This window comes from Ursus americanus, chromosome 16 (genome assembly GCF_024610735.1).
Source record: "Ursus americanus isolate L20-20 chromosome 16, mUrsAme1.1.p, whole genome shotgun sequence".
NCBI classification, from domain to species: Eukaryota; Metazoa; Chordata; class Mammalia; order Carnivora; family Ursidae; genus Ursus; species Ursus americanus.
The window spans coordinates 34431695-34575873 of record NC_142142.1 but is presented as its reverse complement, the minus strand read 5'-3'; the positions used below and the strand labels follow the sequence as shown (position 1 = coordinate 34575873).

Genomic DNA, 144179 nt, shown 5'->3' with positions numbered 1-144179 from the left:
GCCTCACCAGTGGGGAATGGGAGTGGGTGCATACATTACCATTGGCCAGAGATAAAATAAAGATCTGTGACACTGGGCATGCCAACAACCTGGGCACAGACAGGCTAGGGCAGATAATTGATGAGGGCCTTGGTCACAGAAGATTGGTTACTTTTCTAAGACAGCCTCTTGGGAAGTGGCTGCTGGGAGATCTGAACCCCAGGGACGAGATGGTGAAGTGATGCTGTATTCTTCCTCTTCCACAAGCCCTCCCTCCTCCCACCCAAGCAGAGTCACTCCAGAGAGAAACACAGCACATTTAGTGGGGGCTGGAGGCCCCTACACTGAGCCCCACCCACCTGACCTGGCAGGAGCATCTTTACAAGGGCAAGTCAGGTTTGAGCCAGCAGAGCAGGTCTCTCCCTCAGAGAAGATCAACAAAAACCCCAGCTCTCCCAAAACTACTGATTAAAGAAAACCAAAAAACCAGCTTCCCGCTTAACTTCACAAACAAACCAAAGCATACTTAGTTAAAGGACCAAACACTCTCCACTACAAGCAAGGAGGAACTCTGTAGAGGAATAACCAGTGGGAAAGAGCAGCCAAAACACAACAGCAGAGTATACACAGCATGCACCAGTATCACTTCCTGAGGATATTGTTGTTGTTGTTGTTGTTGTTATTTTTGTTGTTGTTGTTGTTACTGTTTTTGCTATTTGTTCTTTTTCCTTCTTTTTTTTCCTTTCTCTTTCTTTCCTCCTTTCTTTTCTGGAAAAAAATGACTAGAAGAAGAAATTTGGAGCAAAAGAAAGAACAAGAGGGAGTACTCTGTGCCATAGACGTAATCAATATGGATATAAGTAAGATTTTGGAACTAGAATTCAAAACAATGATTATAAATATACTAGCTGGGGTTGAAGAAAGCATAAAGACACTAGAAAATCCCTTACTGAAAAACAAAAGAACTAAAATCTAATCAGGCTGAAATTAAAAATGCTATTACTGGAATGCAGTCAAAAAGCCTCTAGTTGCTAGGGTAGTCAAGGCAGAAGAGAGAGTCAGGGATATAGAAGACAGAATGATGGAAAGTAAGGAATCTGAGAAAAAAAAAAGAGAAAAACAAATACTGGATCATGTGGGGAGACTTCAAAACAATCAGTGATACCATAAAGTGCAATAATATTCAAATAATAGGCATCATGGAAAATGAGGAAAGAGGGGGAGGGAAGAAGGTTTTTTTGAACAAATTATAGTTGAGAACTTCCTTAATCTGGGGAATGAAACAGGTATTCAAGTCCAGGAGGCACAGAGAACCCACCTAAAAATTAAAAAATAAATAAATAAAAATTTAAAAAATAGGTTAACACCCTGACAAATAATAGTGAAGTTTGTAAATTTTAGAGACGAAGCGAAAATCTTGAAAGCAACGTGAGACAAGAGGTCATTAGCCTACAAGGGTAGAAATATAAGGCTGGCAGCAGACTTATCCACAGAGACTTGGCAGGCCGGAAAGGGCAGGCATGTTATATTCAAGGTGCTAAATGAAAAAAATATACATCCAAGAATATTTTATTCAGCAAGGCTTTCACTCAGAATGGAAAGAAAGATGGAGAGCTTCCAGGACTAAAAGAAACTAAAGGAATTTGTGATTACTAAACAAGTCCTGCAAGAAATATTAAAGGGGATCCTTTGAGCAAAGAGAGAGCCTAAAAGTAACAAAGACCAGAAAGGAGCAGAGATGATCTAAGGAAACAGTGAATTTACAAGTAAAAAAATGACACCAAGTTCATATCTATCAATAATTACTCTGAAAGTAAACCGACTTAAGTCTCTAAAAAAAAGACGTGGAATATCAGATTGGATGAAAAAACAAACCCATCCAAATGCTGTCTATAAGAGACTCATTTTAGACCCAAAAACACTTCCAGATTGAAAGTGAGGGGGTGGAGAATGAACTATCATGTTATTGGACATCAAAAGAAAGCTGGGGTAGTAATCCCAATATCAGACAAATTAGATTTTAAACCAAAGTCTGTACTAAGAAGTGAAAAGGGACACTATATTCATACTTAAGGGGTCTATCCAACAAGAAGATTTAACACTTATAAATATTTATACCCCTAAATTGGGAGCAGCCAATTATGTAAATCAAATAATAACAAAATTAAAGAAACACATGGATAATAATACAATAATAGTAGGGAACTTTAACTCCCCACTCAAGCAATGGACAGGTCATCTAAGCAGAAGATCAACAAGGAAACAAGGGCTTTGAATGACACCCTGGACCAGATGGACTTCACAGATATATTCAGAGCATTTTATCCTAATGCAACAGAATACACATTCTTCTCGAATGCACATGGAATATTCTCCAGAATAGATCACATGCTGGATCACAAATCAGGTATCAACTCTTACCAAAAGATTGGGATAATCCCCTCATATTCTCTGACTATAATGCTTTAAAACTTGAACTCAATCACGAGAGGAAATTTGCAAGCAACTCAAACACCTGGAGGTTAAAGAGCATCCTTCCAAAGAATGAATGGGTCAATCAGGAAATTAAAGAAGAATTTAAGAATTTATGGAAACAAATGAAAATGAAAACACCACTGTTCAAAACCTTTGGGATGCACCAAAGCGGTCCTAAAAGGGAAGTATATAGCAATGCAAGCCCTTCTTGAGAAACAAGAAGAAAAGTCTCAAATACACAACCTAGCCTTACACCTAAAGGAACTGGAAAAATAACAGGAAATAAAGCCTAAATCCAGCAGAAGAAGAAAAATAATGAAAATTAGAGCAAAAATCATTGACATAGAAACCAGAAGAACAGTAGAAAAGAGCAATGAAACTAGGAGCTGGTTCTTTGACAGAATTAATAAAATTGATAAACCCTTAGCCAAATTTATCAAAAAGAAAAGAGAAAGGGCTCAAATAAACAAAATATGAATGAAGGAGGATAGATCACAAACAACACTGAAGAAATACAAACAAATATAAGAACGTATTATGAGGAACTGTATGCCAACAAATTAGGCAATCTGGAAAAAATGGTTGCATTCCTGGAAACATAGAAACTATCAAAAGAGAAATAGGAAGAAATGGACAAATGGACATCTGAACAGACCAATAACCAGCAAGAAAATGGAAGAAGTAATAAAAAATCTCCCAACAAATAAGAGTCTAGAACCAGATGGCTTCCCAGGGGAATTCTACCAAATATTTAAAAAAGAATTAATACATATTCTTCTGAAGCTGTTTTAAAAAAATGGAAATCAAAGGAAAACTTCCAAATGCATTCTATGAAGCCAGGATTACCTTGATCCCAAAACTAGACAAAGACTCCATGAAAAAAGAAAATTACAGACCAATATCCCTGATGAGCATGGTTGTCAAAATACTCAAGAAGTTACTAGCCAATAGGATCCAACGATACATTAAAAGAATTATTCACCACTACCAAGTGGGATTTATTCCTAGGGTGCAAGGGTGGTTCAACATTTGCAAATCAATCAACATGATACATCATTAATAAAAGACAAGAACCATATGATCCTCTTGATGGATGCAGAAAAATCATTTGACACAATACAACATCCTCTCTTGATTAAAACTCTTCAAAGGGTAGTGTTAAAGGGAACATACCTCAATATCATAAAAGCCATCTATGACAAGCCCCCAGTGAAATCATTCTTAATGGGGAAAAAATGAGAGCTTTTCCCCTAAGGTCAGGAACATGATAGGGATTCCCATTCTCACCACTGTTGGTCAACCTAAAACTAGAAGTGCTAGCCTCAGCAATCAGACAACGTAAAGAAAGAAAAGGTGTTCAGATTGGTAAAGAAGAAGTCAAACTCTCACTCTTTGCAGATGAATCTATGATACTTTACGTGGAAAACCCAAAAGACTCCACCCCAAAATTGCTAGAACTCATACAGTGATTCAGCAACGTGGCAGGATACAAAATCAATGCCCAGAAATCAGTTGCATATCTATACACTAACAATGAGACAGAAGAAAGAGAAATTAAGGAATTGATCCCATTTACAATTGCACTAAAAACCATTAGATACCTAGGAATAAACTTAATCAAAGAGGTAAAGGATATGTACTCTAAAAACTACAGAACACTTATGAAAGTAATTGAAGAAGACACAAAGAAATGGAAAAACATTCCATGCTCATGGATTGGAAGAATAAATATTATTAAAATGTCTCTGCTACCCAGAGCCATCTACACATTTAATGCAATTCCTATCAAAGTACCATCGACATTTTTCACAAACAATCCTAAAATTTGTTTGGAACCAGAAAAGACTCCAAACAGCCAGTGGAATGTTGGAAAAGAAAACCAGGGGTGCCTGGGTGGCTCAGTCATTAAGCATCTGCCTTTGGCTCAGGGCTTGATCCCAGTGTTCTGGGATCAAGCACCACGTCAGGCTCCTCTTCTGGGAGCCTGCTTCTTCCTCTCCCACTCCCCCTGCTTGTGTTTCATCTCTCACTGGCTGTCTCTCTCTCTGTGTCAAATAAATAAATAAAATCTTTATAAAAAAGAAAAGAAAAGAAAAGCTGGGGGCATCACAATGCCTGGCTTCAAGCTATATTATAAACCTGTAATTATCAAAACAGTATGGTGCTAGCATAAAAACAGACACATAGATCAATAAAACAGAATAGAGACTCCAAAAATGGACCCTCAACTCTATAGTCAACTAATCTTTGACAAACCAGGAAAGAACATCCGATGGAAAAAGGACAGTGTCTTCAATAAATGGTGCAGGGAAAATAAGACAGCCACATGCAGAAGAATGACATGCAGAATGGACAGTCCATTATCTTACACCATACACAAAGATAAACTCTAAATGGATGAAAGAACTCAACATGAGACAGGAATCCACCAAAATCCTACAGGAGAACACAGGCAGTAACCTCTTCGACCTTGGCCACAGAAACTTCTTGCAAGACATGTCTCTAAAGGCAAGGGAAACAAAAGGAAAAATGAACTATTGGGACTTCGTCAAGATAAAAAGCTTCTGCACAGCAAAGGAAACAGTCAACAAAACTAAAAGGCAACCTACAGAATGGAAGATATTTGCAAATGAAGTTACAAATAAAGGGTTGTTATCCAAGATCTATAAAGAACTTATTAAATTCAACACCCAAAAATCAAATAATCCATTCAAGAAATGGACAGAAGACTTGAATAGACATTTTCTCAAAGAAGACATACAAATGACCAACAACAGATGGAAAAATGCTTCACATGACTTGTCATCAAGAAAATTCAAATCAAAACCACAATGAGATACCACCTTACACCAGTTAGAATAGTTAAAATAACAAGACTGGAAACAACAAATGTCGAGGAGGGTGTGAAGAATGAGGAACCCTCTTACACTGTTAGGAATGCAAGCTGGTACAACCACTTTGGAAAACAGTATGAAGGTTTCTCAAGTACTTAAAAATAGAGCGACACTATGACCCAGCAATTGCACTACTAGGTATTTACTCTAAAGATACAGATGTAATGAAATGAAGGGGCACCTGCACCCCAATGTTCATAGCAGCAATGTCCACCATAGCCAAACTGTGGAAGGAGCTGAGATGTCCTTCAACAGATGAATGGATAAAGAAGACGCGGTTCATATATACAATGGAACATTACACAGCTATCAGGAAGGATGAATACCTACCATTTACATCAGTGTGGATGGAACTGGAGGGTACTATACTAGTGAAGTCAGTCAGTCAGAGAAAGATAATTATTATATGGTTTCACTCATATGTGGAACATAAGAAATAGTGCAGAGGATTATAGGCGAAGGGAGGGAAAACTGAATGGGAAGAAATCAGAGAGGGAGACAAACCATGACAGACTCGACTCTGTGAAACAAACTGAAGGTTGTAGAAGGGGAGGTGGGTAAGGGGATGGGGTAACTGGTTGACAGTCATTAAGGAGGGCATGTCATGTGATGAGCACTGGGTGTTATACACCACTGTTGAATTATTGAACACTACATCAGGAACTAATGATGTCTTATATGTTGGCTAATAGAATTTTAAATAATAAAATTAATTGATTAATTAATGAATACTTTGGGAACACAGACACACAAAAGAACTGGAGGGTATTATGCTAAGTGAAATAAGCAAATCAAAGAAAGAGAATTAGCATATTCACTCATATGTGCAAGGGGTGAGACTGTTCACTCTTCTAGGAGTGCATCTGTGAGGGGTGATGTTCACAGAGTTTCCTCAGGGGATAAAAAAGCCAGCATGTGCCATCCCCCCTCCACTCCACCCTTCAGCATAGGTACAGAGACACCTATTCAGGGCAGCTAAATTAGACACTGGTTGTTTAGCTTGCTTTGCTCAAAATCCCATGGTCTTGTGCTCTGGGACAACTGGCCTTCTTGGTCAAACCTATATCAGTCCCAGCACACTGAGACCCACCCCAGAAGACTGGGCAGGTTCTGGCCATATCAGTTTCCTAAGGTTTGGAGTTTTAAAAATCAGCAGGCTTGGCTGAGATAGAGCCCAACATGCATTGCACTGCTCCAGGCAGAAAAGCAACCTGGAGACACCAGCATGAAAACAGCGATCTGAAAAATATCTGGGATGCATAAGGTGAAATTATTTGCTCTTCTGGGAGTACTTCCCTGACAGCAGCAAGCATCATAAACCTTCTCTCAGGACAAAGCTGCTGGTTGATGCCATTTCCTACCCCAGCCCCTCAGCATAAACCAACTTCAGTAAACAGCACAATGCAAACACAGGCTGCCTAATCTGCTTACACCAAGTTCCAAATCCCTGCCCTCTGCTGGTAATGCTTTTCTCAGGTAAGTGTGCCTAAGGATGAGCTCAGTGGGCCCCATCCTCAGCAGAAACTCCTACACTCACAATGTCTACCAACCATAGAGTTCTGCAAGGCTTCAGTCCTAGAAGTAGCATCAGATCTCATTTAAGAAGCCAACCAGGGCACACACACTTAAAACTCACCACCGTCTGGTCAAGGACTGAACACTGCTGACTGGAGGCAAGGAGAACCTCTGCAGATGACTGACCTGAGGAATAGAGTAGCCAAAACAAAGCAGCAGGGTACACACAGCGCATAAAAGACATACTCCCTGACACACCAGGCCCAGGACACTATACGACCTCTTCCTCATGAAGCCATTATTATCAGGAACAGGAAACATAAGAGGCATTTCTAACACAGACAATAAGACAGGACCTGGACAAAATGCCAGGTCAAAAGAAAGAAGAGGAAAAGTTCACAGCCAGAGATCTAATCAAAACAGATAAAAGTAATATGCCTAATACAGAATTTAAAGCAACAATCATAAGGATACTCATTGGGCTTGAGAAAAGGAGGGAAAACATCAAAGAGATAAAATACCATCCTTAAGATAAGATGCCATCCTTATCACAGAGATAAAAGAGCTAAAAAACAGTCAGGCAGAAATGAAAAATACAGTATCTCAGATTCAAAACTGACTGGATGTGATGACCACAAGGATGGAAGAAGTAGAGGAATGAATAACTGATAGAGAAGAATTATGGAAAATAATGAAGCTGAACAAAACAGAGAAAGAAAAATCATGGAAACAAGTGAAAATGAAAACATGACAATCCAAAACCTTTGGGATGCAGCAAAAGCAGTCATAAGAGGGTAGTATATAGCAATACAGGCCTACTGCAAAAAGAAAGAAAAATCTCAAATGCATAACCTAACCTTACACGTAAAAGAGCTAGGAAAACAAAAACCAAACAAACAAAGGATAAAGCCAGCAGAAGAAGAGAAATAATAAAGATTGGAACAGACATAAATGATATAGAAACAAGCAAACAAACAAAAAGCCAGTAGAACAGATCAATGAAACCAGGGGATGGTTCTTTGAAAAAAATAATAAAATTGATAAACCCCTAGCCAGACTTATTAAAAAGAAAAGAGAAAGACCCAAATAAATTAAATCACAAACGAGAGAGGAGAAATAACAATCAACACCACAGAAACACAATTATAAGAGAATATTATGAAAACTTATATGCCAACAAATTGGACAATTTGGAAGGAAAGGATAAATTCCTAGAAACATAAACTACCAAAACTGAAACAGGAAGAAATAGAAAACTTGAACAGACTGATAATCAGTGAAGAAATTGAATCAGTAATCAAAAGTTTCCCAAAAAAACTAAACAAAGCCAGATGGCTTCACAATGGAATTCTACCGAACATTTAAAGAAGAGTTAATACTTATTCTTCTGAAACTAGTCCACAAAACAGAAATGGAAGAAAAACTTCCAAAGTCATTCTATGAGGCCAGCATTACTCTGATTCCAAAACCAGACAAAGATTCCACTATAAACCAATATCCCTGATGAACTTTGGATACAAAAATTCTCAACAAAACACTAGTAAATTGAATCTAAAAGTACATTAAAAGAATCATGCAAGGGTGCCTGGGTGGCTCAGTTGGTTAAGCATCTGCCTTCAGCTCAAGTCATGGTCCCAGGGTCCTGGGATCGAGCCCCACATTGGGCTCCCTACTCAGCAGGGAGTCTGCTTCTCCCTCTTCCTCTGCTGCTCCCATTGCTTGTTCTCTTTCTCTCTCTCTCTCTCTCTCTCTCTCTCTCTCTCTCTGTCAAATAAATTAATAAAATCTTTAAAAAAATAATCATTCAGATGATCAATTGGGATTTACTCCTGGACTGCAGGGGTGGCTCAATATTCACAAATCAATCGATGTGTTACACCACATTAGTAAAAAGAAGGATAAAATCCATATGATCCTCTCAATAGATGCAGAAAAAGCATTTGACACAGTTCAACACTCATTCACCATAAAAACTCTCAACAATGTAGGGATAGAGGGAACATACCTCAATATAACAAAGGCCATATATGAAAAACCCACAGCTAATATCACCCTCAATGAGGAAAAACAGAGAGCTTTTCTTTGTGGTCAGGAACAAGACAGGGTTGTCCACTCTCACCACTCTTATTTAACAGAGTACTGGAAATCTAGCCTTAGAAATCAGACAACAAAAAGAAGTAAAAAGTATCCAAATAGGCAAGGAAGAAGTCAAACTGTCAGGATTTGCAGATAACATGATACTCTACGTAGAGAACCCAAAAGACTCAACCAAAAAATTGCTAGAACAGATACATAAATTCAGTAACGTCTCAGAATACAAAGTCAAAGTACAGAAGTCTGTTGCATTTCTATAGAACAACAATGAAGCAGCAGAAAGAGAAATCAAAGAATCAATCCCATTGACAATTGCACAAAAACAAAAAACAACCTTCAGAATGGGAGAAGGTAATTGCAAATGACACAGCTAATGAAGGTGTAGTATCCAAAATATGTAAAGAACTTACAAAACTCGACACCTAAAAAACAAATAATACAGTTACGAAATGTGCAGAAGAAATGAGTAGACATTTTTCTGAAGAAGGCATAGATGGCTGACAGACACATGAAAAGATGCTCAGTGTCGCTCATCATCAGGGAAATACAAATCAAAACTACATACCAGCTAGAATGGCTAAAATTAACAACATAGGAAACAAGAGGTGTTGTTAAGGATGCAAAGAAAGGGGAACTTTCTTATACTGTTGGTGGGAATGCAAACTGATGCAGCCACTCTGGAAAACAGTATGGACATTCCTCAAAGAGTTAAAGATAGAACAACCCTATGATCCAAAAATCGCAGTACTAGGAATTTACTCAAAGGATACAAAAATACTGATTCAAAGGGACACATGCAACCCAATGTTTATAGCAGCACTATCAACAATAGCCAAGCTATGTAAAGAACCCGAACGTCCATCAACTGATGAACATGTAAAGAGAATATTACTCAGCCATAAAAAAGAATGATATCACAAGGTGCCTGGGTGGCTCAGTCGGTTAAGTGTCTGACTCTTGATTTTGGCTCAGGTCATGATCTTAGGGTTGTGAGAATGAGCAGAGTCTGCTCAAGATTCTCTCTTTCTCTCTGCCCCTCCCTGTCCCACTGTCTCTTTCTCTCTCTCTCTCTCTCATAAATAAATAAATATCTTTAAAAAATAAAAGAATGGCATTTTGCCATTTACAATGATGAAGATGGAGCTATAGAGTATTATGCTAAGCAACATAAGTCAAAGAAAGACAAATACCGTATGATTTCAGTCATATGTGGAATTTAAGAAATAGAATAGATGAACACATGAAAAAAACAAAAGACAGAGAGGCAAACCAGGAAACAGATTCTTAATTATAGAGAACAAACAGGGTTACTGGAGGGGAAGTGGGCAGAAAGAACCAGTTAAAAGGGCAATGGGTTAAGGAGGGCATTTGCTGTGATAAGCACTGGGTGTTGTATGTAAGTGATGGATCACTAAATTCTACACCCAAAAGTAATGTTACGCTGTATGTTTACTAACTGGAATTTAAATAAAAACTTGAAACAAAATTTTAAAAAATTAAAAATGGTTGAAAGCAAGATGATGAAAAAAAGATACACCATGCAGCATGAAGAAAAACAAGTCTTCACAAAAACAGACACATAGACCAATGGGACAGAATAGAGAACTCAGAAATGGACCCTCGGCTCTTTGGGCAACTAATCTTTGACAAAGCAGGAAAAAACATCCAGTGGGAAAAAGACAGTCTCTTCAATAAATGGTGCTGGGAAAATTGGACAGCAACATGGAAAAGAATGAAACTTGACCACTCTCTCACACCATACACAAAGATAAACTCCAAATGGATGAAAGACCTCAATGTGAGACAGGAATCCATCAAAATCCTAGAGAACATAGGACGCAACCTCTTTGACATCGGCCACAGCAACTTTTTTCATGACACATCTCCAAAGGCAAGAGAAACAAAAGAAAAAATGAACTTGTGGGACTTCATCAAGATAAAAAGCTTCTGCACAGCCAAGGAAACAGTTAAAAAAACTAAGAGGCAGCCCACGGAATGAGAGAAGATATTTGCAAATGACACTACAGATAAAAGATTAGTATCCAAGATCTACAAAGAACTTCTCAAACTCAATACAAGTGAAACAAATAATCAAATAAAAAAATGGGCAGAAGATATGAACAGACACTTTTCGAATGAAGACATACAAATGGCTAACAGACACATGAAAAAATGTTCAAAATCATTAGCCATCAGGGAAATTCAGATCAAAACCACATTGAGATACCACCTTATGCCAGTTAGAATGGCAAAAATTGACAAGACAGGAAACAACAAATGTTGGAGAGGATGTGGAGAAAGGGGATCCCTCTTACACTGTTGGTGGCAATGCAAGTTGGTACAGCCACTTTGGAAAACAGTGTGAAGGTCCCTTAAAAAGTTAAAAATTGAGCTACCCTATGATTTAGCAATTGCACTACTGGGTATTTACCCCAAAGATACAGACGTAGTGAAGAGAAGGGCCATATGCACCCCAATGTTCATAGCAGCATTGTCCACAATAGCTAAATTGTGGAAGGAGTCAAGATGCCCTTCAACAGATAACTGGATTAAGAAGTTGTGGTCCATATATACAATGGAATATTACTCAGCCATCAAAAAGAACGATTTCTCAACATTTGCTGCAACATGGAGGGGACTGGAGGAGATAATGCTAAGTGAAATAAGTCAAGCAGAGAAAGACAACTATCATATGATTTCTCTCATCTATGGAACATCAGAAATAGGAAGATCAGTAGGAGAAGAAAGGGAAGAAGAAGGGGGGGGGGGTAAACAGAAGGGGGAATGAACCATGAGAGACTATGGACTCTGGGAAACAAACTGAGGGCTTCAGAGGGGAGGGGGTGTAGGGGATTGGGATAGGCCGGTGATGGGTATTAAGGAGGGCACGTATTGCATGGTGCACTGGGTGTTATGTGCAAGTAATGAATCATGGAACTTTACATCAAAAACTAGGGAGGTAGTGTATGGTGACTAACATAATATAATAAAAAATTATTATAAAAAAATAAAATACTAGTTGTATTGAGAAAAAAAAAGAATCTTCTATTAAAGTACACAATAAACCCTGAAAAAAAAAACAAGTCTTATGTAACTATATTACTATCAGACAAAATAAATATTAAGTCAATAAGCCTTACTAGAAATAAAAAGGGACATTTCAAATGAATGAAAAATAGCACCAGGATAGATAAGGAAAATTATGTCACTAAATTTCAAAATTATCTTGGATAGATTCATAGGAAAACATAACTAACCAAAACTGACATATGAATAAATAGAAGACCTGAATAGACCTAATCAGTATTAAATAAATTGAATTAGTAATTTAAAATCTTCCCACACACAAAAACCCAAGTCTAAGTGGCTTCCCCAGAGAATTCTTCCAAACATAGTAAAAATAAACATAAAATACTAATTCTTCCAAATAATAAATTAAAAGATCAGACATCATATACTGAAGGGTGTGTGGCAAAAGGTAAGACATGCCCTCAAAAGAATTAGCTATAATTTAGGAAGAGCACACTCAGCCTTACCCAAGTCAATAATAGTGCAATGAATTTTGTAGTTAAGCCCCAAAGTGATTGCTACAGATAGAAATTTTGTATTAGAGAATACTAACCACCAAATAACTATTTAGACATATTCTAGCTTACTGTGACTCCATGTTGGTGTTCTAGATTTGTGAAAGGTTTGTCTTCTCACACCCTGGAGAAGTGTCTCTTGGCTCAGACACATTAACCAATGGAAATTCAAGGGGGACGCTAAGAAGAGTCAGATCTTCAGGTTTGGGGGACTGAGGCCATCCCCATGCCTCTGTAGCAAACTCATATGGTTAAATACAGAGACATCACTTTTCTATATGCATTATTTTTCAGAGAAAGCTTTCTCTTCTTTGAGGACTATGTCTCATATATGATCAGGTAAATGCTTTCTGCTTTTTCTTGGATTCTAGCTCTACACAGGAAGCTATGCTGAATTTTATTTTCCTATTAAAACAGTCTGATACAACGTTGCATTATTCATGTATTCACATTCTCTTGTTTATCCTGTGCTAATAGTGTTTCTGTAATGAAAGGATATTTAAGAGTTGGGATAATTATCACACTTGTAAATTTCCATAACTCTTTCTTAAATCTTCTATTTAATAGGCAGTATTGATAGCTGAGCAAATACAGAAGTAGGAGGGCATTGATCACCTTTTTAATAGGATGAGGGAATATACCTCCCCCTTACACTTACAGTAAATGTCATGTTGACCACTAGTATGGACATCATTATTTTCATTTATTCGATCAATCACTCAGTCATGCCTTTACAAATATTCACTGTTTTTCTTTACCAGGCTCTGTGCTGAGTGTACAAAGTTGAATAAGACAGTTCTCACCTTTCAGGAGCTTACAGTAGAGCATGGAGACATCGATGTTAGCAATATGGAGTGATACACAGAGACAAATTCCGTAGCAGTGCCAGGAACCAGGAGCAGAGGACTCAGAGAAAATGACTTTGGAGGAAAGCAAGTTTCATAAAGGAGGTGAACATTAAGCCAAGTCTTGAAAGATGGATGAGTAGGAGAGGAGCTTGCGAAAAGAGAGAGAGTGAGAAAGTAAAAAGCCTTCTTTCATCCAGGAGTGGGGGATCAGGAGTGGGAGTGCGGAGGAAGTGAATCTGTTTGTTTAATAAATATTTCTTGAGTATCTACTATGTGTCTTGAGTTGTGTTTAGTATAAGAGATGCAAATATTAATAAGGCACCATCTCTGTTCTTAGGGAGATCCCGATCTTTTGGAGAGATCAACTGACTTACAAACGTTTGCAGTAACCTTGGAAGGTGTTACGATGGGGGAACCACGAGCTGTTACAGTTCACAGATTAGCAACCCAGATTAGGAAGGTTGGGTAAGGCTTTTCTGACCAGGTGACGTCTAAGCAGAGTCTGGTTAGAGGAAAAGGAGTTGGTCAGAGAACAAGGTAAAAAAGAATTCTCTGTATGAGAATCAAGGTTTTGGAGGCATGGAGGCAGAGTGTCCAGCATGGCAAGAGAGGAGGGTATGAGATGGAAAGTGGCTGAAAAAAACCTGGAAAGATGGGCACAGCAAGAAATGAGGGTTTTACCTGAAGGCTGTAGAAAGGTACACAGGAGCTTAAAGTAAGTTTTGTCACATCCACATTGGCACTCCTAGTGATGATAGTAGTAACAGCTGTTGAGCTTTACTCGACACCAGGCTCTTCACTAAGCCTTTCTGTATCTCTGGGTCTGAGATGAGATGGTATTGGAGGGATGAGCTGGAGTCAAAGTGTGAGGTGCAGTGACAGGAAGGGCTCCGAGTTACAGCGCGGGGAGCAAGAACTGGGCTTGTGAGCCAATGTAGAATCAGAATCCACAGAATCTCACCAACTCCTTTTCCTGTGAACTGCAGGAGACAGAGAGGGGACCTGTAGGACTTCTGGCTTGACCCACAGGGGAGATGGCTGTATGGGTCACTGAGTGAGATTGTGGGAAAGAGTTGGTCATGGTACGTTAGGTTGGGTCTGAAGGACATTAGACAGAGATGTCCTGGATGCAGCTCTTCATACCTTCACGCACAGTGACTTATTTGATACTCATAAGAACCCCTCTGGAGTAGACCAGGCCATCTGCTATCAACATGGAAGGGGAAAGCTCTGGGATACATATGTGGAAAATGGGGGGAAAGAGCTAACCAACTTTATCCCTGCCACAGTTTTGTTTTGTTTCTCCACCTTAGATGAGATAGAAAGGCTAGAGCTGGAGTTGGGTATTCTTCTTTCCACAGGAAGATTAGGCTCTGATAAAACTCCAGTAGATTAGTCTCTGGTAAAATAGTTTCTTTCTTTCTTTTTTTAAAATTTGAGTATAGTTGACACACTATGTTACATTAGTTTCGGGTATACAACTCTATATGTGAGGCTATGCTCACCATAGTGTAGCTACCACCTGTCACCGTGCATTAATATTACAATATCATTGACTACATTCCCTATGCTGCACCTTTTATTTCCATGATTTATTCATTCCATAACTGGAAGGCTATATGTCCCACTCCCCTTCACCCATTTTGCTCATCCCCCCACCTTCCCACCTTCCTCCCCTCTGGCAAGTTTGTTCTTTGTGTTTATAGGTCTGATTCTTCTTTTTATTTGTTTGTTTATTCATGTATTTTTTTAAATTCCACATGTAAGTGAAATCATATAGTATTTGTCTTTCTCTGTCTGATTTATTTTACTTAGCATAATACTCTCTTTGTCCAAGGGCAGGCCTTATTAAGGAGAATAAAATACTCTGGCTTATTTCAAAATAGTTACTTTTCTTCTCCCCCTGCTGGAAGCACAAGGGAATTTTTTTTTTTTTTTTTTTTCCAATCTTTGTGAGAGTCTGATAGGACTCTTTGAGATAAAACACAGAAGTATGGGGACCCCTGTAGTTTTTAACTTCAACTTTGTCCACACTGAACTTCCACCAATTTGTTAATTACAAATTAGATTTTTTTCTGCCCTTGTACTGGTTGCTGCAGAGGCTTCCGCTCTGGTATGTTGACTCTCCGTATTTGCCTGTCTCCAATCTTGGAACAGCAGTTTGTGCTGTGATCTCAATTCTCTCATGGATCTAGGAAAAGTTGTTCATTTTTAATTTGTTCAGCTTTTATTTTGCCATTAGAACTTTCCAATACACATGCCAGACTAGAAATGAAAGTCCTTACAGCCTCTTTATGCCTTCATTATAACACTCGCCATCTACCATTGCAACCTTCTGTTTTTTATGTCTTCTCCAATAGAATATGAGTTCCTGGTTGAGGAGGGAGTATATGTTTTATTTACCTTTGTGCCCCTATAAACTAAGCCAGGGTGTTCTCTATGAGCTATGAGGTGGGCAGTCATTTCAGAGACAAAAAGACTGATCTGACCTGGCCCACTTGGGAGTTTGATGTTGGGTATCAGGAATAGACTTTTGGAGATAATGTTGGGTCCTTTCTTCATCTTCTTGTTCTGTTTGTTATCCACTGTCTCTCTCTTTCCATCACAGTGCTACCTGTTCTTCAACATACAGCCACATACCTCTTCTAGGAGCTCTCCTCCGTTCTCCCAAATCTCATGTAATATCCCTTCTTCTTAGAAATTCCGAAGCAATTTGTAGCTGTCTTATGGCCATTACCATACTGTATTCATTTGCTCAACAAATATTTACTGAACACCTTTCAATATTGCAGGCACTGTCCTAGGCATTGGGGTATGAATAGAGACATCCCATTTTATATTAATTGATTTGTCTTACTCTGTACTATTATGGCATGGGCAAGCTGTGTAGTAACTCCGAGACTTAAATTCCTCATCTATAAAAATGGAGATACTACTACTTACATTTAAAGAGTTCTTGTGCAGATTAAATGAAATTATATCTGTAAAGGACTTGGCACAGTGCTTGGCACATGACAGAAACCCAATGCATAGATGCTTTCCACTCCTCGTATCAAACTGAGAGAAGCGAGGAGCTGTGTCCCCTGGGGACTCTTCCACGTCTAGCAGGCTATGGCTCTACTTTACAGTTTACCAGTTGTTCTGGCTTCTCTCTTTTCCTATCCCCTGTATTGTTTGCCTCCCCAGAGATCCAGGATCTGCCAGGCTGGTGGGTTCCCTCTCCTACCACATCTTTCCCAGGGCCTCCTCTAGACCCAGGCTTCTTCCACATGTGTTCTGCTTTAACATTCTTTGAACTATTTTCTGTATTTGAGAAATCTTTTCAAAGCTGAAAAATTTTTTCAACTACAGATGGTCTATATCATTTAAAAAAATTGTATTGACTTATATCACTCTAAATTTCCTCTTTCCTATTTTAATAGACTCTTAGAATGGAAGGGAGAGAAATGTAGGGGTTTAGGCTGCCAATTTAAATAGAGAGATCAAGAGTTTTTGTTTGCATTGCTTGTTTGGGGGGTTTATTTTGGATGAACTCTGAGGAGGGACCAGGACCTCAATCGATAACGATGATGAGACAGAAGGAAGTTAGGGAACTCGCAAGAGGGGGAAATACAACAAAATGATATCGTATTTTAGATAATAATGTTAGATAAGGAAGAGATACCCCAGCAGTGGTAGGGGAGAATTCCTTAATGCTATTATATCCCCTTTCCTTTCTTCCTCTCTCTCTCTCTCTCTCTCTGTCCTATTTTCCAGCCTAGTAGCCCAATTCAGCCCATCTCAGGTAATTTAAACAATTCACAGCAGCTCTGATGGTCAGCATTCACAGTTAAGAAGGAATAAAAATATCCAACTAAAAACAGCTACAATTGGGGCACCTGGGTGGCTGAGTTGGATAACCGTCCGACTCTTGATTTCAGCTCAGGTCATGATCTCAGGGTCTTGGGATCAAGCCCCATGTCGGGCTCCCTGCTCAGAGGGCAGTCTGATTGAAATTCTCTCTCCCACTCTTTCAGCCCCTCGCCCCACTCATGCAATCTCTGTCTCTCTCTCTCTCTCTCTCTCTAATAAATTAATAAATCTTTAAAAACATAAATAAAAAATAAAAACAGCTACAATTATTCTCACTCCCACTGTTACTGTGGCCTCTGCCTTTCCAATATAGCATCTGTTTTGACTTTAAATTTATTGTACCTAATATTCCAATTTTATGTTAATTTCAGAAAAATACTTTCCATAATAAAATGAGAACATATTCAGCTCACTATCTTATTTACAAATAAATGTTCCTGTTGATGTTTATTTAATATTCCTGCAAAATTAAAAAAAAAAAAACTATTAGATTTCTGGCTCTGACCATGACACAATGATGGATATCAGAAATACCCTACTGACCAAGATGGCCCTAATGTTCCCCTCAGCTTGACTACACTTGAGGCAGTTTCTTCCTATACTATAGACTCCTAATCTCCCTTTTCTTAGAGCATTTACTTTAGAAATCTCAAAATTGCAGATTTTCTTTTTTCTCTGCTTGCTTGAGGTATAAATCTTCTCCCAGATTCTTGTCAGTTTTGCAACGTGGAATGTCTTTCTCAAGGACCTGGGAGCCATCCTTGAATGGACAAAGGAAATGTGGTAGATACTTACAATGGAATATTTCAGCCATAAAAAAAGAAGGAAGTCTTGCCATTTGTGACATGGATGAAACTGGAGGACATTATGCTATGTGAAATAAGCCAGACATAGAAAGACAAATACTGTATAATCTTACTTATTTGTGGAATCTAAAGAATTCAAACTCATAGAACCAGAGAGTAGAGTGGCTGATGCCAGGGACTGGTGGGGGGTTGAGGGGGGAAGAGTTATGGGGGGTGTTGGTTGAAGAGTATAAACTTTCAATTACAAAGTGAGTATGTTCAGGGGTTCTAAAGTTCAGATGGTGACTGTAGTTTTAAATAGTGCATTATATACTTGAAAGGTACTAAAAGAATAAATCTTAAATGTTCTCATTACACACACACACACAAAAGGTAGCTATGTGAGCTGATAAATGCATTAACTTACCTTATTGTAACAATCATTTCGTAATAGAAATGTATATCAAATCATCATGTTATAAACCTTAAATTTATGCAATTTTGTTTGTAAAACAAAAAGGATCTATGTGAAATGATGGATGTGTTAACTTGATTCACTTCACAAAGTATATGTATGTTAAATCATCACAATGTGCATCTTTTTTAAAAATCACATTGTACAGCCTAAATTTACACAATTTTTCTTTACTAATCTGATCTCAATAAATCTCAGGAAAAAATGAAATGTAACCATCGAGAAAGACAGCATCCCTATCTCCCAGTTTCTGTAAGTGGGTAGGAGCCTTACTTCAATGTAAGTGACAATTCATGAACACAGATTGCTTAATCACATTGATTATCCTCCCCCTTAACACCCTTCGGTACTTTTCCATTTAGCTCACTCCAATGTTCAAAATTCCTCCTGCCTTTAGATTGGACGGAATTGAGTTCAATCTCTTCCTATTGTTACAGCCTTGAACAAAGTCTGAATTTTCTGTGTAGCTCCAGCTATTACAAATTTTCTTTGACATTACCACAGCAAGCAACCATAAAACAAGACAAAACACATGAAGGGAATGTTTCCAGGCATTGGAAAACAGATAGAACAGGGCTGTGATCCTTAAGAGAAGAGAAACACAGAGTTGAGCTCCACATTTACTCTACCTTTCCACCTGGAGCCCTTTCCAAAACATGTATTGTGTTTCCTTAATACTGCTGTAACAAATTACCACAAGCTTAATGGCTTAAAGCAGCACAGATTTACTATCTGACAGTTCTGGAGGCCAGAAGTCAGAAATGGGTCTCACTGGGCTAAAAGTGAGGTGTTAGAAAGACTCCATTCCCTTTAGAGTCTCTAGGAGGACAATCTGTTTCCTGCCTCTTTCTAGCTTCTAAAGACTGCCTTTTTCCCCTGACCTATGGCCCCATCCTCATCTTCAAAGCCAGCATCTTCAAACTCTTTCTCTAACCTTCTGTCTCTCCTTTCCACATTTGAAGGTTACTTTAATTACATTGGTAACAGCTGGATAATGCAGGATATTCTCCTGTAATTCTATCTGCAACCCTCTTGCTATGTAACATAATGTGTTCACACATTCCAGGGATTAGTATATGGACATCTGTTGGGAGGGCCATTATTCTGAATACACACCAAGGCCCAAACAAAAATGAACCACCTTTCTGGGGAAAGGAAACACACATTAATATAAGGCAACTTGGGTTACCATAACTTGGAAGGTAGTAGTACCAGAGATGAAGGAGCTGTGCTGGGAAGGTGAGTGTTGGAATGTTTGAATGCTATGGTCTGAATGTTTTTTTCCCTCCAAAATTCATAGGTTTAAACCTAACCCCCAAGGTGATGGTATTAGGAGGTGGGGTCTTTAGAAGGTGATTGGTTCCTAAGGCTAGAACTCTCATAAGTGAAATTAATGCCTATATTAAAGAGGTCTTAGAGAGCTCTCTGGCCCCCTTCCACCATGTAAGGTTACAAAGTCTGCTGTGTGTGAAATTGAGTTTGTTATTTAAAAAAAAAATTCTCAGGGCACCTGAGTGGCTCAGTCGGTTAAGTGTCTGCTTTCAGCTCAGGTGGTGATCCCAGGGTCCTGGGATCAATTCCCACATCGGGCTCCTCGCCCAATAGGGAGCCTGCTTCTCCCTCTGCCTGCCACTCCCCCTGCCTATGCTTGCTGTCTTTCTTTCTGACAAGTAAATAAATAAAATCTTTAAAAACAAGTCTTTCCCAGAGAGAAATGTCCAGGCTCAGAAGGCTTGTGTGTGTGTGTGTGTGTGTGTACGTGTGTGTGTGTGTGTACGTGTGTGTGTCTATGTGTGAACCTTTATTGCTGCATCTGCCTTTTCTCTTGGCAATTGTATCCTTCCATGATCTAGCCCTGGACTTTCCCCTTATGCTCACCATTATATGCATTGTGCATTAATAATGATAAGAGTAAAAATACAAAAAAATAAAATAATAATGATAAAAATGATTGATGCTGTGTCAGATTTCTCTGAAGGAAGAAAAGAAGCTGCTATTTCTGAAGAGAACACAGTTGGAGAACAGAAGGGCAAAATGTGTATTCAAACACCAATTTATTACATTTCTATTTTAAACCTTTAAGTATAATATGTATGGATTGCTTAACACTGCTGAGTGAACACTAGCAAAGAGTTTATGTATTCCTTTTTAATGACATCAAAAAATATGAGTAGCATTGTGAATATTTGAAAGATGCTTCCTGCCTATACAAATACTCAAGGCAAACTTGGCATCGACTTGCTACTTTATTGTCCATTAATATCCTCCAAGGAACAAATTAATAAATGTGTATGACCTCTTATTCTGAACTTACTCATCATCAGTAGGAACTCCGACATTATCTGGATAGCCTGCTTTTAAGTTTTTTCTGGTGAATCATTGTGATTGCTTGACTTAAGTTGTTTCAAGACTGCAGAGACACACGCGATCATTGTGCTTGTTTGTTTTCAGGATATCTTTGGAAAATAAAGTTCTGTTTTAGGGAAGCAGATTTTGCAGAGTACTGAGGGCGGCTATTTTTGTGCAGTCTCCTGCCTCACTGATGCTGGGAACAGCTGTTTGCCTTCTTTCCCATTCTATGTCTTTGTTCCCCAGCCTGCCAGAACGGGTTCCTTTCATTTTCTTAAGCAATGGAGACTATATTTTGGCTAATTGAACATAAAAAAAAAGAATTAAAAATAATAATAATTATAATAAGGCAATGGAGAGGTCCTGCCTCCTGGCAGTGAGTTTACTGCCTGACTGGGCAGGGACTTTGGGGGTTGTTGTACGTGAGGGGAGAGAAGGCTGGTTCCCAATTAGTATTTGTCCTCTGGTCTGTGCATTTCTCACATGAACTTGCAATTTATTCACTGTTCATTCATTCCTTTATTTCATCATCCAGGATTTGCTCTGTGCCTGCTTTGTGCCAGGTGCTGGGCTGAGGTTTGGCTCTTGACTTCTGGAATGATAAAGGGGTAGAGTTACTGTGAGGACTTTCATCTGTTCAGAAACAACTCCAGAGAACAGGAACGTTACAACCCGGAACATATTTCTCCCTCACAATAACCCTAGGAGATCAGTGATATTGTCATTTCCATTTACTGGATGAAAAGGCTGAAGTGAAATTTGCCTGTAGCGGCATCCGGGGAATAGATAAGACTCCACTTGCTGTATTTCTAGGTCCACGCTATGTTTTCGGCCTGGGGCCCCTATCCTCTCCACATTTACCTCAGTCTAAGATGATCTTCAACCACACTCCCTACACCTGGGTTTTTAATCGGGACTCTTGCCAGTTGGGAACCTTTAGTACCAAATCAATTTTCAAGTATTTGTGGAGAACCCATTCTTTCAGTCAGTAGGGCCTTTACCTGGGTTTCTCTACCTCTCCGCCCCTCACATGATGTTCAGATCCCATATCTGGTCACTGTTAAGGTGGATGTTTTCCTGTTTACTGAAAACCCTTTCAAAACGTGGTACCCAAAATGTTCTGATGGATATCAGGCATAGTGGGGCTATTAGCAGTCTTGACCTGGGCATCATTTGTTCTAAAGCCTAAGAGTGAATTTGTAAAAAGGAGCTAGTAGTTCCTGTGCCCATCTTCCTTTTCAGCTACCCCGTACCACACATACATAACACACACACACACGCACACACACACACACGCACACACACACACACGGAAGAAGGATTGCTAACTTGATTAGGGTCGAGATTGCAATAGTTGTTCTGCCTTGGTTCAAATTCTGGTTTCACTACTCGGTAATCATGTAACCTTGGGCAGGTCACTTAACCGTAACCATCTATAAAAGGAGAATGAAAGTGGAACCTGCCTCAAAGGACGATTGTGAGGACTGAAGGACATGTGTGTAAAGCACAGAGTATGCTTGCTCCCAGTGGAATGTAACAGGTCCTCTTTTAGTGGCAATCAGAGATCCATGTGATAAAAAGCATGTGACATGCTCTTCTGCCTCTTTTTTTCTGCTCCATGCACGCAGGATAAGTCATCCCTTTCTCTTGCTTTCCTTTTTTTCCATATGCATGAAGCTTGGTAAGAAATTTGAGACAGCCAACCAAAACAATTTGTTCCCTCAGTTTCCTCTCCAGTTTGGAAGATGCTATTTTGATTCTACCTGAAATCTAATTTATAGAAATGACTAAGTGACAACACGAAGAAGTCAATGCATTGAAAATAGTATTACTCAAAATTCCCAAGAGTAGAGGGCATACCACACCACACAAAAACACACAGGGAAGTATCAGGGTCAATCAGAAGGCAGAAAAAGTGAGGAGAAAGCATGCCTCAGACACTTAATTGTGACTTCCATGGGAAGGAATGCATGAGTCAAGGCAGGCAAATTTGAAGAAATTTAGGACTGGGTAGTTTAAAAATTTGACAAACCTTGGACTATAGGAATGGTCTCTAGCAGTTCTCCAGTACTTGCCCCTGGGGTGATTTAGGGCAAGCGAACCACTGTCTTTGAATGAGCTAAAGAAGTTGGTTGGGTAAATGAGTTTTGGATTGGTTACTTTGCATATGAAAGGCGTGCTAAAGACAATTTGCTTGCTATCTCTAGCAATTTGCGAACTCGGGGAGGCATGGTTCATTCAGGATTAGCAACCTCCATAGATGGTCAAAACAACGTGAAATATAGAAAAGAACGTATGGGATTAATACGTAAGGAAAGAAAGATATGGCCAAGAAATTCATCCATTTTTGGGCTCCAGCCCATAGAGCACCTAGTTGTACCATATGTCTGAATGATCCCTAATACACTGTTGCTATCCAGTTTAGTGCTGGGTGAGTACATGGCCTACGGTGTTAGACTGCCTTGGTTCAGATTTCTACTCTGCCATTATTAGCTGTGATTTTTGATGTCAACTTTATTTCTCCATGCCTCAGTTCATCTATAAAATGGGCATATCAATAACACCTAACTCTATGGGTGTAAGGATTTAGTGGATTGCCATATGTAAAGTACTTAGAGAAGTATTGGCACAGTATCGATTGTTAACAGTCTTGAAGATATCAAACAGGATCTGAGCAGAGCTCCAGTAGGGAGGAGTCAAAGTTGGCTGATAATGCAAGCTGGCCTGGTTTGAGAGCACAAAGGGGGTCCCACAGGACTAGCCAAAAGGGTCCTTGGCTTCACACAGAAGTCAAACGCAGGCTGAGAAGAAGTGAGAACAGAGTTTAGTGAAGACATAGAGAGAGTGTAGATACAGAGTGTCTGGGAGACTCAGAAAGGAAAGAAGAGTGAGTCTCATTTTTGCTTGGGTCTGGGATTTTTACTGAGGGTTGTGGTCCAATGCATGTGTCTTCTCAGGCATTCAGGAACAAAGAAAAGCATTCAGGTGTTCTCCATAAGTCACTTAAGCCCTCAAGTCAAAGGTCTTGTTGAGTTGTGGTCATGAGAACTCCACCCTGTCCCTCCTTAGCTATTATCTCTCATACTGTAAAACTCCAAAGAAATCTTTAACTCTTGACCTTTACAAGGACACACATCTATTCTATAAGGCATGTGTAAGGCAGGGGCATAGATCCTAGCAAGAATGGAAGCAGCAAAAGGAGTAAAAAAACCAGTTTTTCATGGGGTCTCTCTAGTTTCCCTGTCTCACTGAGAGGTGGATCGCACTTAGCTATTTTCTGGGCTGTGAGAAGTCTCTGCAGCTGCCTGCACAGTCCTGGGTGAAGAGCCTGGGGAGGTCTGGAGGCAGATATGAAAGGAGAAAATGGATGGGGCTGAGGGTGGAGGCAAAGAGATTGCCAATGAATACAGCAATGATATTTTCAGAGGCTGTTCCTTAAGTTAAATGGTTGTAAGGCTTCTTTATTTCAGGGTATTCATAAGCCCTGCCATAGGGTTCCTGGAGATGTCAGGATGCTGCTTAGACAGCAGATCAGTATTTCTTCAGAACCGTCGATAGTGATCATGGAAATTCCTGATAGACTTGGAGGAGGACAGTTAGCAGGATCTCACAGCAAGTGGGATCGTAACCCCGGGACTGTCTAGAGCGGCAGTATCCTCTGGGATCCTGGGGTCTTTCCTCTGTCTTGTCCCGCAGGGAGAACAGCAGAGAGAGAGGGAGAAGCACGCTCTCCACTGAGCAGGGAGCCTGATGTGGGGCTTGATCCCAGGACCCTGGGATCATGACCTAAGCTGAAGGCTGACGCTTAACCGACTGCACCACCCAGGCACCCCAGTACCCATTCTTAGACACCTCTCTCGGAGGAGAAATCCATCACTGTTCTCACAGAAAAGTACATCACAACTTCTCTTCCTCCAAAGTTGTTGGGAATTCATTTCTCAACATATTAGTGAGAATCTCTCACCGTCCCCTCTTCTGAATGGCAGGGCCTCTCATTCAATTTTCCATTTATGCTAATCTATTCTGGCATGCAAATAAATGCACCATCTTATCTCATAGAACACATTTCTGCCAAGAGTCACAAAGCATTATGCGGATTCATTTGCATAATAAGCTGCCAAAAATGTGGAAAACCATATATTAGTCCCTTCAACAGATACGTCAGAAGATGCCTGGAACAAGCAGAACCCTGGGTCATTATTATGGCTATCAGTCACAGAAGGTGCAGCTCCCAATGCAACACTTGGACCCAGTAGATGGCACCACATTATCCAAAATGTCTTGTCCTGAGAGTTTTTAGGGCACCTCTAATTGTCTTCTCTAGGGTCCTAGTGGGCCCCAAAGAGGGCAGGGCTGAGGAGAAGGGAGTGCATCAGCCAGATAAAAGACGCTTACAGGACACTGACCCTGAACCAGGTTCATGCACGGAGGGGAGAGGCAGCAGCGAGTGATAGAAACGCTCAGGCTTTCCCTGGCCAGACTAAAAATGTCTTCCTTTTTATTCCTGACAGTTTATCCATATTCTGGTCAAAGGGCCAGAAATGTGTTCTTCAAAGTGTCATAAAGAACTTTGGCGAGAAAAACAGGAGACAATTGCTACTGATATGAAAAGTAAAAGCTTGGATCTCGGGGCGGTCAGGGCTGAGCTATTAATCATATGTCTCGTTGTCATTTAGAGGAAGAGAAAACAGCCAAAGAAGGAAGAGATGGTTGGTCCTTGAGCACTTACTACTTAAGCCATGTTGGTAGGTGAGAAAGAAATCAGGGGCCACACCTACCTATAACCTCTATGACTTCTGGCAACTCTACATCTAGACAGACCACCCAATCACTGACTTAGCATAAGTGTCCTGAAGTGTGTTGAGCATTTTTTCCTGTGTCTGTTGGCTGTTTGTATGTCTTCTTTGGAGAAATGTCTCTTCATGTCTTTTGCCCATTTCTTGATTGGATTACTTGTTCTTTGGGTGTTGAATTTAATAAGTTCTTTATAGATCATGGATACTAGCCTTTTATCTTATATGAAATTTGCAAATATCTTCTCCATTCTGTGGGTTGTCTTTTGGTTTTGTCTGCTGTTTCCTTTGCTGTGAAAAACCTTTTTATCTTGATGAAGTCAAATACCCAGCAGTGGAATTACTAGATTGCATGGTATTTTTATTTTTAACTTTTTGAGGAACATCCATACTGTTTTCCATAGTAGTTGCACCGATTTACATTCCCATCCAACAGTGCATGAGGACTCCCTTTACTCCACATCCTCACTAATACTTGTTATCGGTTGTCTTTTTTATACTAGTCATTCAAACAGGTGTTTGATATCCCATTGTGGTTTTGATTTGCATTTCCCTGAGTATGAGTGATGTAAAGCACCCTTTCATGTGTTTGCTGGCCATTTGTATATCCTCTTTGGAAAAATGTCTATTCAGGTACTCTGCCCACCCCGCCTTTTTTTAGAGGTAGGGGAAGGGCAGAGGAAGAGGGAGAATCTTATTCTCAGTGAGGAGCCCAATGCAGGGCTTGATCTCATGACCCTGAGTTCATGACCTGAGCCAAAATCAAGAGTCAGATGTTTAAGTGACTGAGCCACCCAGGCACCCTGCCCATTTTTTTAAGCAGATTTTTTTTTTTGATAATAAGTTGCATCAGTTCTTTATAAAATTTGGATATTAACCCCTTGTTGAATATATCATCTGTGAATATCTTCTCTCATTCAGTAGGTTCCCTTTTTGTTTTGGTGATGGTATCCTTTGCTGTGAAAATGCTTTTTATTTTGGTGTAGTCCCAATACTTTGTTTATTTTTGCTTTCATTTCCCTTGCCTGAGGAGACATATCCAGAAAAAAATGTCGTAAGGGTGATATCCAAGAGATTACTGCCGACATTTCATTTTAGGAGTTTTATGGCTTTAGGTCTCATATTTAGGTCTTTAATCTATTTTAAGTTTATTTTTGCTTATGGTGTAAGAAAGTGATCTAGTTTTATTCTTTGGCATGTAGCTGTCCATTTTTCCCAATGTGGTTTACTAACAAGATGCACTTTTCCTCATTGTATATTCTTGTTTCCTTTGTTGTAGACTAATTGACTATATATGTGTGGGTTTAATTTTGGGCTCTCTATCATTTTCCATTGATCTATGTGTCTATATTTGCACCAGTACCATACTGTTTGGATTATTATAGCTTTGTAATACAGTTTGAAATTCAGGAATGTGACCCCTTCAGTTTTGTTCTTTCAGGAAATTACTTTCATTATGTAGGTTCTTTTATGGTTCCATACAAGTTTTAGGATTATTCCAGTCTGTGAAAGATGCTTTGCTCTAGGTATTTTGATGGGGATTGCATTGAATCTGTAGATTGCTTTGGATAGTATGGGCATTTCTGATAGTATTTATTCTTCTAATCCATGAGCATAGTATATCTTTCATTTTGTTTGTGTTATCCTTCATTTCTTTAATCAACATCTTAGTATTCAGAGCACAGGTTTTTCAGGTTCTTGGTTAAATTTATTTCTAAGTATTTTATTGTTGGTACAATTGTAAATGGGACTGTTTCCTTAATTTCTCTTTCTGCTACTTTGTTATAGACCCATAGAGACAACAAATTTTCTGTTTATTGATTTTGAATACTGTAACTTTACTGAATTCATTTCAGTTCTAATAGGGGGTTTTTTTGTGTGTAACTTTAGGGTTTTTTATATTGTATCATGTCATCAGCAAGTAGTGAGTGTTTTACTTCTCCCTTACAAATTTGGATGCATTTTATTTCTTGTTATTCCCTTACTTCTGTGACGAGGACTTCCACAGCTATGGTGAATGAAAGTGGTGAGAGTGGACATCCTCATCTTGTTCCTGATCTAAGAGGAAAAGCTTTCAGCTTTTCATCATTTAATACAATGTTAGCTGCGGGTTTTTCATATATGGCCTTTATTATGTTAATTTATGTTCCCTCTAAACCCACTTTGTTGAGTTTTTTTGTTTTATCATAAATGGGTATTGTATTCTGTGAAATGCTTTTTCTGCATCTATTGAGACGATCATATGGTTTTTATCCTTCCTTTTATTAATATGATGCATCACACGGACTGATTTGAAGGTGATGAAACACCCTTGCAGCCCTGGAATAAGGCCCACTTGATTGTGGTAAATGATCATTTCAATGCATTGTTGAATTCAATTTGCTAAAATCTTGTAGAGGACTTTTGAATCTATGTTTATCAGAGATATTTGCCTATAATTTTCTTTTTTGTAGTGTCTTTGTCCTGTTTTGGTATCAGGATAATGCTGGCCTCATAGAATGAATTAGGAGATTTTCCTTTCTCTTCTATTTTTTGTAAAGTTTTGAGAATAGGTACTAACTCTTCTTTAAATGTTTGGTGAAGACATCTGGTCCTCGAGTTTTGTTTGTTGTTTTTATTTTATTTTGACTACTGATTCAATTTTGTTACTAGTGACTGGACTGTTCAAATTTTCTATTTCTTTTGATTCAGTGTTAGAAGTTTGTGTGTTTCTAGGAATTTATCCTTGCTATTTATCCAGCTATTATTTCTTTAAATAAGTTTTTTCTTCCCCCCACCTTCTGCCTCTTCTCCTTCTGGAACCCCTATAATATAAATGTTGTTATGATTCATTTTGTTGCAGATGTCCCAATCTATCCTCATTTTTAAAATTCTTTTTTTTTTTTCTTTTTGCTGTTCAGCTTAGGTGCTTTCTACTACCATGTCTTCCAGATTGCTGATCCATTCTTCTGCATCATTTAATCTGCTGTTGATTTTCTCTAACATATTTTAAATTTTCAGCTAGTCTTCAGTATTCATTTGTTCTTTGTTTTATTTTCTGTCTCTTTGGAGTTCTCACTAGGTTCACCCACTCTTCTCTCAAGTCCAGTGAGTATCTTTGTGACCATTACTTTGAATTCTTGATCAGGTAGATTGCTTATCTCCATTTCAGTTAGTTCTTTCTCTGTGGCTTTATCTTGTTCTTTTATTTGGAACACATTCTCTGTCTCCTTATTTTTGTCGGACTTTCTGTGTTTGTTCCCATACGTTACATTGGTCAGCTACATCTCCTGCTTTTAAAAGTAGTGAGCTTACATAGAAGGTGTCCTATGATGCCTTGTAATACAAACCCCCTGGTCACCAGAACCAGAAGCTCCAAGGGTGTCCCCTGTGTGGCCTATGTATGCCCTCCTGTTGCGACTCAGCCTCAAATCTTTGGGCGCACTGATAGATAGAGCCTGTCCCCTGCATGGCTGACTGAGAAGCTCTGCTGCACCACAGCAGGTGTGCTGGTGGATGAGGTCAGCGCTCATCACATCTGTCCGCAGTGATCAGCTGCATCTGCTGCTGATGCACTGGTGGAGCAGGGTTTGCTCCTGGCACAGCTACTTGAGAGGCCCGACACAGCTACTGCAGGCACACTAGTGTGTGGGATTAGCTTTCCCATCCCTTTGAAGGGGCAGCAGTCCCAGCTGAAGCCACCTGCCCAATGTTGCGGGGCAGTAGTCACTTTGGAGGGACACCAGTCCTGACTGAAGCTACCTGCTAGGCGAGGCAGGGCAGGAGCTCTTTAGAGGGGTTGTCTGCTGAGGTAAGCAGATTGGGGAGGGGGGGCAGGTCTATAGGGAAGTGCCAGGGCAGGCAAGCAGTGCTAAAAAGGTAAAGGGAGAGCGTCAGAACTGATACTGCAACCATTGGTTATCTAGGTTGAAGGAGGGCAAGAAAAATGATACCTGCCAGCACTCCTGTTTCCAGAGAAAGCTCCCACTGATCCCTGACTCTCTGGCACATGTCCAAAAATTAGTCAATAAATTTTCTTCACGTATAACTCAGGTGATTTTCAAACTGCTGCTTCTGTGCTGGGTCCCCTGCCAAGGTGTGTCCGTGGGAGGTGGTAACTCAGGATCACAATACTCTACCATCTTCCTTCTCCCACATTTTCCTTCTCCTTTTTTTTAAATTAGGTCCAGTTAGCCAGCATATAGTACATCATTAGTTTTTGATGTAGTGTTCAACAATTCGTTAGTTGCGTATAATGCCCAGTACTCATCACAACACGTGCCCTTCTTTAATACCCATCAGTTCATCCATCAATGGACATGTAGGTTGTTTCTATTTCTTGGCTACTGTAAATAATGCTGCAATGAATATGGGGGTGCAGATATCTTTTTGAATTGGTATTTTCATCTTCATCAAATACTCAGAAGTGGAATTACTGGATCATGTGGTAATTACATTTTTCATTTTTGAGTTGTTTTAAGTATAGTCAACACCCTTTCATTTGGGTGAGATGCTGTTTCCCAATGCCTACAGAGCAAGTATCAAAAGCAATTTTTAAAGTGGAATTACCTCACTCTAAATTCTATATTTATAGATTAGTTTTAAATTTGGTTTCACCAAAACTAACCAAGTAAGAAATGGTATAAAATTCACTGAAGCTGATTGTCCACTAGGATAGAGTATCTCTCCTTGGCTGTATTTTGCTTGGGGAAGGGAAGGGATCATGTGTCTCTTGAGGCCAATAAATTACAAGGACATCCTTCTCTAAACAGTACAGGAAACATAATGTTTTGATACTTTATAGTAAGCCTGCTCACCACACCCTTTTTCTTCAAAAGAGGACGACAAGAATGACCAGGATAACGGTCCTCGGGTCCGTCAATCTTCCCAAATTTATTGCAGTTTAGTGCTCCTTAAATCTTTTGGCAGTAAAAGTCCTGAGAATGTCTTTTAATATTTTATGCATCTTAATTCCAGTTTTATGTATTTAGTTCTAGGGACTTTTATTCTATTCTGAAATATGTAAGCTACCCTCAGATATTTTGTTCCAACATAAAGAAGCTTTTATAAAATATTCTAATAGCATTCTTATTTATAAAAATAGACTCCATTTACTGTTTACCAAGCCTCCTTCATCTGTAGACATATGGTCATGCTACGCTATCACTAGGATGGCATAGTACCACCGGCCTCCCTTTGGGATTGTCTGGTTCTTTGTGATGCTGGTGATCTCTGCTGATGTGGTAGTTTTCTGGTGTCTATGAATTTGGCTTGGATATATTTTCTTAGTGTTGTCTTACCCTAAAGGGAGGCGAGATTTAAAAGCTAGATCAAGTGGCTTTGGTTGCCACTCTAAGAAGTCTGAATTTTAAGTTTAATGAGAAAACTTTGATGGATAATAACAACAAAATCTGATTGCTCCTTTAGGAAGAAAACTCAGCTAAGTCAGAGATGGTCTATACGGGAGCACCAGTGGAGGCAGAGGCCAGTTAGGGGGCTGATGCAGAAGTCTAGATGAGAAATTATTGCGGCTAAGATTAGAACACTGGTGAAGCAGCTGGAGTCAAGCTATATTTTGATTGCAGAGCCAGTAGAATTTACTGGTGGATTGGATGCAAGTGTGAAAGAAAACAAAGAGTGAAGGCCCAGGGGTGCACCCAGAATCTACAAGGAAGCCATTAAAACCATTGCCAAAGGTGGGAGAACACCTTGGCTCTCAACTGAGTTTAAGGATAAGAATAGGAAGAAATGATAAAATCAGAGGGTAGCAACCTCAAAAAAGCATACACAGAAGAATAATGGTGCAGAGCAAAGGTTCATCCTTCTTCTCTGACCCCATGAGTCACCATGGGACTCATTTCTACTCATTTCTACTTCTACCACATGGAAAGCTGTCTGTCTGATTTTAGGGAACGGGTATCATCAAGTGAAAACAGGTATCAGGTAAGATGGAGTAGAGAAAGGGTTAGAAGGGAGATCAAAAATCTAGAGAGATTTATTCATAATTGGATGATACTGAAGGTACACGAGGATAGAGGCTGATAAATGAGGCTGGATGATGACAGTGTTGCAAGAAAAAGTGTAAGGACCTCCCATCTTAACATTATTAGGTAAAAGCTGTTGTGGAAAATGGGCTGAAGGCACATATTAATGATAAGGGATAAGAAATGCTGAGCAGGAAAATTTACGTACTTACCAGTGCCAAGCTTCTGTCTGGAATGTTAGCATCATGGTTACACACATCCTGTGTTGATGGAAGGGCCTGGGTGGGGGCCCTGTCTCTGTTTTACACTTTAACTTGGTGGGCCTTTCCTAATGTCTACCTTTACTGTTGAGTAGAGTAATTGTGACATCAGAAGAAAATCATCCAATCATGGTTTTCTGCTTTTCTTCTAAAATTTCTTCCCACATTTTTTATTCTTTTACCTTTTTCTCACTATCTATATATTCTTCTAACTTCTCACTTGCCTTAAAGGTTATAGCATGCTGTATAATGTACTAACATCGTAACATTTTATTTTAAGTTTGAAACGGATTTTTGGCAGTTTTTGCACCCAGGATTTTAAAAATGCTCCACTGGGATGTATCTCCTGTCACGAATCACAGCCATCATGATATCAACCGTTCACTTTTTTTTTTTTTTTTTAATGAACTTTGCTATCTGGATAACTAGATCATCCTGTCACCTGTGACGTCATTAATGGCATAGTGTCCATAGCTGTACAGTGAATGTCTGGGTGATCCCTCTCATATGAAAGATGAAGCAACATCTTCAGACAAAGCATGAAATTTGTGGCATGGCTAAATACTGTTCCTTCTCTATTAAATCTTAATTATTGGTATGTTAAGGAATTTACATATACCACCTTATTAGTACATATCACACTTTGTTTTCAAATCCTACCGTGACTCATTTGATGGGATTTGAACTTCGAAGTTATAAGATTAGCTCTTTTAGAATGTGAGAAGAGGGAGGGGAGGAAAGATTACATAAGAGCAATTTAACCTAATAATGAATTTGTGTCTGTATTAACAAAAAGCCAAAGACTTGCTGAACCAGCTAACCAGACTTTTCTTACAATGGATTGGCAAGATAAAGATGGCAGATGCCACCTACTGAGGCAGCGACGACATTCAGAGTTAAGGTAAGACTGCTTTTTCTTAGAAGTCTTCACATTTAATTACATATTCAATATTTGCCTTCTCCTCGTATTATAGGCTTTCTAAAAGCAAGCATCATATATATCCTCAGGATTTTTCACAATGTCTGGCATGCGAGGGCAACCCTCTCGTGTCCCCTCCCTACTCAGGAGCTTTGCTATCACTCAATAAACTTGCTTTGCTGCAAAAAAAAAAAAAGTCTGGCATGCTATAACCTTTCAGTAAATATTGGTTGAATAAATAATTTTCATTTGGGAAGACGATAATCAAGTTGGGAAATCGTGCTGATTAATATGTTGATGCCTTCTAGTAGTCAAACTTCAGGTAGCTGAAAAATTGAGATAAGAGTATGAAAACAAATTTCTCAAATAAGTCCTTTATATTTTATTTTATTTTATTTTATTTTATTTTATTTTATTTTATTTTGAGCATGGAGCCCAACACAGGACTTAAACTCACAACCCTGAGATTAAGACCTGAGCTGAGAGCAAGAGTCAGACGCTTAACCAAATAAACCATGCAGGCACCCCTCAAATAAATCCTTTTAATCACTAGTTCCTACCTTCTCTTTCTCCATATAGAGGTGAGACAGCTGTGGTCAATAGCCAGTGGTCCCATGGATGGCAGATAGAAAAAGCCAAGGGTCTAGAGATAAATGATATCATAGATCCTCGAAGGGTATGTGTAGCATATTTTTGTGTATACTGATACATAGAATGTTTGATATTGTTTGTGACCTAGAGAAGACCCTTGTCACCCTACTGTTAAAGCAGAAACTGGATATTTATTAAAATTCCAATATTTTTTAATAAAAACAATTATGGATGTTCTAGGAAAAATGTTTCTTAAACTCCGAGGAGTATAGTTACTTGATGGGCTATTCTGTTTGTATAACTTCATTCTAGTTGGCTATATAGGCAGCTGCTGTGGCAGGGGGGACTGCTTTTGTTACGAAAATATCTTTTTGAAGGTGTTCATCTCTAAAATAGAAAATGCTGGAGTCATCAGTTAAGGTATGGTAAAGGACTGCAAGAGCTGGGCTCTTTCACATTAGGGCTTTTTAGCAATATAGACGTATTTTAAAAATCTTTGTTATTGAAGTATAATTGACATACAGTGTTATGTTAGTTACAGGTAAGCAACATATTTATTCAGTGATTCTCTATATTACTCAGTGCTCACTACAGTAAGTGTGGTCACCACCTGTTACCATACAGTGTTATTACAATGCTGACCATATGCCCTATGCTGCACTTTTCATCTCTCTGACTTATTTTATAGCTGGAAATTTGTACCTCTTAATCTCCTTCACCTATTTTGCCCATGCACCTACTCACCTCCTCTCTGGCAACCATCGCTTTGCTCTCTGTATTTTAGACTGTTTATTTGTTTTGTTTTTTCAGATTTCACATGTAAGTGAAATCATATGTTATTTGTCCTTCTCTGACTTATTTCACTTAGCATAATACCCTCTAAATACATCCATGTTATCACAAATGACAAATTCTTTCTATGGCTGAGTAATATTTCATGGTGTATATATACCACATTTTAATCCATACATCTATGGATGGACATGGGTTGCTTGCATATCTTGGCTATTGTAAATAATGCTACAGTAAGCATAGGGGTGCATGTATCTTTTCAAATTAGTATTTGAGTTTTCTTTGGGAAATACCCAGCAGTGAAATTACTGGATCATATGGTATTTCTATTTTTAATTTTTTGGGAACCCCCCCCATACTGTTTTCCATAGTGGCTGCACCAGTTTATATTCCCACCAACAGTGCATGAAGGTTCCCTTTTCTTGTCAACACTTGTTATTTTCTGTGTTTTTTATTTTAGCCATGCTGACAAGTGTAAGGTGATATCTCATTACAGTTTTGATTTCCATTTCCCCAATGATAAGTGATGTTGAGCATCTTTTCATGTGTCTGTTGGCCATCTGTATGTTGTCTTTGGAAAAACGTCTATTCGGGTCCTCTGCCCATTTTTTAATCAGATTATTTGTCGGGTTTTGGTATTGAATTACATCTATTTTGAGATCAATTAGCCGACTAAAGATAATTTGATTCAAAGTTAAATCTAGGGATTCTGCCAAAGTTCCAAGGGAAAATCTATTAGATATACCTATCAGCAATTACAGTTACTAAACATGAATTTAGACTCCTCTGGCAACTTGTTAGGACCAAAGAGAGGTGCCTTAACTAAGATCATCAAGGCCTCAGCCAATGCAATAAAGATGGGAAGTATAACTGTAGATGTGCTATCCCCTTCATGATTTACTTAGTAGACATGTTTGTTTTGGCTGCAAAATTGCTTTTGGTTGGATACAAGGAATTCAGTCATGAATTGCTAAAGATTTTCTTTAGGATGAAAGGGATGGATGCAGGAGTCCTAAAACAAAGACCACCATTTTACAAATGTTCTAAACACTTTTTTTTTTTAGATTTTATTTTATTTATTTTAGAGCGAGAGAGCGCATGTGTGCATGCACAAGCTGGGGAAGAGGCAGAGGGAGAGGGAGAGAATCTCAAGCACAATCCACACTGAGTGTGGAGCCTGATGCGGGGCTTGATCTCACAGCCCCGAGACCAAGAGCTGAGCCAACATCCAGAGTCCGATGCTTAACTGACTGAGCCACCCAGGCACCCCTCCTTTTAGATACTTTTAAAGAGAATGCTCAATAACTGATAAGAAGGGGAGGACAGGTAGGATGACGTTTGTTGAGAACCTACCATCCATTATGGTGCTAGGCATAATTTGAACCTACAATATTTTAGTCAGGTAGGGGGAAAACTTCACTACAGAAGAAGAAACTGAGCATTACAGGAATTTGGAGTCTTGCTCAGGAAGGGATTGACAAAACAACTCAATCCTATCGATCGTTGATGTTGATGCATTAGGTTAGGGAACTCGTGTTCTGGCGGAGCAGCCAGGATCAGAAATGCTTCCCAAGTGTGACCAGTTAGGAATTAGGACAGAATTTGGCAACAGGGCAGTCAGCGGGGCAGAAGAATCAATACTTAAATGCACGTTGCTGCTGAAATTCGGCAATTACTGGGATGGGGGTGGCAAAGAGACAATTAAATAGTGTGAAAATTAATGAAGGGAAAGCTCCCTAAAGTAGAGTGGGGAGGACAGCAGGGGGAGCTCTCACACTGTATCAGTCATCACCAATTGCAGACCTTAAACAGGAACAGCTGTACTTTGCTAGCCCTACTAATTTACAATCCCAGCGAGAATGAAAAAGTTCACAACCCGTCCCAATAGCCCAGCCAATGAGATACTGTCACAGTCAGCCAATGAAAAGCCACTGGACTTCAAACTCCCAGTTTACTCCAACAGACTTTTTGTTTGTAACAGCAATTGGGCTCCCTACGCCTTTGCCCGCCCCCATAAAAGAACATTCTTCTCCTTTGTTTTCTGGTAGCTTATATGTCCTGAATTGGAATTCTCTGCAATTCCCGAATCAACCCATTTTTGCTAGCGAAATAACCGACAGCTTAGTTTTTAAGGTTAATATTACTTGGTGGGGAGATATGGGATCCCGAGAAGACTCTTCCCCCCCAACAACTCCAAGACTGGTGAGCAAACAGGTGCCAGACCCCAAAGAGCCAATTGAGCTCACTGCTTTCTTGCAGACCCTGGAGTTTGAGGGTAAGTTTTCTCCTGGGTTTGATCACTGCTCTCTTTGTGTTTGTGTCCATCTCTACAGGCTTTATTTGCGATCTATTGTAAGGCCTCGCCCTTTCTGAGAGTACTTGTTCAGCTTTTGGTCTGACTCTTTGGAACCAGAATGTGACTGTTGGAATTGTGCTGGCCTTTGGAGAGCCTCCTTTTTAGAACCCGGATGTTCCTATTGGCACTGTGCTGTTCAGGACTTTTATCTTCTTCGCTCTAGAGAACACCTCTAAAAATGGGATCTTAGTCATCAAAATGCTTTGAGGGGGTCCTTCCTTCTGACACCCCCCCACACAAGGGTTTTATGTTTAAAAACAGAAGTCCCTCCTCATGTGCATTTCTAATTAAATGGGCCAACTTAATCACAAGTTATTTAGAACTTTAATGGTCATTATAAGGAACTTCTGATTAACTCAGAAAGCCCCAGCCAAACAAAACAATACAGAACAAAAAAAAACCGGAATGGGATGTCTCTTTAATTGGTACCTTGAGGCTTCCAAGTGTTTTTAGGATTCTAAATTTGCTTCTTTTGAAATATCTAAATTAACTGGGGCAAACAATGAATCGAAAAGCCTTCTGAGGACTTTTTTCCCCCTCCCCCTCCTTTGTCTCCAGACAGTGGCCTCTACCTTGCGCACAGGCCCTTTCTCCAGTGCTGTTCTCCTCTGTTCCTTTGTGCCGGCCTTTCCTCCTGGATATGCCCCCTCCCCGTCCTAATCCTTTGGTTGAACTTCATTTTTCCTCTGAATCTCTTACCAGTACTTCCTCTCCTGAATGTATTAAAATCTACCCTATAAATTTAAGTCTTCTAAGGATCTAAATAAACCTCAAATGTCTTTCGTTCTCTGGACTAAGGGTGAATTTTGAGCCATGGTTTCCTAAACTGATGGAGGACCCCGTTAGGTTTGCTGAAGGATTTAGCATAGTTATTCAAATGCATGGCCTGGCTTCTCGGATTTATGCCCATCCACATGCCTGTTGGTGAGGGCCAGGTCAAATACTGGATAAAATTAGCTCAATGGGAACATCCTGAAAGGGATTTGGAGAAATAAACCCTCATTTTTGCCAAAAGGCTTGAACACTCACTGGAAATGTCCACCAAGCAATTAGAGTAGCTTTTCCTAAGCCTGTCAATTGGAACAGAATTCATGTTTGTACACAAAAGCCTGGTGAAACTGTTCCTGTTACAGTCAACCGCAAATTGTCTTTAAAGGAGATTCTGGTGTTTGTTTAGATGTTGAATTCACCTGGGTAGCATTTAATTCTGTTTATTAATGGACTGAAAGAGGCTGTTTCTCTTTGAGTTAAAAGGACTATGATGGAATGGGAAACTATGTCCACTCCAGATTTAGTCAATTTGGCAAACTAGCTTACTCATATCCCAGATAAGTCACCTATAAGAAAGATGACCACAATTCTCAATTTTCAGTTCTGGAAAATGAAGGCTTCTCTACAGAACCAAAAATCCTAGTTTCTGCCATTATGGCAAAGGCCCAGGACATTGGAAAAAATAACTGTTAGAAATTGAAGCATTCCAGGTGCCATTAGCCCCCTAGCCAGCCTTTCCAGTGTCTTCCTAATTCCTAATAATGGTGCTCAGAGGAACTACAAGGGGCTCTTCCCAATCCTCCCTCTTAATCTGCTTGGAAAAACCACTCTTCAGTTTGGGGATGAATCTCTGTCTTTGTCCTTATTGACACTGGAGTGACCCCCTCAGTGCTAACCCCACAGCTCTAAAGCAGCCTGTCTCAGTACTAAAACTGTTTAATAAACCTCAGCTCTAAAGCAGCCCGTCTCAGTACTAAAACTGTCTTTAATAAACCTCAGCAGGTTCCTGTCTGTCTGTCTGTCCGTCTCTCCTTTTGTCTAGGCCCTTTGTGAGATACACACTCTTCTCCTTAGTCCAACCCCTTATTCATTTATTGGGCCAAGATTTCTTAGAAAATAATCATACTGGAATTTTTCCCCCACAAGGAGGAAATAATTCTGGAATTTGACAGTAATAATCTAAATAGCCAAGCAGGGAAATTAAATCACTCTTGGATAGCTCTTATTTGCTCTGTTTCTGGTATCACTATAGCTGAGTCTGGAGACAGTGATCTTTTGTGCTACCATCCTCTATGGGCAAACTCTTCAAATTATATTGGCAGAATCCACAGTGCATTTCCCATCAAGATTCAAATAGATACATCAGAACTTCTCCTCAGAATTAATAAAGCTTTACGTATCAATTTTAATAAATTAACCTACATGTAAAGGAGCCCTCTAAGGCATCAGTCCCATAATATAAGATTGCAAGGCTCAGGGCCTCATTATTCCCTGCGCTAGTCCCTGTAATATCCCTATCTTACCTGTGAGAGAACCTAATGGCACAGGATGGAGATTTGTCCAGGACCTCTGAACAATAAATAACATTGTTACCCCTTGGCACCCTGTTATTCCTAACCCCCATACCCTACTGACACTCATTCCCACAGAAAGCAAATTTTTCACTACAATTACAGTGCATTTTGTAGTATTCCTGTGAAGAAGGATAGCCAATATCTTTTTGCTTTCACTTGGGAAGAATGGAAATACACCCGGACAATAATGCCCCAGGGTTACACCCAGGCTTTTCACAAAACTCAAAAGCTATTCGTTATAATGATGATTTGCCTCTCTGCTCCCCTTCTCAAACCTCTTCACAGGAAGACAGCAACCACCTGTTAAAACTTCTGGCCTTAAAGGGGCAGAAAGACTCAAAAGAAAAAACACAGTTTGCTCAAACTCGGGTTCAATACTTAGAGTATCTGATCTCACAACAAGGACTACATTTGGATGCAGGTAGGCTTCATGGCATCCTGAACTTCCCCAAACCTAAAACTAAGTGCTGTTTATGACGTTTTCTTGGACTCGCTGTCTACTGTTGAAATTGGATTCCAAACTTCCCTCTTAAGCTTCAACTTCCATATGTTTTATTTAAAAATGACCCTATTTGGAAAGATCATGATGACATAGCTTTTGGGACCTTAAAGAAAAGCCTAATAAAACTCCCTGTCCTCAGACTTCCTAATTATCAACTACCCTTTTTCCTCATTGTATGTGAAGGGGAAGGGAATGCCCTTGGAGTACTCACCCAAAAATAGGGGAACATATAGGGCATTATAACCAACAGTTGGACCCTGTAGCATGGGGATAACCCCCTTGCCTTAAAGTCATTCCTGTCACTGCCCTTTTGGTTAAGGCCATTCTGGAGAAATAATCACAGGACCTTCTTGAACCGTCCTGTGTCCCATGTAGCAGAAGCGCCCCTCCCCCATTCTCATTACACTCAACACTAAAGTCAGTTGCCTTGCCTCCTAGGCCATCGCCCTCTAACTGCTCCTCACACAACTCTTTTCCCTGTAGTGACTTTAGCCCTGCTATTATCCTGTCCTTGATGGATGAAATCCCTCATGACTGCTTAATGCTGACAGATAACTTTTTGACTTCCTGTGACAATTTATAGGAAACTCCTCTAACCAATGCAGATTTTTCATGGTTTAATAATGGTTCCTACTTGAAGGATGAAAATGGTAAACATTGTGTTGGGTATGCGATCGCCACTCCTTTGGAAGTCACTGAGTCCATACCTTCGCCTGTGGCTGTCTTGGTCTAGCAGGTTTAGTTACATGCCTTACTTGGGATTGCACCTTAGCCAAGGGTAGAGCCACAAACATTTATACCAGTAAGTCGGTATGCCTTTGGAGTAGCTCAGGCCTTTAGAAGTGCTATGGAAATAATGAAGTTTCTTTACCTACAATGGGAATAAAATTAAAAAATGGCTCCAATGTCCCAAATGTATTAAATGCCATAGTTTCGCAGGCAGCTCTGGCTATTACTAAGCTACCTGGGCCTTCCAGACTCAATTCCTAGAGTCCAAAGGAAACCACCTTACTGATAGTTCCAACAAAACGCCATTCTCAAGGAAACCAAGACCCAAACCTGTTATGGTTGTCTCTCAAATGATGAATCGGAAAAAATGACAAAAGATATCCAATAATTAGCCCTGGAGAGAGAAAAATATTAGAAATTGAATAATTATTGGTTTTATTAAAACACCAAACAGATAACCCTGGTTTAGACCCAGCAATCCTGCCTTGCTAGAAGTCCTAGAATTCCTGCTACTTACCATTTTACATGCATTAAACCGTTGGCGTACTGACAAAATAATAGTGTTTGGGAATGTTTATGGGGAAATATTAAGGCTGCAAAAGTGCCTACCTTGCTTGTCCCACCTGTCCAATGTATAATCCAAAAAATCCTGTTCACACACGTGGACTTCATACAGCTTCCTGTCTCATGGATATAAATGTTTTAATTATTATGGTTTGTTTTCTCACTGGACCAAAGCTTTTTCCTTGTAGACAGACCAATGCTTATTCTGTGGCTTACATTCTGTTAGAAAAGATTATCCCTGGGGTGCCTGGGTGGCTCAGTCAGTTAAGCATCTGCCTTCAGCTCAGGTCATGATCCCAAGGTCCTGGATGGAGCCCCACATTGGGCTCCCTACTCAGCAGGGAGTCTGCTTCTCCCTCTGCCCCCCTCCCCCCGCTTATGCTCTCTCTGTCTCTCTCAAATAAAATCTCTTAAAAAAAAAAAAAAATAGAAAAGATTATCCCTCCCTGGGGAACCCCTCCTGAACTTCATAGTGACTGGAGAGCTCATTTTACCAGTAAGGTGCTTCAACAGGTCTGTGCTGTTTGGCCAGTTTTACAACTCTGCTTGTGCATACCATCTTCAATCCTCAGGGTTAGTCAGTTGCACTAACAGCACTAATTGACAAAATTTGTACAGACCCTCCAAATACCTTGGCTGAAAGCATTGCTGTTGGTCTTCCAAATTTCAGATCCACCCCCTTGGGGATTCCTAGACCTTTGCCCTTTGAGACGATCACAGGATGTCGTAAGCACTTGGCCCCTGCCTCCTCTGACTCAGAGTTGATAGAACAGGATCTGCTTTAACATTGTAAAGGCCTAGTTGTTTCTACTGGAAACAACCGTGTTCTGGTAGAGCAATCTTTTCACCATGTACTCAAATAGATGGGAGGTAGACCTCAAGTACTCTGCAACCTACAGATTTCATCTATTGGAATAGACACTTCCAGTGAGACTCTTACCAACCTCACGGGAAAGACCCTTATCAGGAACTGCTAACCAACTCTGGGGCCACCAAACTCCAGGGAATATTCTTGGGTTCACGTGACACATCTAAAGAAAGCTACAAACCCTGACTGGGCCCTGCACACCATCTGGTGACCTGAAAGTGAAGATTTCCTGGAATTGAAGCAGATGACAACTAATGAGACAGCTTTCCCACGATGTCCGGACCAGGCCTATGTCCCTTTTTCTCACCGTTCGCTGCTGCTTTCTCTTTTATGAAAGAAAATACTCTGTATTTGCCAAGCTATTGCAAAAGGGGGAAATGTCTTCTTTTGACTATGGCCTTTTAGAAACAGCCTTCTCATGATCCTGTGAGCTTTCTCTGAAGGGTGAGAAGGTCAGAATTCACAAATTCTTTCATCTGAACTACAGTCTGATTGCTGAGTCTTACCTAAATTCGTGGTTTCTGAATTTACAATCTTTACATCAATATTATTGATAACACATTTGCTTCGACACAGTTCTCTTGAGATCATGCCATGTCAAACCTCTTTGAAGTGTTGCTGTTTTGCAGCAAGTTCATCAGCTACTGCTTCATGTTTATACCTGCACCGCACCTTCCGACACGCACTCCGGTGACTCTTTCCGTGTGCTCTTGCGGTTCCCACTCGTGGGCTTCCATGGTTGCTTTAAGCGAAGACTTCAGGAAACATACATGACTGCAGGTTTCCTTTCATAAGAAGAGCCTTTTTCCCCTAAGTTGGAATAGTGCCAATAAACATGTTCATTGGCTGCTTTCTGACCTAGGGTCCCAGTTGACCTCTATTCTACAATTTGAAACTGTCATGTTACTGCTTTTGCTTTGTATAATTATTTTCAGGTGTTGTATTTTGTTCCCTGTCAAACTTTTGTAAAAACAATGTACTCAGAAAGGTGATGCTGGTGGCTCAGTACCTGGAGATGATTTCCAGTGCTTATGACCTTGAGAAGATATGGACTTGAGCTGGAAAGTTCCTGGGATTCCTCTCTCTAAACTGTTCCCTGTTACCATAATGTGGCCTGAAGTGGAACCTGGGACATGACAACTATGAAAGGTCCTTCCTGGACACAAGGGACAAAACCATGAAGTATGGAAAACCTGAGTCTTGATCAGTGCAGCAGCCCCTGGCCGAGAGCTTATGCTAAGGGTATAATAGGAAAACATGTTTGTGACCTTGCAGGTTTTTGCGTAAAGGTCAGAGCACAACAGTTGGGAACACCCGGCTCACTCAGGGTGGAATGCTGCGCTCAGATAATGAGCAGCCAGAAGGCTGCCCCAACCGAAACTTGATTACTCTTGACAATAGCCCGGGGGTGGGGAGGGGGAGTCCATAGAAACATGTTTAAGAATAAGCCTCACTTGCTGAACGTGACATCATCTAATCCGTGACCTTTCCCCTGAAGTACTACTATTCACTAGGCTGTACTACAGATCATCCCCTTGATTGTCTTTGATTGTTTATCGCCAATAAACACGCGAGGTTGCAGCTGTTTGGGGAGATCGCAGTCTTGGCGGTGGCGCACCTGGCGGTCGTCCCCTGCACCCACCCTCTCTTTTGCAAGCTCATCTGTATGCCTTGTCCTCCCAGATCAACGCCGCGGCTCCGCGGGCTGTGTCGGGGCAGATCAGTGGTGCTTTTGAGGAAAGATTTTGATCAAAGGGAGGAAATGTAAATATTAATACAGGTAAACTTCAGTAAAATGGAGTGGGGAGGCCAGAAGAAGGAAGCTCTCCCATCCTACCACTCACCACCAATTGCAGATGCCATCAGGAAGAGATGGACCTTGGAAGTAGATACCACTTTATTCCCCAGCAGGAGGAAGAAAGGTTTTCTCCTCCCTCAGCAACAGCTCCGCCAATGAGACACTGTCATAACTCGGTCAATGAAAGGCCGCTATTCTTTAAACTCCTAGTTTACTCCAGTGGACTTTTTGTTTACAACAGCCCTACCAAATACCCCCAGCTTTCTGCTGTGAAAGACCAACCCTGCTCTTTGTTCTCACCCTCGCCTGTGGTTTTGCTGTAGCGTGCATGTTTGGAATTTTCTGTTATTTTGACCCATTTTTTTGTAAAACAACATAGTTTTATTTTTAAGGGTAACAGTTGAGTTCTTTAGGAAACCATTAGGGCCATTTTTCCTTAGCCACCCCGTCGCCATTCCCTACAGCAGACCGTCCTGGTTACTGCAGAATGGAAGTTGCCGGTCAACAGGAAGGCTCGGTCTCCTCCCCCTGCCTGACTTCCTCTTTCCCCTTAAGGCCCCCTGAGGACCAGACAGGGCAGGAGTTGTTTGCTGCGGGTTTGGAGGGTGGGGGCCGGCAGCCAGGCTTTGCTGAAATCCTGTGGGTGGGCAGACACCGCCTCCCCTGGCGTGCTCTCTCTGCTCTCTTGGTCTGCAGGCTAGAGGCTGGCTCTTTCCGGAGCCCCAAACTCTGTCCCCAGGGAGCCATGGCGACATCCCGGGGCCGTCTCTACCTTTGGATGTACTTGGCTGCAGCGCTGGCATCTTTCCTGGCAGGATTTATGGTGGGTAAGTATGAACCCCTTCTCCCCAGTGCAGGGCTGGCGCTTGTCCCTGCAGCCTGGGGAGGAGCGAGAGGAAGCCTGGAGGCTGTGCAGCTGGGCTCCCCGAGCTCCCTGCGTGTGGCCAACGCAGCGGATTTCAGCCGGACTGGCAGCCGAATGGAATGCATTTTGACTTTCTTAATGAAGTGTGACTGAAATTCAAATTTATTAAAGTTTCAGTGAGCTCAGGATACTTGTCAAGCGCTGTTAGGTCAGAGCTGTCACTCTCCACGGGGATGAAAAAGGTGGTTTCATTTAGAAGCACTATTAATGAGTCAGAACTAGCAACTGTAATATGGACAGCATCACAAAAAACTGCCCTTCCTTCATCATTTACTAAACAAATATTTGTGGAATGTGCCTTGTGTGTCAGGCGCTGTGCTACGAACTAGATCACCCCAAGGAGAACAAGAAAGATAGAGGCCCGTGCCTTGATGGGTAACATGTAGGAAAATGAAAAAAAAAAAAAAATCTCATTAAACTAGTTTTAACCAACTAAAAATTACACTGCATAGCAGAATTTGAAGGATTTCTGCATTTAATATGAACATTTTTGTAAAGCTCACCTTGAGCTATTTCTGAAGTAAGGACTATTTTTTTTTTTGGCTTCTAATTTTTGTAAAAGTCAAAAGCAATTATATACGTATATGGTCAGTATAGATGCATGTATTCTCTCCCCCTAGGCTGGTTTATTAAACCTTTGAAAGAAACGACCCCTTCACCGCCCTATCATCAAAGTATACGGTGGAAACTCGTATCTGAGATGAAAGCCGAAAATATTAAATCATTTCTTCGGTAAGTTTGTTTTGATGTTTGGTCTTAAAAATGTTGGAAATATTGCAGAGTGAGAAGTATATTACAACTGGTTATATTCATGTGGGTAATCTTTGTGTGAAATTACATGATCTCACGTTAATTTATGGTAATTTAAAATGTCCCTTTAAACCACTCAGGGTAAAATGTATTTGAATGTTGCAGGAATGGCTCTTTCTTCTCTAACTTAATCGACAGAAAAAGTATCTGGTTGCTTTATTAAGAGATGTTTCAACTTCATGTAACTTCAGACTGCAGCTGAATGTTATTTCTTCCTTATGCCTGGGTTTAATCAGCAATTTTATTTGAAGGTCACATTCTGTCAGGAAGACTTAGATGGTTGTAAACTCAGATTTAAAGGAGGGGAGATTAAAGTTTCAGACTGTCTGCCACAAATTAAACTTTTGTCCCACATTGCAACTATAAGTAATACAAACTAGACAAAATAAGAGCGAAAGGATCAGTGCAAATCCACCAGCCTCTAAGTGTGAAAAGGCATGACATTCAGGGAAATGATAATGAACTCCTTGGAGGCAGTCACCATGATATATGTTCTATATTCAGACTCTCTCAAAGGAGTGTCATTAAAATAAACAAAAACAACAAAAAACCCAACCAGCTTTATTGAAGTATAATTTACATACAGTGAACTGCATCATATAAAGCCTAAGATTTGACAGTATTGACGGATGTATAATAAACTCAATAAACCACTTCCTCAGTCAAGATGCAGAAATTTTATGTCCTGCCCTTTGCAGTTTTATTTCCTATCTTCACCTTTAGCCCTGTGCAGTGACCACTCAGGTTTATGTCACTATGAGTTCCTTTGCATTTTCGAGAATCTTATATAAACGGAATCACACAGTATGCACTCTTGTGTCTGTCTTCTTTCAATCAGCTTAGTAATTTTGGAATTCACCCAGGTTGTTGCACATATCAGTTTATTGCTTTTTATTTCTGCGTAGTATTCCATTGTATGGATATCTTGTAATGTGTAGCTGTTGGATGCTTGGGTTGTTTCTAGTTTTTGTTTATTATGAACAAAGCTGCTATGAACATGTGTTTACAAGTTTTTGTGTGGACGTATATTTTCATTTCCCTTGGAATGGCTCTATTGGATGATAAGCATATGTTTAACTTTTTAAGAAGATGTCCAACAGATTTCAAAAGTGGTAACGTGTTTACATTCCTACCCATTATGCGTGAGTGCACCTGCTGTTGTACATTGTGGTCAACAGTTTTGACTGTTGCTGTAATTTTCATCATGTCAATGGGTATTGTGTGTAGTGCTATCTTATTGTGGTTTCAGTTTGCATCTTCCTTATAACAAGTGATGTTAAGCATCATCTCCTATGTGTATTGGACATTTGCGTATTTTCTTTCATAAAGCCTCTGTTAACCTATTTTCCTATTTTAAATTGTTTTGTCTTCTTACTGAGTGGTAGGAGTTCCTTATGTATTCTGGGTACAGTTCCTTTGCCAGACGTGTCTTGTGAATATTTGCTTCTGTTCTATGGCTGGTCTTTTTTTGTTAGTGGAGTTTTTGAAAGGCAGAAGTTTTTAATTTTGGTAAAGTCCTGTTGACCAGTTTTTGGTTTTCTGTTTCATATTCTGTGTTCCATCTAACTTTGCCTATTAGAAATATGAAGTTTTTCTTCTAGGTTTTCTTTTAGAAGTTTTGTAACTGTCGCTTGTATATTTAGATCAATGGTCCACTTCAAGTTAATTTTTGTGTATGTTATAATGTTAGAGTTGATGATTTTTTAAATCCAAATATTCAATTATTCCTGCAACATTTGTTGAAAAAATACTTATTTCCACATTGAATTGCCCTGGCGTCTTTGTCCAAAATTACTTGACCATATATGTGTGGCCTGGTTTTGGATTTTTACATTTTCTTTTATTGATCTGCAGACCTAACACTACACGCGGATAGTTAGTGTAGCTTAGTAAGAAGTCTGAAAATCAGGTAGAGTTAATCCTATACATTTTTTTTCTTAAAAATTGCTTTGACTACTTTACGCCATTTGCATTTCCAAGTTAATTTTAGAATCACCTTCTGAATTCCTACAAAAAACCTGCTGGAACTTTTATTAAAGTTGCATCAACTCTACAGATGAATTTGGAAGAGAAGTGACATCTTTCAAATACGGAGTCTCTCAGTCTCTTTTTTCATTTGTCATAGGGAGGTAGTATAGTTTAACTTTTACCCATGGAGGGGCATTTACGATCAGTTTTTGGATATTATGATTAAGGTTGCTATTTACATTTGCATACAGATTTTACACGATCAAGGTTCCCATTTCTCTGACATAAATGCCCAAGGGTAAAAATTGCTAAGTTGTATGGTAAATACATTTTTAGTTTGAGAAGACTTTGCCTAACTGCTTTCTAGTACAGCTGTATGATTTTGTTTTCCATTGACATTATCATTGTTTTTAATTTTACCCATTCTGACAGGTGCATGGTGATACCTCATTGTGGTTTTAAACTGCAGTCCCCTATTGGTTAATGATATTGAACATCTTTTTATGTGCTTATTATACATACATCATTTGTGTATATATATATATATATATATATATATATATATATATACAATTTGTCTCTTCAGTGAAATGTCTGTTCATGTCTTTGACCTATTTTCTATTTGGATAGTTTCGTTTGTTTTTTTTGCTGTTGAGCTTTGAGAGAACTTTATATTTTGTAGATAAGTCTTTTGTCGGCTTTGTGGTAGTCAAGTATTTTTCCCTCTCTGCTATTTGTCTCTTCATGTCTTAACAGAGTTGTTTGTAGGTTAGAAGCTTTACATTTTAATGAGGTCCAATTTTATTGCTTTTTCCTTTTATGGATCGTGCATTTGGGTTCATACCTAAGAACTCTTAGACTAGATCTCTTTTCCCCTCTCCTCTCTGCTCTGAAATTTTATACCTTACATTTTACATTAATTTTGTGATTCATTTAATTTTTGCATAAGATAAAACGTTTGGCCGGGGTGCATTCTTTGGCCTCTGGATGTCCAGTTGCTCCAGCACCGTTTGTTGAAAGGCTAGTCTTTCATTTAATTGCTTTACACATTTGTCAAAAGTCAGTTGGGCATATGTGTGTGAGTCTGTTGCTGGGTTCTCTGTTCTGCTGTATTAATCTCTGTGTCTGCTCTCTGCCGGTACCACATGGTCTTGATTATTGATGCTATATCGTAAGCCTCAGCAATGTGTAGAATTATTCCTCCCATCTTATTTTTCTAAGCAATTGTTTTAGCTATTCCATACCCTTTTCCTTTTCATATAAAATACAGAATAAACATACTTAATGTCTACAAAAACCTTGCTGGGATTGTGATAGTAATTGCACTAATCTTTTAAAACAATTTGGGGTACTTGACAGTTTTCCTATGTCCAGTCTTCTAATCCATAAACATAGTCTCTCCAATTATTTAGGCCTTCTTTGTTTGCTTTTATAACATTTTGTAATTTTCAGGATGCAGATCCCGGATATGTACTATTTGATTTATATCCAAGTGTTTCATTTTCTTTGGAGCAATTGTAAGTCGTATTGTGTTTGATTTCAGTTTCCACATGTTTGTTGTTACTATACGGAAATACTGTTGATTTTTGTATGCATCCTGTGGCCTGTCTAAACTCATGTCTTTAGGAGTTTTTTGTAGATTCATTGGGGTTTTCTGTGTAGACAATCATGCCATCTTCAAATAGGGACACTTTTATTTCTACCTTTCCAAACTTTATGTGTTTTACACTTGGATTTTATTGTTTGGTTTTTGTTTGTTTCGTCTTTATTGTGCTGACTGAAATTCCAGTAGTATGTTGAATAAGAGTGAGAGTGAACATCTTTTTTTTATTGTTGTTTCTAACCTTAGGGGGTAAGCATTCAGAATTTCATAGTTAAGTATGATACTGTCTATACATTTGTTGTAGGGACACCTGGGTGGCTCAGTCGGTTGAGCATCTGACTCTTGATTTCAGCTCAGGTCATGATCTCAGGGTCCTGGGATTGAGCCCCACGTCAGGCCCTGTGCTAGGCAGGGAGTCTGCTTCGGATTCTCTCTCCCTCCATCCTTCACTCCCTCCCTTTGCCCCTCTCCTCACTTGCATTCTCTCTCTCTCAAAAAAAAAAAAAAAAAGTATAGATTCGTTGTGGATGCTCCTGATCAAGTTAAGGAAACTCCCCTCTATTTCAAGATTGCTAGGAGTTTTTGTTTTGTTTTGCTTTTAAATCATGGATGGATAGTGATATTGTCAAGAGGTCATTTTTCTGCATCAGTTTCTATGATCATGACTTTCTTTCCTTTATCTGGTTAAGAATCTAGTGATTCCTTTGCTGATTTTGGACCCTGGGGATAAACTTATATCAAGAAGGGAGTCACAATCTTCAGGAATGTGAAAATGTATATTTTTCCCATTAAATATGCAAGGTTTTGCTTTATATATTATGAAGACCATTGATTAGGCATCTACACCTTAATGTTGTTATGTCTTTAAGACACAACTACCCTTTTATCTTTATGAAATGTCCTTCTTTGTCTTTGATAATTGCTATCTTTAAGTCTATTTTATTTGGTATAAATATTGCCACATCAGCCTCCTTACACTTAACATTTACATGGTATGTCTTCTTCCATCTACTTTTAATCTGTCATTTTCTTTAGAATTAAAATGTACCTTCAATAGAGAGCATTTAATTGCCACTTGGTACTCAGTACATTTTGGTGATCTTAAAGTGTATCCACTGTAGGTAGCGGATACTAGCAATTTGCTATTGTATTCTTTCCGGCAATCTGTGCCTTTGATTTGAATATTTAGTCCATTAACAAATAAAGTAACCATTGATATGTTTAAACTTAGGTCTACTAATTTACTATTTTCTGTTTACTCTGTTCATTTTTGTTCATTCCTTCTCATTTTCTGCCCCTTTTTGGGTAAAATTTTATTTAAAATTTTATTTCAGTTTATCTTTTGGCTATACGTCCTTCCATTGTTTTTTTGTTTTTTGTTTTTTTGTTTTTTTAGCAGATGGTGCTAGTGATTGCACCATACATCTATAACTTACAACTCTTCACTCAATTCTTATTTTCTGTATTGTATGTTAAGTTGTAAAAAGTTCATATTTCTATATTGCCATTACCCTCTCCTCTATCATCCTTTATATTAGAGCTGTCAAAATATCATTTATTTAATGCAATATAAACCTCACGAAACAATTTTTCTTTGAACACATATGTATTGAAAGCTAATTAAGAGTTAAAATAGTGTTTTATATCTTATTTCCAATGATCTTCATTTGTTTCTGAAAATGTGGGATATGCCATGGTATTTCTATTTAGTCTGAATAACTTTCTTAAGCATTTCCTGTAATGTGGGGTCTGGTCATGACAAACACTCTTAGTTTATCTGTAAAATCCTACTTTATCATAATTCTTGAAGCATGCTTTTCCTGGATATAGACTGCTAAGATGAATTTGTTTGTGTTTTTTCATTGTCTTCTGTCTAGTATTGGCATCTGATGAGAAGTTTACAGTCCTTTAAGTTACAGAACATGTCATCTTATCTTTAATTTTGAGCAGTTTTACTATGTGTCTAGGTATAGTTTTCCTCAAATTTATTCTGTTTATGGCTCTCTGAGATTCTTGACTTTGTAAACTTATGTCTTTCACTAGTTTAGGAAGGTTTTATTCATTATTCCTTAAAATTTTCTTTACCCCTTCTGAGACTCCATGTAAACCCTAGAATCTAATAAACAAAGGGCATACAGTATGGTGTGCTTCCTCCCCATCTATCCTGTGATTTAATGAGGTCATGAAGTTCCATTTTAATTTCCATGGATGAACTAGAGCAAACTATAGTAATGAGGTATGAAAACAGCTATGTTGTTCTTGTGAAATTGAGCTGATTAATGACTGAGGCACTTTAGATATTAGGAAGCAAATACAAAATGTCTGTTTCGAGGCGCTTGTTTCGAGATAAAGGAAAATAATCAGGCAGTTAAGATGCATGTTATTTAAAGAGAGACTCAGTCTTTATTTTTCCTATAATACAGTAAAATGGCAGAATATCTTATCAGGTTAAGACAAAATGCTTATATTTTAAATTGTGTAAGTTAAAGACCAGGTATAATGTTAACACTATTGAACTCTGTCTGCAGCGTATCATAAAGTGTCCCAAAGAAGTCACCTGGAAAATTAGGTATCAGAAGCAAAACTTAATAATGTTTTTGACCATTAAAATTTGTTTATCTCTATTTTCCTTTAATGTGTAATATAGCATAAGGTGTTAAGTTATGTATAAATAGTTTATATGATGATTGTATTTTTGGAGTGCAATACAGAAATTGCACACGGGGCACCTGGGTGGCCCAATCGGTTAAGTGTCTGCCTTCGGCTCAGGTCATGACCCCCCAGGTCCTGTGATCGAACCCCACATTGGGCTCCCTGCTCAGTAGGGAGCCTGCTTCTCTCTCTCACTCTGCCTGCAACTCCCCCTGCTTGTGCTCTGTTGTGTGCTCTCTCTGTCAAATAAATAAAATATTTTTAAAAATTGCACACCAAGAATGACAAGAATAGAAGTAGAATGAAATACATTGAATTAGGAACTCAAGACTTTAATGAATGAGGAGTGACCACAGTTTTGACAGCACCCAGAAGGTGTAGTAGGTGGTGACTTTTGGTATGAGCTTTAAAGCAGTCATTCTTTTTGAAAAAAGAAAAGGGAAAAATACTGGAAAGAACCAAGGGAGAGTAAGAACCCTAGCAGATCTTCTAGCCCTGAGATATGTGGAGGCATGGGAAATAAAACCACTGGCAGGTGAGCAGGGTCCTCTAAGGAAACCTGTTAAGGCAAGGAAGTCAAGCAAGCATTTAGAGAAGTGGCTGAGGATTAAAGAATTGTTGATCATAGATAGAGAAGGTTTATGATCAGTGAAAGAGCCTAGGAGGGAGAAGAGTTCCAGATTGGGTTAATGGTTCTAATGGAGTGGGAAGAATTTGATTTCTTCCCAGCCACTTTCTTGTTGGCATTGCCTCAGCTGTTGAGTGTTTGTCCTCCTTCATGTATTCAATAAGAGTTATATTCCTTCCAGCCTAGGAATTTCTTGATTGGTTCATAATTCATTCATTATAACTCTTCCCTCTGGCAATGATTCATTTCAAAAGAGGTATATACTCTATTATGTCCAATGAAATGAGAGGAAAGTTTAGCTGTGATCTTCTAGTGTAAGTTTTCCTCTGTTAAAAGAAATACCGAAGAGGAAACAGATGTTCTTGTTTGTACTTGTTTCTCCTAAGCATTACAGTGGGAATATATGATGCCTGGAACTATACCCACCTTGGGACCAGAAGGAGAACTTTAGAAATGAACTAAAGGATGTTACACACTGCTCCTCTTTTTTTTTTTTTTCTTTCACTTCTGTATTCCATTTCAGTGGGTTCTTTATTTTTTTAAAGAGAGAGCACGTACATGCACATGTGAGTACATTGGGTGGGACGAGGGGCACAGGAAGAGAGAGAGAGAGAGAGAATCCTAAGCAGGCTCAGTGACCAGCATGGAACCTGATATGGGGCTCAGTCTCACAGCCCTGAGATCATGACCTGAGCCCAAATCAGGAACTGAATGCTTAATGGATTGAGCCACCCAGGTGTCCCTCAGTGGGTTCTTTAAAAGATGGATGACAAAAGCTCATGGTTAATCCTCTATCTTAATTTAAGGAAATACATTTTTTCCCTTAATTATAAGAATGTTATCTGTTCACTGTAGAAAATAGAACAATAATTACATGAAGTAGAAATTAAATATCTCAAGCCCCACTTTTTTCTAATGCATACAAAATAACTTCCATTATGTTAATACTTTTTTAAAGCAAATATTCTAAGATATTAAATATCCATAATCTATAGATTTCATTTAATGATACAGAAAGAGAAAGCTTCACAGAAGTTGCTGGAGGAGGCCCCATGGATGATGAGTAGCTTGCAGGTGAGAAAAGAGAATAAAGAAGTGGTGACAGGGAGACTCAGGTAGATGGGACAGTATTTATGTCTCAGAGAAGACCTTGTGCAAAGGCTATAGGTGGCTCACTGCAGGAGGAAAAGGAACTCACCAAATGCCACAGGGTGGAGAATTTTATGTGGAGAGTAGTAGGAAATGGAAATGGAAATGGAAGGGTGGCTCAGATGAAAAAAGGCCTAATATGCCACGTTTGAATGTGAACTTTATAAAAATGCACAGTATAGGGAGTCAACTAGGAGTTCAGGCAATTGAATAAATCAGGTGAATGATTTCAGATTATCACTATTTCTCAAGGTCAGCCAACTATGACTTTCATATTTTAGTCCCAGCATTTAATGACTGAAATGAGGAACATATTATTTAACTATTCTTTCAGTTTCCTTATTTGCAAAATGAGGACAAGGGGAGAAAGGTTGTGAAGACTCAATGAGGTAACCCAGGTGAAAGTGCCTGGTCACATGCCTGGCATATAGTAAGTTTTCAGTAAATGCCACTTTTCCTTTGCTGCCTGTCTTGTTTTGATTGTGGCATGGTTGGCTAAAAAAACCAATTTACACCTGAGGAGGTGGTGGGGTGCGGAAAGGTGAGAAAATATTTTAAAAAATTATTTACCCTCATGTAAAATGAATATAAAAACTACTTTTGTGAAGTCACTTAAATGCTACAACCATTTATACTCAGAACCAAGAGAACATTGCCCAAATTCAATTCAGCAAACCTGTTGTATAATTTCTGGATAACAGGCAGGAACTAAGCAGTAGGCAATATAAAAATAAAAATGCACGGACTTTGAACTTCAATGAGATCAATAAACAACTGAATAAACATAACAAGACAGCAGTGGAAGTATACATGAGACTGCCCAACTGGTCTCTGCAAACATTATGAACTGCCCCCCCACCACCCAAAGCATCCCCCCACTGTTGATCAGCAAGAAGGAGCACCATGGTATAGAGGCCTGACATTCTTCCAAGGTATCTTCTCTTACCTGCTGATTGCATGTGTTTACCATGGCATATGTTCTTTCCTGGGGGAGCATAATGTGAATATTGTAGTTACACACAAATAATTTTTAAATTGGCCTACCTAGAAATTGGTATCACTAGCTGTTTGTTTGTTTGTTTGTTTTATCGTTGGTGTAGAAATGATAATACTTAAAGGATGAGTGATGCATCTAGAATAGTCCTTAGGCATACTGTCTGAATTTAGTCTTTAACCCCCACTTGTATTTTATTTTCATTGTAGCTCTTTTACAAAGCTCCCTCATCTGGCAGGAACAGAACAAAATTTACTTCTTGCCAAAGAAATCCAAACCCAGTGGAAGAAATTTGGACTGGATTCAGCCAAGTTGGTTCATTATGATGTTCTCCTATCCTACCCTAATGAGACAAATGCCAACTATATATCAATCATGGATGAACATGGAATTGAGGTGATGTGGAATTGTTGGTACTTTTTGTATCTTTTAACCCCAGTTGTTTATGCGAATTGGGATGTAGGGTCAAGTAAAAATGGAAATTGGTTAATAGTGCAGTGGGACTCATTTTTTTTTTTTTTAGAAAAGTTGATAAGTGAGAAACTAATTATTTCAGTGTCTACTGTGTTAGGCACAGTGCCAAGTCTTAAAGCCAGAATGAAGCCTAGGAACAGGATTCTTTTTGCTTTAAGTAAGGCAAGGCAGATGTGGAACATGTTATTTTAAATCAATACGGTGAGTGTTATGAAGACTATGTTTTGGGTTCTTTACACAGAAGAGGTTCACTTAGCCCAGCCTGGGACTTAGAGAAGGTTTCCTGAAAGAAAACCTTTCTGATAATGTGAGTCATGAAAGATCCTAAGGAGTTAACTACATGAAAAAGCAAAGTAAAAGAATCCAGGCAGAAGAGAAAATACTGGCAAAGGTTTGGAGACCCAGAACTAGCTTAGTATTATTGGGGAGCTTAAAATTTTCCTGTATTTCAAAAATGTACAAAGTGGACCACAGTAAGAGATAAACCAGTATATATATGTTTTGGGGACAGGTCATAGAACAGCTTATACATTGTCCTAAGGGACTTAGAATTCAACTTCGGTCAATGGAAACCATTGACAAGTCCTGAGCAATGGAAGGGTGTGGCTAGAGAGGCATTTTTTTAGATAGATAGGGCCATCTGCAGGTTAGACCTTAACTAGGCAAGGAATTCAAGTTGGAGTCTTATGAGAATAGTCCAGGTGAAAGATGATGAAGCCCTGAATCAGGATGGTAGTAGGAATGAGGAAGAGGGATGATCTAAGAAGTAGTTAGGAAGCAATATCAGTGGGAATTGATTAGTGATTGACTGGAGTAAGGAGGTGAAGTAGGGTTCAGGATGACTCCTAGTGTCTGGTATGGGTGGCTGGCTAGTGATGCTACTAGTAATAGAAAGGAATGATGAACAGAAAGCAGGGCTGGGGTGAGGGACGAGAAATGCAAAGTTGGACTCGTTGAGTTCGGACATCCAAGCTGAAATAACCATCACACCATCACACGTCTGGAAAGGTGGTCCTTATGAGCATACGGGCTATGGATAAAATTTTGGGAGTCCATGAAATCTGACAGGAAGGAAGTATAAATGAGGCAGATAGTAGACTGGGGATAAAACACAGGAAACATTTAAGTACATTTGAAAGAAAAGGGGTCCAACAAAGAAAGTTGAAAAGGAATCATTGGAAAAAGGAGGAGGAGAATCAATGGGGGTGCCACCTTCAAAGCCCTGTTTTTATATGGGAACTTCTAGTCATCTGAGGTTGCGTGCATTTTAGAAGTTGCTACTATTTGGAAGGCGGTAGTAACGGTAAAGCTCTCCCTCATTATTGCCAGTGGAATTTACCTGATCAGTTACTGAACCTAGTTTCAGAATGTTTAATCTTAAGTGTATACTTGGGGGCATTAGTCTTTAATAACAATCGGGAATATTTCTCTCCAACTTCATGTTATTTCAATTCTTGCTAGATCTTCAATACCTCCTACCTTGAGCCACCACCAGATGGATATGAGAATGTTACAAATATTGTTCCACCATATAATGCTTTCTCTGCCCAAGGCACACCGGAGGTAAAATAAGACTTTTTTCACTCAACTCTTTAAACCTTCCTTTGTTATTTAAAGCCTCTGTAGAGAATGAAAACCAAGGAGATTAGGTAAATCATACATGCTGATCCATACTTTGAGATTCAGTGCTATGAACACCCTTTCTAAAATTAATTTAAGAAAAAGAAAAAAACAGAAATACGTAAAAATCATAGCCTGGTGAAGCAGATGCCTCTCTGAGGTAACAAAGGAGTTGCTGAACACATATTTAATTCAGGAATGACAGTAGATGTTTTTCCAAGCTCTTTTCCTCTGTTCATAGTGTAGTTTTGTTATAGATTTATAGATCATACCAAGAAGTTCTTAAATTAATACTCTGCTTGAAAATTAAACATGGTTGGGGGTGCCTGGGTGGCTCAGTCAGTAAGCCTCTGCATTTGGCTTAGGGCGTGATCCACCAGGGTCCTGGGATCGAGCCCCACATCGGGCTCCCTGCTCCACTGGTGGCCTGCTTCTTCCTCTCCCACTCCCCCTGCTGTGTTCCCTCTCTTGCTGTCTGTTTCTCTCTGTCAAATAAATAAATAAAATCTTAAAAAAAAAAAAAAAAGAAAATGAAACATGGTTGGGATTTCTTTTTTCTTGTAAAAATCTCCTTTGTTTCACCTACCCCCCACTTATCTCCCCTCTCCTCCATTTGTTCTCTGTATTTTAAAGTCTGTTGGTTTGTTCGTTCGTTTTTGTTTAGATTCTGCATGTAAGTAAAATCGTATGGTATTTGTCTTTCTCTGACTTACTTCTCTTACTTAGCGTAATACTGTCTAGGTCTGTCCATGTTGTTGCAAATGGCAAGATCTCATTCTTTCTTATGGTTGAGTGTGTATACACACACACACACACACACACACACACACACACACACACACATACCCCGCTTCTTTCTTATCCATTCATCCATCAGTGGACACTTGGGTGAATAATGATGCAGTAAACATAAGGGTGCCTGTATTTCTTTGAATTAGTGTTTTTGCTTTCTGTGGGTAAGTACCCAGTAGTAGAATTCTGGATCATAAGGTATTTCTATTTTTAATTTTTTGAGGAACTTTCATACTGTTTTCCACAGTGGTTGCACCAATTTACATTCCCACCAACAGTGCACAGGGATTTCTTTTTTCCCTGCATCCTTGCCAACACCTGTTATTTCTTGTCTTTTTGATACTAGCCCTTCTGACCCATGTGAGGTGATATCTCCTTGTGGTTTTGATTTGCGTTTCCTTGATGATCAGTAATGTTGAGAATGCTTTCATGTATCTGTTGCCCATCTGTATATGTTCTTTGGAAAACTGTCTATGTAGGTCTTTTGCCCATTTTAATCAGATTATGTATGTATGTATTTATTTTTTGGTATTGGATTGTATAAGCTTATATAGTTTGGATATTAACTCCTTACTGGATATATCATTTGCAACTATCTTTCCGCTCTTCAGTTAGGTTTATGATTTTCTTTGCTGTGCAAAAGCTTTTTATTTTGCTGTAGTCCAGTAGTTTATTTTTGCTTTTGTTTCCCTTGCCCAGGGAGACATAGCTAGAAAAATGTTGTTAAGACTGATGTCAAAGAAATTACTCCCCTGTGTTTACTTCTAGGGGTTTTATGGTTTCAGGTCTCATATTTAGGGCTTTAATCCATGTTTAGTTTATTTTTGTGGATGGTGTAAGAAAGTATCTTGATTTCATTCTTTTGCATATAGCTGTCTGGTGTTCCTAGTACCATTTATTGACGAGACTGTCTTTTCCTCACTGTATATTCTTGCCTCCTTTGTCATAGATTAATTGATTGTATAAGTGTGGGTTTACTTCTGGACTTTATTCAGGTCTATTGATCTTGTGTCTGTTGTCATGCTGGTACTAGGCTGTTTTGATTACTACAGCTTTGTAGTCTAACTTGAAATTTGGGGTTATGATACCTCCAGCTTTTCTTTCTCATGCTTGCTTTGACTATTGGAAGTCTTCTGTGGTTCCATATAAATTTGAGTATTATTTTTTGTAGTCCTGTGACAAAGGCTGTTGGCATTTTGATAGGGATTGTGTGGAATCTGTAGATTGCTTTGGGTAGTATGGACATTTTATTGATATTAAATGGTATTCCAATCTGTGAGCATGGAGTATCTTTCCATTTATTTGGAATATTTATTAATAATAAATATTATTTATTCTTCAGTTTCTTTTATCAGTATTTATATTTTTCAGGGTACAGGTCTTTCAACTCCTTGGTTAAATTTATTCCCAGGTATTTTTATTATTTTTGGAACAGTTATAAATGGGATTGTTTAAAACATAGTAGGGATTTTTGAAATGACTCTTTCCTTTGGCTCAGTATATGCTGGTAATCTCTTCAAAACAGAACACACTGTTTTAAATGTTCTGTATTGAGATTTTTTCAGTCTTTCAAAGTATCGAAATATTTTTTAAAAACTTATACAGAATTAGCACATGTCTGTTTTTTAAGGCCAGTCCAGGAAAGATAACTTTTGATGATGTGGTATTGTGGAGCGTACTTATTCTTGGGTTTTCTCTTTAATGGTAGCAGTATTCTGTATGTTTTTAAATTTTCTCTTTTCTTTACAGGGGGATCTTATATATGTGAACTACGCTCGTACAGAAGATTTTTTCAAACTGGAAAGAGAGATGAACATCAACTGCAGTGGAAAGATTGTTATTGCAAGATACGGAAAAATCTTCAGAGGAAATAAAGTATTGTATTGTCTTTTCTAGAGAGAGGAGGATAGTGTATATCTTCTAAATGTAAATGACCAACTTGTGTTCTGTTTTCCAGAATTACCCCCATATATATATATATATACATATATATATTTAAAAAGTCTTCCAATTTGCATGGTTGCACAGGAAATCCTGTTTTTATGTTACCTCACATATCTATAAAGGGAAGTTACTTTTATTACAGAAACAAAATTTGCTTTTTAAAATTTTTTGAGGGAAATTTTATATAAACTGAAAACTGAAAGCTCCCCTACATTACCCGTTTTATTTGCCCAGACATGATCAATCTTCACAGCTTTTCTTAGACCTAATTCTGTGACATATGAATATAAATACCTTTTTCTATATACTAATTTATGTATATCATACATTTTTTACAAAGATGGCATCATATACTATATATACCTTTATTTTCTCACTCAGCAATAATACATAGGTATTCCTCCACGTCAAAACACTGAGAGTTGTATAATGTGTAGTTAAGAGTATAGGACTCTAGATCCATACAACATAGATTCTGGTCTAGTCTAGGCTCCCTGTTCTCTAGATCTTTTACTGTGAGCAAGTTATTTAATCTTTCTCTGCCAGTGTTTCCTCATACATAAAGTGGGAATGTTAATAATAGCACTAATCTCCTAGAATCCTTAACGAAGATTAAATGACTTGATGTTTGAAAGCACTTACGATAGTGCCTGGTACTTAGTTAATTCTATATAGCTGCTTATTAAGTAAATACCTTGTTATTTTGGATGTGTGCATGATACTTTGTAGAAGTGATAAGCAGTTTAACCATTCCTATGTTGACAGATGCTTGGCTTGAATTTATTACTATTAAAAATAATTCCATTGTGAAAATCTTTGTCCGTATGCACTTGAACATTTATGTGAAGATTTTTGTAGTATGGATTCCTAGAAATTTAATGGCCGAGTCAACATGTATATTCTTTCAGAATTTTGGAAGGCATCATCAAATTGCCCTTTAAAAAAAAGTTGTGACAGATTGTACTCCCATTCATATTATAAGAATGCTTTCTGAATATTGCAATGTGTTTTAGTTAATCAAGACTGTTGGTTATCTATCTTCTGCTACCAAATTTCTGGTAGTGAATGCAGAATCTTACAGGAAAGATTTTCCTATTTGTGGTTAGTTCGAATTGTTAGAAAATGTTTATAAAACACAGTGGGCAATTTTTCACATACTCTGTATAGAACTTTAAATTAGTTTAGTCCCACAAATATTTATATGATGTGCCAGACGCTGGAGGGTGGATAGTTAAAATTGAACAAGACATGGTCCCTTTTATCAAAACACCCTCAGTCTAGCAAGGGTGAAAGATATTTTAAGGATATTTTAAAATACTTTGACCCATCCTATAACAGAAATATGTACAAAATAGAAGAGCTAGAAAGAAGGGAGACATTAATTTTGCAGTTTTAGTGACAACAGGAATGTTTCACAGAAGAGACGATAGCTTGTTTGGAGTTGTATAGAATAAATGAGAGTCGTTAGCTCCCCCAGGAGAGAAATTGTATTCAAGGCATAAAGAACTGACTGTGTAGCAGCATGATAAAAAGCAGGGTCTCAAGTCCCGTACGTTATTAAATTGATCTTCTCTTAGATTAATTAATCATCTGCCACGTCTACATTATGGATTGCCCATTGCCCCTGCAGGTTAAAAATGCCATGTTAGCAGGAGCCATAGGAATCATCTTGTATTCAGATCCAGCGGATTATTTTGCCCCTGCGGTACAGCCATATCCTAAAGGATGGAACCTTCCTGGAACTGCAGCACAGAGAGGGAATGTGTTAAATTTGAATGGTGCTGGGGACCCGCTCACTCCAGGCTATCCAGCTAAAGGTAATGGATGGGCCTGTCATGGTTCACCCATTTTTGCAAAATCCTACTTGCCCTTAAAGAAGACGTAAAAGCAAACATCTACAGAATAACTTTAAAACTATATGCTATTACAATTTTTTGGATTGGTATTGCTAGGAATTAAAAAGCATTTCCCATGTATTACTTTTGTTTCAAATTTTCATGAGGTGTGGACATGGAGAGGGAAGGGTCAGTTGAATTTCTGCTTTTAGCAGAGGTGCAGAAACAGATCCCCATACCCAAAGTAATACTGCTTTTACCAAACTAGAACTTCGGTTTTCTGAATTGCTTAGTGATTTTATCCTTCTCTAGATATCATACATTTGTATTTTTTTTCTAAGTACCAATGAGTTTTTGGGTGTTGTCGAAACTTTTCACATTTTACATGTTAAACGTTTGTGTAACAGCCTCCACAATTAAGATAATGAGCATATCCATTACTCAAAAAGTTTTCACTCATCTCTTTGTAATGCTTTCCTCTCCAGCCCTTCCTACCCAATTCCTGCCAGTCCCTAGTCCCTGCCAGACCACTGATCTGCTTTCTGTCAGCATAATTGTTTTGAGATCCATCCACATTGATGTCTGTGTCAATAGTTCATTCCTTTTAATGCTAAGTAGTATTTCATTGAATGGATACACTACAGTTTGTTTATTCATTTACTTGTTGATGGATGTTCGGATTGGTTTTCGTTTGGGCACTCTTATACATAAAGCTGCTTTGAACAGTTGTATACAAATCTTTGTATGTACATATGCTTTTATTTCTCCTGGATAAATATATAGAAATCGAATGACTGGATAATATGGTAGACACATATTTAACTTTTGGAGAAATTTTCAAATTGGTTTCCAAAGTGGTTGTACCATTTTACATTCCAGCAACAGTGCATCAGTGTTCCAGTTGCCAAATCCTTGCTACCTTTAGTTTGGTCAGTCTTTTTAATTTTACATTGTAATATATAAGTAAATCCTCCAAGTTACTTTTTTTTTTTTTTTTTCAGTTTTTGGGGCTATTCTAGGTCCTTTCCATGTGAATTTTAGATCCAGCTTATTAATTTCCACTGACAAGTGTCCTGGGAATTTGACTGAGATTGAATTAAATCTAGAAGTCAATTTGGGGAGAATCGACATCTTAAAAAATAATGAATATTTTAATCCATGCCCATGGTGCAACTCTCCATTTACTTAGGTATTCTTTAATTTATTTCCACATGTTTGCAGTTTCATTGTATGGATTGTGCACATCTTATTTACCCATACGAGTTTCCTAGTTGTATGCTTTTTAATAATACATTTTAAATTTCAATTTCCATATGTTCAATGCTAGTAAGTAGAAATACTTTGTATTTGTAGAAGAAATACATCAGTCTTGAATCCTGGAAACTTGTTAAACTTACTAAATAGTTCTAGTAGGTAGTAGGTTTCTATAGCTACCATCAGTTTTTACATAGACGATCATGTTTTCTGCAAATATGGTTCTATTTCTTTTTTTCTAATCTGAATGCCTTTTACTTTTTAAAATGTGTTTGCCTTAGTATACTGGCTAGTATCTCTTGTACATTGCTGGAAAAAGGTGTTAGAGAAGATGTCCTTACCTTGTTCCTGCCTCAAGAAGAAAAAAAATCCAGTCTTCCTCTGTTAAGTATGATCCAGCTGTAGGCTTTATTTCAGGTTGGGGGAGTTTACTTTTGTCAGGTTGGGGGAGTTTACTTCTGATGGGCTAAGAGCTTTATCTTTGCATATTTACCTAGGAATGTGTAATGAATTTTGTCAAATGCTTTCACTGAGTCTTGAGATGATACTAAGTTGTTATATTACTTCTGTTAAATTATACTAATAGATTTTTGAATGTTAAACCAACCCTCCCATCCTAGGATACACTCTACTTGGTCACAATGCATGATCCTTTTCTATGTTGTTGGTATATCATTGAACTTAAAAATTTTGTTAAGCATATCTGTCTTTAGTCATGAGGGATATTGGCCTACAGATTTATTTTCTTGTACTATTTTAGTTTCGTTTTGGTGTCAGAGTAATGTTGGCTTTATGTGCTAAGTCGGGAAATATTTCATCTTAGTTGTTTTGTAAGAGTTTATATAGAATGAGTGATTTTTGCCTGTAAACATTTGGTAGAATTGCCTAGCAAATCTGAGCCTGAAGTTTAGTTTATAGGCATGTTTTTAACTACAAATTTAATTTTTAAAATAGGTGTGTGGCTATTTAGGTTGTCCGTTTATTATCCAGTGAGCTTTGGTAGTTTATGTCTTCCACTGATTTTGTCCATTTCGTCTAAGTTACATTTAATAGAGTTGTTCATAATATTCTCTGTGTGTGTGTGTGTGTGTGTGTACGCACATATGCACGTGCAGGTACTAAAGTGATATTCTGTTCTTTATTCCTGATCGTGGCAATTTATCTCTCTCTTTCTTTTTTTTCCTGAACTGTCTTGCTAGAGATTTATCAGTTTTATTGATCTTCTCAAAGAACCAGCTTTGGATTTGATTCATAATTGCTACCATTTTTCTGTCTCCTATTTCTTATATTTCTGCTCTGATCTTTATTATGTTCTTTCCCTGCTTATTTTTGCCTCATTTGCTCTCCTTTTCTATTTTCTTGAGGTAGAATCTGATGTCATTTGATTGAAATCTTCCTTTGTTTCTAAGATAGGTGTTTCAGTGCTATACAACTATTTTGGCTGAAAGCCAAAGTCCTAATGAGATTGTAAGTCTGACAGTACTTTTCAGTCTTCCTTTAAAGAGAGTATTGTTTTGGATCTTTATGATTCCCAAGATCTCATAAATTCCCTTTAATTTTTTTTTCAGTTATACCTAGTTTCAGAATTCGGGACACATTTTCCAGGCAACTAGTTAACTGAAGCTTCCCTAAGAAAGAGTCAAGATATCTTTGAGGAAATAAAATATTCTTGTAAAATTCAAGAGAATTACATGAAATGTCAAAACAAATTTGGAAATTTATAATCCCCATAGTTGATTTTACATTAAAATTTGATTTAATTTCTTACTGTTGAATTAAATAAGCCATATTAGGGGTGCCTGGGTGGCTCAGTCGTTAAGTGTCTGCCTTCAGCTCAGGTCATGATCCCAGGGTCCTGGGATCGAGTCCCACATCAGGCTCCTTGCTCAGTGAGGAGCGTGATTCTCCCTCTCCCACTCCTCCTGCTTGTGTTCCCTCTCTCGCTGTCTCTCTGTCAAATAAATAAATAAAATCTTAAATAGATAGATAGATAGATAGATCAGTCATATTAGGTAAAACAATCATTGGCTTTGGAGAATTTTAAATTTTGATATAATTTCAAATGTAGTAAATCTGAGATAGTAATAAAAGAAATTTGTTTATACCCCTTGCTCAGATTTTTCAGTTGTTTTCATTTTATGCAATTAATTTCTACAGAGTACACCTTTAGACTTGATGTCAAAGAAGGAGTGGGAATTCCCAAGATTCCAGTACATCCTATTGGGTATAATGATGCAGAAATATTACTACGGTATGATTTTCTATTTGGATATGAGATTTAAGATATTTTACACTAATGTGTCCACTTTCTTATCTAAAACCAATGTAATCTAATTATGTTAAAAGTAAAGTCTGTTTGTATACTTGAAACCAGTGTTATATGTCACTTATATGTCAATAAAATTTTTTTAAAATTAAGGAAACAAAGTAGGAAAATTAGTTTAAAAATAAGTCTTTTATCAAAATATTTCCTGAAGTAGGAATAACAGAGTACACCAAGAAATGGCAAGAAACCATTAGTCTGCAACAAATGAAAGTCTGAAGTGCAAAACTGTGTCCAAGATAAAAATGCTGATTGGAGATTTGTCGAATAGTTAAATTTTCTTTGATATGCATTTGATGTTTAAACTTGACCTGTATTTTAAAAATCTTACAGTGCCCACCACTTATTAGACCTGTGAACTTGGACAAGTTATTTAATCTTTCTCTGATTCAGTTTCCTCTGTGAAATGACGATAGTAATTGTTTCTCCCTGATAGGGTTATTATGAGGAGGAGATGAGATCAATTTAAGTGTGTAAAGTATCTAGAATATAGTAAACATTTAATTAATGTTTGCTCTTCTTGCATTCTATTACTGATGTTCTTTCACAAATCTCCAGCTTTTATTTTTTTAGATGTCTGTACCAATACAATTTAATAATTGCTTTATGAGTGCCTACTAGGTAATCAGTCATGAATTTCCTATTTTTACTGTTTCTTAGGTCTGATGATTCCCTACATAAGTAAAGTGAAAAGTAAGGAGGCTGATGTTTCACATTTTCTCTCCCTATTTTTTTTCCCCTAAGCTCTCTTACCACAAACATACTAAGTACTTCATATATTTCAATTTTGGCTCTCTTGCTAAAATGTAAGTTCCACTAAGAAAGGGAATATTAACAGTACTTGGCTCATTAAATATTTGTTAAATGTATGAATGAAATATCTCATTATCAGATATTATGATTTCTTCTAAGAAATTGTGATGCTCAGCCTTTTTCTGTCATTTTCATTTTCTCTCAACAGTCACATGGGAGGTACCGCTCCGCCAGACAACAGCTGGAAGGGAAGTCTTAATGTGGATTATAACATTGGGCCTGGCTTTGCAGGGCATGATTCCTTCAGGTAATTTTATATTATTTTAGTAGACTGGAAAAGTTTTATATGTTTAATGGGAAAATATCAAGATAACTGTTCTGCCAGGTATATTTTGCTTGTTTTCTTCCCTCATTTTTCATGGTGAACAATTGATCATTTTATATCACTTAAGAAGTACTTATAGGATGATGTACTGAATTCTTCTTCCAGTAGAGAGATCACAGCATGTGTTTTATAAAGTCTTAAACATGACTATATTTGAGTTTAGGTTTAACATTTTAACTTTCTTCTTCACCCAAAGTGTTAAAACAATGTTTCAGATAACCCAGTATTTCAAATGTATAGCATTTTGAACGTTACCTTAAGGGAAGGAGTACAAGAGAAGAGAGAAAGGAGCTCACATTTATTGATCACTTACTGGGCAGGTGGGTTAAGTGAGTTAAAGCGGGTAAGCACATAGCTATCGTAAGGCTCAGTGCATTAGCATTAGCGCTGTTGTAGAGGAGGGATCTCAGAATATTTGTTCTATGAGCTTAGTATTACAGAAAGATTAAGTTTTCCACTGGATCAAGGCAGGCAGGAAATACTAACTGGAGAGATCAACTTGCATAGAATTGTGAAAGAGCCATGGCATGATTTAGAACTTTAAGTAGTTTGATTTGTCTGAGGGAGAAAGGAAAATTGAACACTGTTCAATCAGAATATATAGCTCTTTTGATTAAACCAAAATTAGTAGCTCAGTCTTATTTGCTAACACTTTACATTAACAGTGCAAACTTGGATTCTTAGTGTTTTTTTAGTTTCTGTAAGAATGTTTTTTCAGCACGTTTAAAGTATTAGAAATTCAATGTTTTTATTTTAAAGGAATTTTAGGAATACTTTGAGTGCTTATTTATCTCTGTAACTCAGAACAGAGTTACTTGAATATAAGTTTATTATCTACAGCAGCAGGAAAACTTAACATACACAATGAAAGATAAAGGCCTTTCTGATTTAGAAAGAAAACATAATGACACAGAGAACAGAGAAAACATATAGCTTCCGTTCTACAATTTCAGTTCAAGAGTAAATTCAGAAACGTACAAATCCCTTTGTCTAGATATCAAAAAGTTGTTCTCCTTCACCATGGGCACAAAATTCTTAATTGACTTGAGCTGAAAATGGACAAATACACAAATAAAAATCTCTTGTTCTTTCTCACTAAAAAGAGCTTTTGATAATCTATTAACCCATTTATGGAGATTCTGTCATTTTTACCCAGATGAGCTGTCCAGATTCTGTCATTTCTCACCCAAAAGAGCTCTTTATAATTAATCCATTTGCAGAGATTACCAAGTAGCAAGACATAAAACCAAATTCCTAATCATTGCTGCCACCAATAAGGAATAATTTACCTGCCATAAGCAAACTAGAAATACAAAACACAAAATCAGTAGGAGAGATAGTATAAAGTTAGAAGTCCACAGAAAGAGAGACAAACCAAGAAACAGACTCTTGAACTATAGAGAACAAACTGATGGCTACCAGAGGGGAGCTGGGAGGAGGGTGAGTGAAATAGGTGATGGGGAGATTAAGAGTATATTTATCGTAATGAACACTGAGTAGTGTATAGAATTGTTGAATCACTATATTGTACACCTAAAACTACTACAACACTGTATGTTAACTATACTGGTGTTAAAATTAAACAATAATTAAAAAGAGATACAGAATCAACAGTGAAAATTCGGTCACTGCTTCTGTTTTATCTCAGAGACAAAAGAAGACACGTCTGGGTTTAAGCTACCCATACCTGGTTCTATGAGGTGAATCCATTATACATCTCAGTGGGACTTCCAAAAATGATAAAGGGTGATTTTTTTTTTAAGTTAAACCATGTTTCTCGTACAAATATAAAACGAACGTGTCAAAAATTTCATTTAATTCACTAATTAATAAGGGAACCACAAAGGAATTAAAATTGGTTCAGAGGAGAATTCAGTGATGATACCAGAAAAAATCAGTGCATCACGAATGCTGAAATGGAAGTACTTACTTAATAGCAGAAATCTTGTTTCTTCTACCTTGAATCAGTTGAACATTCACGAGACAGATTGTATATTTCAGCAGATGTGGTATTTCTACAAGTTAACTTTGATGTCTACAGAGTTGTGAAATATTCTAGTCAAAGGCAGCGATAGGCAGAGGTAACTCATGGATGAGCTAAGGCCTTTCTCACTTTTTCCTTATAAGAGTGTGTTCATTCATTTCACAAATATTTATTGAGCATTTACTATAACCCAGGCACTGTTCTGCAAACTGGGGATTCAGCAGTGAACAAAACAGACAATATTCCTTCCCCTGTGGAGCTTACATTATAGAGTTCATGTTATTTGGAACATGCGTTTGAAGTGGTAATAGAACGAACAAATAGATCCTCTTTTAAAAACTTCTGGAGTCAATGATTCTAAAAACTAGGAAGATGTAAGTATTAAATATGTGGGTGGGCTCCTCTGAGGATCTGAACAGGTAATCTATGTTTATTTTCAGGTTTTGATTAAAATAGATTTTTTTTCCTCATTCCTTATTTGTTAACATTCTTATTTTCTTCATTTAATGACATAATATCAGTGATTCAGGGTTTCTTACCAATAGATCTTAGGCTCATATTTTTAGAAACACATGCTAAAAATGTTTCTGCTTTATTGTTATTAATTTTTATCTCTCAGTAGCAAAATAAATCCTTAATGTCTTAAAATGTAAAAAAATACCCATTAATTAGTTTTTCCCCAAAGGCGCTTCTGTTGAATGTTGCACATGATTTAAATATGTATTCAGAAGCACAATATACTCATAGAAGGGAAAAATCAGAATCTGCACTTAGCAATGTACAGTTTTGACAACCTCTTAGTTCTTGCATTCATAAACCACACATTAGAAACTGCTGGGAGTCCTCTCCATCCACCCCCCAACAGATAAAGATTCATTTTGTTTCCTTGTGAAAGGGAGACTCAGCATTTTCCCATGTCATTTTGGATTCATAGAATGTGAAAGGCTTTTTTTTTTTTTGACTATTTGAGCCTGACTGTATTTTCCCTTGAATTATAATTTGGTTAATTATATTTCATGAATGGATATTTTTAAAAGGCTGGCCCAAATGAGAATCAACAGTGATGGGCTAGAAAAGTTTCGTTATGTAGTTGTCTGGTACATTCTAGCAGGTGCTTCCCAAATTCCCATTTCCTTCCCAAATTTCCCATGTTTCTTGTTGGTGCCGCTCAGCCAGCTATTTAACAATGTAACAACATTCTGCTTTCACAATCTTGAAGAAAGTCACTGACCAGCAGGAATTAATGTAAATACAAAGACATATTTTAAAAATGCTTATTTGTCCTTTTGTACATAATTGTCTGCCTTCCTTATTTTTATAATTTATACAGTGTATTGAAAACTTTTAGAATGAATACCCAAGACATTTTGAATAAGAGTATTTTGGACTTTAAATAAATATCAACGATACAGCTGTGAGGGAGGAATAATAAAAATATTGACATTCAGTTTTTGAAATCTCACTTTAAGCGTGCTTAAGTACTTAGGAGTAAAATGCATTAACCATTTATAAATTGCACACATCAACAGTGTTAATGATTATTGAATTTAGGTTGTGGATATATGGGAATTCATTGTCCTATTACACAGTTTTCTGTAATTTTGAGATTTTTCATAATAAAATGGTAGAACAAAACTGTTAGATGTAATGATCTGTATGAAGTAATTTATTCCCTTTGAAACCCTAGGAAGGTAAGAATGCACGTTCATAACACCAATAGAATTACAAGGATTTACAATGTCATTGGAACGATCAGAGGATCTGTGGAACCTGGTGAGTCTGAATGTTTTTAAACACTCATTTGTACAAAGATTAAAAGAGTAAGAGAAAACACACTTCAGTCAATGATTGATTTTTTTTCCCCTGACTGATGTGAAACAGCTACATTTGGGGAAAAAAAAAATTATACGACTCTTAAAAGAAACCTCGACCTTATAGTGTTGATTTTTTTTCCTATGGAAGAAATGCAACCAAAGGAAGTTTAATTTCCAAACCTAAATCGGAACTATTTGTAATGTATTGAAAGTTGTAGTTCTTTTGAACATGTTATTTTCCAGACAGGTATGTTATTCTGGGAGGTCATCGCGACTCCTGGGTGTTTGGAGCTATTGACCCAACCAGTGGGGCTGCTGTTTTGCAAGAAATTGTCCAGAGTTTCGGAAAACTGATGAGTGGAGGTAAATAATGTTTCTTTGGTAGGTGATGATGAAAAGTGAGTCACTCAATTGTCCTCTATTTTTAGGCAGGTATACCTAATAATGTATGTTCACATTATGTATGATTGCAGGCTGGAGACCTAGAAGAACTATCATTTTTGCCAGCTGGGACGCAGAAGAGTTCGGGCTGCTGGGTTCCACAGAATGGGCTGAGGTAAAAATGACCAGAGGCTCTTGTTACTTTCTTGGTCAACAGGAAACACTACGTGTATTTCCGGATGAGCACAGATCAATTCCATTATCTAAAATGCTTTTAATTTGGAGAAAGACTCAAGAATTTAAGAAATAGTTTGTTTTTACTTTCACATTAGTTTGGCAAAGCAGAATAACTTCTTAATTACTGGGCCAAAACCAGATTTATTTTTGTCAAAAAAATTTGGGTTCTGTTTGTATTTGTTTTATGACTAAGTAAAATTTGTAAGCTCAGGGAATAACCAAAATTAGCAAGCTTTTCTGACTAGAGGATTGGCCTATGTAAAAATGGATGCAGATCCTGGGAGTTAATTTTCAAGTTTTTGAAGTTTCCTTGGAGTTCTATTTACGAAAACCTATGGTGCTTTTACCTAAGAAAACCTAAGGTGACTGTATTTTGATTATAGTTTTACATTTGCAGATTCCATATAAATTGCAACCATAGATATATTTTACCTTCTACAAAAGATGTGCTTGAGTGTTGAGTAGAAGATACGTTTTGTAAATGGAATTACTGTAGTAAATTGCCTTTATAATTTCAGATATTAATTTTTTCTTCAGATGTGGTTGATTTTCATGTTACACTTGCTCCTAATGCTTTATCTTTAAGTGTCTCTCCTAGGCCCCCTTCTTTCATCTTCTTCCCTTAGCCTCCCTATCGGTAACTAAGTTCTTTAATGTACAAGGTAAGGACACACATTTTGTAAAGACACGTGCACTGTATAAGCTCTACTCTCCCGGCACCATGGATTTATCTTTTATGAGTTGCGATTTGATAGCATTGTTTTAAAGCATGTTATACACTTCTTGTTATTATCTAGTTTTTAAAATACTTTCCTCCTCACTCATTTCTTCTAACTTTACTTTAAAATGATAATGTGAATGAAATAAGTATGGGAGTAAAATCACACACAGTTACTTGTTTTCTGTCACTTATCCCTATATTCAGTTGACATTGCAAAGTTTTATTATCGTATCAGTAATTATGAACATGCATTTTGGAAGTAGATTATTTAGATGAATCAAATTCCCTTTGCTTTTAGAAATGCAAATTCTTGTGAATACATGTATATATAAATAGGTGTGTCTGTTTCTCTAATTTTAGCAGCTTAAAGAACAAAAAATCTAAGATAAAAAGTAATAAATATACTTTTCATTAACCTAAATAAATCTGGGCTAGAATCAATTTCAACACTTTACAATTTTCGATCATATTCAGCAGCATACTTTCTTTAAATATAGTTAAGGAATCATCTTTATTTCTACTAAAACTGTGTTGTCATGGAAACTCTGATGCTGTATGTATCTGTAACAGGGGCAACTACCATCTGGCCATTGTGGGCAAGTGACTGAAGATAGGCAACAGTTCTCATTTGTGCCATAACCATGCACAGCTGTAATTTTTTTTATTATAATCTTTTTAAAATTTAACTATAGTTGACAGAAAATATTATATTAGTCAGGTGTACAAATTGTGGATTCACAGTTTTATATATTATGCTCACTACAGTAAGTGTAGTTACCATCTATCATCATATAAAGTTATTATAATATTATTGACTATGCTGTACTTTGCATCTTCGTGACTTACTGTTTATAACTGGAAGTTTGTACTTATTAATCCCTCCACCTATTTTGCCTGTCCTCCCACTCCCCTCCCTCTGGCAACCACCAGTTCTCTGTATTAGCTTTTGTTTGTTCATTTTCTTTCTCAGATTCAACATATAAGTAAAATCATATGGTATTTGTTTTTCTCTCTCTGACTTATTTCAGTTAGCATAATACCCTCCAGGTCCATCTGTGTTGTCACAAATGGCAAAGTTTCATTCTTTTTTATGGCTGAGTAATATTCCAGTGTGCACACACATTTCCCCCCCACACACTCACACCACATCATCTTTAGTCATCCATTGATGAACACTTAGATTATGTCCATATCTCGGCTATTGTAAATAATGATACAATAAATATAGGGGTTGCATGTATCTTTTTTAATTAGTGCTTTCATTTTCTTTGGGTAAATACCCAGGAGAGGAATTGCTGGATCACATGGTAGTTCTAATTTTAGTTTTTCAAGAAGTCTCTACACTGTTTTCCCTGGTGGCTGCACCAATTTACATTCCCACCAACAGTGCATGAGGGTTCCCTTTTGCCCACATCCTTATCAGCACTCATTATTTATTTTTTGATACTAGCCATTCTGATAGGTATGAAATGATACCTCATTGTGGTGTTGATTTGCATTTCCCTGGGTAGTGATGCTGAGCATCTTTTCATGTGTCTCTTTGTCATCTGTGTATCTATCATCTTTGAAAAAATGTCTCTTCAGATCCCCTGCCCATTTTTTAGGTGGATTATTAGGGGGTTTTTTGGTGTTGAGTTGTATCAGTTCTTTATATGTTTTGGATATGAATTCCTTATTAAGTACATCATTTGTAAATATCTTCTCCTATTCAGTAGGTTGCCTTTTTGGTTTGTTGATTTTTTTCTTTTTTCTTTTTTTTTGGCTGGGCAAAAGCTCTCTGTTTTGATGTAGTCTCAGTTGTTTATTTTTGCCTTTGCTTCCCTTGCCTGAGGAGACAGATCCAGAAAAATATTACAAAGGCTGATGTCCAAGACATTACTGCTCATATGTTTTCTTAGGAGTGTTATGGTTTCAGGTCTTCCGTTTAGGTCTTTAATACATTTTGAGTTTATGTTTGTATATGGCGTAAGAAAGTTGTCCAGTTTAATTCTTTGCATGCAGCTGCCCAGTTTGCTCAGTACTGTGTATTGAAGAGACTGCTTTTCCCCATTGCATGTTCTTGCCTCCTTTGTCATAGATTAATTGCCATAAGTGGGTTTATTTCTGGTTCTCTATTCTGGTCTGTTGATCAGTATGACTCATTTTTGTGCCAGTATCATACTCTTTTGATTAACATAGCTTCCTAGTATAGTTTGAAATGTGGTATTATGATACCTCCACGTTGGTTCTCTTTTCTTAAGATGACCTAGTTTTTTATGGCCTGTTGTGGTTGCATACAAATATTAGGATTATTTGTTCTAGTTCTGTGAATAATACTATGTTACTGGTATTTTGATAGGGATTGCAGTGAATCCGTAGATGGCTTTTGGTGCTATGGACATTTAAAAATATTAATCGATTCCACCAGCATGGTTTATCTTTCCATTTGTTGGTATTATCTTCAGTTTCCTTTGACAATTTTTTATACTTTTAGGGTACAGGTCTGTCACCTCCTTGGTTAAATATATTCCTAGGTATTTTATTCTTTTTAGTGCAGTTGTAAATGGGATTCTTTTCTTAAACTTTCTTTCTGCTACTTTGTTGTTGGCATATAGAATCAACCTATATCTGTATATTAATACTGCATCCAGCAACTTAATCATTTATTAGTTCTATTAGTTTTGTGGAGTTTCTAGGGTTTTCTGTATATAGTATCATGTCGTCTACAAGTAGTGACAGTTTTACTTTTTCCTTACTGATTTGGATGCCTTTTCTTTTTCTTGTCTGACTGCTACAGCTACGACTTCCAATGCAATGTTGAAAAAGGTGACAAGAGTGAACATCCTTGTCTTGTTGCTGATCTTAAGATTCTTACAACCCTGGTATAAGTCCCACTTGATCATGATAAATAGTCCTTTTAATGTATTATTGAATTTGGTTTCCTAATAATTCATTGAGACTTTCTGAGTCTGTGTTCATCAGGGATATTAGCCTATAAAATTTCTTTTCCTTTCCTTTCCTTTTCTTTCCTTCTTTTCTCTCTTTTCTCCCTTTCCTGCCTTTTCTTTCTTTTTCCATGTGTCTTTATCTGGTTTTGATATCAGGGTAATTCTGGCCTCGTAGAATGAATTGGAAGCTTTATTTCCTCTTCTATTTTTTAGAGTAGTTTGAGAAAGAGAGGTATTAATTCTATCTGTGAAGCCACTGGGCCTGGACTTTTGTTTGTTGGGTTTTTTGGTTATGGGGTCTGTGTTGTTACAAGTAATTGGTCAGCTCAGATTTTTTTATTTCTTCCTGATTCAGTTTTAGAAGATTGTATGTTTCTAGAATTTTACATTTTTTCTAGGTTGTCCAGTTTGTTGGTGTATAATTTTTTATTAATAACATATAATGTATTATTTGTTTCAGGGGTACAGGTCTGTGATTCATCAGTCTTAGACAAGACACAGCACTCACCACAACACCTACCCTCCCCAAAGTCCATCACCCAGCTACCCCATCTCTCCCACGCGCCTCCACTCCAGCAACCCTCAGTTTGTTTCCTGAGATTAAGAGTCTCTTATGGTTTGTCTCCCTCTCTGGCTTCGTCTTGCTTCATTTTTTCCTCTTCCCCTATGATCTCTGCCTTGTTTATTGAATTCCATATATCAGTGAGATCATATGATAGTTGTCTTTCTCTAATTGACTTATTTCACTTAGCATAATACCTTCTAGTTCCATCCATGTGGTTGCAAATGGCAAGATTTCATTTTCTGAATGAATATTCCATGGTATATATATATACCACATCTTCTTTATCCATTGATCTGTTGATGGAAATCTGGGCTCTTCCCATAGTTTGGCTATGTGGACGTTGCTGCTATAAACATTGGGGTGCATGTGCCCCTTCGGTTTACTACATTTGTTTCTTTGGGGTAAATACCCAGTAGTGCAGTTGCTGGGTTGTAGGGTAGCTCTACTTTACAACTTTTTGAGGAACCTCCATATTGTTTTCCAGAGTGGCTGCACCAAATTGTGTTCTTCTAGGTTGTCCAGTGTGTTGGTGTATAATTGTTTATAGTAGTCTTTTATAATCCTTTGTATTTCTGTGGTGTTAGTTTTAACTTTTTTCTTTCTTTCTGATTTTACTTGAGTCTTCTTTTTCTTGTTGAGGCTGGCTACTGGTTTATCAGTTTTGTTTATCTTTTCAAAGAACCAGCTCTTACTTTCATTGACATTTTCTCTAAGTTTCTATCCCATTTATTTCTCCTCTGATCTTTATTATTATTTCTTTTTATTATTATTATTTCTTTTTATTATTATTTCCTTTTAATAATTTTGGGTTTTGTTTGTGCTTTTTCTAGTTCCTTTAAATGTAAGGTTAGATTGTTTGAGATTTTTCTTGTTTATTGAGGCTAGGCCATAATGTGTAGCTATAAACTTTTTCCTTAAAACTGCTTTTGCTGTGTCCCAAAGAATTAAATCATTTCCATTTTCATTCGTCTCCAGGTATTTTTTTATTTCCTCTTTGATTCTTTAATTGACTCATCTGTTGTATGGTATCATACTGTTTTAACCTCAACATATTTGTGTTTTTGCCAGTTCTTTCCTTGTCTTTGATTTCTAATTTTATACCATTGTGGTTAGAAAAGGTGCTTAATATGATTTAAGGCTTAAACTTATTGAGATTTGTTTTGTGACATATTATGAAATCTAATCTAGAGAAAGTTCCATGTGCAGTTGTAAAGAAATGTGCATTCTGCTGTTTTGGGGTGGAATATTCTGTATATATCTGTTAAACCCATTTGGTCTAATGAGTCATTCAAAACCACCATTTAATAATAGATTATCCAGACAGAAAATTTATCTATTGATATAAATAGGCTGTTAAAATCCCTTACTGTTATAGTATTACTATTAATTCCTAACTTTTTATGTCTGTTAACATTTGCTTTATATATTTGCTTTATATGTTGGGTGCATAGATATTTACTATTGTTACATCTTCTTGTTGGACTGATCCCTTTATCCTTACATGATGCCTTTCATTGTCTCTTGTTACAGTCTTTGTTTGAAAGTGTATTTTGTTTGTTATAAGTATTGGTACTTAACTTTCTTTGGCTTCCGTTTGCATAGATACCTTTTCCATCTCTTCACTTTTAGTCTGTGTGTGTCTTTTGATCTGAGGTGTCTCTTTTTGACAACATATAGATGGATTTTTTTTTTTTTTACTAATCCATTCAGTTACTCTGTCTTTTGATCGGAACATTTGGTCCATTACATTTAATATAATCATTTATATATATGTACTCATTGCCATTTGGTTAATTGTTTCCTGGTTGTTTTTGTAGTTCTCTCTGTTCCTTTGTTCTTCTCCCACTCTCTTCCTTTGTGATTTGATGGTGTTCTTTAGTGTTACCCTTGGGTTTCTTTCTCTTTTTTGTGTGTGTACTATGGGTTTGGGATTACCATAAAGTTCCTGTGTGTACAGCAATCTGTATAAGTTGATGGTTGCTTAGGTTTGAACACATTCAAAAGCATTAAATTTTTACCCCCCCCACACACATTTTATCTATATGATCTCATATTTTCATATTTTGTATATTGCCTACCTAATATCCTATATATAGTTGATTTTATTACTGCTGTCTTTTAACCTTCATACTATCTTTATAAGTGACTGATCTATTACCTTTACTGTATGTTTGCTTTTACCAATGAAATTTTTTCCTTTCATAATTTTTTTTCTAGTTGGACCTTTTCAACTTAAAAGAAGTCCCTTAACATTTATTATAAGGCCAGTTTAGTGGTGATGAATTCCATTAGCTGTTGTTCATCTGGGAAACCCTCTATCTCTTCGTCAATTCTGAATGATAAACTTGGTGGGTGAGGTATTCTTGGTTATGTTCTCCCCAGTCCCCTTTTAGCACAGGGAATGTATTATGGCCTCCCTTCTGGCCTGCAGAGTTTCCGATGAGAAATCAGCTCATAGCCTTATCAAGTTTCCTTTGTATGTAACTGTTTGCTTTTCTCTTGATGCTTTTAAGATTCTTTGAGTTTTGACATTTTAATTATTATGTGTCTTGGTGTGGACATCCTTGGATTCATCTTTTTTTGGGGATTTCTGGGTATCTGTTTTCTCCCCCAAATTAGGGAAGTTTTCAGCTGTTAACTTTTTTTTTAATGATTTTTTATTATATTATGTTAATCACCATACAGTACATCCCCAGTTTCCGATGTAAGGCTCAATGATTCATTAGTTGTGTATAACACCCAGTGCACCATGCAATACGTGCCCTCCTTACTACCCATCACCGACCTATCCCATTCCCCCACCCCCCTCCCCTCTCAGCTGTTACTTCTTCAAATAAATTTTTCTCTCTTCTCCTTCTGGGAACCCTATAATGCAAAAGTTATTGTTTAATGTTGTTGCAGAGGTCCCTTAACCTCATTTTATTTTATTTTTTTTTAAAGATTTTATTTATTTATTTGACAGAGAGAGAGAGACAGCCAGCGAGAGAGGGAACAGAGCAGGGGGAATGGGAGAGGAAGAAGCAGGCTCCCAGTGGAGGAGCCCGATGTGGGGTTCAATGTGGGGCTCGATGCGGGGCTCGATCCCAGGACTCCGGGATCACGCCCTGAGCAGAAGGCAGACGCTTAACCACAGAGCTACCCAGGCGCCCCCCACAAACCTCATTTTTAAAAAATTCTTTTGCTGTTCAACTTGGTTGTTTTCCAATACCCTGTCTTCCAGCTTACTGATCTGTTCTTCAGACTCCTCTACTCTGCTGTGGATTCCCTCTAGTGTTCTCATTTTAGTTGTATTTTTCAGTTCTGGTGGGTTTCCTTATATATTTTCTGTCTCTTTGTTGAAGTTCTTACTGAATTCATCCACTCTTCTTTCAGGTCTGTTGAGCATCTTTATGACCATTACTTTGAACGCTTTCTTAGGTAGATAGCTTACCTTCATTTCATTTATCTCTTTTTCTGAGGTCTTGTCCTTTTGTTTGGAACCTCTCCCTCTGTCTCCTGGTTTTTGTCTGACTTTGTTTCTATGAATTAGGTGGACCAAGCACCTCTCCTAGTCTTGAAGAAGTGGCCTTATATAAGAATGTCCCCTGTGTAGGGGCGTCTGGGTGGCTCAGTCATTAAGCATCTGCCTTCAGCCCAGGGTGAATCCTGGGATCGAGCCCCACATCAGGTTCCTCCACTGGGAGACTGCTTCTTCCTCTCCCACTCCCTCTGCCTGTGTTCCCTCTCTCGCTGGCTGTTTCTCTCTCTGCCAAATAAATAAATAAAATCTTTAAAAAAAAAAAAAAAGAAGAAAGTCACCTGTGTAGACTGTGTGCTTAGTGGCTTTGGCTAGCTGATTGGTGCTGGATAGGTGTTGGCTGGGACACTCTGCACAGGAGACACCCTGTCTGGTCAGCTGGAGCTGAAGCAAGTGTAATCCAGCAGTTCCTGGGGCACTTTGCACCATGGTCACCCTGGAGGGACAGCTGAAAGGGAGTAGGCTCGGGCCAGGGGTTTTTGGAGTGCTCCACATTGGGGCTGCTTGGTGGGATGCCTGGAGATAGTATGGGAGCAGGCAGGGTATAATGTGGGTGCCTTGTGCCTGGGTCACCTTGGTGGGACAGCTGGAGCTGGTGTGGGTTAGGGGACTGAGTACTTCTGACCCTGGAGAGCGTTCCAGCAGTTAAGCCCATGTGGCAGACAGGTAGGGTTAGTGAATGAATTTCCTTCACTTCATAGTCTAGTTTCCCTTTAAACTACTATCTCTGTTTTGTTTTGATTTTCTGTGCCCCAGGGTGGGCAAGTCTGCACATGGGCCCCTCAGTCATATCTTTCCCTACTGTAGGTTGCCACATTGGGGGTGGTTGTTCTCAATGTTACTGTGTCTCTGCTGTTCCTACCCTTCTTTATGTGGTCCCTCTATTCCTTATTGTGTAGAAGCTGTTCAATCAGCCCTTTGTTGTTCTTCAGGAGGAATTGCTGTATATGTGGGTGTAGATTTGGTGTGTCTGGGAACGGAGTTCAGGGTATTTCTATGCTTCAATCTGGCACCAGCTCCTATTATGGTATGTTCTTGTAAGGTAGCAAACTAGATAGAAGTAAAAGGCTTGCTCAGCATATTTCCATCTATGTGATAGTATTCTCTACTTTATCTTGTGTGTGTGTGTGTGTGTGTGTGTGTGTGTGTGTGAGAGAGAGAGAGAGCGAGAGCAAGGGAAAGGGGGAAAGAGGGAGAGAGACTGTCCTAATGTCTTTCCTTCTCTCCCCATAGTTTTTTTCTATCCTCCTTTTTAAAAATTATTTTTTCTTTTTATCTCCACTTTTAAAAATAGATAAATGGAAATTCTCTGTTTCTCACTTCTACTTTAGTTGGGTATCCAGTCTCAGCATATCTCTCAAACTTCAGTGTATGTAAGGATTTCCAGGGATACTTTGTAGAAAATACAGATTTTCAGGCCCTTCAGAAATTCTTACTTGTTAGGTCTGCAGTGGGGCCCAGATTCTGGGAGCCTCACCTCTCCATATTCTAATGCAGGGAATCAAGGAACCACACTTTGAAAATACTTTCTCTGTGACAATTCCTGCTATTGCTATAAACGGTGGCTATGCATGTTTTCCTACTAATTTTAATTGTATTAATGTTGTCGATGAGCCAGTTATTTACTTTTTTTTTTTTAACATTTCCACAATTATACGTACTGTGAATTAAGTAACAACTTTGCTTCAACTGTAGGAGAATGCAAAAACACTCCAGGAGAGAGGCGTTGCTTATATCAACTCAGATTCATCTATAGAAGGTATATTTTATTTCACATTATTAAACAATGTACCATCTGTTAAGTTTGCAAACTGTAACTAACTTGTAAACTAAGGTTATTTTCTCCCTATGAAACTCCTCAATGATACCTTCGTTTTCCATTTTACCACAGAGAAAATCATAATTCAAACGAACCAATGTATGATTCATAACTGAGCTACTGATCCTAATTTCTTTAGTATATTTGCCATTTGCCTATCTTGAATTACTACTTAAAACTCTAGTATTAATCATATTCTACCTGCGGAGATATTAAAAGAATTACGCTAAAATATTTCAGAAGAATATTTTATAGAATATTCCATAGAAATACCTCCTGTATGTATTGGAACAATTTGAAGTAAGCACAAATGACAGACTTCCCTTGGAACCTGACATGTGCCATTTGTGTCTTAAGGCTTTCACTGTATGATGATGTCTAGGTAATGTTAGAGTGTACTTATGAGTTATTGAAATGCTCTAGTCTCATGTCTTGATACTCTTGAATTGAGTAAATAAAGAACGGATGGTATAGCCTTACCACTTCCTTTGCCTAAGTCCCCCTAAGAGATACCACCTTAAGAGTGATGCTAGGATTACTGTGGGACTTCCTGCCTTAGCAGCCAAAGTCCTTCTACAACTTCCTCTGTCTGAAGTGCACTCTGCAACCTCTCTTGCTCCTGAAGAACTATTTCCTCTAATTGCTTGGGGATGATGCCTTCAGTTTCAAGTCTGTTATATTTTGTTTATAATCAGAAATAGTCAGAATTAGAATTCTATTGGAATTTCATTTGGAAGTATTAAAATACAGTGTATTTTATTTTTTCAGGCAATTATACTCTCAGAGTTGACTGCACACCCCTTCTTTACCAATTGGTATATAAACTGACAAAAGAGGTAAATAGATATGTCTTAATGTTTTCTGATGAATAGATAAGTGAATAACACCTGTTTTCTGATTTTTAAACTGGTGAGAGATATAGTTGAGTTGTATAAATACCAAGTCAGAACAAAATCTTTAATACACTATTTATATGACCTAACTATAAAAAGAGTATTGCTAGTCTTTTCTACTAGTAGATACTACGAATTGTGTGCCCTGTTGTCATGTATAGGTATACAATTTCATGTGGTAGAGACATTTTGATAGAAGAGAACACTGAGCTGAAATGGAAAAAACCTTGGGTTCAGGCCCTATTGAGTGAGTTCTAGCAGCAACAACAATAAAAAGACATGGTCACTGAATCCAAATACTTAGTAATCCAGAGAGGATATACACTTGTAAATGAGGAATTATACTTCAGTAGAATATTGGATACAATAAACGATGGAGAACAATTATGGGATAGAGAATCTGAAATCCTGGGGTAGCTCGGAGAAACATCAGAAGAGGTTTACAGAATAATTAGTGCTTGGGCTGTAAAATGGAAGGATGTGAAAGTAAGAGAGAAGGCATTCTCAGCATAGAACACAGTACCTACAGCAGACGGTGGAAATATGAAAGAGTATTTCCTGGCCTCTAGGTGGCTCAGTGTGACATAAGCATAAGGTTTTGATGGAAAGATGGTAAGAAATGGGGCATGACAAACAGGCCAAGTTCAGAAATCTGGCGATGGAGAAATTAAAAATCTTTAACAAGGTTCTACGCTATCATATTTGTTCATTAGAGAGATCACTCTGTATCAGTGTAGTGAATACATTAAGCTCTAGCGACTCTAACAGCAAAATGGAAATAATTCTTACCATATAGGAATTCTGTAAATATTGATAAAAAAATACTCTGAACTCTAATGTACTTTAAAGATTATATCATCTATTCACAACCTCTGTGTACTTCATTTAAATAGTTCATTGTAGAATTTAATTACAGAAACATTTCTTTGAAGTACGTATCACTTTACAGTGTGAAGTAATGTCAGAAAAGTACTTTTCTGCGGGTGCTGTTTCCCACTCTCCCTTATTATTTCCCTTTCATTTTTCTGTTAGTGTCTTTAAAAGCGAGTTTTCCCCAGTGAGAGTCCTCTCATTATTCCCATCCCAACTCTCAAAATACCGGGTAGCTTGTGTTCTTGATCCTTTCATTGGAATGCCCCATAAAGACATCTTATCTAAAAGCAAGCCATAAGGAAAATCCTGAGAAAATCCTTCTCAGCATATGCATTTATGCTTTGTGCTGTCCTACAGAGATGGCTCCTGCCTTTGATGTCAAGAATAAGAATTATTTTAGGGGTGCCTGGGTGGCTTGGTCATTTAAGCCTCTCTTTTTAATTTTTTTTTAAAAATTTTTATTATGATATGTTAGTCACCATACAGTACATCATTAGCTTTTGATGTAGTGTTCCATGATTCATTGTTTGAGTATAACACCCAGGGCTCCATGCAATACGTGCCCTCCTTACTACCCATCACCAGCCTATGCCAATCCCCCACCCCCCTCCCCTCCAAAGCCCTCAGTTTGTTTCCCAGAGTCCATAGTCTCTCGTGGTTCATTCCCTCTTCTGTTTACCGCCCCCCTTCGTTCTTCCCTTCCTTCTCCTACCGATCTTGCTATTTCTTAAGTTCCACAGATGAGTGAAACCATATGATAGTTGTCTTTCTCTGCTTGACTTATTTCACTTAGCATAATCTCCTCCACTCCTGTCCATGTTGCTGCAAATGTTGGGTAATCGTTCTTTCTGATGTAAGCCTCTGACTCTTGATTTTGACTCAGGTCATGATTTCAGGGTCGTGAGATTGAGCCGTGTCAGCATGGAGCCTGACTGAGTTGCTCTTTTTTTTTTTCCTTCTGCCCCTCCCCCCCATGCTTATGTTCTCTTTCCAAAAAACAACAACAACAAACGAGTATCAGTGTTAGGGCCAACAGGGAGAAGTTTAGGTCTATGCCCCTTTATAGAGAGGCAGATGCTTATCTATGGCCATACCAAAACCCAGTAGAAAAAGACTTTTGTATTCTCCCATGAACTGATTATTATAATTTTACCAACCCCTGGTATATGTTGGCACAGTCAAACCATGCTGGTGACATGAGAGTAGGAAAGAGTTGTAGAGAGGGCAGAGCTTAGAAGGGCAGCTGCCTGATTAAAAAAAAAAGAAAAAAGTGGGACAAGGTGTTGAAATAATGGAGGAGGGTCAGCATCTATGAAGATGTGTATATCAGAAAGTATGATCTAGGGAGAACAGGCTTGTTAGTGCTAGACTGAGATGGTGATTCCAGAAAATGAAAGGATTTTTCAGGAAATTCAGTCTAAGCAGGATGTGGGAGCTGGAGCAGGTCCTCAGTGATTGCAAGTTGGCAAGAAGAGAGTAGAGCAGAACCCAGTGAGTTGCCTAAAAATGCACAGAACATCTCCGCAGCTCCAACGTGCTGGGGGGCAAAGGGATGATTGTGACTTTTTTTTTTTACAGTTTATGAAAAAATTTATTGTTTATACAAGACCTTGTTTCAATTCATCCAAAGAAGCAGGCAGGACAAACTGCATTATGCCCATTTTGTGAGTAAGGAGAATGTACTCAGGAGAGGTTGACTTGCCCAAGATGCCCTCAGTGGCAGAGTGGGGCTGACCCACCCCGAGGGAGACTCCTCCCTATACTGCGTGTTTTCGGATCACTTAACGATTCACTGAGCACCTAACATGTCAGTCAGCCCGTGCCAGGTACTCCCACTCATCAGCTTGCCCTCCTGAGAGAAGCTTGTTCAAACCCCACCCCTCTCCTGCCCCACGCAATTAATGATGAGTTTTAAGTGTTGGAATTAAGGACTGTTCAGCCTGTCACAGTAGGAGCCAAGTGGCAGCTATGTAGCACTTAAGAGCTGAGGTCTAGAGCCAGCCTGGCCTGAATCCTGCCCTGACACCCACTGTCAACTCCGGTTCCTCATCTGTAAAATGGCGATAATGACTGTGCCAGTTTGCAGGGTTGTGAGGACTGATTTAGTGCAAGCAAAGCACTCGTTCTAAGCTTGGCCTCATATGCAGCGATGAGGCAACAACCAACTCTGTATAAGGCCAGAGAAAATATCAAAGGAATTGATGTTTATGTTAAGATGGGGACCATCATCCCCACTTCCACAAGGTGAGAAAACGAAGGCTTCAAGATGGGAAGCAATATCCCAGAGGTTATATAATGCTTTCAGAGCTGCATTAAGTAGGGTATGCCTTTTTTTTTTCTTTTGAACAAAGTAGAGCTATAAATACCAGACAAATTTCAGGTGGGTATGTGTGATATTATGGATTTAAAATAGATGTTAGCCTTTGCAATTCTTCCACCACATGGCCCTGCTTTTCCTCAAGTGCGGAAAGAGTAGTATGTTTATGGGCATACTTTTAATGAGGGTAGTAAAAAAGGTTCATGCATTTACAGAAGCTCTTAGAATTTCCAAATAGAAATCTGAGGTTATACAGAGCTTTTAAAACTCATCACATTCCAACTTTGTTTAAATACAATTTGACTTTCTAAAATGGCAGTTCCTCCTCACCCCACCTGCCCTACAAAACCAGGATTTACACTGCCAATTTCAAGCTTAGCTTCTCCAGCCATGTCTATTGCCCTGAGGCCTCTTTTTATGTCTTCTTGGACAAAAGCAATTTACTAAAGTAAATCTTACATCTAAAGTTTACCCCAGTAACTTGCCACTAAAAGAAATCTAAGCTGCCAAAAATCAAAGTGATGACATTTGTTAAAAATCTGAAACTCTAGTAAAAAGTTTACCAAAGGAAGCAGGAAATTTTATCCCAGGTACATGACAAAATTACCATTAGGTAGACAACAGAAACGAACATGACTTTGATTGGAATTTTTTTCCTTGCCATTTTTTTTTTTCTATAAAGAACATGACACATACCCATATAGTTGGAAGCTGATAACATATGGTCTTATTACTGGCTTAAATTTAGTTGCTTCCGCCTCTAATTCGCAATATTTGATTTTTCATTCCAGATCTCCAGCCCAGACGATGGTTTTGAGAATAAATCTCTTTATGAAAGCTGGTTGGAAAAGGACCCTTCATTTGAACATATAAATTTTCCTAGGTAAATTACTTGTATATTTCCTACCATAGGATAAATTATGAATTCCCATTTGCCCCTTGTTTTTCCAGACATGCAATTCTTAGATGTGTCAATAATTTGAGTAGAGGAAAGATAATCCCAGAGAATCCCTCTTGTAGCCTTCGATTTGCTAATTGGACAGGATAGCCAAGTCTTTGAATCTACAATAGAGTCTAGTTTTGCAGATTTTTAGTCAAAACTATTTTGCCACATTATCAGGTATTAGTTTGCATTCTTGCATTACATTTCAAATATGTATTAGATGTATTAATAAATGTAACTCCAGATGATACTGATGAAGTAAAAAAAGAATGGATTATTTGCTTCTAAACTTAAGGGACATTATAAATAACAACCAAATTATGTATTTTATCTGTAATCAGTTTAGACTATATAAGTATTAATTTTTTACTTCTTGTTCCTACAATAGCAGCTTTCTTGAATTTGTTTTCTCCTGCAATACTATTTCTAAAACTAGCAGATGATGGTAAGAGTGTATAGCTTCATTCCATATTCCAAATAAGTCCTGTGAAAGTTTGCATTTTCACTATTTGACATGTTTATTTAAAAAAATATATATTGGAGTAGAAAAAAAGTTTTAAAAACATCCAAGGTACCAAATAATCTAATAATACTTTTTTTTCTGTTATTACATATGTATATACACATACGTATGTAGTGGTTTTCTTTACTATATGCAAAGAAATATATTAATTGGATATCTAAGGGACATTTAGATTCTTCATGATCTTAAATATATATTTTATTTCAAATATACTTTATCATGGCAGTTTTCTTTTTTTCTCCTTTTAAAAAAGATTTTATTTATGGGAGAGAGAGAGAGAGAAAACGAGTGGGAGGAGGGGCAAAGGGAGCAGACTCCCACTGAGCAGGGAGCCCATTGTGGGACTCGATCCTAGGACCCTGGGATCATGACCTGAGCCAAAGGCAGATGCTTAACCGACTGAGCCACCCAGGTGTCCCTCATGGCAGTTTTCTTACTAGATTATAGTTCTCTGAGAGTGACCAAATCTTATTTTCCCCTCTAAATAAATACCATAAAATGCTGAAAATATTAAAGAGACCATAGTCTCAGGCTCCCTGCTCAGCTCCCTTCTTCCTCTCCCTGCTGCTCCCCTTGCTTGTACGTTCTTTGTAAAATAAATAAGATTAAAAAAAAAAAAAAAAAGAGGATAGTCACTAGGCTGCCATCTTGGGGGCACTGTTCAACGCCGGCTGTAGTCAGTCAATGCAGGATTCTAGTTTTACCATACCAGTTTCCAGCACATGATAGTAAAGTATCCTGGAGTGGTGCACCTTCTCAGAATTCTTGTAAATATGCTGTGCAATTCCTTGCTTGGATTCACTGTTCCATTTATTTACCTTCCTCATTTTTTTAGTTTATGTATTTATTTCTCCTTGTCTGTATATTTATATTCTACATCTAGAATCAACAAACTGGGATCTGGAAGTGATTTTGAGGCTTATTTTCAGAGACTTGGAATTGCTTCAGGCAGAGCCCGTTACACTAAGAATAGGGTAAGCTATTCCATTATTTTGGATACATAGCACTTTATCCATCTCTTTGCTTGGAATTTTAAAGTTTTTTAGCACCAGGGCACCAGGTCACATGGCCCAGGAAGAATTCCAGGGATAAGGGCTGACTTCATGTCCCTTTGTAGATGGACTAGGAATTGACTTGGGTTATTCTGTGAATTTTCCCTGCAGGGTTATTCAGTGAAGTGGTAGTTAACACAGTAATGCCAGGTACTAGAACCAAGTAGTTCAGGTCATTTTTTGGTGCGGGCTTTGTTGGAAAGCCTCATTCTTCTCATCTTTTCCTGAGGACAATGTGCAGGTGAAGAACCTGTCTCGGTTACAGGGGATGCCAGTCTTTATTGTCAGTAGCCCCTCTTCACATCCCCACTCCTGCCTGTCAACTGACTCCAGGGCTTTTGACTAGGGAATAAAACAAGTTCCTCCTGATTTTTCAGTCGAATCTCTTTTCTGTTCTGCACTGACTAGTGTGCACCATTGTCATTCAAATACACGGATGATATACAAGTCCTAGGATATGCTGACGTATACCGTGTCTGCTTGGTTATAACTTACGTGAGAAACCAAACTGTAGATTACAACAGTAAACGATGAGATGTCACAGATTTTAGTAATTTTCCAATCCTAATCTCAGTATGCCAGCATCTTGCTTGTCTAGAATACATTGTACCCCTTGCAAATTTGACTATCCAGAATATGACCGGGAACAGAGATGAAAGCAAAAACATCTCCCAGATAACCGAACACAAATGCATAAATCTGTATACCAATACTCATTAAACTTTTTCAAGGCCTATTCACTTTTATATTCCCTCATCAATCTGAACAAAGTTATCTAGTTTTAAAACATTGTGGATTAAAAGCAGAGTATCAGATAGGAAGACAGACTGACATGGGGATTCCTTTTAGTGATACTAAAGGCAATAAAAATGTTAACCTTATAGCAAAGTAGCAGACAGACCAAAACTAAATTCAGGAAAGGCAGCCCTAAGAAATCAATTACATCAAATACCACTATTAATAATTTATCCTGGTAGCCCGTAATTATGTGATAAAGGGTAAATGGCATTTGGTTATACAGTTCAGAAGGCAGACAAGTTGCTCCTAAATATCGAATTCCTCAACTATATGGATCTTAGTTGCCCAGAACCTGTCATTTCCAATCAATTGATAAATAATTGTAAACTGTGCTAATACGCAGTTTGAGTATGTACTTCTTAATTGCAGTTATTAGAAATACACTAAAGACAGTTTTCAGGAAGTATTTTGAGTGAAGATTACATGAATTACAAAACAAAGAACAGTAAAATTTTAAATCGGTAAACATCTGGTGATAGTGTTTTAGATTTTAACCTTTTTCTGCTTCACTGTGATAAAACTCAGGGTGCCGCATGGTTGTATTTTTTTCTGCAATCATTATATCAATCCTGTAATTTGCATATTTAATGTTTGTCTGAATTTAGTACCTACCCTTTTCTCTCCCCCCGCCCCCAGAAAACAGATAAATACAGCAGCTACCCAGTATACCATACGATTTATGAGACGTTTGAATTAGTAGAGAATTTTTATGATCCCACATTTAAAAAACAGCTTTCTGTGGCTCAGTTACGAGGAGCACTGGTTTATGAGCTTGCAGACTCTGAAATCATTCCTTTCAATATTGAAGACTATGCAAAAGCTTTGAAAAACTATGCAACAAGTATCTACAATTTATCTAAGAAACATGACCAACAGTTGAGAGACCACGGAGTATCATTTGGTAAGAACGCTGGGTATTTTATAATCTTTAAGTTACAGCTTTAAGATACCGTCTCCTCTTGTCGTCACTGCACACTCTTTGATCCTAGAATATATACCTGCATCACTTAATTCTGACTCTGGAAAAAAACGAAATACTTTTAAAGAATGTAGTTTCATCTGGTATTTGTAAGATGAATCCATTTTGGTAAGTTAGTGCTATAAACGTTGGGTTTGTAAATATTTTTCCTGTGTTTGCTGCCTTTAACAATATTTTTACTGTTAAAAGAACAATATTATTAAAAAACAATACTACACAAAGATGGGAAAACAGAGAAAACCTACTCCCCTACATATGTAATTATCATTATTCTTGCATTTATTTGTCTACATGGAGGAACATGGCTTTAAGCATTCTTTCATTTTATATGTATATAGCCATCTTGCGGTTACTGTTCTTACTCTGTACCCCCTACAAAGGAGGGATGAAATGCAGTGCAGTTGCACTGAGCACTGGGTCTGGAAGTCGTTACTCAGTTCAAATCCTGGCTCGAATACTTAATCACTGTGTGATGTTGGGAAAGGTACTTGGCCCCTCTCTCGTGTGTCCGTTTTCTTAGGAGTGAAACAGTAAAGAATGTAACATGTTTCCAAGACTGCTGTGGGCGATTCAGTTGGTTAATATATAGAAAGAATGATGCCCGACACTTATGCTCATGAATGTTACCTACTAGCAGGATTTTAACGGTTTTCTTTTCCATCTGGGAGTACATATTCTCAGAAGTATATACCAAAATTATCAAATTTGTATTCGGTGTCTTCCATCTACAAGTTCTGTGTTATTTCCTGGGAGATACAAGGATGTGTGAAAAATAATCATTGCCCTCAGAGAGCACAGAATCTCATGTGAGGGACAAGAGCAAAATGCCAGGGACAAGTTGTTCTAGGATAGAGTACTACAGGAACACAGAGAGTAAGCACAGGGTAGTCAGTAGTGGCTTTTGAATATTACTACATCCAAATTAGTCATCTTCAAAGTTACGATGAGCAGCAGGTACTAAGATCTAGATAAAATGATGGAGAGAAAATTTAGGAAATTGTGTTTATATCAGCAGTTGCAGAATCTCTGTAATGATGGGGCAAATGAAATTGGAGAAATAAGCAGAGCCCACAGCAAGATGGACATTTATAGTTCTTTGGGTATCCATCCAGTTCTTTTCCTAGATGCCCTGATTTTCTTTTGGTGAATTACTTTTTTATCAATTGAAGTCAGGATCCAGCTGAGAGAGAGCACACACAATTGAAGTGGAAGGATGATCTTTACACAGGTTTATTAACCTAATCTGTCTCTTAATACCCCCCTCCCAATATTGTCAAACTCTCCATCTCATTGGTGACACTCCATCTGCACTAAACATTCATAATTTTCTGTCTTACAAAAGTTTCTTCTATCTAATGTACCCTACTCACTTCCCAATCAAAATTTGCCGTTTAGTGCCAGGCAAAAACAGGCCCTCAGAAAATGTTTTAATGGAAGAATGATGGATGGGATGCATATAAAATCTGCATTCCTGTCTCCAGTTCTTTACGTCCTTCTACCAAGCCAGTGCACTGTCTTCCTACTGTCTACTGAAATGGCTTATGCCGAAGTTATCATTCACCTGTGTTACTAAATACCAGGGACACGTTTCATTTCTTATCCATTTGGACTATTGTGGTTCACTGGAATTTTAAAATTCCTTCAACACTTTTCTTTAGCTTCCACAATACCTATTGTTAGATTGACAAGTGGTTTTAAAAACAGCAATACTAATTAGAGCTTAAAGGAAACCTAGGACAAAGAAGAGGCCTTCTTTTTTATATTGAATGCACTATTTACTAGCTGTGTGACCTAACAGAAGTCCTGTGTCTGGAACAGTAAGTGCTTTATCTGTAAAATGAACATTGGTATCCCCTGCCTCACAGGATTAATGAAAGAAGGAAATCAATAATCACTGTTAATGTTCGGTTTAGAAAAGATGCAAAATGATACATACGTGGTTGTAATAAAAAATATACTGAGACCCTTTTCTCACTTTCCTTAGAATCTTTGGAATCTAAAGAAAAGGTTGATCAGACAAAACCCGATCCTATTTGTGTCCACATGTCAACTTGTCACAGGTGGCCTTTAAACAAGATCTTAAATGCACTCCTTACAAAGAGGGATTAACATTGTTTTAGTCTATAATAATCGCAGGAACATAACTCATCTATAGCTGTATCTAGTATCTAGCATATAGATGATGTACCAATAAATAGGTATTGAATGAGTATATTCATGAATGATGCATTGCTGGTAAATTAGGAGTTAAAAGAATTACTTATGTCCTAGACTCCTGGAAGTTACTTCCTGAAGAACCAATTTAGACATTTTCTATTTTAGGTACTGTTTCTTTGTTACAGTATTTTCTGATAATTTCCATGGCCCTGCAGGAAGGCTCAACATTGTTTCAGTATCTATTCACTCTAATCAGCCTGTAAATGGGGAGGGCAGGAAAGTGAGTGTGTGAAATAAGCAGCACTTACTAATTAACCTTCCACTTCTGTATTTTTAAAAGATTCTTTATTTTCTGCTGTGAAGAACTTCTCAGATGCTGCTTCGGATTTTCACAGAAGACTTACACAAGTGGATCTTAATAAGTAAGTTTCAATTGTAAAGCTCCCCATCATTTTGAAAAGCGATCTAGTTACTAGAATGAATCACATAAGCATTCAACTATATCACTGCTCCAAGGTCTGTAAAGCGGCAGCATCAGCATTGCCTAGGAGCTTGTTAGAAAGGCTGTGTATCAAATGCCATCCAAGACCTACGAAATTCACTTTAGCAAGACTCTCCAGAATGGTGTGTATTCATACCGAAGTTTGAGAAGCATTACTCTAAATGGTAGACTTAAAAACTCATCGCAAGACAAGGGCCAAGGACGGAATCACAGTTCCACGGGTTGAAGTGCATTTGTAGTATGAATTTCACTGCAGTCCCAAAACTTTCCTGACCAAGTGCAGAAACTTTTTTATTGATACAATTTTTGCACTTCATTTAACCACTTACCACTTTTAGATTGAAATACGAGAAAGTTGCATTCGAAGCATTATTTAACAAGCACAAGTCGTTCCACACTATAGTCCATGTCACAATTATTTTTCCAGCTCCAATTAGAATAAGCTTTCCCACCACCCACATTGGCAGAAAGATGTATCCTTCATTTTGAGAGGCTTCTCTCCCCCTCGGGTTGTAGGAAAGCCCAGAGAATTTAGCACCCCAAAAAGAGAGTTGGCAGATTCCAAGTGTGAAAGGGGATTCCCTGCCCCTGATGTGCAACTCTCTTCCTGCAGACTGTTGCCACCTTCCTTCCTTTGTTCGTGGTCAGCCTTTATTCGGTGGCACTAAATGGCTTATCAAGAACTTGACAGTACACCCAGTCTGCCTCTGCAGGAGGCCGGGCTCTCCTCCTAGAAAGAATTAAAAATGTCTTCCTGTTCTTTCGGTGGTCTTGAAAAACAAAAGGAACCATTTTCAGTAGGTCTCTCTCCTTATGAATATTAGAAAGATGCCTCGGTTATATGTAGTTTACATATAAGGCTTTACTGTTAATCTGCATTTTCTTCAAAATCTATTGATTTTAGAAGTTTATGTTTCCATGCCTTATCCTGCATTTTAAAATATAGTTCCATGGTAAGGGTTATAGTTACTTATTTATTTTCAAAGTCCCATTGCAGTGAGAATGGTGAACGACCAACTGATGCTCCTGGAGAGAGCATTCATCGATCCCCTTGGTTTACCAGGGAGACGGTTCTACAGGTAAGGAAGCAACATGTTTCACTAAAGGACATTACATACTTCGCTGTGACCAAAACCAGCGTGCCCAAAGTCTGCTTTAAACTGTTGTCATCAGATGAATGGAAGGCACTATGTACACCATGAGGAATACGGGTAAGATTATGTATGTAGTAGAAGTTGTAGCATCAGAAAAGTAACTTCATCTTTATTGCTTTGCTGCAGATGTAAATGACAAATGGTAGTTAAAAAATAAGAAAAATCTAAAAGCTACAGAATCTTAAAGGGAATCTTAGAGCTTATGTAGTTTTTAAGTAGCTACTTAGCCTCAGAATGTTCCGGTGATAGGAAGCTTCCTACCTCATAAGGCAGTCCATCCTCATTTTAAGAAAGGTCTATGTTAACAGAAAGTTCTCTTCATAAAGATCCTTTTCTCTGTAATTTTCTCCCTCTGACCCTGTTGAGCTCTCCAAAATCAAACAGGATAAATCTAGATCTATTTCCATAGAACATTTTAGGTTTTTGAAGATGGCTGCCACGTGCTGCTGAAGCAACATCCTCTTTCTGTATCTGTACCTCTGTTAAGTTTTCTTTTGCTGTCTTGGCTGTGGGCTTGGACAGTCTCCAGTTTTTCAAGGTACATCTTAATCTGCAGTTCCTTGGTGAAAATTTGTGAGGCTATTTATCATCAGATAACATGTGCCAGAGATAGTTCTGTATGTTAGCTTTGTTATAAATATTAGTGACTAGTATTAATCTTTAACTAATTATAAGCACAGGCTTTTAGAGCCCAACTAGCTCATACTAAGTAACCTGGTCAAAATACTTAGCTAAACCTCAGGTTCCTCAGCTGTAAAAGGAGAGTATAATTGCTTCCCCTCCACAGGCTTAGAGATTTCAGGAATGTGGAAACTTGAGCTCAGAGAGGGATACACTCAGTAAATGGCTGCTATTTTTATGAAGTGATAAATAATATGATAAATAAAATAGCCATCAGTTAAGTATCTACATGTCAAAAAGTTGAAAGCAAATCTACATGTTAATCCTCTCTTGTCTGTATTAGTCTGTTATTCATAAGCAAAACATCTTTTTCTCAAAATGAATGCAGACTCCATAGAAGCTTGTAGGAGAAAAAGGAACCATGTTGCTTCAGCATTCCCTTCTGTAACCCACACCCAGCCATTTTCTATTCTCTTTAAAGAAAATCAATGTTTTATATACACAAGTGTACATATCTATATGTTTATTCATCTATATCTACATAAATGGGACCATATATTTTATATCTTGCTTTTTTCATAACAATTTATCTTAGAGATCTTCCCGTGTCAGTATATACTTTTAGCTCTTTCTTCTTATCTGGTGTATAGTGTTCCATTGTTTGGCCTGTATATATAATTTTCAATTCAGTTTGTTTTTTCCCCCATTAACTTTTAGTAAGAGTACTGCCATAGTATATGTCCCTGTGTCCTTTTGAACATTTGTCTTAATATCTATATAATCAGTATATGGATATCAGGGTCAAAGAGTAAACACATTCTCAATCTACGTAACTGCCACACTGTCCTCCAAAAAGATTGCACTATATTTTAAAAACATATTTGGAATTATTAACTGAATATTAAGGCTATATTCTAAAGCTAGGGCAGTACAAGGCGGCAATGTAGGCAGATCCTGAACTCCCCTCCCCCCATGGACACACTTAAGCTACTACATATGGAACAATTTCCTCTGAAAAAGGCCTGAAGACTAGCTGCGCAACTCCTTCCTAGCAAACAAGAAAAAGGCCATACCGAAGAGAGTAGGGGAGTCCGAGAACTAATCATGTCATAAACCCATCTCCAAGCACACAACCCGCAATTAGGAGGGAATTTACAAACCTAGAATTTCTCCCTTGAGGAGTGAAGGTTCATCCTGCACCTGAGAGATGAGCCTCCAGAACATCTGGCTGTGGAAACCACCAGTGCTCACATTCAAGAGACCTAAAGGGTTATAATGAACACACAGCTCTTCAAGGGCTTGCATGGACTCACTTGCCCCAGGGTCCAGGGCAGAAGCAGCCCTCTGAAAAACAGACTTCATGTGGAAAATTCACCTGCTGATCTGAAGGCATCACCTGGAGGAGACTGGTACATGCCATCTGAGCTCCAGAGCACAAGTTCTCCTGGAAGACGTTTTTTTACCTGTGTCTTGAACTTAGTGTTTACAGCTGCTGCCCAGGGATGCCCTCTGATTATGTGGCTCTGGAACCCGAGGGGCTTGCATTCCTGGGTCCCATGAGATTGCAAAAACTGGAGACCATTCTTGACAGACTACCTCCTACAAGGTACTGTATAGACAGCCGACTGAAACAGTTATTTTCTAAGAAAAACGCTTACCTGATTGTACAGGAGCTTTGGCCTAAGGAGAAAGCTTCTGGTCTGGCATACATCTTGGGCCTGTGGCTGATGGAAACAGTCTTTACACCCCTACCCTGCCCTGCCCCAATTTGATGGTAGATAAAAAGTTTTACCTTTGTTGGGCACCCTGATTTTTGCAGCTGCGGCCAGGGCACACCTGTACATGGTCTGGCTCTGGTGGCCAGCAGGCCAATGCTCACAGGTCCCACAAGACTGGAAGCAATGGAGAAAAAGGTCTTAAACAGCTACTTCCAGGGCCCAGCAAGAGGCAGCAGACGGAAGCAGCTCAGTCTTCCAGTGAAAGTAGTCTAGAAGTTTACCATCATGGCTTCAGTGTGCGGGGCAGGCTTCAAATTAAACACACATCCTAAGGATTAACTGTAAACCTTACCAGGGACCTCAGAGGGCAGATGCTATCTTTTGTGTTCTCACTCTGCCTGTTCCAGATAGCAGCTCTTTGTTTTGTAAAAGAAGCATATTTCCTTCTTGCAGGGCAGACTTCAGATCTGGCACTCTTCTAGAGGCCTGTGGAAATGCTGTCGGGCCATGTAGGTTGGGGCAATACCATCATTGTGCTCTTCCTTATTACAGCTTGCTGGTATATTCCAGAGAGCAACTTATCTACTCATCTGGAGTTCCAATTTTTACTACTGTGTCTAAGGGACACCTCCCTATCACCTGGCTCTGGTGGCCCCCCAGCTTCTGCTTGCAGTCCCATAACATGAAACGTATTCGCATACTTTGGAAACCAAACCCTCAGGTAGCAGCTTTTAATCACCCTGAATTTAAGTCCTGAATGAAATACTCCCCTTTGGTACAGTGACGGGTCTTGGCACACCCTCAATACTGGAGCTTAAAAACAGGCTGCTGGGACAATCACAAAATGTGAGGAACAAACAAGATAAAGATTAAATGAAAAGGTTCATCTTCGCCAGGCTACTCCTTCAACATTGGGACAGGTGGCTGTTTCATCTAATGCACAGAAACCAACATATAGCTAAAAAAAAAAAAAAAAACCAAAAAACCAAAAAAACCACAAAGAATTAACAGGAATAGATTCCAATGAAAGAAGGTAAAACTGAAAAAAAAAAAAAAAAAAAAAAGCTTAATGAATCAGAGAGAAGTAATCTACCTGATAAAGAGTTCAAAGTATGGCAACAAAGATGCTAAACAAACTTGGAAGAATGGATGAACACAGTAAGAAGTTGAAAAAAGAGAAAAGTACCAAGTAGAAGTCACAGAACTGAAGGGTACAACAACTGAACTGAAAAATACACCAGGGGTGGGAGGTTACAGTAGATGAGATGAAGCAGAAGAAAGGATCACTGAACTCAAAGACAGGGCACTGGAATTCACCCAAACAGAACAAAAAACAACAAAACCAAAAAGCTTAAGGGACTTACAGAAAATATTCCCAGTGTAGGGAGAGAAGGGGGCTAAAAACCTCCCTAAGCTAGAGAAGGAAACCAACATCCAGATCCAGGGAACCAAAAGAGACACACACCAAATCACATTATAATTACAATGTCAAGGGCAAGGAGTTTATTTAGAAGCAGCAAGAGAAGAACTACTTGTTACATACAAAAGAACCCCCATAAGATATTTAGCAGATTTTTCAGAAGAAACACGGGCCAGAAAGGACTGGCATGATATAGTCTAAGTGCTGAAAAAAAACCCAAAACCAAAAAAACTTCCAAGAATACTCTATTCTGCAACATTATCATTCAGAACTGAAGGAGAAAGAGTATTCCAGACAAACAAAAGCTAACAGGATTCATCACCACTAAACTGGTCTTAAAGGAAATGGTAAAGGGAGTTCTCTAAAAGCTGCAAAGAAAAGGTGCTAATTACTAACAAAACAGGAGAGTGAAAATTTTACTGATAAACATTACAGTAAAAGTAATGGATTAAATAGTATGAAGGTTAAGGCAAGAGTTGTAAAAATAAGTATAACTGCAATAATAAGGGATGCACAAAATTAAGAGGAAATAAAATGTGACACAGAAAACAAAACATGGTGACGAGGGGTGGATAAGAGTAAGAAGGGGGAGCTTTAGAATGCCTTCAGGGTTAAACTGCAATACTCATGAAAGTCCACTTTAAACTGATACATGTAAGGCTCACAGTAACCACAAACCAAAAGCTACATAGACATACCTCTGACGTACTGCAGGGTAGGTCACAGATACCTGCAATAAAGCAAGTCAAGTGAAATTCCTCATTTCCTAGTACATATAAAAGTTACGTTTATACGATATTGTAGTCTATTAAGTGTGCAAAGGATTTCTAAAAAAAACATACATACCTTAATTTATTGCTAAAAATGCTAACCACCATTTCAGCTTTCAGCTAGTTGCAATCTTTTTGCTGGCGGAGGGTCCTGCCTTGATGTTGATGGCTGCTGACAGATTAGAGTGGCTGTGGCAGTTTCTTAAAAGAATACACCATGAAGTCAGCCACATCAATTGACTGTTCTATTTACACGATTTCTCTGTAGCATGTGATGCTGCTTGACTGACTTTTATCCACAGTACAAGTTATTTCAATATTGGAGTCAATTCTCTCAAAGCCTTGCTGCTGCTTTTAAATAAGTTTATGTAATATTCTAAACCCTTTGTTGCCACTGTTGAATCCACTGTTCAATCTTCACAGCATCTTCACCAGGTGTAGATTCCATCTAAAGTAATGAACTTTTTTTTGCTTATCCATAAGCAGCAACTCTTCATCCATTACAGTTTCATCATAAGATTGCAGCAATTAAAATATATTGATTATGAAAATTAAGGCTAGCATCCCTGAAGAGGAGAGATGCAAAAATCTTCCAGTAAACAGCAAAGTGAATTCAATATATTAAAAAGATCATTCACTATGATCAAGTTGATTTATTTCAGAGATACAACTCTTTCAGTATCCACAAATCAATGTGGTATGTCACATTAACAAAATAAAAGGTAAAAATCCTATGATCGAATTAATATAGATGCAGAAAAAGCATCTGACAAAATACAGTATCTGTTCATGATAGAAAGTATCAGTAAAGTGGGTTTAGCGCAAGCTCATGTAAGACCTACCCCCCATGTGCCCTAATACTCATGGTGAAATACTGAAAGCTTTTCCTCTAAGATTAGTAACAAGACAAGGATGCCCACTCTTGCTACTTTTATTCACCATAGTCTTGGAAGTTCTAGCTGCAGTAGACAGGAAAAAGAAAAGTCAGTCAAATTGGTAAGGAAGAAATAAAACGGTCACTATTTGCAGATGACATGGGACTACATACAGAAAACCTAACAACACCAAAAAATGAGAACCAGTGAATTCAGTACAAACCCAATACACAGAAATCTATTACATTTCTATATACTACTAGCAAAGTAGCAGAAAGAGAAATTAAGCAAACTGCTTTACAACTGTATCAAAAAGTATAAAATACCTGTGAATAAATTTAGCCACAGAGCTGAAAGATCCGTACTCTGAAAACTATTAGATACTACTAAAATGGAACACAATAAAAACAAATGCAATCCCTATCAAAATATCAACAGCGTTTCCCACAAAATTAGAATAAAAAAGCCTCATATTTGTATCACAACAAAAAACATCCCAGATAGCCAAAGCAATTCTTGTGAAAGAAGAGAGCTGGGGGTATATACAATCCCAGATTTCAAGATACACTACAAAGCTATAATAATCAGTATGACATAGGCAGAAAAACTGACACACAGAACAGAGAGACCAGAAATAAACCCATGCTTGTATGATGAGTAACGTACCAAAAAGGAGGCAAGACTGTGCAATGGAGTCTCTTCCATAAACGATGCTGGGAAAAATGGACAGCAACATACAAATGAAATGAACCACTTTCTTACACCAAACAAAAATCAACTCAAAATGGATTAAATGCCTAAATAAATGTGAGAGCTAAAACCATAAAACCCAACAACATAGGCAGCAATCTCTTATACACTGGCCTTGGCAATGTTTTCTGCATAGGTCTCCATAGGCATGGGAAACAAAAGCAAAAATAAACTATTGGGAGAATATCAAAATAAGAAGCTTTTGTGCAGCAGAGGAAACCAAAAAATGACAACCTACTGAATGGAAGAAGAAATTTGCAAATGATCTCATCCAGTAAGTGGTTCATATCTGAAATACATAATTGATACAACTCAACAAAAAGTCCCCAGTAATCATTAAAAAAATGGGCAGATAACCTGAATATACATCTTTCCAAAGACAACATACACATGGCCAAGAAACACATGAAAAATGTGGTCTCCATCACTAATCATTAGGGAAATGCAAATCAAAACTGAGGTATCACCTCACAACCGTCAGAACGGCTAGCATCAACAAGACAAGTGTTGGCGAGGATGTGGAGAAAAGGGAAGTCTCCTGTACTGTTAGTGGGAATGTAAATTAGTGCAGGCGCTAGAAAAACAGCATGGAGTTTCCTTAAAAAGTTAAAAATAGAAACACTACATGATCCAGTAATTCCATTGCTGGGTATTTATCCCCCAAAACCCCAAAACACTAAATGTATAAATATTTAACTAAATACAAATATATGTGTCTTTATTTTACCTAAATGTTATTTGCAATAGCCAACGTAGGGATGGATGAAGTAGATAAGATGTGGTATATATACAATGGAATATCAACCCTAAAAAAGAAAATCTTGCCATCTGCAACATGGATGCACCCAACTAGAGGGTATTATGCTAAGTCAGTCAGAGAAAGATAAACACCATACAATTTCACTTCAAAACAAACGAACCAACAAACTGGTGATTGCTAGAGGAGAAGGTGGCAGGAGTACGGGGAAAATACGGGATTAAGTGGTACAGACTTGCAGTTATAAATAAGCCACAAGGATGAAGAGTACACCACAGGGGATACGGTCGGTAATACTCTAATAACTTTGGTGACAGATGGTAACTACATTTACTGCAGTGAGCATTTCTTAATGTATGTAGCTGTTAAATTACTATTACACACCCGAAACTAGTAACACTGTATTGTCAAATGTATTCCAGTAAAATTATATATAAAGTTTGAAATCTTACAAGAATAACTGAATTATAGTTGGAAAAATGGTGTCAAAAGACTTGATGCAGGTTTGCCACAAACCTTCAATTAAAAAACAACAAAAATGAGAGCACAATAAAATGAGGTAAGCCTGTATTAGATACAAGAGAGATAAAATTTAAGCATACTGTACCGTCAAACCACAAAGGGTGAGGGCAAGAAAATAAGTAACAAGGAGGAACTACAAAACAGCCAAGAAAACAACTGACAAAATTTCAATATGTATGTAAATACTGATTATTTTAAATGTAAATGGAATAAATGCTCCAGTGAAAAGACAAGGTGGCTGAATGAATAAAAAAACAAGACCCATCTATATCATGCCTAGAACAGACTCACTTCAAATGTAAAGACCCACACAGACTAAACACGGAAGGCATGGAAAAAGATACCGAATGCAAATGGAAGCCAAAGAAAGCAGGGATAGCTATACTAGGATCAGACAAAATACTTTAAAATGAAGACTGTAATAAGAGACAAAGAAGGAAATTACACAATAAAAGGTCAAACAACGATATAACATTTGTAAATATTGATGCACCCATCATAAAAACCTGAACATACAAATTATTAACAGACTGAAGGAACAGGAGGAGACTTATTACACATCAATGGCTAGTTTCCAAACAAACAAAAAAAATCACTATGGACACGTTAGCCTTAAATGACACATTAGACCATATGAAATGAAAAGATATACACAGAACATTCCAACACACATTCTTGCAAGTACATGTGGAATATTCTCCAGGACAGGTCATGTTATGCCAAAAAACAAGTCTTAATGAATTCAAGAAGAATGAAACATCCAGCATCTCCTTTGACCACAGCGGTATGAAACTAGAAATCAGTTACAAGAAGAAAAGTGGAATATTCACAAATAGGTGGAAACTAACATTCTACTAAACAGCTAATAAGGTCAATGAAATCGAAAGACAAAAAAAATACCTTGAGAAAAATGAAAATGGAAATATAACATGGAAAAATTTGTGGGATGCAGCAAAAGCAGTTCTAAGATTGGAGTTCACCAGCAATGAATACCCTACACATCAGAAAAAAGTAAAACTCTCAAGCAACCTAACATCACACCTCAAGGAAGTAGAACAAATGAAGCCAAAAGTTAGAAGGAAACAAATAACAGAGGAAATCAAGGAAATAGAAATTAAAGAGCCAAAAGAAAAGTTCAATAAGATGAAGAGCTGATTATTTCAAAAGATGAAATTTATAAACCATTCACTAGATTCACCAAGAAGAGAATGGGCTCAAATAAATAGAGGAGACATTACAACTGATACCACAGAAATAAATAAGAGACTATGATCAACAATCATATGCCTACAAATTAGACAACACAGAAGATATGGACAAACTTCTAGAAACATATAACCTTCCAGGACTGAATCATGAAGAAATGAACATGAAAATAGAAAATGTGAATAGACCAGTTATTAGTGAGGAAATTGAATTAGTAATAATAAACCTCCCAACAAACAAAAGTCCAGGACCAGATGGCTTCACCGATGAATTCTACGAAACATAGAAAAAATAATCAGTACCAATCCTTTTCAAATTCTTCCAAAAAAGAGAAGGGGGAACACTTCCAAACTCATTTTAAAAGGCCGGCATTACCCTGATAGGAAAATCAAACAAGGATGCCAAAAGAAAATTACTAGCCCATATGATGAACATAAAAGCAAAAATCCTCTATAAGACTCAGCAAACCAAATTCAACAGTATATTAAAAAGATCACATACCAGAAATGGGCTTTATTCCAGGGATACAAAGACGGTTCAATATCCACAAATCAGTGTTACATATCACATTAACAAAATGAAGGATAAAAGTCTTTAATAGATGCAGAAAAAGCACTTGACAAAATTCAACATCCATTTTTATTAAAACTCAACAAAGTCATGTAGAAGAAATGTAACTTAATAATGGGCATGTAAGACGAACCTACAGCTGATAGCATATTTAATGGTAAAAGGCTGAAAACTTTTCCTCTAAGGGCAGGAACAAGACAAGGATGCTTATTCTTGCCACTTCTTTTCAACATAGTATTGGTAGTCCTAGCCAGAGCAATTAGGCAAGAAAAAGGCATCCATATTGGAAGGAAGTAAAACCATTATTTGCAAATGACGTTATATATAGATAAACCTAAGGAATCCACCAAAAAAACTGTTAGAATGAACAAATTCAGTGTAAGGTGAAGATGCAAAATCAATAGACAGAAATTTTATTTCTATTCACTAATATTGGCCTACTCGGAAGAGGAATAAAGAAAATAATTCCATTTACAACTGCATCAAAAAGAATAGACTACCTAAGAACTTAACCAAGGTGGAAGGCCACAAGGCTATTAGATGCCAGTTCGAGGATTCAAACCAGGTTTGTACAATCCTTGTATCTATATATCTTTTCCCTGTACTCTGCTTTTACAGTTCTCCAGGAAAGGGCAAGTATACTAATGAATAGCTACCACCTTTATTTGTAATAACTCATATATAGGTCAGATTATCAATGTTTTGATATAAACCATTTAGCACCTACACAGGCTTTAGTGAGGAAGATCCATTTGAGGCCATACTAAGATGTAAAAGCCAAGAGCAATAAATCCTGAGGTACTGGGGCACCTGGGGGGCTCAGTTAGTTAACCATCTGCCTTCCTCTCAGGTCATGATCCAGGGGTTGTGGGATCCAGCCCCATGTCAGGGGGAAGAGCCCTCAGCAGGGAGCCTGCCTCTCCCTCTCCCTCTGTCCTCCTCCCTGCTTGTACTCTCTTGCTCTGTCAAATAACTAAGAAAAAAAAAAAAATCCTGATGTACTTTGGATAACCAAAATGCTCTGCATTATAAATTTCTACTTGATCATTAATAGGGACTTAAATAGTTTCACAGTCTCAGAGACTGTAGATTTAACTTTCTGGAAGGCAGAATTCCGCACAATTACTGGAAAGAGAAGTAGTTGGATCTCTTCAGGCACCTCTAAGATAAAATAGGAAGTCAAATGCAAAACTTTCCTTCTAGATCAGAAATTAAATGTGTCTACAGGCAATTCATATATAACTGCTTTATCTTCGTGGAATGGACTTCATTATCCTCATTTGTATTTTGGGAATACAAGCTTATTTATTGATTTTTAGTGCCTAAGAGTATTGGGAACAAGCGTTATTCTTGTTGAATCTCTCAAACGATACATTTTTTTCAGTCTCTTCTCTCATTAAATATATCCATAAAGGATACCTGTTACCACTGTTAGGGCATCTGCTGGCAGACAAGTGATACATAACTTACAAGAATGAACCACTTCCTTCCATTTGTATGGGTTGGCAACATTTGTGAGACTAGTCTTAGTGAATGCATAGTCAGCTTTCTTTGCTTAAAATTATACTGTTATATAAGTATGTTAAAACAATTATAGGTCTTCATTTTGGAATAAAAAAAAGTGAATGCCAGGAGGAGACATACTGTTCTTAAGATGTGGTCTAACAAAAGGGAGTGCATAGAGAAGCATATAAAATGTATGTATACTCTTTAGCTCAATCTGCCATCTCTGTTTTTTTCTATTAGGCACATCATCTTTGCTCCAAGTAGCCACAACAAATATGCTGGAGAATCATTTCCTGGGATCTACGATGCTATGTTTGATATTGAAAATAAAGAAGACTCTCGTTCAGCCTGGACAGAAGTAAAGAAACACATTTCTATTGCAGCCTTTACAATTCAAGCAGCAGCAGGGACTCTGACAGAAGTATTATAGTAAGGTCTCAGCCAAGTGGCTAGCCATTGAAAGTGTTACTGAAAGTCTGAGGATAAAATTCTTCCTAGTTTTTTGATAACTCACAATGCCAGAGTATTGTATAATCTTTTCATATCATGTTTTGATTTTAGAGACTTCCATCCTGTCCATCTGTAAAGAGGTCTTTTGGCTCTTTAAAAATTCATAACTTCATCACCAAAGCGTTAAAAAAAAAAAAAAAAAAAAAAAAAACCCAGGGATGGGCAGAAACAACATAAAGTAACTGAAAATTCCCTTAAATAAAACATGGTAAGGAACATGGAAGTCTCAGACATTGCTGATAAAAATGTAAAATGGTACAGGCAGAAGAATACCTAAGAGTTGGTTAGTTTCTTATAAAATTAAAAATACAGGTGACCCTTGAACATGGTTCTGAACTGCACACATCCGCTTATACCTGGATTTTTTCTCATACAGTACTGTGCATGTATGTTCTCTTCATGATGACTGTAACGGTTTCTCCAGTTGTAAAAATACAGCATATAATATACAAAATATGGGTTAATCAAACTGTTACCAGTAAGGCTTCTGCTCAGCAGTAGACTGTCAGCTATTAAATTTTTAGGGAGTGAAGTTATATGCAGATTTTGGACTGCATGATAGATTGGCACCCCTGACCCTCACACTCTTGAAGGGTCAATTCTAGTAACCTTTGCAAGTTATTGTTTCACAAGTTATTTTGTTTTCATCATCTTTACTCCAGAAATGATCATTAGAATAGAATAAGTGATTCTGTGGCAGAATAGTGTAATTAATCAAGGATGTTATAGAATGTGCTTGAACTATTTCTTAAAAATGTCTTCCCCCAGGAGTACTTTACCTATGAGATGTTTTATGTAAGCCACTTGGTAATCACAAAGCAAAAATCTAGTGATGAAACATAAAAAAAGGGGAGACTGAGCAAATCACCATGGAAATCCACTTTACAAAGATAGAAACAGGGAAAGGAAACACAGGCGATACACAAAACAGCTAGAAGGCAAACAACAATAAGATGGTAGTAGCAAGTACTTATGAACAGACTGAATTCACCGAAGGGTAGGGCGGCTGGATGAAAAAAACACCTAACTCCACACTGTCTAAAGGAAGTTCATTTTAGCTCTAAAAACATACACAGGCTCAAAGCGTCGAACAGAAGAAGATGTTCCACGCAGGTGGATAACAAAAGTGGGTGTAGCCATACTTATGCCAGAAAAAATACACTTCAAGCCAAAAACATTAACAAGTGATAAAGAAGTCATTATATAATGATAAAATAACAAAGACATCAAGAACAGAGAATGATCGTAAATATACACACATCCAACATCAGAGCACCGCGATTAAAAAAATTCTAACATTTAAATGGAGAAATAAACAATACATTAATAGGGGACTTTAATACTATTAGAACAAATAAATCACGCAGACAGAAAATCAAAAAAGAAACACTGGAATTGAACCAAAACACATTCTGAAACAATGATTTATAGAGCATGTATAGAACATTCCATCCAAGAGCAGCAGAATACACATTTTTCTCAAGCGCATATGAACATTACCCAGGGCAGATCCTATGACAAGGCACAAAACAAATCTCAGCAAACTTAAGATTGAAATCATACCAACTCTCTTTTCTGACCACAATGGTATAAATTAGAAATCAGCAAGAGGAACGTAGAAAAATCCACCAGTATGTGGAAACCAAGTAACACACTTCTAAACAATCAGTCAAAAAATAAAAATGGGAATAAATTATCTCATCTCATGGGATACAACAAAGCAGTCGAGAGGCAAGTTTAGCTAGTATGAAATGCATATATTAAGAAATTACAAAGATCTCAAGCAACCTGACGGTACACCTCTAGGACGCATAAAAGGAAAAAGCCTAGAGGTGGCAGAAGGAAGAAATAAAATCAAAGCAGGAATAAAATCTCTATTTCAGAAAAAAACTATGTGTAAACTAAAGGCTGGTTCATCAAAAAGATAAAACTGACAAAACTTTATTAGCCAGACTTAGAAAAAGACATAAAATCAGAAATGAAAAAGACCGTACAACTGATACTACAAAAATACACAGGATCATAAAAGACTATTACAAACAACTCTATGCCCCAAATTAGATAACCTAGAAGAAATTTCTAGAAACAACCCACCAAGACTGAATCAAACGCAAAGAAAAAATGTGAATACAGACCGATAATGAGCAAGAGACTGAATCAAATAACTTAAAACCTCCCTGTACAAAAAATAACCCAGGACCAGATGGCTTCATTGACAAATTCTAATAAACACTCAAAGGATTAATACCAATCTTTCGCAAACTCTTCCAAAACCTTGAGGTTTAGGGAATACTTCCAAACTCCGCTTAATAGGCTGACATCCTGGCACCAAAGCCAAATAACACAACAAAAAAAGGGGTGTCTGGGTCACTCAGTTAAGCATCCAACTCTTGATTTCAGCTCAGGTCATGATCTCAGGGCTATGAGATCAAGCCCCGCGTTGGGCTCTGCACTGGGCAAAAAGCCTGCTTAAGATTCTCTCCCTCTCCTTCCCCGCAACCCTGCTCACATGTGTGTGCTCTCTAAAAACAAAAAACCACAAAAAGAACTAGAGACCAATATGCCTGATAAATATAGATATAAAAATTCCCAACAAAATATGAGCAAACCGAATTCAAGACCATACAAAGATTACACACCGGGGTTAGATGGGATTTTTCCCCAGGGTACAAGGATGGTTCAACATACACAAATCAATACATGTGACACATTACATTCCTGAAATGAAAGATAAACATCATGATCATCTATGCATTTCACAGAATGCAAATCCTTTCATGATGAAAACTTTGGCAGACTGAGTATAGAAGTAACATACCCCACCATAAAGGCTATTTATGACAGACCCACAACTAACATGATAACTCAGCTGAGAAGAACTGAAAGCTTTCCCTGTATCCAAATCAGGAAGGGAAGAAGTCAAACTGTCCCGTTTGCAGTTATATGATTTTTTATATGCAAAATCCCAAAGACACAACCAAAAAATTGCTGGAACTAAAGAGCAATTTCAGTAAAGTTGCAGGACACAATGATCAATATACAGAAATAAGTTACATTCTTATATGCTAAGGATGAAATATCTGAAAAAATTATCCCATTCACAGCATTAGAAACAATCTATTTAGGAATAAATTTTATCAAGTAAGTAAAAAGATCTGTACAATGAAAACTAAGGCTTTGCTGAAAAAAATTTAAAGACACAAACAAATGGAAAGACATCCTGTGTTCATGGATCAAAAGAATTAGTATTAAAAAGTCCATACTACCCAAAGCCATCTACAGATTTGATGCAATCTCCATCAAAATACCAATAGCATTCTTTACAGAAAAACAATCCTAAAATTTGTATGGGACCCCAAATAGCCAGAGCAATCTTGAGGGAAAAGAACAATGCTGGAGGTATCCCACTTGCTAATTTCAAACTATACTACAAAGCTACAGCAATAAAACCAGCATAGTGCCAACACTAAAAGAGACATATAGACTAACAGAACTAGAGAGCCCAAAACTAAACCCCTGCATGTGTAAGTCAACTAATAAATTTGACTAGGGAGCAAAGAGCACCCAATAGGGAAAGGATGGTTTCTTCAGCAGATGGGTGTTGGGAAAACTGGATAAACACAGAGCAGTGAAATGAGACTCCTATCTTTTACCACTCACAAAAATTAACCTGAAATGGATCAAAGACTTAAACATAAGACCTGGTACTTTATACTACAAGAAAACAGGGAAGAAGCTTCCAACAATGGTCATAGTAATGTTTGAGATATGACCCCAAAAGCACAAACAAAAGCAAAAAAATCAACAAATGAGACATCAGAGTTAAAAGTTTTTCACACAGCAAACGAAAATGAAAAAAGCAAGCTACAGAATGGGAGAAAATTTTTGCTAATCGTATATCTGATAAAGTGTTAATATCCAAGACATATAAAGAACTCCTACAACTGGACACAACCCCAACGAATCCAAAAAATGGGCAGAACTAAACATTTTCTAAAGACGTCCATCTGCATGGTGAAGATGCTCAACTTCATTAATCATCAGGAAAATGCAAATTAAAACCACAAGGAGGGATGCCTGGGCAACTCAGTCAGTTAAGCATCTGCCTTCAGCTCAGGTCATTATCCTGGGATTGGGGTTCTGGGACTGAGTCCCTCATCCAGCTCCCTGCTCAGCAGGAGCCTGCTTCTCCCTCTGCCTGCAGCTCCCCTTGCTTGTGCGCCTACGCTGTCTGACAAAATCTTTACAAACACAAAAAAACCCAAGGAGACATCACCTTACATCTATTCAAATGGCTATCAACAAAAAGACAAAGTGTAACAAGGATGTGGAGAAAAGGGAGCCCTTGTGCACTGTTGGTAGGAATATAAATTGGTACAGCTACTATGGATAACAGTATAGAAGTTCCTTAAAAAAATTAAAGAACTATCACATCTAATAATTCTCCTTCTGGGTATTTGTCCAAAGAAAATGAAAACACTAATTCAAAATGATACATGCATCCCCGTGTTCACAGCATTATTTACAAGAGCCAAGATATGGAAAGAACCTGTGTCCACTGATAGATGGAATAAAAAAAAATGTGGTATGTATACACACACACACTTTCTCAGTCATGAGAAAGGATATCCTGTCATTTGTGACAGCATGGATAGACTTAGGGCACATTATACGAAGAGAAAGACAAGTGCTATATGCTGTCACAGGTGGAATTTAGAAAGGCCAAAGCTGTAGAAACAGAAAATAAAATGGTGGTTGCCAGGGGATAGAGGCTGTGGGGTCAAGAACAGATGTAGTTTAAGGGTACAAATTTGTAAAAAGTAGTTAATATGCCTTAGAAATATAATACCCAGTACACTGAATAAAACAAAGATTAGAACTAAATTATTCCAACTGCCAAAAATAATTACCAAATATAATAATTACATAATGTGATAGAGGTGCTAATTATTGCTTCAATGGCAACTGTATTACAATGTATAAATGTATCAAATTAACATGTTGTACACCTTAACTTTCCTTGGAAACAGAGGCCTGTGTGGTCAATTATCACCAGCACAAAGAAGTCACTAAAAAGTGTTTTTGTTAAATAATTAAGCAAAGGGATGGCTACAATGCTGAAGATGCTTACAAACTTTTAGATCTTATTAAAAATGTTAATAAACCTTGTAAATTTCATACCTACCAAACTCAGAACTTTCTGGAGAAAAACTATTAAGAAAGCTAAAACTCAGCCAGTCTAAAGATTATCTGGCAAAGCATAATATATGAAAAGTCCATCATCCATGCATGCTAGAGATCTCCCTTTGGAAGAAGGGACCTATAATTTATAACAATTTTACATGTGGTTCTTGATTCATTAAACACTCTTAAGGTTCAGGTTTAAAAAGTCTTTCCCTTATAATTTGATGGAGTATCTTCCCTAACTTTTCACAAATGAGAACCCATCCAGTTTCACATAATTGAAAGAATAAGTCTGTTTGCATAATACACCAATAATTTTAATCTGTTGCTTCTTTCACCCTGTTACAATGACGTTGTTCGCCTATGTACTCAGCCTTTCAATCATCCATATCTTAAGTATACAGAGATGCAGAAAATTGTTCCAAAGTCCAGATGATAGTAAGGCCAACTTACATGTACAAGACTTTACAAGACAAATTCATTGCCATGAGCCTATTACTTTCATTCAGTCCTACTCCACCCCTGATTCTTCTCAATTGCCCACCTGCCCTTTAAAGGTCCTTATCAAGTAGGTCAGTGGCTCCAATGATTAGTGCAAAAACTGAAAACCCACAATCCTTTCATAATGTGGTCATTTGATGCTAAGAGAAAAGACTAATAAACAAATGGCAGTTACAATTTTAGGTTTCACATGGTGACTTAGATGTCTTTAGTGTCATGGTAAAGAGTTTAAGGACTTAGGAATCAAAGTTTCTCAATTTAAAATCTAATTTCACCATCTGTTACTTATGTGACCTGAGGCAACATATGTAGTTTTCTTTTGCCTCTGCTTCTCTATCAGTAAAATAGGGGTAATAGTACATAATCATATGGAGGTGTTCTAAAATTAAATGAAAAGCTATTAACCTCTCTAGTTGCCAAACTCTTGAACAAAGAATTAGCTATAGTTAGGTCTACAGTTTTGAATTACTTGTAACTGATACCTAAATTCCTAAGCCTCAACTGCAAAATTTGTGAAGTCTTCTAAACTAATCACAAGTGAATTATAAAGTCCTATTACACACTTACTTTTCCTGATGGTTTTAAATTACCTACCTGAAAAATTGTACTAGAATTCCACCTAACTTTCAGTTCTAATTTTCCTTATCCTGATATTGGCTTTTTGCTCCCTTGTATTTGTTCCTCCCCTCTGCCTCCAACAAAGCCTTTTCATGCTAATAATTTAAGGAGTTTTATGGAGGTGGGGAAGTGTCCTGGTTGAAATCCTTTAGGTATCAAAACCAGTCCAAGTTGGCCTCGAATATGAAGTCTGCAGTCTGAAACCAGTCTGTCATTAGAATCTAGCTTTCATTAGTAGGGGGAGCCTTTTAAAGTTTTAACAATTTTAATTCCAAGAAACCCATTAATTCTAATAAGCCCAATGCATTGAACGTTTATAATTTGTGGATTTTATTTGTTGACACACATAATCTTTACATTTTCTGCCACCTTAAGAATGTATCACACCCAACTAAATTGTTTAATCGCAGGTACTGACAGAATCAAGCAAGAGATAGTCTGTTGTGAATTTATGTTGTTTTTGTCAACCCAGCAGCCTTCTTTCCGCATTCTTCTGGCAAAGAACTTCAATTTCATATACAGGACCCGGGGCAGGTGGTTCAGGCGGCACGCACTGCATATTCAGTTTAAGCCTGAACAGTCCCTTATTGGACTGACTTTTCTTGGCGCCCGTGTACTTCTACTTCATCATACTCAAGGGCAGGGTCTGTCACTGTTTTCTGAAGTTCAGAATGCTATCAATTCTGCATCCTCAAAGTCAGCTAAATGGAATACTTACATTACTATTTACTTATGATTTCCAAATCCTGAGAGCCAGACAAGGCCTCCCCATAAGCCTCAAAACTCACCAATAGCCTGGACTATTTCACCTGGATCTTATAAACATTCCTTGGACTCAGCAGTTCTCTATGAAAATCACTTCCTCCAATATCTTTTTCTATATTCCTTATCTTGATCACAAAGCTAGGAGTTACCCAAAAGTTTCACTCTCTAGCCCCTAATAATTTGCAGTTTTAAGATCCTGAGTCCCTTAATTTATCCCCTTCTCGTCCTACTGCTTTTGTTGCATTTCATTCCTTCATCCTATGTGGTCTTTCCCTATAACTACTTCCAATTACACCTTCCTATCAAACTGTTCTTTTCTAAAATAAAATGCAAGCCGTATTACAAACATATGGAATAACCTAATTGAAGGCAAAAGGTGATCGACTAACTCTGAGTCTGTACAAGTCTTGAAATGAGTAAGACTAAAGGCAAGAAGAAACAAACACTGTACTCTAGTCGATAAACTTCCGTGGGAGGTTAGGTTAATAATTCTGATACTGCTATACATGTGTACTGCAATTGAACAATTAAGCAAATGCACAGCAGATGGCAGAAGCCATGTTTTCACTGTAGGAGTAAAGTTACAGAGAAGCAAGAGGAGGAGGCTAGAGTGATCTATGTGGTAACATATTAGTGTTGGAGATATAAGTATGAACTCATGTTTAGCTTAATACAGATACATGGTTCCTTATAGAAACGTTTATAGATATGGGTATAGACACAGGTTGGTATATACATTTCCTTGCAATCAGGTGAGTGAGCCTAGAAGCAAAGACACCACAGTAGCAATGAGTATACACCTAACATCCACTAATACCATTCTTCAATAAAGCAAGGATCCTTGGAGAAACGGCTCACTGGAACATCTTGAAGTGCCAGAAATTAAAAAAGTGCTAAACAAAACAAAACTAAAAACCCCACAATGAGAGGACAGCAGTATGACAAAAAAACACAGGAGCCAATTGAATGGCCTTAATAACCAAAGCTGGAACAATCTGAGAAATAAAACAATGTAATACTAGATTATAACTTGAAATAGGAAACAGTCCATAATGAAATAAATAAAAGATGAAATAAATTAGGAAGAGACAAATCTATGCACAAAAATTCTGTAAGTGTGGACTGCACATAGTGACTTCCTTTTGAAGGACAGAAAGAAACAAAGTAACTTTACATTTAAAAAAAAAAACTGAAAAATCCTGCCTTAATCAAAATGTTAAGGCATGTTCAGAGTATGTATCCATGATACCACCAATGAGAATGACACCGACGTCTGTGGTTTTCTTTCTCAATACACATAAATTCAACCCTAAGAAAATCACCAGACAAATCCCAAGTGAGGGCCATTCTACAAAATACCTGACCAGTCAGTATTCCTCAAAACTGTTAGGGTTTTGAAGGAAGTCTAAGAAACTGTCAAACCAAGAGGAGCCCAAGAAGACATGATGACTAAATATAATGTGGTATCCTAGATGGGGTCCCGGAACAGAAAAAGACATTAGGTAAAAATTAAGGAAATCTGAATAAAGTATGGACTTTAGTTAATAAAATGTATCAATACTGGTTCATTAATTCTAACACATATATCATACTAATGTAAGATGTTAATATAGGGGCAATTGGATATGAAATACATGGGAACTCTCTTGTACTACCTTCAATTTTTCTTTAAATCCCAAACTGTTCTAAAACAAAAAGTAAATTTAAAAGACATTAAGTTGATAATAGGGAAAAAAATATAAGCCTAATTACACTTCCATGTTGCTAGGACAAACTTTATTGTACGTCAACATTTTTCTGCAAATTTTTGGGCCCCATTCCCAGAATTTCCTACTAAGGTCTGAGGTTGGGGATCCAGAATTTGCATTTCTAATAAATTCCAAGATGTTGATCCTACTGGTCTAGAAATGGTATTGTGACAGCCACTGGCCTAGCCTAGAAGATGAAAGTCACATCACCCCTTGCTATCTGTCCTGTATTTACAATCTTATCTGTCTTTCCTATGCAGGCATCTTACATTGCAGACACTTTCAATTACGTAATTGCTTTAAGTTGGTCTCATACTAATGGGGAAACAAAGACAAATTTGATGCTGTTTCATTACACATCTTTCTAACATGCAGATACGAATTCCTATCTGTAAAGCTACACACAGGACACATACCATTATTCAAAAGACAATGGAAACTCTATAAACTCACTAGCTTTGACTTAGCCAAGTTACTGAACCTATGCAATAAATCACTTTTCCCAACTGTAATATGATAGAACCCACCTCATAGTTATCACTAGGATTAGTTCATAGTCATTAAAGTCTTTAGAACAGTGAGTGGCCCATAAGAAGGGCTGCGGATCTTCTTGATATTTACAAGAGCCAATCAACATGCCAAACACTATACTAGGAAATGGGAGATATTATGGTTGGCCAAAACACAGTCAAGGTTGTTGTCAGTCTACAAGAGTATACAGACATTAACAAATTAATCATACAAATAAAATATGAACATGGAACTGTAAACTATAATAAGCATTTGAAGGAAAGGATCACAGTATTTTAAAAGCATTCATCTAGTCTCATTTTTGGAGGATACAGGAAAGTACTACAGGTACAGCGATGTTTCTCTCTTCCAGGCTTAAAAGAAATCTTACTTCAATTAGCGAAGTCTTAAAGATAATTTAACAATTCAGTCATTTGGGCAGGATACCTGCTTAGTCAAAAAGAAATGGAAACCAAATTATTTTGACACAATTTTTAATCAACATAAAAATGTTTAAGGCTGGAAGTTTTATTTCACTTTAATGGACATTAAAGGTGGCCTACTAAATTGGAAAACTAAGAAAGGTCATTAATTAACATTTAATTAAAACATGCCCTTTAGAGAAACCATTCATGAAGGAATTCTTCAAAACTAAGAACTATACAAAAACTTAAAATCAAACAGTAATTATGGAGAAGAAAAACACTGCAAGCTCAGTACTTCAGAGATAATGCTACATGTATAAAGCCTCAGGCATCTACACCTAAATAAAAAAGGCAAGTCAGGCAACAACTCCAGATGAGTTTAAGTTCTAAGATACTTAGGCAGTAAGGAAGCAATCAGGTAAAAAATCAACTGCCTATGGACTCAACAATTAAAATAAAGGAAATATTAACAAAACCTAAAAACAAGCTAGACTTAGCTTGCATTTCAGAACTGAGGCCGCAAAATTATGACATAGGCAAAAGAATAAAAACAATACGAAATATGAATGCCTAATCAAAACTAATATGCAATGAAACAAACAAAATCCTGTTAATGTTCTAAGAGACAACTTAAAAATACCTGGTAGTTATAAAAAAAAAAAAAAAGAGTACAGAACCAAATGCCTTAAAACTGATAACAGAACTTCTAAATGAGCTTTTAAAAATTTATCTATTTGGGTGTCATGCAGTTTCAGGCTGGGGAATGGCTGAATTTTTCTTTAATAAAGCAAGGAGTGGCAGAGCAACTCCAAAGTCACCTTAAAATATTTGCAAGAACTCTTTACGGTTTTCTTTACCCTTAAATGGTTACAGAATTGTCTAAAGAAAACCAAACAAGTTATACTTAATAAGAATTAAAATCTCTAGCATAAAATGATAAAATAGATCATTAGTCCTTTGCCAGTATATGGTTACAAGAAGTTACATCGTTGACCTATGTAAACATACCTCTCTACAGTAGGTTGATTTCAATTTATACTTGTAATGATTTACAAGTTATTAGCTAAAATTATTACAAGAAAACTAGGGTAGGTTTTAAGAACTACCCTTCAAGTGTTCCACTAAAAAGGATGGTCAAATCAATGCTATACTTTAGGTAGTAGTATTGTACCTATCGTATTAATTCTTACTTTTGTACATGTTCTATGGTCACATGAGATTTTAATACAAGGCAAAGATAACTATAGGAAATAAAGACTTCTCTACTTTTTTTTTTCAACTCTTCTATAAATCTAAAATTATCTCAAGATAAGAGGTTAAAAAAAATAAAAGCTCAACTCTTAGGACCTTATTATCTTTATAAACTAGCAAAGGTACTGAACAAGAAAAAATAGTATTTTCTATTTCCCATGTTGAGTTTAGCTGTCAGCTTAGTTACCAAGTGTATAATAAACTTAGTTTTGACTGCTTTGCTGTAGTAATATTTCTAGAGAAACACTAAACTTAACATTTTTAATTTTCTTGACAGATAAAGTAACACATTTACTTGATAAAAACTCTGTCCCTTTATGTACGAGTCTAAGATAAAAATATTTAGATTTTTATTTGGGCAACAATCAGAGGTTCACAGGAATGAGAGAGGAAATAGAATGGTCACTAATGTAACCACGAATGTAAGTAAATATATAAGCTGCATCTCTCTCACATACACATACACACACACACACACACACACACACACATACACAGTCAGTGCTTTGTAACTAACTCTCAGGTGAATAATCCACTTGCTTTAAATTAACAGTTCAACTGCATGTAACATATTAAGATACTGTTTAGGGGAAAAAAAGTTGCAAGAAGAAAACATTAAAAAAGATATATTAATCATCACCTCAAATCTAATCAAATCATCAACCTCTCCCCTAAACAATAAACAAGATTTTATGTCTTCCAATGAACTCAGGTCCTTAAATTATGTAAGATAACTTTTAAAAATTTAAATACAACCCCAAGTACTAGAAACTCATATACTGTATTTTGGCTCAGTTGTACTGAAATTTTTACATGGTATTTCATTACAATACCATGTGTCTTACACGGTATTTCATTACAATACCATGTGTCATGAAAGCCCAGTTGCCAGATTTGTTATGTCTTTATTTGTAACAGAGCTAAATCATTAAATAATTACATAACTACCTTTAGTAGTTATCTGCTAAGGCTGGTGGGACATACTCTTTATTAACCTATACGTCTAAAACTGTACTTATGCAAATTTTCTTTGTAAGAATAAAAGAAAAACACTCAAGGGGCTTGAGAAATAATCATTTTAATCTACATTAGCATAATTCATACCCAAATTTCTTAAGTTATGCCAAAGTTTTGGCCTTCAAAACATTTCTTAATTTTAGTATTTTTGGTGAGCTCTGCATTGCCTCAAAAAGTAAACTATCTTTAATGGGTTCAATTAGTATAAACAATCTACATCTGTGATACCTTATCTAATGAAGTACAATATAGAATCAACACTGTAGCACCTAGAACTGTTAAGCTGTTCATGAAAGCCTAAAAAAAAAAAAAAAAAAAAAACTCCAAAAGAATTCAGCTATTTTATTTAACATGTAATAGATATTTCTCATAAAGCAAAGCTTAAATATTTAGTTTCTGATACCCTAATGTATTTCCATAAGCCTTTAAATCTATGATTTTATACATACAGTTTTCCATCAGGGAGGCCAGATGTGTGTGTGTGTATATATATAATTTTACATGTAACTAAGATTTTTAGAGGGTGTAGGCTAGAAATCAGGTACAATTTAGTCATAACACCATACAAAGACCTTATAAAATAACCAGGAAAGAGATGTTTAACATTATTGCTTAGTCTTAATAAAACAGCAAATTTTAACCAAATTGATACCTCCCTACTCTCATTTATGTTTTCTATGCATTTAAATCATAGTGCTTGGCAAGTAATATAGGTACTGATATAACGTTTTAATTTAATTAGTTGTAAACCAATTCCAATGTTATTCAATGCATATATTCCCCTTTAACTAGCTACTACACTACCTCAGAATTATTCCTCCTAGAAAAAGTAACCTTCCCAAGGATAAAACAATGCAGAGCTTCATCTCCTCCTTAAAGATTTTCAAGTATTATAGGAACACAAACTTTTAAAAAAAACTAAAAATCCGACATTTCATCTTGCTTTACTAATTATGGGATAATAGAAAAGATACGTGAACAAAACAAATGTTCTTTTACATTTCTCTGCTAAACATAGTATTATTCCAAGAAATATGAGCTACTTTCTAGCTTTTCAAGTATAGGACATAACTACAGTTCTGTCAAGTGAGGAGAAATGAATACTCAAACTTAGGTAACTCAAAAAGACGACGGGAGGCACGAAAAGATAAACTGACTTTGGCTTTTAAGAACCTACCTTTGACCCTGAACTGCCAGATTCAACAACAGCAACAACGACAACGACCACGACAGCGACAACAAGAGAGGACAGCAGCAAGCCACCATTTTACCCCATAGTAAGAATTCTGAAATAGGCAATAACTTTCTTTCCCTGTCAACTCATTCTGTTGTATCTTCTTTTTGTTTTTCCTGCTTTTTGGTAGCAGGCAGTTCAAGGCTTGCCCATTGCATAGGTTCAGCTTTTCTCATGGTGATCTCAATCTTTGTCGCGGTCATAGTTACATAACTTCGTGTTACATCAATCACCTGCAATGCATCAGAGAATGACGGTAAGCCTCGATGTCGTTTTCTAAGTCTTAGGGGAAAATGTTGGTCTTGTCTGTGCTAATAATCACAACTTGGAGCTTCTAAGGCCATTTTTATACCCAGATTTAAAGTTTTTAGTAAGAATTAATGGTAAGCTATATACCTATTTTGCATCACTGGTTTCTAAATTATGGGTATTTTTACTGTACAAATTGGGTATTTTAAAGTCTTAGAAAAAATTCTGGATACTTACACCCCATAATTTCACATTTTGATGAAATTCTTTCTCTCCTTCAAATACAATGTGCACATTTAACTGAAAAATATACAGAAAGTTAACTCATCAAATCCAAATCGAAGGAATAGGATTTAAAACAATGATTATAAAAACAAGATACTGATATAAATCATTGAAGCTATTTTAACGAACTTCCAATATTGTATATTTTTTTTTGAGGAAACCATTAACAGAAAAGAAAAATTAAGTTTCACACTAAGAACTAGCTATTATCTGATAAATCTTCTAAGCTATTATAGTATCTCCAGAATGCTTCAGAAATAATTCTATTATGCAGAAATTTTCATTTAAAATAGTTTCTGACAGTAATTTCAAACTATTTTTTCGAATGGAAAAGATTAAAGAATCTTAAAATTGACCCACAGTATTTTATAATATATTAATATAGAGAATAATGCATGAAGACAATTTTTTCTCAAAGATATTTAATGTACTTACCAATGTACTATTTGCTTCTACTTGGCTAAGTTCTGGAAGTGAATTTTTAGCATATACAGAAATGGTGACTTCACCCCCAGTCTGATGCCAGTCATGTCTACATGGAACAACTTTTTTCCCCTATAAAAGAAGAAAAACCTTATAAATTTACAAAGTGCCACATAACCTCTAAAAAAAGAGGAATCTGAGCCAAATAATTAAAAAAAAAATTACCATGTGCAGCTGAGCCCTTAATGTTTTTAAGGGCAAACAACTTCTAAAATTCCCACCAAAAGGTTTAAGCAATAACATATATCACAATACAGATAATCTTTATAGTCTTACAGTTGGAGAACATGCTTATTCTTCCATTTAATTTTTTTTTTCTTTTAGGGCCATAGCATTACTATACATTGAAAAAGACAACTTAAGAACTCCTATTAAATTTTATCCTACTTTAACATTTCTGAAATCCACTAAGCACAGTCATACAAATGTTCTATGAAGACATTTGCTTAGTGAAATAACCCAGATAACATCTTAACCTCATGCATAGAAATCCTCCACCTATTTTCTGTGAGAATTTGACTACAAATTCAAATTTCCAATTTCTACAAATTGGAACTAACTACTTACAGCTATCTGCTGTTTGTTATAGTTCGTTTTCCTCTAATGATAAAATGAAGAAAAAAGTGGTAATTGGTGGGTGTTATGTTTTGGTTATTATTATAGAAATAACTATTACCTACCAGTGGAACATTGCTTTATCAAGGACTACTTAAAAAAGAGACAAATTGTGATTTGTTTTGTAAATTTATGAGAGCAACTTAGTTACATAATGCAGGAAACTGTGAGACGCTACCACTGAAAAAGCAGTATTTACATTTTGGTATAATTATGCTAACTGAATTCAAATTACTTCTATCACTTACATTTTTTGCCCTGAACTACTATAGCTCAGACACTTAATACTTGACAAGTATATGCATTAAAACATAACAAGAACATTATCTCATCAAGGTTATACTCTGAAAACTTCTGCATGTAATAGAAAACAACATTTTATTTTGTTAAGCTAAAACTTTCAAAATTTTGGTCCTTGGAGAAAATACAGGGAGACTTTACTAAGTCTTTTTGCTAGTAAAACATTCCTGCAAGTTTTGTGGCAGACGAATTATTGTTACTTGAAGAATATAATACCAAAGCACGTTACTAAAAATCAGAAACTATAGAATACTCAAATGTAGAATGAATGAATCCCTAAAGCAATCTGGAAACTTACCATTACTTTATAAGTTAAAAGACACATATAGTGAAAAGGTTCATTGTTAGTGGGGTTGTTACTGCCAACATAGCACATAAAACTAATTTAGTATATTTAATCTATTATAAAATACATTACAATAGCGAAGATGCTACTTACTGAGCAATAAATTGCTTGCCTTCTTACAATTTAATGGGATTCTGGACACTTATTTCCTTAGTCTATATCTTTTTAAAAAGCTATCCAGGGAAGTAGGAACTAAAGCTTTTTTTGTTGTTTTGATAAACTACCCCATAGCAAGCAGAGGCATTCAAGACAATTGGACCAAGTTTGCCATCCTTCTCTTTGGCCGCTAGGTGGAGAGATTGCATCGTAAATGGCTGAGTGAAGTTTTCAGTGGCCAGAAGAGCATCCAAAGTCCAAGTGATTAATAACATCAAAGGAGTAGAAAAATGATTTTAAAAAAACAAAAAGTGGGAAGAGTCTATGCAATTACAAAATCATGCTTCAATCTTGGCAGAGGCTTTAGTATTTCACAAAAACCTGCATATCTGCATCATCATACACAATGGCTACTTGGATCAAAGGGCAGCACTCTGGGAGCTTGACTCAAATTAATTTTAATTTTTAGGCACATCAAACCTTTGTTGTATGAGAGAGAGAAAAATTTTTTTTTTTAATTTCTGAAGACACAATAATCTTAAATCTTTAAAAAATGACAGATACGTATATCCCAATATGTTCTTATGAAAATACTACTTACAGCATCCTTTTTAGTCCACATGTGTTTCCCTGTTGTACAACCCTCTTGGGCTAAGAATGTATTGAAATCAGAAGTTTTTCTTCTGCAACAGCTCCAGTATTTCATCCTTTAAATTATCATAGAAAAACTTCAGAAATAAAATCTTACGACCACTTAAGTCCAGAAGTACAGTGACAATGTGATTTTAAAAGGTAAGTTAAGTGTGTGCAACTTAAGTATCCTACAAAGTGTTTAAGTTACTAACAGTTAAAACTTCCAGAAGCCTAATCGTTTTAAAACCAGAACAGCATTTACTGTAGCAGTTCTGGAGCTCCTGAGTGAAGATGCGCAAAACCGTCACAAAATTCCAAATCTGTTTTTAACTAATGGCTCACATTCCAGTTTCCTCATAAAGCTCGAAAAAGTGATATGACCAAAGATTTTAACAGAGTTGAAGACTTCAACATGGTACTGCACTTCTATAAACTACAGCATAGTACGGAAGAGGGGCCAGATCTCAGCTGAGGGCTGTGGAAAGTGTGGATTTTTTTGGATGACCCAATACTGGTGTCTTAGTGCCCCAGGGTCGCTAATTCTGAATGTCCAGCAATGCACAGAACAGTCCTTCAAACTAAAAACTACCCAGCCCAAATAGAGTATCCCACTGAAAAATAAGGGAATAAGGAAAAACATGAGGTTTGAATCACAATGGCCACTTCACTGTAATAACTGGTTCAGTTTTCTCATATGTAAAAAGACAAAACCCACATTCTAGGTTATTCTAAAGATTATATGACAATGTAAGTAAAATACCTAAAATGCTGCATGGCAAATAATGTTTATAGGTATATTAACTTTTCTAACCTCTACCATGAAGTTTTAATTAGTCATGTATAAGTTACCCTTCATGAAAAATAGGTACTCCAGAATGATACACACAGACTTCTTCTAGACTCTGTGGACCCTGATATGTCTAAAAGAGAAAAAAGAGGGAAAAATTAGCTTCACATCTTAATATCAGATTTCATAAACATCTGTAGAACTGGTGACGTCTAAAACTATGAAAATGCTCAAAAAATAACAATTACCTAGAACGTTCATAAATTCACCCCAGGCCATTCCAATAAGGAATGAAAAATGATTCCTTTTTAGATATGCTTAAGTTTTAGTTCCCTGTGAAAAAGGCAAATAGCAAAGTGGACAATGGGATATATTAAGATGCTTTCAGACTTTCAGGTATGCGATCACAATTCAAGCATGTTCAGGTATTTAAATTTACAGAACAATATTGAAACCAAGGGATTAGTACTCTCAACGGAAATACAGTTACAGCATGATTTATGTGTACAGGAAACTCTGTGTGGGCATTACGAATTAATAAGCAATTCTGGAAGTTCTACAGTGTTGTTGATGTCTTATCCCTAGGAAGGGTAAAATGAGCTGCAGACCTAGAAATATATCCAGGGTTTGTCTGGAAGATCCGGGCCCCATTGCTGCTGTAGGTGAAGGCTCTACAGATGAATTCACAAAAAGTTATGTTAATAAAACACAGATGCAGCCAGCAGTATATTTTTTACTTTGGTATTTATAGCAACCACCTACAAGTACAGAAAATAAAATTCTGTATATTTACTTTTGGTAAATCCAAAGTACTGCCTGTGTTCATCTCCTAAAGAGATTCCATAAGCAAATAAAAATCAAGTTATGTTAGATTCTGAACTTATCACTATTGCCCCCTCAACTCCTACTCTCCTTCCCACCTTATTTGATGGCACCATATGCATTCAGTCTCCCAAAGCAAAACTGCAGTTTCCTCTCTCTCCATCCATGTTTTCTATCATGAAACCCTGTCTGTTTAGCTTGAAAATATCTATCAGTTTAATTTGCTAACCTTCCTTATGATCACTAGCAGTTGCTAGACAATGAGACGATAGTAACAGATTCTAATTCTTTTCTCTGCCTTCCATGTCTGTACTCTACTCTCTAAAACACGTATCACTCTCTTGTACTAGTCCTTTAATTATATCTACCTCACACCTTACAGTTATCAGCTTCAGGTGGTTTGTACATTTTAACGTGCCTCTACACATGAGAAAATATTCACAGTCTTCAAGTAGGCAAACTTCTTAAAAAGAATACGAAGAGCACTAGTCAAACAAAATGGACAAATCGGGTTCCATTAAAATTAAACAGTCTCTGTTTTTTAATGAAAATGTAGAGTGTCTCTCTCTGGTTAAAAAATAAAAAGAATTTCTAAAATCGGTAAGAAAAAGCCAACTGATAGAAAAATATGTAGAAGATTTTGGACATTTCACAAAAGAGAATATCCAAGTGACCAATAAACATACAGAAATGTACTCAATCTCATCATCAGAAACGTGCAAATTAAAATCACGATGGAACACTACACACTAACCAGAATGGCTAATATACAGAAGAGTAATAGTACAAAGTGTTACGAAGGTGTAGAACAAATGGAATCAGCCTCATATACTGCCAGCAGGTGTGTAAATACAACCACCTTGGAAAACTATGAGGAAGTATCTGTTAAAGCCGGACATACACACGCTATGACCTGGCAATTCCATTTCTAGTCATATACCTAACAGAAATGTATCCCGGTGTCCCGAAAGTCAGGCACAAGAATGTTCACAGTAGCATTAAACAAAAAGACTTAAAGGACAACAGAAAGGGTAAGTCGACTGGAAACATTCACAGAGTGGCACGTTTTAAAGCAATGAAAATGAACTATGGCTACGTGCAACAAAGAGAACTCTAACACACATTTCATTAAGCCAAGGAAGACAGACGCCAGAATACCTGGTCTACGATTCTATTCACATTAAGCTCAAAAATAGGCAAAAGTACTCTATAATGATAGAAAAACGTGGTTACTTTTGGGAGAAAATAATAAATGGGAGAAGGTATAAGGAAGGCTCTGCTTTGCGAAAATCCCTTGAGCTATAAATTTACTTACATCTATATACTTTTAAATGGTATATTTCAATGAAAAAGATCAAATAGCCTCTCTAACCTAACTTTTAAGCACCGTAAAAGCCTTTAAAGACCTGGCCCCTACTTCTCTCTTTTAATCTCCACACCAATAAATTTTATACATTATTAACTGTTTTGTTTGCTGTATACTCCTATCACCTCTGCTTGAGATATCCTTTCCCTTTTTGTCCATTTACGGAACTGACATTCATGTTTCAAAATCCATCTGAGATCGTTCTCTCTGGTCTTCTTGCACTACCCTCCACCCCAGTACTCAGCCGCTCTCTTCCATCTACTGCTTCTACCTTACATGCATGGAAATACATTTCCATTTCCATCCCTAAATAAGAAAGGTGATCTCAAACTTAACATGAGGGAAAATTACAAACCTGCTCCCCAAATCCTGTTTTCTCCTTCTTGGTTAATGGTGTCACCAGTCACCTAGCTGCTGGAGCCCCAAGTCCCCTCCACTTAAAGTTCATTAGCAAGTCCTGCTAATATTCCAAATAGTATTCGTTCTGCATGATTTGTCATGAGCCAGACAGGCACCGTTCTAAGCATTTAAGATACAGCAAAGAACAAAAAAAATTCTGTCCTTATAAACCTTACATGAGAGGAGGAAGGAAAGGGAAAGTTAGATCATAAGCAAAATACATATCAAAAGAAATAGCGTGTTATAAGGTGATTAATGTCCTGGAGAAAAAAAGGACAGTTGAGAGTGGAGATGTTGAAAGGCATGCAATTTCACATAGAGGGGTAGGAAAAATCCTCACTGAGATGTCTGAGTATATCCCACATTTAACCACTTCTAAAAAATAAGCTCAATCCCACTGCCTGGTCTTGCACATTGCATCCTAGCTGGTTTTCCTTCCTCCAATTCCCAGTACCCCATTATATCTGCCAGGTTATCAGCCAAAGAGATCTTTTTAAAACCCCTCCTTAAAATAGAGAATGTCTTCCCATTTACTGGGGGGGAGCCCAAACCCCTCATTGTGCCCTGTAAGGACTGCCATAATCTTGCCTATTTCATTTATCCCTACTTTTCGTATTTCACACCCCTGACCAAGCCCCACTGCCCTTTCTCATAATTTCTTGAAAAGCCAAGCTTTAAAGGCTCTACACATGTCCTGTGTAGAGCCTTTAAAGGCTCCCATATAAACTTGAAGGTTTACATAACTCACCTGCTACATTATTTAGATTTCTGATTTAGTGTCACTTCCCAAAGGACTTTCCTGACAGCCTTATTTAATAGCTTTACTCTCCTTGTTTACGATATTTTCTTCTTATCTACGCGAATTCATAATATTTAATTACCTATGTGTTATCCTTCTCCCTAAATTAGACTATCAGTTCCACAACAGCAGAAATTTTTGCTTACTTGATGCTGTATTTCCAGCCCCCCAAACAATGTCTGGCACACAGTAAGTGCTTAGTAAATGGTGACTGAATTAGAATTACTTCTTCCATGATTCTGTCAGGTATGATGTTCGTCAGAGACAGAGTCTCTTATCCATGTTCACAGCCCTAGTCCATAGCACACTGACCAATACATAACAGGCACCCAAATGTTTGCTGAACTGAATCAGTAAATTGCACCCTCTTCTTCAAAAATTACAATTTTACTTCCATGACACAACACAAATTTTACAATATGTACCTTTGAACACCCTCCATTTTTACATGAGGTCCCAATCTTAATTTCATCACTGTCCTCTTCTAAAACAAAGAAAAGAAAATCAAATCAGAAACATTAAAATAAATACTTTAGTCAGTCATGCTTAAATAACCTTTTTCATTAAGTATTTGGAAAAATACTAAATCTAAAAACCACTGACATTTTAAACTAATTTTAAGTTATTAAGTTTTCCACATGACCTTTCAGGTAATATATTTAAAAAGCTGATAAGAAATCAATTATTGTGATTAGGTTTTGCCCATGTCCCCAAATGATGTATGACACATTTATATTCTATACTGCAATACAATATCCAACATCTTAACCCTATAAGAGAAATAATGAAAGGGGTACTACTTTCCTCCATGGTATCGAGTGTAGGTCAGAATACACTGAACATATTTTATATCACGCACAATGAAACATTTACAATTATCAAATAAATTTACCAGTTAAAAAATAATGAATCATAGAATAAAAAATCTTTAAGTTTCTCATTTTAATAAAGACATTATGAAATAAACCACGAATTCATTTTTGGTATTACTAGTATTTAGAAAACAAAAATAAATTCTTTACTATAACGTACTACCTCTTCATATTTATAGTCACTGAACTATACTGCTGTCTCTTTTAGATAACTGGGTAATTGTACAGGAAAAAAAAAATACAAAATAAAATCTTACCTTTCTTATTTTCTTCATTCCCCGAGGACAGTTTAAGTTTATCAAGTGCTTGTTTTAGGGAGGCAGATATTTTTAATTCCAAGTTTGTCATTGGTTCATCTGGGCTGGAGAATTTTTTAAATTTTATTACCATTATTGATGTACCAAAATATATATTTTTACTAAAAATAAATATACTAAGAATCTATTTCTAAAAAGCCAAATGCTTTGTGAATCAAGTTTTTCCTATTTAATGGTATTTTACAAATAACTGCTATATGTACCTATACTTTCAAGTTTTAACAGAAAAATTATGATACTAAGATATTAAGACTCGGCCACTTGGGTGGCTCTGTCGGTTAAGAGTCCACGACTCTAGATTTTGGATCAGTTCACGATCTTGGGGTTGTGATATCGGACCCTGAGTCAGACTCCACGCTGGGATGTGGAGCCTGTTTGGGATTTTCTCTCTCTCCCTCTGCCCCTCCTCCATAAATAAATACATAAATAAATCAATAAAACATTAAGTCTCAAATAATCATGCTATTGACAACATGGTAAATTATTCATCAGTAGGTCTAATGGGAAGGATGAAAAGAATAGGAATCCACGTTCGCCAAGAAGGAACCATGAAGTACTTTTATATTCCACACCTAAGCAAAACGCTGAGCATACAATTAGCAGGCAACAATTACATTCTAAATTATTCCATATTCCTACCAGTGGAGATAATTCACTTTGTGTGGACACTGGTTATATGCACCCATACATTCAGATAAAATTATATGACAAGGCAATTTCAGTAGGGTTAAAAATCAGTAACAACACCCCCCAACATTTCATAATGGTGTTATGTGTACAATTTATTTAAAGCCATTCGGTAAATATTACGAATATTAATAAATGCAACAATAAAAATAGAAATACTAGGTTATTCATTCCATGTCCTTAATGAAAACTATTGTAGGAAGTATTAACACAGTACATAAAAACCTATATTCCCATTATCTCTACAATACGACCAAATGAATTTATGGAAAAATACTTAATTTCTCTCACCTCTTAAGTAAATTACTAGTCCATTAGTTAAGGTAAATATTAACTCATACTGCTAATTATAGTAGACATCACTGTAATACTTAAGAATGAGCCATGACAAAGTTGTCTTTTCCTCATAATTTTTTTTGTAACTGGCAAATCAGCCAGCAAGGCATTTGATAAAGTCTCTCATGATTATGAATAAGGTGGAGATGGAATAAAAATCAGTTTAAGTAGTCTGGCTAAATGAACAAATGTCAGAAAGTCTCTCAGGCTTCTTATGTTGGTCCAGTATTACTCAATAGGCTATAAATTTATTTAAGATCAATTAAAAAAGTCATGAAAACCATTAAGTCCATTATGGGAATAAAAATATCAACCGGGGCGGGGGGGGGGGCCCTGGGTGGCTCAGATGGTTAAGCCGCTGCCTTCGGCTCAGGTCATAACCCCAGGGTCCTGGGATCAAGCCCTGCATCGGGCTCCCAGCTCAGCGGGAAGCCAGCTTCTCCCTCTCCCTCTGTCTCTCCCCCTGCTTGTGCTCTCACTCTCTCACTCTCTCTCGAATGATTAAATAAAATCTTTAAAAAAAAAAAATTCAACTCGGGCCATATTTGAGGCCAAAAACCATCTGTTTTCTAAGTTTTATATTTTGGTTCTGAAACAATACTCAAGTGCAACATGAAGGAGGCCTGGTTTAACAGTGGCAGCCAACATGCGTGTGAGAATGTAAAACAGAGTTGAGTTGGCCAGAAGGTAAGTATGAAGAATCTGTGTAACTCTACTGCAAAATGAGCAAACGGTGTTTTAAAAGTACTTTAACAGATCTGCCATCTAAATCAAATAAATAAAAAAGTTTAATAGTAATAATAAAATTATCAGTTTTCAGGTATCCAAAAGTAAAAGAGGAGGAACTATGCTTGTTCTAAGTGACAAAATACGGACAAATGAAAGAAACAGAATTTGGCTCAATACAAGGAAAAAACTATACACTTAGTAACAATAAAATGGACTACTTTAAAATTTAAAAGGAAGTAAATATCCTCTGTCAGGAAAGTCCTAGAAGATATTCAAGAAAACAGCAGAGGAAAGACGAGGAAGGTGTCTAAAGTTCTTTTTCAACTCAAACGGATTCTCTGACAATTTCTTTCTAGAATTTCACTATGCCACAGTGAAAAAGACATGTCAAGTCACAAGACAGATGTGGGCTCTTCCGCTTTGGACACATTATGATGATATACTGAACAAATATGCAATGAAGTTTATTGTGTTCATGCTCTCAAGCTGAAGGGGGAATAAAAATGGAAGATATACTTAAGGGAAAATCAAATGATAAAAAGTTGGTGACCTACGTAACAGCTATAAATGGTATTACGTAAAATCATAAAATGCCAAGAACAAATGCTACTATTCACTCGTGACAAAAATATACAACTGTATAAAGTGTACCTCGGCCTCTTTATTGCTTCTACTGGTTTAGGGGCTTGAATGATGTGCTCCTGAAACTTGGGTTTCAATTCAGAAAGTTCTTTCTTCTCAGTAGTTTTGACTTCAGGTTTGACTGGCTCAGGTGGCTTCTCACTATTATGCCTGCCTTTCGTACAGCCCTGTTAGGAAAGATAAGAGTTACCCTATCATGTGTTTCACAGGCTATGATAGAAAAATTAGTTTTCTTTATTAATAAATTCTATTGTACGTTTTCTCCACACAGACATATTTAAGAAACTAAAAACAGAACCCTAAATTTGCAATATTTATAAATAAGTTCTTACATCTTAATGTATTTTAAAAGAAGCCTTTGAATTACACTTCATAAATATCAGCTTACACTATATACACAGCATAAAAATTTTTTTTTACAGTAAAATTCTGGAAATCTCACATGGAATTCTACAAATTATTAACACAAAGGGTCTTGATTTGAGCCCTAGTTCTTCTACTTATTAGCTATATGACCTTGAGCAAGGGAATCTTTTTAAACTTCAGTTTCCTCAAAATGGAGGAAATGGCACTTAAGATATTTTTGGAGAGGATTAAGTAAAACAGTATCTGTGAAATCTGGCAGGTGAGTCAAACATGCACTGTCACATCCCTGAAATCATAACTTTAATGGCATGTCATTTCCTTAACAGCTTTTGTTTTCTCTCTTAAGGGTATACAGAATAAATGGTACATCGTGGTAGAACTTAGATTTGAGAAGTATCTACCGTTCCTCACTATAAAAATGCCTTACATTGCTACCTACCACTTCCTTCTAGATATACTTTAAAGACTACTCATATCAAGGACAAACCTATACTGACAGCTGGCTAATTAATATCGTGAAACTTTTATCTCTAAAACGGGAAAATTCCTTATTTTAAATGCTGTCAAGGGAGGTGAGCTCCACTTGAAAAGAAAGGTGCAAATTCACAGACTACTCAACAGATGTCCCAAATCAGACTCCTCACATCTGGGGCTTCCATTATTGGTACTTTCTCAGGAGATAATCTAGAAAAAAAATTAATACTTACTGCAATGCTTAAAAAATCAGAAAAATCAGTTGTTCTTCTCTTACAGCAAGACCAACCCTATGAAACAGAAAAAAACTGAAAATTGAATTTGCATAGAACCACAACCCACGAAGAGTCTATTTGCACTCATGTCCTTGAATCTGGCAATGACTTGCACATATATAGATTTCACAGTTGTGAAGTGTTATAAATGATTCATCTAATCAAGTGAAATGATTTTTAGTTCTTGATTTAAAAAAAAGCTAATTAACCAATGTTAAAGGTGATTTGTGTTGTGACTGATCACAAAAGGAAGCACCTTAAAATAGGGAAACAATTGCTTCTTTTTTCAAGACTAGTACTTGATTTTTAGAAGAGAAACATTTTATAATTTCTAAAAACATCATATATTTTAAAGGATCTAGGGAGTAAGTGAAGTGCTTAACTTAAAAAATCCAGTAAGTTGGAGACATTAATTGTAATAGTTCAGCTTCTGAAAAACTCACTGTAGGTGTTCCCCAATAGTAAGCATTCTATTTTCAGAACAACATAGACTGATTAGCATAGCAGCCTAAGAACCGTTAGGTCTTTGAAGGTTAAATGATCTTTTTAGTGACAAGCATAAAAATACAGAAATTGCAATGCTGTCTGTGATTTCTAAACAAAACATCAAGTGGCTTACCAAAAAATGGCTTTAAGCTGTCATCTGTAATTCCAGTGTAGTATGAAGAATAAGAAAATAAAAATGCGGCAGTTTCAAGACTTGGGATGTTCCAAATTAGACTAAAGGCTAGGATTTGCACCTATCCACCTGGGCTCACTGCTTTTCTCAATATACTATATGAAGACTTTGGTAGGGACTGTTTTCACACTACGCAAAATTATTTTAAAGAATTAGTTTAATGAAAACGTTAAACATGCTATAATTTAAATTTTCCTCTATTTTGAAATTGAATTCTCTTTTACTCTGAATTGCTACAGATGAAAACCTACTATAACCTTAAAATATAGTATTTAGTTAGCATTGATAATATAGTCATTAGAAAAGTTATTCTGTACGAGAAAAAGCTTTATTTTTTTTTAAGATCTTATGTATTTATTTGTCAGAGAGAGAGAGACAGCACAGGCGAGCAAAAGTAGGGGGAGCAGCAGACAGTGGGAGAAGCAGTAGGCTTCCTGCTGAGCAAGGAACCCGATGTGGACTCGAGCCCAGGAGCCCAGGACCCCGTTAAGCAGACGCTTAACCGACTGAGCCACCCAGGAATCCTGAAAAAGCTTTATTGTCTTCATCATATATAAAGAATTATAGCAGATAGTCTGGGGATACTGGGATACATACATGATACATACTCGTTGTTTCCAAATGCCAATCCGGGATCTAAGGCAGTCCTCAGTAAAATAAAAAACAAAAAAAAAAAACAAAAGACAGAACACTGGGGTAGCTCAGTTAAGCATCTGCCTTTGGCTCAGGTCATGATCCCAGGGTCCTGGAATCGAGTCCTGTGTCGGGCTCCCTGCTCAGGGGGGAGTCTGCTTCTCCCTCTGCCCCTCCCCCTGATCATGCTCTCTCTCAAATAAATAAAATCTTAAAAAAAAATGAAAGATAAATTTAAGTATGTGAGTCTAAGATTGTCATTTCTTAATGAGGATTGTCTCTCTTCTCTGTCTATGCCACTTATAATTTGAATATTAAAATGTTTTCTTTTGCATATGCAATGCTTATTTACCAATAATCCGGCAATAGTAGACATTACACTGATTTATCTATTTTGTCTACATATTTGCGATGTGAAATCCAATAGTCTTAAAAAATACAGGTCTTCAAGAAATGTTTATAGAGACAATAATAAACAGCAGAATTGGAAAAGAGAGAGGGACAAAAATACTTCAGAGTGAAATCCTTAAAATTAATTCAACAGGGTGATTAACAGCTGGGTAGTTTAAAAAAAAAAGAGCAATGGACTGAATGAAGCAGCAGCAAAGCTGAGATGCAGGCTATTTTTGGAGTAAGAGTTCACTTTAAAAACTGGTTTGCAGTTGCAAATGAAATGGAAATATTCTGCAGAAGCCACGGGCACAGAGATGACGTTTAAGGACAGAAACAAATGAACTAAATGAGAGAAAATAGGAAGCTAAAGACAAAGGTGAAATACGTCTATGGTTAGGAGATAGAAACACAGGAGAAGAAAAAGAAAAACATACAGTTAAGAAAAATAAACCTAGAATAAATGGCGGTCCAGGTAAGATAAAATCCCCTCACTCTTCTGCAAAAGTACATATTCCCACAGAACCAGTTTCCATCCCCCAAAAGTTTGTAAAGCAGCTAAAAAGATATAAGAAGAGTCAGCTTTCAACTTGCTTTCAAATGGTTGTTCTGTTTTCCTCACTTAGCACTAACCAGACTAACAAACTTATCTGCTTATATACCTTTATTAACACTTGGCTATCTAACAGTTAAATACCAAAAGGGTCCAACTACTCCTTGGAAGATATAGAAATTCAAAAGGCATCAACAATATTTAAACATGTAAGACTGTTTATGTTCCTAAAAACAAAGTACCGACACCTAAAACCATGGCGGCCACATCACAACATTTTCTTTTGAAATACACATTATCTTTTGAGATAAATGTTACCATAGTATCATAAATTGTAAAAGATCAATAAACACACCAAGAAAAATCTGGCCATTTTTTTATTTCTCTAATTCTCCAGAAGGAAGAGGAAGTACAGGTGGAAAACAGTGGTATCTCAAACAGTTTGGCACCCTTTACTGTTTGTAACAATCGTTCCTAAAATTCAGAGCTGCTCTTATTATACAGTAGTTGCCTGACAGATTAAGAAACTAAGATGCAATACACTGCTTTCACTTTCCCTCAAGATTAAAAAGAAATGAAGACTATAGAAAATGAGAGTTGGAATGGAAATAACGTAATTTTTAAAACCAAGAAAGACCTTAAGATCACCATCTACTGTCTTTGCCTTTAATGGCGTAGTTGCTGAAAGCACCCCAAAATGGTCATTAAGAAAACAAAAAGTCAAAAGTTGAGGAAAAAAAGATGAGAAAATAAAAGTTCAGTATTACACCTCTAAATTTAACGTACAAATATAAAGAAACTGAAATATACCAAGTTCTTACCTTTAAGGCATCATGAAAGACTGGAACACCTGGGTGATATGTGCAAGCATCTGGTCAAAAAAAAGAAAAAAAAATGGGAAAAAATATACTTTATTATGAAGAAAAAAACATTTTTTCCAGGTGTTAACATTTAATCCTTTTTCCAAATACAGGTAATACTCTGCTTTTCCTTAAAAATTCACAAATGCTTGAGTTTGATGCATGCACACAGTGCTTAATATAGTACTGCATCACAATAGTAATAAATTTCTAATTCAAGAGTATGACAGCTGTAGATAAAAATAATACAGAATAGTGTAAGTATAACAAATTATATTCTATTCCTTTAATCTCTGTAGTTAAACTTGTTTAGTATCAAAACTTCAAGCTCCACAATTTTGACCACCACCTTCCAATTCTATTTACAAAAATACTACCAAACTTAAGTGTTCTTATGTGTGTCGATCCACAGATTGTCCAAGAAAGTCTCTAAAAAGGTATTTTAGAAGGACAGGTTCAAAATTTTTAAAAACTGATCTAATATCTAATTGCTAATTTAACTTTCGTAGACAGGCGTCAATACCTAGATACAAACCTCATTAAATAGATGTTTAAGTTTTACAGTCTATTTTCAGGGTTGCCACTGATTCTTATTCTGTATTTCCCTACCACTCCCCATTACACCATCAATTTTCACTAACTCTTCTGAAAATAAGCTTAATACACTTTGCAATATGAAGTATTACATTTTAAAAGATCAGGTAATAATAAACTAGATGTCTGACTAGCTACAACCATAAGCTTAGGAAAAACAGGTCAGCTCCACATCTGTGCAATTTTCTCATAAGGCTACTTTGCCCCACCTTCTGCTGTCTGTTCAGCTTTTAATTGGCTACAACCTCTGATTCCTGGCTTTGCCTTAAAATGATTAATTACTGGTACTTACAGAAATCTTCCTATCCTATATTAATAGCCAGAATGGTTTCCTTGGTAACCAGGTGTTACACAGATACTATGCTAGGCTAGTGGAGCAAGAAAGTGTCATGTATTCTCATGGTACAGTAAGTAAACTATGAATTAAGGCAAGTAATGGAATTAAGGGCTGAAAAAGGAGATTCAAAGTAGAAATGAATATGCAGAGGGATATGAAGTTGAGAATAGGATCAAAAACAGAATATAGTATTTTCAAATATCAAACTTACATACAGTCAGAAGCATAAAATGCACAAGGCATAACCCACTAAGAGTCATAATCATCATAACGGTCAGTCTGGGCAGCATGGCGACAGGAGTGAGTCAGGTCTTAACCCTACAACTAGTAGGAACAAAATTTGAAAATCTGCTTTCGAATGTAAATAACAGGTAGATGGTTATTTTCCTCTCTAGCCTTTATCAGGTTTACAGTTTTGCTGAAAGCTATGTTTTATGGGTAAGAAACTATAACGTTGTAGCAGTTAAGAGCCAAGAGTTTTTCACACTGGGTCTGACCCTGGCTCAAATTCTGGCTCTGCCTCTTAGTAGCTGATTCGGTTTCCTTCTAAATACGTATTAAATAAAAAACTGTGCAGTGATGCTTTTTCCAGAATAACTCTTTAATATGTGAAAGATACCAACTGTGTCTTCTTTAACATTAATTTACCTTGTGTTTCAAACTAAAAACTGGTATCAGCTTAGAAGGAAGGCTTTTTATTTTTGTCCATCCAGAGGTCAAACCTCTCCCACTCCAAAAATCTTTCTCCTAACCAAGTCCACAGTTTACTATTAGCTCTTATCTTCTACTTCCTATCTCCATTTTCTTAACTTCCCATTGAAACAACTTCCTTGGAGTTAAGTCTCTAACCCCCATTTTGCTAAAGCAACTAAACTTTCCACAACCTTACTGGAGCTCCCTGCTGAATTTAGTACTGATCACACATCCTTGAATGTCTACTCCTCTCACTTTCCCACTCTCCCCTCTCCCATCTCTTTCCTAGGCATCATACCATCTCCATCTCCCTCCCTCCCTCCCTCCCTCCCTCTCTCTCTCTCTCTCACACACACACACACACACACCCGCTCCTGACTTCCAAAAAATGGCTGTATCTCCCTCATAATTTCAGGCTGGTATAGAACATTCTATAAACAGACATATTTACTTTGGGACGTTATTATCCTAGGCAACAAAGCCTCAGTCTTTCCCTTTATTTAATATTAGTAGAACACAGCAGACACTAAGGCAATTTACTTTTTACACAGGTTACCAAAAGCAAAGGCTTTAAAACCTCTTATTCTTCAATTCTGTCATCCACTGAAATGTCACAATTTTCTCTTTGAGTAACTTCATTTTAAATTGTCACCAATTCACCTGTGCACGGAGTAGACAACTCAGAGGTAGAAAAGATTTTAAAAGGCACAGATTTTAATTTCCTTCACAATGCAGGAACCATGCTGCTGCCATGTTGAACCCTGCCGCTCTATAAAATACGTCTAATAATCCCTACTTCATAGGGGTGTTGTTCAGATTAAATGAGATGATGTAATAAATGACAGACCGACGTCTGGCGTATAGAATACATACAGTAATTGCTAGCTGAATTTGACAAAGTGGTGTCACTGCCCACAATATTCAAGAAACCAACTCACTCTATCCCATTTACCATTCAAAATTCAAATTCAAATTGGTTGTTCACCTAGTCTAGTCACTAACTTTCACTTTACATCCTTAACTGTGCACGTAGGAACAATGACTTTATTCTGGAGATGGCACGTTATTAAAATGGGAGGATCATAGCAAAACTACGCAACAAATAAGGCTACTCAGACAGACAAGGGTAACAAATGTACCGTCCACCCCGCCAGACACAGCAAAACTTAGGGTAAAGATACAGATTAATTTTCCCAACCCGCGACACTTAAAAAAAAAAAAAAAAGGTAACTTTATAACAGTTGGGTGGACTTAACAAGCGGAAAACAAGACTTTCAGAAAAATAAACTTCTATGCTCATACAACGAGCCGAACTTAAATGCTCACATAACTCGCCCGCTGCCTAACCCTCCCATCCGTCTGTCTCTGTCTGTCTCTCACTCACATACACACGCACACCAGCCGCTAAGAGCGCCCTGTAGCACCTGATTAACTTTTGCTCCCCCAAAGAGACGGGGCGGAGGGGGGGCAGGGAAGGGAGAAAGATGTTCTAAATTCCAGACGAATCGGCTTGTGAGCGGACGACCGGGCAACACGTGGGACCGGAGAGCGGGTCCGTGGGGCTGCGCGGCAGCGGGGAGACGGTCGGATGCCCCTGCCGGGCGCTCGGGCGGGCGGGCTGCGAGGGCGGCCCGGAGGGACCCTGACGGGGGCAGCGCGGCGACGGCTCGCGGGCGGACCCCGGGACGCCCTTGGGCCCAAGGGCGTCCCCCGACTGAGGGGGAGACGGGAGGAAGAGGGCTGGCGGCGCGTTTCTCTTACCGTCGGAGTTGGTCTCGGGATCGAAGCGCTGCCCGCAGCCCCGGTTATAGCACAGCAGGGCCATGTTCTTTCCCCACCGTTGAAGGTCGGGTCCAAACCCCGGGAAGAGCAAGAGGGTACGCGTACAACCCCACTGTCGCAACCACCGGTCTGACGGCTGGGGCGGCCGCCGGCTTCCGGAAACGGCCGGTTCCGCTTCAGGAACCTTCGCGAATTTTCCGGTCGCGCAGGCGCAGAGCAGATGGGAAGAGGCGGAGGGAGCGGCGGGAGGTCTGGCGGCTGCGGGGCAGCTGTGAGTCGGCCTCCGGAGGCTGGCGGCGGGGCTTGGAGGTGGCGCCGGATATTTGAAGACGAGAAACCCTAAAAACAGAAAGCGATGGCATCCAAAGGACTGACGTGCTCTTTGCAGATTTCGTCACTGGGAAGCTCGTGCAGCCAAGCGGCCGCCCTGACGGCTGGGCCCCAGCACCGCAGCCTCCTTCTTGCTTTTGAAAGTAGTATAATCACGGCATTGTCTTTAAGTTCGCCGCTCAGCTGCTCAGGAGGAGGTGCAGAACCGCACAGGATTTGCGAATCTTCTGCCTAGAACGGTGTCGCTCAGTTAAGAAGAGAGGACCGGGACGAAATCTCCCTGGGTGACTGGGTCTCCGCTGTCCTGATCTCTGGAGCGCTGGAGAAATGTAGGCATCGGGAGCAGTTGTGATAACTGAATGATTGAGGCCAAATCACGTTGAAAATACGAAGCACTTAAAATCAGGGTATCTATAGTATTGATCAAATACAGCGCTGGAAATGGTCACTGTTGCTCCAAGACCCTGGGGTAAATTGGTGCTGTTTCATGTTAACCTCCATTTGATCGGTTTGCCAATACTTAATTCTTCAGTCCTGGAAGCGCTAGTAAGATTTCATCAAGTGCATTATAAAAAGCGTGGTAATACACTAACGAGCACACATTAAGGATACCAGCTGCAACTTGTATATTTCCCAAACTTGGGACATTTGAAGTGAAAGCAAACACTTCTGGATAGCAAGTATACTGACAGTTTTTAAATAGTAATATCAGTAGTTCTTAAATAGAAGTAAAAAGGTTTACAATGTTTCTAGTGATACCAAGTCTGTCAATGAGAGATGGGCTCAAAATCTTCCCACCCCAATAAAAAAGACTTGTCGTTTTTCCATATTCCCTTCCTCTTTATATACTTAGAAGTATTACATTTTTACGTAGTAATCTCAACATGGATATATGCACTATATTATTTTTCGTTTAACCTGAGTATTTTTGTTTCATAATCATTATAAACGAAATAATACTCTGTTGAGTAAATTAGCACTATGACCATTCTTCCTTTAATCTCATCAACTTTACCATACATAAGCTTCAATCCTCAACTTATTGTACGTTGTTTTTCTTATTTTAGATTTACCTTCTGGATAAGTTTTGGTAAGTGGCATACTGGAGTAAAGGGCATAAGCCTTTTAAAATAAATTTAATCAAGATAAATACTGCCAATTGCTTCCAATAGGTGGTACAAATTTTCAGTTTCACCAGCCATTGATTGGAGGAGCAGACCATGGAAATTAATCTTACACAATTAGAAATGGTTTGATGAAGACGTTTAGAAAGTTTAGGTTGTGGTTAAATTCATGGTCTGAGTGTCGTACTATCACTGCAACATTACAAGGATTATTAGTAAACCCTTTCAAATGCTTTTAATGTTTGTCATTTTTTTCCAGCTACAGCATTTTATAATCAATAAATACTTTGGTAGATAATTCGAAAATGCAGAAATATATTAAGAACAAAACCAATAATTCTACCACCCAGCAATAAGTACTGAATCACTAAAATAACTCTGGTAAATTTATTTCCAGTCCCCCTCTCCACGCAGGCATTTATGTATTGGTATGAACGTTAAAAGAAACAAACAAAAAAAACAGCAACAAAAAAAACGCAAAGAATTGGAGTCATAATGTATATGGGGGTCTGTGTTCCTCTTTTGGGTATTTTAATAAACTACAAAATTAAATCATTCTTTGTTTTTTTAAGATTTATTTATTTATCTATTTGAGAGAGAGATAGAGAGCAGGAGCTGGGAGGAGAGGGAGAAGCATGTTCTGGGCTGAGCAGGGAGTCCAACGCGGGGCTTGACCCTGGGATCATGACCTGAGCTGAAGGTAGGAGCTTAACTGACTGAGCCACCTGGGCACTCCTAAATCATTCTTAAGAAAACAGAGACAATACATTACACTCCATTCCCAGCCACACTTTCACTCCATCCCCACACTCCAGTGCTGACTACCACAAACTGAGAAACTTTGTGGTGGTAACATTGCATAATTTATGTAGCCTTTAAATCCAGGTCCATCCCCTCCCCCAACATGCACATACTGTTACACATAATCTTGTGATTGTTCCCTCGTTATGAAAACAATTGTATAGAATAGTTAAGTGTGGAGCTTTGGACTCAAAACAGGACTCAGATTCTAGTTCTGCAATGGAGTAGCTAATAATCATTTCAGGAAATCTCTGGGCTTCCATTATAGACTTGACTTGGCTATTCATCTATAGCAGGAAGTCCAATCTCAGGGCTTAAAAAGTGATATTAATTATTTTGATTAGTCATGTAATATTGAACATACACATTTTATCTCCCTTTTCAGATCCCACTAAAATTGTGGAATAAACAAAAGTAAAAAAAAAAAAAAAACCCACAAGGACATATTTGAATAGGGTATTGCAACAAATTATATCAACAAATTTTGTTTTGCTTAATTTTCTCTTTTTTTGGTATTTAGGAGTATTTGCGTTTTTGTTCAGATTGTTCCCTGTATACTAGTACCTAATTACCTCTTACTTTTTTCTTACTCGGGCTTTCCTACTTTGTCAGATTTGATTTTGACTTTCAGTTGTTTCCTGTAGGGCAATAAATGAGATTACTACTCTTCTTTCTTGCTTCTCCTCTCATTTTATTTTTTTTTCTACTTTGTTAGAAAATGTAGCATTTGCATATGAGTTTTCCACCCCGAATCCTAGCTTTATTATTTATTAAATGTATTTATTATTATTATATATGTTAATATATAAATGTATATATTAAATCTATCTAAATGTATTTACTTATAATAAATATATTAAGAAATATTTTCACTGGTTGCTGCTAGTCTTTCAGCTGAAGTTTCCTGGCCTTCTTGTCAAATGAAGCCTATTTTCTAGTAGAGTTGACAGGAATCATTTATGAAAACAATATTCCCTGATTTTTTACATGTTTAAAATAGCTTCTTCTAAAGCCCTGAAACTTGAAGGAGGGCTTGAATGGATATAAAATTCTTATTTCATATTAAGAGTTCAGAATTTACTTAGTTCATACTAAGTTCAGAATTTACAAATATTTTTTATATAGAACTGAATTTCTTTTTTTATTGTGACCAAGCCTATGTGGAATCAAATGTAAAACAGAACCAAAGTACATCTTTTTCCTGTTGCTTCCCTGCAGCAATCAAACTTTTAGAAATGTCCTGAACTTGGGGCACCTGGGCGGCTCAGTGGGTTGAGGACTGACGCTTGATTTCAGCTCAGGTCATGATCTCAGGGCCCTCCTCTGTAGGGGTCTGCACTCTGTGTGGAGTCTCCTTGAGATTTTCTCTCCCTCTCCCTCTGCAGCTCCCCTCGCTTGTGTGCACTCTGTCTGAGAAAATAAATAAAATGTTTAAAAAGGAAAAAGTGTTCTGAACTTATTTCACTACTCTGTAAATCCTACAACAGTACTGCATATTTTGTAAATGATTCTTCCAAAATTTGGTTACATTTTTTTTCAAAATAAACTGAACATCTTTAGCTGAAATAGTTAATAACTTTTGATTGCCAAAACCCTTCAGCTTTTGAAGTCCATAGACTATTGCAACTAAAAACAAACAAAAAAAACCCCACAAGGATTAAAGATTACAAACAAGAATTATATTGAAATTTACCCCTATAAAGCAAGGGAGGAAATAAAACAACTAATTAGAGACTAGAGATGATAATTTTGTATATTAAAAAAATACATTAATGTTTATACTCTAGCATGCATGCACACAGTTATTTGAAGAGTACAACTTTTCTAATGTTACCCCATGTTTGAATTTCTGCTACAGGCAGCAATCCCAATGGAAGTAGTTTAGTAAATTGTGAAGTACATTTTCTTCTGATAAATTATCATTTATATTTTTAACTTTTAATTCCCATCTAAGATCATGCCCTTATTAGTTTTAATAGCCTAACAAAACAGAAGGTGAGAATCATACACATTTTGCATCCCACCTCACATTCTCATGGCCCACCATTTTATTCCATTGTGGACATAACCTGACATCTCATTTCATCTGCATCACGTACCGTTCTCTGTCAAGTCCCAGGCTTCTCCCAGGCCAATGTGTAAGATGCCTGTTAGCCATTCTGATGCCTGCCAAACATAGAAGTGGGAGGAGTAAACATACAGGGTGCCACCCTTGACCAATGCTTAGCTGGGGACTGGTAATGCTTCTGATTCTGTGTCTCGGGTAGACAGAGGAAAAAAGGAAATAAGACGAAACCAGAGAGGGAGACAAACCATAAAGACTCTTAATCTCAGGAAACAAACTGAGGTTTGCTGGAGGGCAGGGGGATGGGAGGGATGGGGTGGCTGGGTGATGGACATTGGGGAGGGTATGTGTTGTGGTGAGCACTGTATATCGTGTAAGACTGATGAATCACAGACCTGTACCCCTGAAACAAATAATACATTATACGTTAATAATTTTTATAAAAGGAAGAGAAAAAAAAATCTAAAAAAAAAAAATTCTGAAACGTATTCTACAAGCGTTCTTAGAGGAACTGACCACCAGCTACTTATTGCAGCAATAATGCTGCTCAATGATTTACCCTAGGAGTCCGTTTTTCTTCCCTCTTTTGTCTTCTCAGTTTCCCACTCCTCTTCCTTGGAATAATTTCCTAAGATAAACTAATTCCTAAAATAAACTACAAGCTTTTGTCTCTAGCTCTGCTTCTGGAGAGGACCTAGGCTGAACCAAATTGAAATATGTGCATTTTTACTGAATATTTTTTTTAATTAAAACTTCAAAAAATGAAATTCATCATCTCTCAGAATTTTATTGACTAAATTCTATTAACAGAAAAAGGAAAAGACAACTTCACAGGCTGAAAGTTTGAAGCTACTGTCGATTAGGAAGAATTGATTTCCTTGTGCAATCACTGCTGGCATTTCCATAACATTACATTTCCTTTATTGTCTACAATTACAGCTTTTCCGAACAATATCAATTTTCATTAAACTTTGGCTCTTTAGATGGTGCATATGGGTGCCAAATGACTTGTTCAGATTTGAATAGCCAAAATTTAAAATTTTGTTGCTGACTCATCGATTTGTAACCCATTTTCCTATCATCCTATAAATAGAGAAATAATCACTAGGACTTCCAGTTTCTACAAAATTTTATATGCACTGTCCTGATTTTGGAGTATTCTACATTTTTTTTTCTAAAGAGAAAGCCCATTTTTATGATCATTTCTTGTATATCGTCATTCATTCCGAACTCTAAACTTACGCAGTTTGTCAAAGTGGATTACAAAGATTGTTTTTAAAGAACATTAAGACACACAAATCCACTTTATATATCCAACCAACGTGTAAAATCGTTGAAGGCAGGGATTTTTGTCTCTTTATTCACTATTATTTCCTGAATGCTTAGAAGAATGACTGACAGACATACGATAGGCACTCAATAAGTATTTGTTGAATAAATTGAATGAATGAATTTGTATGTGCTCAATAGGAAAAGAAAAGACAATCAAATCAAATTCAAAAGATGGTCAATTACAACCGAACTTTTTTCTTCAGCCTGTAGAACTCGGAGCAAAAGTGAACAAAAATGTAAATACAGAAATTAATTTAGAGATATTTATATTACAATTAACAAAACAATATTTAAAAAGATATAAAGTCCATGTAGACTGAAAAGTCAGTATGTGTGAAAGCAGCAGAAGGAAAACCTTTAAGTTGGAATCTATTTCTTTCTAAGAAACAACTTAACTATGGTTGACTGGCTCACCAAGGCTCCCCAAACTTAAGCTTTGTTATAAGATATAAATATTTTGCCACAAGATGGCAGCAAAGATTTATTTTAGAATCACTGGACACTCGGTAGTTAGACCAAACGATGTACATCTTTAAAAGTTACAAAGTTAAAAGGCAAGTGGGGGATACATTTTTATTTTTCCTGCGAGGTACCACTTCATTAGCAAGGTTGTATCATTGGTACCTAGAGTTTCTGTGACTACACGTATCCCTCTCTTTTATACTCTTCATTTCAAATTCATTTTCTTTACATTCTTCCAGATTAATCTTAAATTACAAATCTGAACATGTCACTTAACTAAAAAACAAAACAAAACAAAAAACACTTCAATAATTTCCCAAGCCATATGGAATAAAGAATAATCTTTTTAGTTTATTCAACTCAGCCTATTCAGTAACTATATTCTATGTACAAGTTGCTATGATAGGCACTAGGACTAAAAATGTGAATAATCCTTGGGGCTTTTCATTTGGGGAATTACAAACATGTAAAGATACAGCTGCAACAAAGCACTTACCTGGAGAAAGTTTGATCTGGGGATGGATGAGACACAAAAAAGGAAGGAAGGTGAGAGATGAGTTCGACTTTGGGGCATGGAGGTCTGGAATTCAGGGATGATGTTTGGGCTTGAGAGAATAAAGAGTCAACATACAAGTATAATTGAAGGGCATATAAATATAACTGGTGAATTTTTTTCATTGGGTCCCCATTTAAAAAAATTATACATGATAGTTGCAAAAAAAATTTAAGAACTATAGAAATGATTAATGTGAAACTCACCCAGGATATATATATATATATATATATATATATATATATATATATATATGTATTATATATTTGGCTCAGGGCGTGATCCCGGCGTTCCGGGATCCTATATATATATTATATATATATATATAATATATATATATAGAGAGAGAGAGAGAGAGAGAAACAAACACAATTTATATGTGCATACTCTGAATATTTGTCTATGTATATATAACAGATCATAAATAGGGTCATAATACACATCCTGGTTTTTTTTTTGTTTTTGTTTTTTTTTAAAGATTTTATTTATTTGACAGAGAGAGAGAGCCAGCAAGAGAGGGAACACAGCAGGGGGAGTGGGAGAGGAAGATGCAGGCTCCCAGCCGAGGAGCCTGATGTGGGGCTCGATCCCAGAACCCTGGGATCACGCCTTGAGCCGAAGGCAGACGCTTAACGACTGAGCCACCCAGGCGCCCTGACACATCCTGTTTTTGTAACTGTAATTCACTTAATAATAGGTCGAGATGGGGAAGCTGGAGGGGCAGCAAATGAGACTGAAGAAGACTGGCTGTATAAAGGAAAGGCAAGCTGTGTAAGAATTCAGAGAATAGTGCCACATATGACAAGAACTGAATGACTTTTATGAATGGAATAATTTAGTGTCAAGTTCTACAGAATGATTAACTGAGAAGAGAACTAAGAACAATCGATTGGATTTGGCAATTAGTATCCTGGATGGTGACCTCTCCCAGAATAGCTTTAGCCTGACTGCTCTATGACAATGAGGGGTGAGAAGCAAGGAAGGGGTGGCAGTCATCGTGAACTTTTCCTGTGAGAAGATTCACTTGAAATGGAAGAGATTAAAGCATAATTCATGAAGAAACAACCTGGTGGACAAAGAGAGGTCTAAAATATGAGACAAATAGTAAATAACTAATATCTGGAAATTAGTAAATAACTAGATTCTGGAAATGGTCAGATGTGGTTAAAAAAAAAAAAAACCTAGGTGAAGTATTTGTTTATACATAAAGAGAGGGTTTTTTTTTTTTTAAGATTTGATTTTTAAAATTCATTTGAGAGAGATAGAGAGAGAGAATCTCAAGCAGACTCCCTGCTGAGCAGAGAGCCCCACTTAGGGCTCCATCTCACAACCCTGAGATCATAACCTGAGCAGAAATCAAGAGTCAGACACAACCTGCTGAGACACCCAGGCACCCCTGTTTTTGTTTCTGTTTTCCTTTTGAGTATAGTTAAGTTTTTAGGTGCAGAAGTAAAGTTTACATTCAAGGATCTTTACACTATGGCCTCAATCCTTTATTAATACACTTCATGTGGGGGCGCCTGGGTAGCGCAGTCGTTAAGCGTCTGCCTTCGGCTCAGGGCGTGATCCCGGCGTTCCGGGATCGAGCCCCACATCGGGCTCCTCCGCTGGGAGCCTGCTTCTTCCTCTCCCACTCCTCCTGCTGTGTTCCCCTCTCTCGCTGGCTGTCTCTCTGTCACATAAATAAATAAAATCTTTAAAAAAAAAATACACTTCATGTGGCTTATACATGAATCAAACTGAATTATTTCCTCTCGCCCTGATATATCTACCCCACGATTTCCTTATTGCTTTGTTTACTTCATTCTCTCTTCTCCAATCTCTTCTTGTTTAAAGCTTATACATTCTTTAAGGTCCAAAACAAATTCTACTTCCTACTGGAGCTATCCTTATCACATGATCTAGTTCAAGTGTGACTTCTCACTGTCTGGAACTTACAGGTTAGACAATGTTATCTCCAAAAGCAGCACCAATATAGATAGAATACTGGAGGAAAGCAAGACAAATATGAATGGGGTGGTGGCTGCAGAAAAACCTTCCCATACATGATCTTTCATGGTCTGATAACATAAGAGAATCTTACAGGTAGTGAAAAGGCTTCTTTGTTTTAATGTGGTTCAGTAGTTTTAGAAAATCTATTCAGTTCTCTTAAAATTTCATTCAATCCACCGCTTTTTTAAAAACACAAGCCACTCCCTATTATTAAACATAAAATGTAAATTAAATTTGATTTGTCTATAGGAAACATTTATTTAATTTTTGCTTTGTTTCTGTTTAAGTTTCCAAAAAGTGGTTTGGAAAATTTCATTATACTGTTTTCATAATGTGAGTTTTTATCAGTATACAAGAAGACTAAAATTAAGAAATATGAAAAGCACTGGGTATTAATATAATAATCAAAAACAAATAATGAGAAGAGCTGGGATTTGGAGTAAGACTACCTGACACTGAGTGCAAATATATGTCATCTCTGGTCCACATGCTTTCTAACCTAAAAACAGGTTGTTAGGAGTATCAGTTGAAAACACTTTTGTAAAAATGTGTCGTGAACCACAAAGGCTTGCAAAAATATTAGTAAACTTTTTTAAGAAGCATTCATGTAAAAGGATATAGTTTTTTTAAAAAAATTATCATCACAGTATACAATCCTCTATAATCCTAATTTTGATGTCCACGCTGACACCTTTGCTTCTTATCACTAAGCGTAAGTTGACAATTAAGAGTTCCTCAGCAGGGTGGCTCAGTCAGTTAAGCCTCTGCCTTCTGCTCAGATCATCATCCCAGCCCGACATAGGGCTTCTTGCTCACCAGGGAGCCTGCATCTCCCTCTGCCTGCCCTCTCTCTCTGAAAATAAATAAAGAAAATCTTTAAAAAATATGTAAGGAAAAAAAAAAAAGAGCTCTTCAGCAGGGGGACCTAGATGGTGCAGTTGTTGAAGCCGCCAACTCTTGGTTTCGGCTAGGGTCCAATCTCAGGCTCAGCTCGGAGTCCGCTTGGGATTCTCTCTCCCTCTCCATCTGCTCATCACCCCCTCTCCCG

General features: G+C 37.4%; 2 protein-coding genes across 2 annotated transcripts; one reads left to right on the top strand and one right to left on the bottom strand.

Moving 5' to 3' along the window:
• The first annotated feature begins 43905 nt into the window (after positions 1-43905).
• On the top strand, positions 43906-107388 carry NAALAD2 (N-acetylated alpha-linked acidic dipeptidase 2). Its single transcript, XM_045790754.2, has 19 exons — positions 43906-44157; positions 44876-44987; positions 54269-54455; positions 55995-56096; positions 58695-58820; positions 60520-60706; positions 64136-64229; positions 65263-65361; positions 69111-69196; positions 69481-69600; positions 69711-69793; positions 79281-79344; positions 80173-80240; positions 84279-84370; positions 85837-85927; positions 87440-87704; positions 90280-90361; positions 91428-91520; positions 102551-107388. The coding sequence occupies exons 1-19, from the start codon at positions 44076-44078 to the stop codon at positions 102738-102740; spliced, it is 2223 nt and encodes a 740-aa protein (XP_045646710.2). The 5' UTR covers positions 43906-44075; the 3' UTR covers positions 102741-107388.
• A 7496-nt stretch (positions 107389-114884) lies between these two features.
• CHORDC1 (cysteine and histidine rich domain containing 1) lies at positions 114885-134654 on the bottom strand. Its single transcript, XM_045790755.2, has 11 exons — positions 134452-134654; positions 131028-131077; positions 127910-127966; positions 126846-127003; positions 124383-124486; positions 123679-123737; positions 119930-120000; positions 119049-119154; positions 117043-117162; positions 116560-116622; positions 114885-116306 (listed from the first exon to the last, which is right to left on the bottom strand). Exons 1-11 carry the CDS (start codon positions 134513-134515, stop codon positions 116160-116162), a joined length of 999 nt encoding a protein of 332 aa, XP_045646711.1. The 5' UTR covers positions 134516-134654; the 3' UTR covers positions 114885-116159.
• Between the last annotated feature and the right edge of the window lie 9525 nt (positions 134655-144179).

Bases quoted from the DNA above. Each gene is read 5' to 3' on its own strand.
- NAALAD2 (XM_045790754.2), top strand. From the start codon at position 44,076: ATGGCGACATCCCGGGGCCGTCTCTACCTTTGGATGTACTTGGCTGCA. The intron at 54,456-55,994 runs GTGATGTGGAAT...AATTCTTGCTAG, and splicing joins TGGATGAACATGGAATTGAG to ATCTTCAATACCTCCTACCT. The intron at 69,601-69,710 runs GTAAATAATGTT...GTATGATTGCAG, and splicing joins CGGAAAACTGATGAGTGGAG to GCTGGAGACCTAGAAGAACT.
- CHORDC1 (XM_045790755.2), bottom strand. From the start codon at position 134,515: ATGGCCCTGCTGTGCTATAACCGGGGCTGCGGGCAGCGCTTCGATCCC. The intron at 127,967-131,027 runs GTAAGAACTTGG...TCTGTTTCATAG, and splicing joins TCTTTCATGATGCCTTAAAG to GGTTGGTCTTGCTGTAAGAG. The intron at 120,001-123,678 runs GTACATATTGTA...TTTCTCTTTTAG, and splicing joins AAAATGGAGGGTGTTCAAAG to ACATATCAGGGTCCACAGAG.